This window comes from Cibotium barometz, chromosome 2, assembly GCF_041138505.1.
Source record: "Cibotium barometz isolate CiBa-2024 chromosome 2, ASM4113850v1, whole genome shotgun sequence".
In the NCBI taxonomy this organism is placed as follows: domain Eukaryota; kingdom Viridiplantae; phylum Streptophyta; class Polypodiopsida; order Cyatheales; family Cibotiaceae; genus Cibotium; species Cibotium barometz.
Window position 1 is genome coordinate 60,943,404 of NC_141047.1, and position 144,179 is coordinate 61,087,582.

General features: G+C 42.2%; 3 protein-coding genes and 1 long non-coding RNA gene across 4 annotated transcripts; 3 read left to right on the top strand and 1 right to left on the bottom strand.

The window, feature by feature from the left end:
• Window positions 1-1,578: 1,578 nt before the first annotated feature.
• Window positions 1,579-3,500, bottom strand: LOC147641301 (uncharacterized). The gene has a single exon (XM_086810166.1). The coding sequence runs from the start codon at window positions 3,022-3,024 to the stop codon at window positions 2,146-2,148; it is 879 nt and encodes a 292-aa protein (XP_086666292.1). The 5' UTR covers window positions 3,025-3,500; the 3' UTR covers window positions 1,579-2,145.
• Window positions 3,501-23,167: 19,667 nt separating this feature from the next.
• Window positions 23,168-114,785, top strand: LOC147641302 (uncharacterized). The gene is made up of 10 exons (XM_086820343.1): window positions 23,168-23,425; window positions 96,673-97,023; window positions 97,109-97,316; window positions 105,496-105,666; window positions 113,205-113,401; window positions 113,477-113,606; window positions 113,685-113,866; window positions 113,947-113,996; window positions 114,087-114,154; window positions 114,271-114,785. The coding sequence occupies exons 2-9, from the start codon at window positions 96,683-96,685 to the stop codon at window positions 114,143-114,145; spliced, it is 1,338 nt and encodes a 445-aa protein (XP_086676469.1). The 5' UTR covers window positions 23,168-23,425; window positions 96,673-96,682; the 3' UTR covers window positions 114,146-114,154; window positions 114,271-114,785.
• On the top strand, window positions 78,492-79,328 carry LOC147641303 (uncharacterized). The gene has a single exon (XM_086820355.1). It carries the CDS (start codon window positions 78,492-78,494, stop codon window positions 79,326-79,328), a length of 837 nt encoding a protein of 278 aa, XP_086676481.1.
• LOC147641304 (uncharacterized) lies at window positions 100,086-102,669 on the top strand. The gene is made up of 3 exons (XR_015267630.1): window positions 100,086-101,589; window positions 101,807-102,248; window positions 102,336-102,669. It is a non-coding gene; the product is annotated as an uncharacterized LOC147641304 (long non-coding RNA).
• Window positions 114,786-144,179: the final 29,394 nt, after the last annotated feature.

Genomic DNA, 144,179 nt, shown 5'->3' on the forward strand with positions numbered 1-144,179 from the left:
TGACATCACCCCACCCTAAGTAGTTGTTCACTAAGTTTCATACAACTTCAATAGATGAGGACATAATGGACACAACCATTTGGAAGTGCAGGTGGTTTAACATACCACCCTACTCGACACCATACAAACCTCTCAAGTACTCTCTATCAATAAATTCATTGAGCTTAACATCAAGGCAGATATACATGCATAAGATTCCTTCAAGCATAACTTACTATGGATACCCTTCATAACTCATATTGATCATCAAAACATCAAGTATATTCTCGTGCAAACTAAGCCTCCCTACAAGCAAATGATGTGGGCTAATTTTCTTGCTTAGATTCATTTTCATATAGCTCACATTCTTGGAAAGCAAAAGCGGTTGCAGATGTACTCTCTAGTTGGTCTAGGGTTAATGCGGTCTCTATTGCCAAACAGTGTTAATTTTTTTGGCTATATATCGCAAATTTGGCTAAAAACACAAATTAGACCTTAGGGTTTTGGCTACAATTAGGACTACAAGTGTACTCATGATCGCCAAAAATCTGAGCAATCGGGACTATAAATGTATATACAATCGCCAAATATATTAGCACTATGTAAGTGATATGTAGGTTTGTAAACAAACTTTTAGGTCTTTGAAAATGATACCAAATTTAAACATGTATAATAAGAAGATGAAAAGAAAAGAAGTTTAGGCATGGATAATTAGAGTTAAAGCATTTTATTAACTTTGGCTACAATTTCTCTTAGAGATTAAACTTTGATCGCCAAAGGCTTGAGTAAAAATCCAAGGGGGGTGTCCAAAAAAAATACACTGTTGCCAAAGATGGAGACTATGAATCTAGTATAGCTGACTTAGAGAGAGTGACAAACCACATGAATCTTTTCCACTAAATGAAGGAGTTTTACCACATGGTTCACAACTATGTATAACTAAGAACCTTCGTGAGAGAGAGTTATGCATGAATCTCATGCACCTCTTTATGAGGGGCACCATCAAATTCGAGCCACAACGTAAGTAATAGAAACTTATTTCTATTGGCCCATATACTACATGACATCCATGACTATGTAGTGCAAGGTATAGTATGAAAAACAGAAGATCCCTAGATTGTTGCAACCTTTGCCAATTCCAAAAGTTTCATGGGAGAGTATTTCAATGGATCCCCGCCCCTTCTCCCCGGCAAAAAGAAAAATCCTCCCAATAAAAATACGAAAGGTAAATTACCCAAATTTGAAGGTTTTAATACTAAAATCCCCCAAATTTTGAAGGTTTTCCCACCTAAAACATGTATTTTGAAGGTAAATTTCAAATTTTGAAGGTGGGATTACACTAAACCTAGGTTTTGTTCAAGTACTTACATACATTTATATATGTAACTGCTACTAGCCAAGGCCCATTTCAAAACTACACGCACGCATACATATGTGCATGCACACACCCCTATATCCATACACCCCTACCTTTCTCCCTCTCACTCTTTCTCTCAAATTAGGATTTGTCAAAGCCAAAGAGAAATAAGAGCTCAACGAGACACGATACAAGAGACTAATAACTGGAAACTGGTGACCGGCCGAACAATTTATGCACTCACAAATAAAGTATTACATTTATATGAGCTGAAAGCTTTTGAGTAATACAACTTAATTGCATAAAATGGTGTGGAGGGGGGTGTTGGCCACTAGAGGCGGAAGCCCAGGAAAGGACTTCTTGGGGAAGTTGACAATTCAAGGGGGTAATCAAAGGAGAGAGTGCATGGTCTCTGAGCTAGAAGGGTCACGGTTAAGGTAAGGGGTGAGAGAGGAAGAGAGATGTGTAGGTGTATGGTTAGAGGGGGTGTTAATATTTAGGGTAGTGAGACTAGGATTAGAGTGAAGGGAACTGCTCTTGTGGGTAGGATAGTGAGATTGGGGAGGGCATTGATATTGAGGGTAGTGAAGGTATGGTTAGGCTTGGGGTTAGCAGGAAGGGAAGGGGTAGTGTTAATACTATGATTCTGTGTAGGGGTGGTATTAGGGTTAGGGTTAGGGTTATGTGTAGAGATAGAATTAGGAGGTGTGTTCATACTAAGGTTTGTGATACTCTGGCTTGTATTAAGATTAGTGATCCCATGGTGATTAGAAGGCTCTTCTTCTTCTTGGCTCGTAGTTGGTAGGCGTTCATATGGGGCGCTTAGAAACGAGGCTGCAATTATCAGCACTGGACTCGCCGCTAACAGAACCCCAACCACGCTCCCTCCCACAACCTGCCCTTGTGAACCCGATAATGAAATGCTTAGCCCCCCCGGTGCCACCGGCGACGGCAGTTAACATCCCAAACCGGCCATGGAAGGTCACCGTCGCCCCTTCAGCCAGTGGCTGCCTTAGGGTCACGTTCGCCACCGCCCCGCTTCCGGTTAACAAGCATAATCCTCTTTGCCTCCGCCGTGCAAACTCGGCTAAACACTCTGCCACGTCACAGCCACCGGCTACTTCCAGTATGTGCGGCCTCATTGCTTCCTCACTTTCCTGTGTAATTATAAGCGGGGGTTTTGGCTTGTTTTTTGAGCCGGGTGGCCTCCCCCTTGGCCTCTTCCCCACTTGCAACACCTCCCCGTGCGAATCACCCCCTCCACTTGCCTTTTTGGCTTTTTTCTTGCTTCTTTGCCCGCTGCTGCTATGATCCTCCTCCTCTTCAGAGCTCTGTGATTCAGGCTGGCTATGGTATTGCTGCAGCTGCTGCTGCTCCTCCTCCCCATGATGCTCGTGTGGAGTTTGCTGAAAATGCTCCTGTTCTTGTAGGGTTTGGTGTAAATGGGTTGGATCTAGAGCTTGCTGGATATGGCGCTGGCGAAGCTGCAGGAATTGTTGATGCAGATGCTGATGATGATGGAGACCATCTGTCTGATCATTGTTTCTAAACTGGCTATGGTGATGCACCTGAGGATTACTTGCAAAGTGAGCATGGTGCTGCAGAGAGTTAGAGAAGGAATTAGAAGAGAAGGGGCTAATAATATGATGCGCTGAGGATGGTGGGCTACTTTGATCAAGCCCTGCCATGTGCGTGGGAACACCAGTTAACTAAACAGATCTGGTTCAACACTGCAGAAGGCTATATAAGCTTTAATAAATTTTAGAGGCCATGGTTACAATTGGCAAATAATTGTTTATTAAAATATATATTTATATATATATATATATGTGGCTGTAATAATAAGAAATTTGCGAAGGCTATGGTAATTGATGGAGCAACCGTGCAGTGATGAGAAATAAAGGAGATTACTAATTCTTAATAGGCTTTAACTTTGATGGAGGAAAAAATTGTACAGCCGTGGGTGTGATGGATGGATATCATCGAGCTTGGGTGTTGAGGCGATGGGGCAGGGCAGATCAAGGTGGATGAGCTGTGTGTCTGTGCGTGTGTGAGGATGAGAGAGAGGGAGAGAGAGAGAGAGAGAGCGCAGAGTCCAGAGGTAAGGATACAGAGAAAGACGTGTGCGTGAGAGACACACAGAGAGAGAAAGAGAGTGCAGAGATAAGGACACTGAAAGACGTATGCGAGAGAGAGAGAGAGGGGGGGAGGATTTCAGTGCGCCCATGCGAGAGAGAGAGAGAGAGTGTGTGTTGGTGTGAGAGTGTGTTTTCACAGGGACCCGTGTGCACTGTGCGTGTGTGTGGAAGAGAGAGAGAGAGGGAGAGAGAAATGAACCTTGTTCGTTGTCATAGAATCAGGCCGTGGTTTGTCACTGTCTCTGTCAATTGTCCATGACAGACAGAGAGAGAGAGAGAGAGAGAGAGCGCCAGCGGAAGACAGATGTTGTAAGGATCCGGCGGGAGTGGGGCTCTGACTGGTCCATGTGTAGAGGAAAGAAGAGAGTAAGAAGGCGCCGTGTGCACTGCGTTAGAGTCTTAAGAGAGCGGGAAGGAGAGAGAGAGTGGGTCTGTCACGTCTGTGCCCGAAGAGAGAGAAAGCGGGCGGGAAGAAGTGCGCGTGGTGAGAGCGAAAGACAGAGACCCGTGAAGGGAGATGGGCTAGGTGACGTGTATATATGAGAGAGAGAGGGAGAGAGAGAGAGAGCGCGTGTGAGACGGCATTTTGTGAGAGGGGTTGCGGGTTAGAAAGAGAGAGAGAGAGACAGACAGAGAGGGAGTGTGTTAAGACAGAAAGAGAGAGAGAGAGAGAGAGAGAGAGAGAGAGAGAGAGAAAAGGCTATGGGGGACAATGGAGGGGCCTTTGGCTTTGTATGTGGATGGGTGGTGGTGGCCCGGAATGCTTCTCCTCGTTCATGCACGAGCAGAGAGCTGCAGGTCGGCATCACACATTTAAGGATACGTTCACACCCGTAAAGGTCAAAACTACTTTTAACTACTTTCACATTTTTACCATTCTACCCGTTTTCACACCCTTTCCTTCATATATGGCTTCTACAAACTTACACAACTTTTTACAAGGCCCTTGTCAATTGAAATGATCACTCCTAGTACCTAACGTAGTACCTTAGCCACATTGTCACATTTTCATGAGCACTTTCTTCTTTTCCCCTTTCAAGTTCACTTCACTAAGACTATCACATTACCCAGTTGAGCTACCCTCAAACCCTTTGATTTGATGCATCACATCACATCAACTTGAGTGTTGCTTTGGGACACCCATATGACCAGTTCTTTGGGCCTTCATTGCAAATTACGGCATAAAATTAGCGAGGAGGATAGGAGAGACTATGCAAATACATTATTGAAGGGTGTAAAGTACACCGCCGCATTCATTCTCTAGCCACATAGACTTTACGTTCCTTAGAAGGTGCTTGCACGAGGGGGGGTAACCCGTAATTGGTTACCCCCCCCCACTTAGTGCACCTTGAACAGGTGCAATAGTAGTTACCCTCCCCACCTCGACATGGGAGCGTGGGGGGAGGGGGGGTAATTAATGTTGCTTACGGATTCCCCCCCTCCGTGGGAGGGGTACCTTACTCCCGTTTTTTAGGCCAAGTGGGTGTCCGAACTAGTGCAAAAATATGCACGAAGTTATATTTACAACACATACAAATCTCCTCTCTATGTAGTAAAGTGTGTCCCTTTGGATTTTGAACTGTCCAAGGATAACCTAAGACACACGTTTCTTGTATTGAAAAGTCAAGTAGTCAACCTCCTCACAACCTTATCACACTTACCCTCAACAACCCTTGACTCAATGCCCACAATCCTCTTGCTTAACCAGCGTGCACACTCGCTTTATCTCCTTGCTCACACACCCAACCCTCACGGCTCATAAACAATCCACGCCTTAGCTTCACCACACCTATTCACACAACCCGCTTGCTCCCACAAGCACCTCAGTCACCCACACAGATCAGCCCGCCATCATCTAACCTTCACTTCCCATGCAACTAGGTCACTCTCAACCACATGCTTCTTGACTTTGCTATCACAAAAAACCACCGCCTTCAATGGCTCCCTTGGCCTGCTCAACCAACACCAGCCTCACACAGTCGGCACAAGGGCTTGGAGCCCACACTCACAAATTACAAGGCCCACGGCCTATTTCCATGCATAGAGGGTAGCGCTGGCCCACGGGAGTAGTGCCCAGCATTCTGTAGCAAACCCTGCTTCACAATATTCTCATGGATTAGTCATTCTGCAACAACACCTGCCTTGCAATCTCCTCAGGAATTTGTTTGCCCTTGTGCTCTTATGCCTTCCCAAGCTCAACAGATTTCACATACATGACCATGAGAACAGGGCGGGAGCCTGGTGACAGAGAAGCGTGCAACAGAGAGAGAGAGAGAGAGAGAGAGAGAGAGAGAGAGAGAGAGAGAGAAAGAGAGGGAAATGCAAGGGCGGCCTCTCCGATAGAGGCAGAGAGGAAAAGAGTGAGTGAGAGAGAGAGAGAGAGAGAGAGAGAGAGAGAGAGAGAGAGAGAGAGAGAGAGAGAGAGAGAGGAAAAGAGTGAGAGAGAGAGAGAGAGAGAGAGAGAGAGAGAGATTAATTTTGATTACCCCCTTCATTTTTTTAAAAAAAATTCACCCCCTTTTTCTTTCGCTTTAACCCACTTCCCCTAACTAATTAATGGATTTATTTTTTTTGGAATTTTTTTCTTGCTGGGTCACTTTACAGGGTCTAAAATTCTCAATAAAAAAGTTGATAGTCCTCACTGAGAGAATAGGTAGTGTAGAATTCATAAGCAAAACTCCTTGAAATTCCTAATGACCTATTCACAATTCTGGTTTGTGAAAATTCATGAAGGCCTACATTTTTCTATGAGAGAGAGAGAGAGAGAGAGTCAAGTAATTTAGAGAGAGATACAAAGCGCAAGTTCAAACTTAATAAGGGAGAGGGAAAAAAATTTAGAGAGAAAGAGAGTGATTAGCTTTTAAGAGATATGTAAGTTGATGAAGAAAGTAAAGGGAGGTAACTTTAAGAGATATGTAAGTTGATGAAGAAAGTAAAGGGAGGTAACTTTAAGGGGGGAGAGAGAGAGAGAGAGAGAGAGAGAGAGAGAGAGAGAGAGTATGAAAAAAAATAAGAGTAATGTTTTTACTATATACAAAGGGAAGGTTCCTCCCCTTTCCAGGACAAGCCTTCCCTCCCCCCTCCTTTCACAATGCACACTGGTTGAAAGGGCCATGCAACCATGAGAAGCCATAGCCACGACCTTGAGAGGGGGAGATTTCTATTTACCACCCAGCCACACAAGAATAATCTAGCCCTAAGTGTTCGTTGGGTTTTATACTAAAACCCTAGCCCTTACCCACACACACTAGCCGGCCACCCACCGTCCCCGTAGTTGTGGCTCTTGGCTCAACACTCGGCTCCTCTTGTCCCTTAATCCCCGTAATGACTTAGCCTAGGCCGTGCCTACTAATTAGTCATAACGGTCAAGCTCTCCAGGACCATTGTCCTGACATTATTCCCCCCTTAAAGAAGAGTTTTCATCCACGAAAACAAAAGTAGGAAATCGCGTCTTCAGCGTACTAATATTTTCCCAAGTGGATCCTTCGTCAGGCTTATCCTTCCACTTGACCAAAGCTTGGCGACGAACATGATGACGAGTACGTAACTCATGAAAATCGAGAATCCTCTCTGGTCCATGTGGTATGACTGGAGGTTCAGTATACTCGACCAAGACACCAAGATCAACCACATTAAGTTCACTGTAAAGTCATTTCCTTAAACGACTCACATGAAAGACTGGATGAACCTTAGAAGTTGCTGGAAGCTCGAGCTTGTAGGCAACTTGCCCGACCCGCTTGAGGATCTTGAAAGGACCACAAAATCAAGGCGACATTTTTGGGACTGGTCCTATCTTTAAGCTTTGCGAATTTTTTGGCACCCTTAGAAAAACTTGTTCACCTTCCTCAAAGGTAATGGGTCTTGTATGTGTATCCACATATTTCTTGTAATAACGGTCTTGCGCTTGTCGAACATTTTGATGAGCAACCCATAACATATCCATATGACCTTATAGAATCCTTCACTTGATGAATTTTCTCATTGGCTAACCCCACCGTAACAGGTGTCATAGGTTGAAAGCCATACACAAGCATGAACAGACTAAAACCGATAGATACATGCTTTGCACTGTTATAAGCAAACTCTAATATGGGCAAATAATCTTCCCAGTTAGATTGACGCTTGCTTACATATGCTCGTAGCATATCTTCAAGAACTTGGTTGATTCGCTCGGTCTGCCCATCCGTTTGAGGGTGATCAGCGGTACTTAAACTGAGCACCAAACTTACGATCGCGATCACTTACTATGTTGGCTGGTAGCCCATACAGCCGATAAACATTTTCCACAAATAGCCGTGCTAATTCTGGAGTTTTGACCATTGTCTTAGTAGGAACAAATCGACACATTTTAGTTACTCGATCCACTATGACCCAAATGGCATCATGGCCACGATTAGTCATAGGTAAACCTACAATAAAGTCCATAGAGATACTTTCCCACTTTCCATTGGGAATCTCTAAGGGTTGTAAAATCCCACCTGCCTTCAGGCGCTCAGCTTTATTTACTTGACATTTTTGGCATTGCAAGACATATTCATGGACATCCTTATGCAATCTAGGCCAGTAAAAATGTCTACATACATGTGCATAAGTCTTTCGTATCCCTAGATGACTTGCACTAGGACTATCGTGACATTCATAAAGAATTTGGCCGACAATCTGTGTCCTGCGGTACACATACTCTACCCTTGTGGAGTAAGTACCCTTGATCAATGGTAAAATTCTTCCATCGATCCAACTTAGCACTCGAAAGAGGTGAGTCGTGTGTGGACATTGCATCATCTGCACTGGAGATAGGTGAGGAATCCTTTCTTGTTACCATTTTCCACACCTGCCCATAGGCTTGGTCATGCTCACATTTCCCTTGAATGGATGCTAGCAAGTCACTTCTCAACTCTGTGAATGAGAGACTTTCCACTTCATGCATTCTACTTAGAGCGTCAGCCAGCAGCGACCACATTGTATCGACCTTTGTGATACCTTAATGTACAGTCAAACTCTTGAAGGAACTCTACCCATCTAGCCTTTTGTCCCTTGAGATCTTTTTGAGTGGTAAACCATTTGATACTCTCATGATCAAATACTACTTCAAACTGGGCAACATATAAATAATGACGCCAGTGCTTCAATGCGTGAACAATTGCAAATAATTCGCGCTCATAAGCCGAGCAATTGCGTTGTGCACTATTTAGCTTTTTACTTTCAAAAGCCACAGGTCGTCCCTCTTGAAGCAAAACTGCAACTATAGTGGTAGCACTTGCATCAGTCTCGACCACAAAGGGCTTATGGGGATCTACTACCGCCAAGACTGGAGCAGTGGCGATAGCTACTTTAAGCTTATCGAAAGTACGCTGTTGGTCCTCACCCCAATGGAAGGTACGACCGTGATCCTTCAATTCGTTAGTCATAGGCACCGTAATCTTTGCATAATCTTTAACGTATTTTTGATAAAAAAACGATAAACCAAGAAAGATTTGCAATTTCTCAACATTCTTAGGATGAGGTCGTAGAATTGCCTCCACCTTGTCGAGATCCATCATAATGCCGTCGCAAGTTATGATATGCCCGAGATAGTGAATTTTTGTTTTAAAAAATTCACACTTGCTTTTCTTTGCGTAAAGTTGATGCTGGCGCAACAACTGAAAAATTAAGCGAAGATGTTCCCAGTGTTCTGCTTTAGAACGACTGTAAATAAGAATATCATCAAGGAAAACTATAACAAATTTTCCAAGATAGGGACGTAATACACTATCCATAAGTGTCATAAACGTCGTTGGGGCATTAGTTAGGCCAAAAGGCATAACTAAAAACTCAAAATGACCAAATCGAGTTCGAAAAGCCGTCTTAAGTACATCATCCGCACGTATACGAACTTGATGATACCCCAACCTTAAATCGATCTTGGTAAATAACGCGCTCCATGGAGTTGATCGAACAACTCGTCTATGCGTGGAAGCGGATACTTGTTCTTAATGGTGAGAGCATTTAGCCCACGGTAATCTACACACATGCGCATAGAGCCGTCTTTCTTTTTCACCAAGAGAATGGGCGAAGCCCATGGAGAAGCATTAGGCCGGATAAATCCTTGTTGGATATAATCCGCCAGTTGCTTTTCTACCTCGCTAGCTTCACTAACACTGAGGCAGTAAGGGGGTCGACTTACGGGTTTACTACCAGGCATGAGATCAATACCATGCGTTATGGTTCTCTCAGGTGGCAACCCGGGTGTAAGTCGTCGGGAAAAATATCCTTAAATTCTTTTATTAACAATTGCAACGTAGCATGAATATCATTATGAGTAGAGGATATGTTTTCATTATGCATGGATGGGGAATGTTCCTTTAAGATTAGAGAAGAGTTAGTATGAGAACTACTAGCACTTGAGCTAGCCCCAACAACATTAACTTGTCCAGTATTCAAACAATCCTATTTGAAATACAAGGAGACAACAAGTAACACAAAGAAAGACTTTCTATTGCATTATTCTTTGACAAAGTAGTAACTTCTGTAGTACAAATCAAAGGAGATGGAGGTACTTCTTGCTCTCCCATCAACAAAACATGCACACCATGACCTTCAAATGCAAGAGTGTTATGCTGGTAATTACGTTCCAATGAGCTACCTAACTCGTGCAACCATTCACATCCCAAAACCACATCGGCCCGAGACATGTTCATCACATGAAAATCAAGTTTCATGGAATGCCCTTGCACTTCCAATGAAACATCTTTGACCGCCGTGTCCCACACATCTTGGTCGGTCCCGTTCATGAGGGAAACAACATACTTGTGAGAGCTCAAAACTTGTGGAAGGTGTAGCTTCTTAACTAACATATAGTTAAGAAAATTATGAGTAGATCCATCGTCCACTAGTACACGAACTCATCGTTCGTTAATTGTACCATGGAAACAGAGTAACTCATAGGGACCAAATGTTGACTACCATGGAGAAACAGTAAGACAACACTCATGCGCAAGAGCTTGGTGGCATACTTGCATAGCCGAATACTTAGAACAATCGTCTAAAGGAAGGAGTTGCACCGTGTGCATAGCCTTCTCTTTGCCTTTGTTCTTATTAGGTGCGTTGCCCTTAAGTTGTGGACAATCCTTGCGCTCATGAGAGCCAAGGCATTGGAAGCACAACTTTTCACGGCGCGCTCTCGCAAGCTCGTCGCTTGAGAGTGGCCCTTTAGCCCCTTCTCGGGGAGTGCACCACATAAAAATTTAGTGTACCACGTGAGATCAACAGGAGGGGGTTTTTAATTAGGCTTTTTGAAAAAATTTAATAGGATTAAACTAGCAAGAGGGGGTTTTTAATTCAATTTTAGAAAAAAATCACTTAGTATATAAGTAAAGAGGGGTTGTTTTATTAGGGGAGATATTTTAATTAAGGGGTTTTTTAAATACCTCTTGATCGCACATGATATCTAAGGTTTTCTAATGGTGCACCCCTTGAGAGTCCCTTAGGCTTCTTAGAGACATCCTCCTTTGAGGGTAGCTTAGACTTTCTCTTCCCCTTCTTAAATGCATGACTATGAGATGCAGACTTATTCCATGCAGGCAAGCTTGATGGTTTATCTAAACTGTCATCAAATATTTGTGCACTCTTAATTGCTTCTTCTAAGGTTTTGGGGTATTGAGTCTTCACCTTGGCCTTGTACTCGTCATTCAAGCCACAAAGAAAACCCCAAACCTTTTGAAAATTGTTAAAACCCTATAACTTAAGAATGATCTCACGATATTTGGAAATATATTGAGTAAGTGTCAGGCAATCCATGCGACACTTATCCCAAGCCGCCCAGTTGCGATCTGGCTCATTCGCAGGAAGAAACTCTTTCTGAAAATCTCTTAGAACCATATCCAAGTGGTAGGGCAGTCTGCCACTTTAAGACTCATCCACCACTTGTAGGCCTTACCTTCAAGTGACTTGTCTCAAGTGCACAGAGATGTTTCGGGGTACGTTGTAAGGCATGAAAATCTCCCCCCTTATGGAGAAATGTATTCATGGCATCCTTACTTTGATCCCGCTCTTCCCTTTAAACCCTTGTGGCTTGATGTTCTTTAACATGTTATGCATGTCAAGGGAAGGAACAGATATTGCTTCGGAATTAAGAGCAGTGTCGGTCATTGGAGGTGGCATCATAGTTGCATCCATGGTCGTAGAAACCCTCGCATTCCCTAAAGCATTACTACGCACTAACTCCTTAATGAGATTTGATAAATTAGTCAAATTTTTGTTCATAGTACGGACTTGTGTTTCTAGTGTCACCGTGCGAGTAACTAGAAATTGAAATTCGTGCATGTCCACGAGACCATGATCATTAATAAGAAGCTCATCCATGTGGGCATCAAGAGGATTGTGTGGGTGCTCATGCACATGCTCATGCGGCTCTACATGCGTTTCTTGCTGTGAAGAAGTCATAGTACGCAGCTTTGAAAAAGAGAGAGTAGAAGAGTATCGTATAATCGCAAATAATCCAACAGACAATCAATTGGAGACACATGCATTCATTGCATGTCTACGCATGTGAATAATTTATGCTCGTAGCATACTAATTATCACATGTAACAGCTTTAAATCGGCATGCAACACTTCGTAAGTGGCTTTGAGTAGAGCTTCGGTCTTCAAATCGTGTAAACCTGCAATTTTATGCGTCGCAAGGCATAAAATATCTTTGCATGTCGTTGCATGTACGTGCATGTACTTGCATGCACCCAATTATGAAGATGTAGAAAAAATGGTTACTCAAAACAAGTCGTATTTGTTTCAAAACCAAAACGACTTCACATGCAACTTGAAAACTGACGATTTCTCTGTAATTTCTGCAGCGAAGCTTGAAGAAAGTGAATCCAAGGCAAAGCACGTAGCCGGAAGCCTCTCTTCTACTAGGGAGAGAGAGAGAGATGGAGAGCTTCTTCATGCCATAAAGAAGTCACACAGAGAGGACACTGTATTCCCCAAGATACAGTTTTCTGGAAAAATTAAATTTATCTCAAAATCGGTGCAGAATCTCACTCTGTTCGTGAGAGACAAAAAGTTGCAGAACGCCGTTTTCGTCAGAACACGCAAACAATTTTTCAAAAAATGATTGTTTACAAAAATTTTGCTAATCAGCAAATTTTGCCTCTGATTTCAGAGAGCCGTGAAGAGAGGAAAGACCTGCTCTGGTAGCACTGAAAGGGCTATGCAACCATGAGAAGCCATAGCCACGACCTTGAGAGGGGGAGATCTCTATTTACCACCCAGCCACACAAGAATAAGCCCTAAGTGCTCGTTGGGTTTTATACTAAAACCCTAGCCCTTGCCCACACACACTGGCCGACCGCCCACCGTCCCCATAGTTGTGGCTCTTGGTTTAACACTCGGCTCCTCTTGTCCCCTTAATCCCTGTAATGACTTAGCCTAGGCCGTGCCTGCTAATTAGTCATAACGGTCGCGCTCTCCAGGACCGTTGTCCTGACACTGGCCCCCAAATAATGTTATTGCAGTACTATGTGGCAATACTATAAGAAGTTTCAAGTATTGTTACGTGGCACTAGCATAAACTATTTTATAAAAAAAACTTAACACTGAGGTGCAGTCTGCAGGTGGTGGGGCTGCAAACCCCTGCACACTGCGCCCCTCCCTGACTCCCTCTGTCACACCAAGGCTCAACGCCTTCTTCTCCCTCTGAGTCTGAAGAGTCTGAACAAAGGCAAGAGAGAAATTGTCTCTCTCACCCCCGTTCCCTCTCTCTCACGCCAGAGGGAGAGAGGGCACTGTTGCCCTCTCTCATTCTTTATCTCAACAGAGGGCATGAGAGAGAGGGCGAGTCTCTCTCTCCCTCTCCGCCTCTATTTGTTAGAACAGAGGATAAGAGAGAGACAAACAGAGGGCAGCAACACCCTTTGTCCCTCTTGCCGCAGCTCTCTCTTCTCTCTCTCTCTCTCTCAACACCATCTCTCTCTCTCTCTCTCTCTCTCTCTCTCTCTCCCCCAATGAGCGAGAGGGAGAGAAGGCATTGATGCCCTCTCCCTCTCTATCTGAACATAGGGCAAGAGAGAGAATGCATCTCTCACCCTCTCTCTCATGCCCCAAAGAGAGGGGGAGAAAGGACGTTGCTGCCCTTTCTCCCTCTCTATCTAAACGGAGGGAGAAAGAGAGGTGTCTATCGTGCCCTCTCCACTTCTCTCTCTCAAAATAGAGGACAAGAGAGAGAGAGAAAGGTAGGGAGAGGGTGTTGCCCTCTTTGTCCCTCTATCTCTCTCTAAACTTTGTCTTTGCGGCTCTCTCTATCTCTCTCTAGACCAAGGTTGAGAGAGAGAGAGAGAGAAGGGGACTTAGAGAGAGAAAGGATAGAGCACCCTCTCTATGTTTGAACACATAGAGAGAGAGAGAGAGACGTTGAGAGAGATTGTTGGCACCCCTCTCTCTCACACTCGCTCTCTCCTCTACAAGCATGAGAGAGCCAAAGTGTAGTACACTCTCTCTCTAGAATATAGAGTGTACTAAAGTGTAGTGCACTCTCTCTCTAGATTATAGAGAGTGTACCAAAGTGTAGTGCACACTCTCTCTCTAGAATATAAGGAAAGTGCACTAGGGATTAGTGCTCTCTCTCTCTCTCAAGGAGATAGAGAGAAAGAGAGAGAGGGAGGAGCACAGAGAGAGAGTTCTATATTGTTTGGGAATCCAAACTTTCTCTGGTACAGGAGGTGAAGGGTCATGGATAATAGCCTTACTCTTGTCCAATCTCTCAGGTGGAGAATGGCTGGTTGATGGAGCACATATAGAATTGCTACCTTGATAATAGCCTTGAGCTTGGAGAAGTTTCTTTGGGATCCATCGAGTGGTAACTTTGAAGTGTTGATTGATAGGGGCTTGCCTTCTACGTTGAGGTTTTCTCTTAGGTGTTGAAGCTTGTATATGCACAGGTTTTGGAGAAACCTTGGGGACCCATTTAAGGGTGGGTTTAGGTTGTTGGTTCTTTGCAAAAGATATAGATGTGGAAGCTTTAGAACTAGGGGTGATTGATGTGGAAGATGAAATGGTTGATGGGGGTGTAGGTGTAACTGTGGATGTGTGTGTAGGTGTAATGATGGTGGTGGAAGATGGTGATGAAGGTGATGTTGTGGATGATGTAAGTGGTGGAGCAATGGAGGTAGGAAGAGTTGATGGCAAAGCAACCTCCTTGCAACTCTCAGTGAGAGTTTGCTGCGGCAGTGAAATGTGCGTGGAGTGTTGAGGTTCAAGGTTAGGAGATACTTTTACCGTTCTAACACTCCCTGTCGACCAATCAATGGTACATTTGGTTGTTTGCATCTAGGTACGTCCAAGGATAACATTTTATTTCATAGTACCTGCAAGCATAACCAAAAGGCTTCCAACCAAGTGCCCGTTATCATAGTATATGACAGTCTTTAAAATACCAAGCACATTGGTGTTTTTGTTGTTGATGCCTTCTATATCTATATATAAAAAGGACGTTTTAGGCTCAAAAGTCAAAGGATTCAAAGTCAATCCAACCAATCATGTAAAAGAAAAGAACCAGAGTTATATAGTGGAGGGCATCTGCTTGCTACTTATAGAGTTAACTTTAAAGAATCCATTCACAAAGAAACGCTTGCTTAAAAATTGAAGAAGCTGTTTTGAGAAACAACCAATTATCCAAGGTCCTTCTCTGACTTTTCATCTCCCCCTCCCTCCCTTCCTTCCCCCCTCAACCTCACCCTTTCAAGGTATGCGTCTCTTTCTTCCCCCCTCACCCCTCTCTCTCTCTCAGGGTGGTATGCGTTTCTTTCTCTCTCTTTATTCATGAGCATAGAGGATGCAACCCTAAAACATAGAGAGAGAGAGAGAGATTAATATTTCAAATTACTCATCTCTCTCTCTCTCTCTCTCTGTGTTTTCAAGCTGCATGCATTACTAATCTCTCTCTCTCTCTATACTTGTAGGTGCAAGCCATCGTGCCCTTTTGTGTATGTGCCATAGTGCACTTTAGGTTTTTCGAGGCCTTCAAGCCAGGTATGTGTGGGTGTCAATAGGGGCAAAGGGTGGGCAGGTTGTCGCTTGGGGTAAAGGGGTGTAAGTGTAGGTATTCAGGGTAAAGTTGACAAGCTGCTATTGCGTGCAGGGTGTGCTAGAGCCAAGAGGGGCGTAGGAGGCCGAGCTTTCTGGGGGACTGGTTGTGTGAGTCAAGCAAGAAGTGCAGCAGACATAGGGTACTTTGCATCTGTCGTGATGTGCAGAGTGGCTACTCTTTAGAATTAAAATCAATTTTGCAATGGTCCTCAAAATCCATATGATTGAGCAGATGAAAAGCTAGCCACAATTTCTGTCCTTGACCAGGTTGGAGCAGGTATCACGCAATGGGGAGGGGCTAGCAAGCTCGGTTGTGTTGAGATGAGAGAGCAAGGATATGGTCCTTCTTAGAAAGTTGGGCATGACATTGTAGTGAATGGCGATAGGGAGCCCATTCCTGTGAGGTGAATTGGGGGCCAGTCCTCCCATAAATGCCAGTTTTTGATGCTGGAAACTTTTTATAAAACATGAGCGCCTCAAGCTTCTTCTTCTTCTCTTTGGTAGAGCTCCACTATTCTTGATAACTTTGTCTAATTTCTCATCTTTTATAGTTTAAAACCTTTTACATGTAAATTGGAGCGTCTTAAATGGTCGGACGAGTGGTCTTGCAGATAGGACAAAGGGTAGCCAGGACAAAGGGTAGTCAGGTGTCACAAGCCCTGGAAACTTGAATTAAATAAACATATGTCAAAAGTATTTCAATAGTTCTTCTCTCTCTCTCTCTCTCTCATTTTAGTAGGTCTGCGTCGCTCATCTCTCTCTCTCTCTCTCTCTCTTTTGCTATGCACAGAGAGAAGAGGAGATGAATCTCCCTCTCATTCTCTGCGCAGCTGCATAGCAAGAGAATAAGACATAGCTCCTCTTTCTCTCTCTCTCTCTCTCTCTCTCTCTCTCTCTCTCCGCGCGCTTGCTCGCCCGCAGAGAGGGAGACACCTGTTTTTTTTTTCTTAGAGAGAGAGAGAGAGAGCTGCGCAGAGAATCAGACACAGCTAAGCTCTCCTCTCTCTCTCTCTCTCTCTCTCTGCTTGCTCGCCTGCAGAGAGGTGGACAGAGCTGTATTTTACACACAGAGAGCTCTCTCTCTCTGTGTGCGCAGAGAAGGGGAGAGAGAGTTTGCCCTTTACATTTTTTGAACCTCTCCCTGCTCTCCCTCTCTCTCTCTCGCGTGGAGTAGGGAGACAGACTCTCCCTTGCTTTGCGCGATCGCTCTCTCTCTAGTTGTGCAGAGCAGACTTGGTCTGAGTATGAAAGGCTTAACGGTCCTGTAGTAAGAGCTTCCATGTGTAGCCTGACAGCAAATTAAAGAGGTAGCCAAGGCAATGGCAAAGGTCCACACCCCGCTGCTAGACTGGCAATTACATGAACAGCTACCAGACACATCTGCAGGCTCTGATTTTGGCTTAACAAAAGATCCCACCACAGTTTCATAAAACCACAATGGATCCAAGATGACTAGCTGCTTCTCAAGGCACCAACCTTCTACAGCAATATCATTTCTGAAGTAGACAACCTTGCCGATTTTGTGAAGCTCCAATAAAGCTTCCTCAAAAGCCACATCAGAAGGGGGTGATCCTCTAAAAAACCTAAGTTTTCACTTATATACTCTCAGGTTTTTTAATATTCTAACTTAGTGGCTCTAGGCAGTTTTTACAATTTGGAAGCTCATGGCCCCACTCTCATTTCTGCAGATAATTACATTATCAATTGCGCAAGGATAATTATTACATTGGCGGGTTTTCAAAAAATGGTTGTTAAATTCGAAATTTAACTGCCGCCCTTGCCGTCTTTATTCTTCTGTCTACTTCTCTTGCCGCTGTTCCTATCTTGGAACACTCCCCCCTTCCTATTGCAGTGTCCGTCCTCGGACACTGGCCTTTTGTGGATGCTGAGCTCATTCTTTGGGGAGGTTCAGCCTTCTTCATCATGGGCTTCGCGTTGCGTGACGTAGGCTAAGCCTTCAAGATACCTTTGATGGTTTCTTTCGATGATGCTTTCCTCCACGATATCGCGCAGGGGATTTTGCATCTCCATTGCTTGAAAGGCCACCAGCCTGGCGCCGATATCGTGGAGTACAGGTCCAAAAATGTGGCTTTGATACTCGAAGAACCCTGTGTAGGCAGCATCTTCGAAAGTTTGTAGATGGTGAGCAGGCAGGAACTGTAATCTTGCAAATAAGCCCATTAAAATTGGCGGTGAAGGGGCTAATTGAAGATTCCAGCACAGTCCTCCTCTTCCTTCCAAGAATCTGGTCCAGGGAGCCCTTGTATGGATGGTGTCGTGGAAGTCCTCTATGCATATGATGATCATTTTGCAGATTTTGGCGATCATTATGCAAGCGAGGTCAGGCACTCCCGTGAACTGATTTACACACTACTTTAGGGTTTGGAGCATATACTTTTCTGTTGGCTGCCTAGCTCCTTCAGGTGGAGGTAGAAGTGGGTAGTTTAGCCAAGTGGGTCTGGCTTGCTTTAGGCGATTGTAATCCTCCCAACTTCTCCTCCTGTGTACTGGGCAGAATACAGGATCTATCCTGAGTTCCCTTGGCGCACTTGCATAAGCAGTTTTGCAGTTGGGGTAGTTCCTGAACCAGCGTAATCTCCATTGGGGTTGATTCTGCATATTTTCCTTGGAATTTCATTGCTCCAATGAGATTGGTTCGTATCCCCCGATTTCTTCCTCTGTGCATAGAGGTGTCAGCCATTCCCTTGTCTTTTGTACTTCATGTTTCATGAGTGCATAGGGTAGTGTTGGCTGGTTCCATGCTTTAGTTGCTTGCCCTTGCTCTTTAAAGCACAAGTGTGCACAATGGATCACCCTCTTTTCCCATTCCATGCAGTCTTTTTGCAGAGGCTCCAAGCATTCAGCAATATAATTTCTGAGTTCAATTTCTGCTTGCGAATAGTCTGTGCTTGAGCTTGCAACTGATGTGGGCGGTGTATCTTCCTCTTCTAAGGTGGTGTCCATTGGCAAATCCAGTTGAAAGGGCTCTGTTGTGGTAGCCGGAATGTCAAGTGGCGGAATGGCCGGCAAATCAGCTTTGGCTGCTACTTCTCTCTTGGCTTCTTCTAATTGTAATTGTAGTTCTTTGACTTTTGCCGCCAGTTCCTGTTCTTTGGTAAGAAACATTTGTGTCAATAGGTCCACTTGTAATTCTTTGGCTTTTACCTGTCCTGCAAGATTTTCATTTTCTTTGCGTAGTGCTTTATCTGCGGACAGAGCAGCTGGGGTGGCCAATACAGGGTCCTGTAGCAGTTGGTTGAGCATGTTTTCCGATTGTGCTCTTCTTTCATTAGCTGCTTTTAGAGCTATTCTCATTTGATTAGCTTCATTGTTTTTGACTTGTAGCTCATGCTCAGCCTTGGTGGCACGCTGTGTCATTAAGATGAGTCTTTGACTGAAATCCTGTGCTCTTTCTTGTTCCGCGTCCACCAAGCTGGCTTTGACAGCAACTTCTTCTTGTAGCATGCTCACTTCTTCGTTTTTCTTGTGTAAAATTTCTTCCAACAGGCTTATGTTAGCATTGGATACTTCAATTTGTGTGGCTTGCTGTTGGTTAGTCTGTTTATCCCTTTGTATTTTGTCGTACAACCAGGCGAGGTGATATGTTGCATTATCTTCAGATCCTTCTGGCTCCTCCTCGTCCTGGTGTAATCGACTCGGCCCAGCTCCTTCTGCAAGCATTTTAGCAATGATTTCTGTGGATGAGGTGTCCACCTCCCTGCTTGCCTTCTTTATTAATGTTATTCCTGGTTCAGTTGGCTCTGTGAGGGGGGGTGCCCTAGGTACTTTAATAATGCGCTTAAGACCTGGCATCTGCAAGCTATGTTCCCCGAGCCCTTGTTTTGTTTGAGTTTCTTTCTCTGTTTCTGTGAGTGTTTCCATTGGCTGTTGATTTAGTTCTTTCTGTTTTCCTTTTTCTGCAGCCATGGCCTGTTCTTGTTGCTCGTCTGTGTGTGTCACCACAGGAGAAGGCTTTTCTTGGACTGTTGTAGTTTGTGTGGAGACGGCCTCTCCTGTGGTGACCGCTTCCTCTCCTTGGGTTTGACCTTGCTTCGTAGCTTCTGCCTCCTTTTCCTTTTGGATTTCCATTGGTGTGGTCGGGGGTTCTGACGAGGGTGGTGGTTGTGTTGTGGGTGAATGTGGTGGTTGTGATGGAGATGATGGTGGGGTGCGAATCCATTCATCCGCTTCTCGGTTGAGTTCCGAGCTAGTCGGAGAGATGAATTCGGGTTGTGTGCTTGAGGGTGGGACGGATGATTCTTCGTCCATTGGGGTGGAGGTAGGTGGAAGGTGTGTGGCTGGTTGTGTTGGTGGAAGTGTGGTGGAGGGTTCGGATGGGTGCAAGGGTATGGTTGTTATTTCCCCGTCTTCCCTTTCCTTTTCTGTGTTGCGTCTCTTTTTTGGAGGTCTTTTGTCTAGCTCTTGGATTTGTTCTTCCTCTTCTTCCTCCGTATCTTCATGTGGGTAGGGCAATCTTTGAGCGGTTGATTTGGCCCTCTTTGTCCCCTTCCTGAGCATCTCTTCCACTACGGACTTGCCCAGAGCCGCTTTTGATCTTAGCTCTTTTAAGCGCTTCTCCCTTGCCATCTGCTTTGGATCCAGCTTGAACTTTGTTCTTATTTCTGGATTTTCGACTGGTTCCGTTCTTCTTGCTTTGGCTGGCTTTTCAGATCTCTCCTTGCGCTGCTGTTCTTTTTTCAGGGCCTTGTATAAGTTTTCCTCCATCCTCCTGGATTGCTCGGAGTGTGCTGGTATGCTGGGTTCTTCTGGTACTGATGTGCCCTCAGCGGTTTTTTTAGACCCTTTCTGTACTGGGGCTCCTCCCTTGTAGAGCTTCTTTTTCCTTTCTTCTCTTGGGGAAATGATTATACTTGGGGCTTTTGGTGACACCGGCCCTGCTTCTTCCCTTGCTTCTTCCATAGAGAGAGGAGGTGGGAGTTCATCGATCATTCCAATAGCTTGATAAGCTATTCTTGTAAGCATCAGACCTGCTCCTAGATGCGGATTGGTTTGTATACCCTTGCTCTTTTTGTGATTGATGATATCCGCTAGGATTGTTTTGGCATAGTCTCCTGATTGGGCAGTGTTGCTCTGAATAGCTTTTCTCATGAAGTTCGCTATTCTTTTTTGTGGGTGGGTATATCTTTGCGGTTTTCCCAATGAAAAATGTTGCGAATACAGGCGTAGTGGAAGATTCAGCTCCGGATGTCGTAGGTCTTTGAAAGTAAGAGCTTGGCCTGGTTGATTCATGAAAGTTGCATTCTTTTCCACTTCGCTAAGGTGGAATGGCATATGTATTGCTTCATCTGTATGGGGAAGTTGTAGAGCTGCGCTTATCATTTCCTCTGATATCTTTACGTTGAGCTCTTCTCCTTCTTTTGTTGTTATTCTGGCTATTCCATCATCATCAATTGTCGTCATGAGTTCATAAGCTCTTTGTACATCCACCCCCCATGGTGGTAGGTTGAAGTACCCGTCCAGGCCGCTTTGCCGTGCCCTTTGAACAGGCAAGCGTCGCATTCGTGTAGAGCATTCGGTTCTACGTAGCAGGTGTCCATGACGCGGACATCCTGCGGCTGGAAGGGCTCCTTCCCTGCCTCTGCTGCTCTTGCTTTCTTTGTGGTTGTAGATCTTTTTCCTTTTTGAGGAGACTGCGACTCTGACCTCATGCTTCCTGCGATCAACCATTTGCACCAATAGATGGTTCAGAAGATTAGTTTTTTTGTAATCTCCCTTTCCCATTTGTTCTTGAAGACCTGCTGTTAGTAATTTTGTTGACAGTTAGTAGGTGTTTGTCGCGGGGTGTGCATGGGTGACCTGTGTGTCATTTCCGCCTCTGATGCTGAAAGATGGTGCTGTAATGATGGTTCCTTGGTTTGAATCCAGTGTTTGAATAACATAGGGCAGGCAGATCATCACTAGGTGCTCAATTTTCCAATTTTCTCATACTATGGACAGAAACGCGTTTCTGTCTGCCTCTGGACAGAAACGCGTTTCTGTCCAATTTTTGCAGTCTTTGGAGATTTTTCTTCATGGCAAGGTTCCTGGTGATCATGGCATGCCTAAGATGTCAAGGTTACATTAGTTGAGGTGTAAATGAACCCCCCATTGGCTGGATTTCTGGCAGATGCTTTGAATTCTCCGTCTTTGGCCCTGTTGATGGTGTTTTGATGATGGTTTATGTGTGCAATGCTGATGATAGGGCCTTGAGTAGTCTCTATGAATCATTGGCTACACCCTGATGTTGTCAGATTTCATTTTTTGTGACCTGCAGACAGAAACGCGTTTCTGTCTGTTGGTGGACAGAAACGCGTTTCTGTCTGTCCTCAGACAGAAACGCGTTTCTGTCTGGAGTTTGTCAGATGTGACATGCAATGTGGGGGATGTGATGGGCATGACTTGGGCAGAGCATGATGGTGTTTGTGCATGAAAATGACAGGTTTTGAAGGGGTTTGGATCAATTTTTGGTACTGTGGGCCTACTGCCAGAATTTGATGTTAAGGGCATGATTTTCCTGGCTAAATAAGATGAGGTTTGGCTTAAAATGATGGTGGAGACATGGACAATGCATGCTGGGCAGGTGTTGATGACAAAGTGTGCATCTGGGACAGAAACGCGTTTCTGTCCAGCTCCAGACAGAAACGCGTTTCTGTCTGCCGGTGCTCATTTTTGAACTTTGAGTAGACCCATGTGTTGTGCATATCCAACCCTACCCCCTGTGTGATTTTGAGCTCATTTGGACCTTGTTTGAGCCTCCATGCAATAGACTCTGGACGGTGGTGTGCACGTGCGTGTTTTCACTGCGTGCTTCCCCCCGTGCCGTGCTTTCCGTGATTTGAGCTTATACACGTCTTTAGTTATTGGTAGAGTAAGCTTACCTCTCATCTCGTGCCAAACGGTCGGCTGTGTCGAGCGTGGGAAGCGAAATAATGCGTGTGCTGCAAACTTTGTGAGCTCTCTCTCCAACTCTCCCTCTTTACAAATGACTTCTACCTAGGCTTCTAAGTGTATATACTCACCTTGGGCCCGAAATTCTTATGTGCACTTCTCACACCACAGTCCCAGCTAGACTGTGTAGTCCTCATACGACTCGAACGGTTCGTCATTTGGAGCTCCGAGGCGTGTGTACGCCTTGTTTTACCGTTTGTAGCCCTGGCGGTTTTAGTGAAAATTTCGACATGTTCAAAACTTTACCAAACTTCCCTTGTTGCTTCATCTCTTGATGTAGATCAGGCGTTGGCGACCGTAACAATTTTCTGGCCTTCCTGCCTTATGTTATTATTTTTCAAGCGAAATTTAGCAAAAATTAGCCGGAAAATTATCAAAATTAGCAAAAAATAGCAAACACTTCCCGGAAAAATCCCATAATTTTCCCCAATCATAATAATCATGAAATCTAAGCAGAATGGTTGACGGTCTCAAGTTTTGGCACTCCTTGATCCCTTTTTTGAGCCAAATCCTTGAGTTAGGATTACGAAATAGCATTGTTTAGCCTATTCTTCACTTTTCTTGTTTACTCACACCTATGGCTCACTTATGGTGGTCCTTTTTCTTGTGTTGTGGTTAGTGCGTGCCATGTGTGGCTTACTCTTGGCCCGTATTAGTCAATTTATTGACTAAGTGCTATGTTTTGCCTGTTTTTTGAGGCTCTTTTCGTTGGTAATTGCCATGTATGCTTGCTTGGGCGTGGCATACCTCCCCCCTTCCTGTTCTAAGTTATCTTGACTTATTGTGGCTTACATGGTGCAGGTGCTTGGGTGGTGATAACTGGTGCCAAATGCATGGCCGTGTAATGTGGCCCTAGAGATGCGGTGACAGTCAATGCATGGAAAAGATATGCTGTGCGAGAGAAGGGTCTTAGTTCGAAGATGAACTAAGGGCATCTGCTGTCGAGGTTTTCTTCTCCAAGTGTTTCTTTAGATTTTCAAAAATAACGTACCTGTTGTATCCGACGATGTATGCAAAGTGGCGAGCTTGATCACGAAGTTGTTCGTCCATGACGTGCACCCTTTGTTGTGCTATTTGCTCTCTTTGTTTGGATAGCAGATTTGCTGTACAAGCTGCCGAGTCACAATTTTTTGGTGTACAAGCTGCCGAGTCACAATTTTTTGGTATCCACTTGCCTTTTTCTTGCCATGTAGCCTTTTTAATGCGGTTTGGGAGTGACATTGTCCTGCTATTTTCTGTATGTGGTATCCGGAATCCCTTGTAGGTTGCATTGGACGTGGGTATTTTGCTGATCCTGTTCTGTTTTGGAAGCCATATACAGGGGTTTCCTTGGTAATAGCCTTGTTCTGTTAAGAGATCCTTGCATATCCATACACTTCGAGATGTGCTTGTTTTTGGTTTGTTAGGGAGTCTTGGTGGGTTGTTGTTGGTAGGGATTGCTGTTTTGGGCATCCATACCCACCTCTTGTGTTTGTGTTGGTCAACGTTGTGATTGGCTACCTTTTGAGGACCGTTGTCGGCTCGAATTGTGTTATCTTTTGAGACATTCCGTCCTTGTGGCTTGAATGGTGTTATGGATTTTTCGCATAGGCTGTGAATTCTTTTTGGTATCCATATTTGCCCTTTACATGTAGCTGTGGCAAGGAGAGCTTTTGGTAGCCATATCTGTGTGTGACTTTGCTGTTGTTTGTTGGGTTCCCTTGCTCTGTCATGTTGGTGTAAAATTTGTGGGGTAGTGATATGCTGAAGACCTTTGCTTTATGGCTGTTCATCATCTTCTGATACCTGAGGTTTTTCAGATATGGAGTCCTCTGTATCAGATTCATCAGTGTAGTGATCTTTGGAGATGAAAGATGCGAACATTATCTTCTCGTTGTGTTCGTATTCGACTCTCTCTTTTCTCCAATCATGGCGAGCATTATAGGTTCTTTGCCATGGAGTGCCGAAGATAATTGGGGTTTCCGTTGTTCCTGGCTTCATGACATAGAATCTATGGCACACATTAGTTTGATTAATGAATATATCAATATTAACATACCCAATGGTGCTTTGGACTTCGCCTGTATATGTTGACATTTTTGTGGTTGTTTGTGTAAGGTGTGGTTTTTGTTCTAGGGATTGCCATGTTTCATAGCTGATTGTGTTCAAATCTGCTCCATAATCAATCAAAGCATACGACATGATTCGTTCTTGTCCTATGTATACTATGATTTGAGGTCGGACCTTAAAGTCTTCGCCGTCAATGGTCGTTAATTGGCAGATTTTCACCTTTTTGTGTGCTCTTATTTGTCCTATGTGTGGTCTCTGTCTTTGTCGAATTTTAAGAGCTCGAGCTTTGGCTTCTTCTTGAGCTGTTTTCTTCATGTCGTCTACCCTTTGTTTCCTTGTTTTGGCGGCATGTAGTCGAGCCAAAATCTCGGGTGTGAGTGGTTCATGAAATTTCTTTAGCCTACACCCACTTATCCAGTTATTCATGAGCTCTCCGTCTAGTGTAGCTAGATGTACTGCTCCACTGGCTGATAGGTCATGAATAACATATGGTCCCATGCCACGCTTTTTGAGTTTACTTGTGTGTTGTTTCAGAGTGTATGCGAGGACTAAATCTCCTTTTTGAAATTCCTTATTGATGATATGAGCATCGTGGAATTTCTTTAGTCTTCTTTTTTGTGCATACATGGCAGCGACAGAACATAATCGAAATTCGTCCAGCTGTTCTAGTTCGGTGATGCGGTTGGAAAGCTCATGGCCGGTCCAACCCAGCTCGTTTGCAACTCTTAGTGTGGGGATTAGAAATTCCATTGGCAATATTGCATCCAATCCAAACACCAAGTTATATGGAGTAGTTCCTATGGCTGTTTTAAAAGCCACACGATACGCCCATAGTGCTGCGTTGAGCTTAAGCTCCCAGTCTGTCCGTGAGTTTTCGACAATCTTTGTGAGCACTGTGCATAAGATTTTGTTTGTGCTCTCAGCTTGACCATTTGCTTGTGGGTGATATGGAGCTGATTTCTTATGAACTACCATAAATTCTGCTAATAAATAGTGAATTACTTCGTTCAAGAAATGAGTTCCCCTATCACTGACGATCTCTATAGGTAGGCCATATCTTGTGAAGATGTTTTCGTATAGAAAACAAGCTGTTGTTCGGGCATCGTTTTTCTGCGTAGCTTTTGCTTCAACCCATTCAGTCAAATAATCGGTGGCAACAATAATATATTGTGCCCTTGTTTTTAGAGCCGGTGGATTAATGGGTCCTACAAAATCTATTCCCCATTTAGCAAATGCTCGTGCCCCCATCATCGGACGTAATGGCATATTGTCGCGACGAATTGGTATCTTTGTGCGCTGACAAACCTCACATCTCTTGACAAAATCTTTGGCGTCTTGAAACAAAGTAGGCCACCATAATCCTGCAGTCATTATTGCCTTGGCTGTCGTGTCTGCAGAAAAATGACCTCCAGATGGTCCTGCGTGAGCTTGTTCAAGTACTCGTATGTACTTCGCTTCGGTGACACACAACCGTAGTTGTTTGTCCTTCCCTCTCTTATATAGTTGATTGGCAATTAGCTCGTAGTGATCTGCTTCAAGTTCAATGGCTTTTTGTCGTGCCTTGCTGATATTCTCTGGCAATAAGCGTTTAGTGAGATATTCAACAATGTATTGACTCCATTTAGGTGCGATTGAGACTTGAAACAGTGTTGCATACGGGTATGGAGGTCTCTTTTGGCATTCAAGGCAATTCTTTACATGGTTATAGACTTCAGTTCGGATTGTGGCCCACCATACTCCTGCCCACATCACTCTTTTTAGTGTTTGGTTGCCCGCCATGTGTATTCCCCCTACAGTTATGTGAGCTTGGTGTAGGTAATGGGGTTTCTCAAATGGTTCTATGCATAGGCGTAGAATCCCATCCAACCCTAGGTGATATAATCGTCCGGCAAGCATGGTTAAGGAAGCAGATCCTTGCACCATGGCGCATTTATCGGTTATTGGCATCGGTACCTCTAGTTTTCCAAGCTTCAAGAGTGGCACATACTGTTCGCTCCATCTGGGAATCATTTCGACCTTGAACAGGTATGCGTCTGGTAAATCATCATCTACCCCTTTTGGCGGTTCTCCTGACAATAGGCGAGACAAGTGGTCTGCTCTTTGGTGAGTTGTTCCTTTCTTTACCACAACCGTGAAGTCAAACTCTAGTAAGAGGATAAACCATCTTACTATGCGTCCAGTACTACATGGTTTGTTTACCAAGTACAAAAGTGCTTGGTGATCTGTAAAGAAAACAAATTTGTTTGCCAGTAAGTAGTGACGAAATTTCTTGGTTGCATATATCATTCCAAGACCTTCTCGTTCTGTGGTGGTATAGTTTTTCTCTGCGCTGTTTAGCTGTCGACTAGCATAGGAGATTGGAAAATCCATATTCTTTTCTCCTGGTTGAGCTAAGATGGCACCTATGGCAAAATTAGACGCATCTATATGTATATGGAAGATGACATTCCAGTCCGGAGACTTGAGAATGGGTGCTGAGGTTAAGCGTTCTTTCAAAATGTTGAAAGACTCTTCACACTCTTCTGTCCATATAAATATAGTGATTAATCCGTACAAAGGTCTGGCTATTACAGCATACATGTAGATAAACTTTCGGTAATATCCACAATGTCCCATAAATCCTTGTACTTGCTTGGCATTCTTCGGCCGTGGTAGCTCGATAATGATTTTGATCTTCTCAAAGTCTGTGCTAATCCCGTTTTTGGACACTATATGTCCCAATATTTTGCCTTGTCTGACCATAAAGACACACTTTTCCGGATTTAAACAGATTCGATATAATCTACACTTTTCAAAGACAAGCCTTAGGTGTGCTATATGTAACCCCCTTTCCTTGGAATGAATACACAAATCATCCACGTATACCTCCAAGAAATCTCGTAGGTATTCCTTGAATGTGTGGCTCATTAATCTTTGGAATGTGGCGGGTGCATTGGTCAAGCCAAAAGGCATGACTCTATAAGCAAAAATACCCCATCCTGTAGCGAAAGCTGTCTTGTGTTGATCTTTTGGATCGATCGAAACCTAATTATAGCCGGAGAAGCCGTCTAGGAAACTGTAGGCCTCCTTTCCTGCGACCCTCTCTATCACATGATCTGTAATTGGTAAGGGATAGCTATCGCGAATGGTTGCAGCGTTTACCTTTTTGAGATTCACACAAACTCGTAATTTTCCATTCTTCTTGGGGACTACCACAATGGGAGATACCCAATCTGTGTGTTCTATCTCATAGATAAACTCTGCTTCCAATAGCTTATCTATCTCTTCTTTGATTTTTCTGGCGAAGGTATCATTGTAAGTATACGGACGTTGTCGACTTGGTTTCGCGTCTTCCTTCATTGGAATGGTATGTTGGCAGATTTGTGGATCTACCCCCTTTAAATCCCTGTAAGACCAAGCGAATACATCCTTGTATTCTTTCAATGTCTCTATCAATAGCCTTTCTTCATCAGGATCTAGATCCGTGGCTATGTAAGCTGGTTTTGGTTCTTCGCCGTCCTCGGCTAAATTGATCTTTTTTGCGTCTTCTGGCCCATCATAAGATTCCCCAGGTTGCTGAGCCGTTCTTTTGGGCTTTTGGACTACAATTTTTCTATCCTCTATAGTGTACTTCTTGAAATGTGAAGGTACACTAATAGCGTCTTTATCACTTTGTCCACTTTCCATCTCAGTGGTCCAGACTTCCTTGAGTTGTTTTTTGTATTCATTGAATTTTGTTTTCCTTTCTAGTTTTGTCATGGACCCTTCTATTTTTGTGTTTTGTTTCTTTTTGGTCTTTTTGGATGGTTTGGAATTACTGGGTGATGTTCCTTGAACGTTTTGTGTTACGTAGCACCCTGTAATTTTGTCTTTGATGCAATCCATAGCGTCTATGGTCTTGAGATATTCTGTTTTGTTTTTAATGGATGGCATGGCTTGTTGCCCTTTTGTTTTACCGGTCCGCGATCTCCTTGTTTGCTTTTCTAGCTGTTGGCGAAACCCTGGCAGTTCTATTTCGTTTCCGTTTCTCAGTTTCAGGTTTACTGGTTCAAGGCAGTCCTTGAACTCGTCGAATTCATCAGAGGCGTCGTAGAAGTGGTTGTCCGAAGGACCTTCATCTTCTAGTTCGCTCCCTTCTTGATCTTCTTGTTTAGTTTCTTCAAGAGTTAGATCTCGAACTGAGACTTCATCTTGGATTTGTAGCTTTCGTAAGTCAATAATGACTTCTTCTTCTTTGTTTTTGCTACTGTTTTCTTCTTTTAATGTATCCTGATTTCTGACGGTTATCATGTGGAATGGTATTAAATCGTAGCCTTCTTCGTCACAAAAGACTATAGGGTTTTGTTCATTTACGCATACATCCACTGTTGCTAACACGTCTCTCCATGCATCTGGCTCGAATTTCTCATTTGGGAATGGTTCTGGGATGTAAGCATCGTCTTCGAATGGATATTCTGGCTCCGCATTCTCTCCGTCCGAAGCTCCACACCTCCAAATATTTGAATTGGAAAATTCCCAAGATGGTTTTGTTGTTTTGTTTGAAGCTGTTGCTGACTCAAAATCTTCTACCGGCGTTCTTGCTACATCCCTATAAGAATGATCTGATAGGTTTATGCGAGTGATAGCCTCTTGTTGCCTAAGATAGATGTAATTGAATCCCCAATCTTGAATCATTTTTAGTTGTCTCATAAATGGACGCCCAAGAATGATATCGTAGTTTGGATTCTTTCCAAAGTCTACAATTGCAAAAGTGTGCTCGTATTCAACCCCGCATGATGTGACTACTACTTTTTCAAGTAGTCCTATAGGCTTCTCTATGTAGCCATCTGCCAGCTGTAGCTTCATTCTTGTTTTTCTCATTGCAGGCTTTCCCCATGATTCCCATATGGTTTTCGTGGCTATTCCCACTCCTGCCCCACTGTCTAGGATTGCTAATGTGTTTTGCCCATTGAATTCCACAGGAATCGTGGTGTTCCCATCCTCTCCCTCACAATATTCTCCTACTTTGTTGAGAGGAACAGGCTCATATTTTGGTTTTTTTGTGAGACTTGGCATGTTTGACTGGTGTTTCTATCCCTAATTTCACTAGATATTTTCCTACCTCCTTCCATAATTCAGGCTTGATCTTTAGTACTTCACCCAAGGGTAGCGTACACTGGATCGGTGCCGACATTAGAGCGGTTAGGTTAGGAATATCTTCCAAAGGAGGGGATGTCTTTTTATGTGAAGGCAGTTTCCGTATGTCACTTGTTGCCTCGTATTCTCCCAGATATGATGGTAAGGTTTTAAGTGTTTCGGCCTTGCTTTTGCTTGATTTTTCAGACCCTGCATCCCCGTATTCTGAACGTATTTCCAACTCTATTGTTTTTTGATTGAAATCAATTTCGTCTAGGGGAGGGTTTTGACCTGTTTTCTTTACATCTCCCTGTGTGTTTCTTACCGCATCCCATAGCTTGTTTCTCCATTCTTCTTCAACTTCTGGGATATTGGTATTTGGTACAAAACTAGGGATTGGCTCTGCAGGTTGTGTTTCTTTCGGTCTGCTACCTACGTTGTTCTCTTCTTGAATAGATTGTTGGCCTATTCGTCCTTCGTTTGTTGTTTGTAAGTGAGATTGTTGTTTCATTTGTTCAACTAGAGCTTGGGTTGTCTCCACCAATCGTTTGAATAGCTCCAGTTGTCTGGCTTCTAGGATCGGATCAGGGTAATTCTTCCATCTCTCTTCCAAGGTTTCTGATGGTTTCAGTCTTGCCTCGTAGGCTTGTAGTAAAGCGTCCAAGGGTTCGAATCGTTTTTCGGCAAGCACTGATCCCGCAGTCTGTTCTTTTCTGCTTGTTTCGTTGTCGTTTATTTTTTCTCCCTGATCTTGAGTCGATTGTTTGTTGTTTTCTTCAGTTTCTGTGGCAGTTTCCTTGAGTTTTTTGTTAGATTTCTCTTTGCTTGCTGCCCTCCTAGCCCTTCTTGCCTTCCAAGTTTCTTTTGTCTTTTTGGTGTATTCACTTGCAGTGGTTTTGTTTTCATCTTCTTTTGTTTCTTTTTGGACTTTGGCTTGGGCTCTAGTAATCACCTGGATTGGTATCACAACTTCAGTCTCTGAAGAGCTTGGTGAGCTTGTTGATGGCAATACTTCTATGTAGTTTAGAGATGTTTTGCCCTTTGTTTCTTGTTTTTCCGGACAATCTTGTATCAAATGTTTGGTTCCACATTCATTGCAAGTTCTAGGTAGGGGAAGGACTTTCGGATTGGTTGTTCGTTCAGCCCTAGGGTTTGGGCAGTCTCTAATCCAATGATCTCCTCCACATCCATAGCACGGTCCTGGGGGACCTGCTTGTGGCGGTCCTTGTCTATAAGGTCTAGGCCCCGGACCCCCTCTTTGTTGTTGATAAGCACCCCCGTTTGCAATGAACCACAGTGTGTTATGATCCATTTGATAGCTACTTTCAGGGATGATAGGGGATTGGTCATTGATTCCCATTTGTGAGGATGATGCGATCAAGGTACTATCCATGTTCTCTTCCTCATAACAGGTGGTAGGTACCAAGGCATTTTCTTGCCCTGGATCCTCGGGCTACATATATCTCACTGCTGCTGTACGAGGTAATGGTGGTTGGTTACCAAGCACTGGTTGTGCTCTTTCCATTCCTTGTGCTGCATAGTTTTGATATCCTCCTTTCGGAGCGTAATTTCCCCCTTGAGGATTCCCCAAATTTTGTTGTGCCATACCGTGTTCTCTCATGAGACGGATCCTATGGTAACAGTCAGTTGCTTCGTGATTGGTCCATTTTTGCACCATTTGTCTGTTCTGGGAGGTTTGGGCATTTGGTAGTTTTGTTTTGGGAGACATTGTGATGTAGGATGGTCTCCTCCACAAGCCTCGCATTTGTAAGGCCTTCTTGTAGGTTTAAAGACCTCATTCATTCGTTTCATAATCATTTCTACCATGGCTTCTTGATTTCCGCTTATGTTTTTCTCAGTTTCGCTCATTCCTTTAGAGCTAGAATTATCGGTTCCTGTGATTGGCTTATCTTTCCCAAAGATGACGCAATTGTCATCTAGGTCTATGGCATCATGAATGCATTCATTCAATGTGGCATGTCGTTTGCCATAGAGATTAGCGTGCAAAGATTTGTTCAACAATCCTTCCAAAAAGAGCGAGACAAGTTTTTCTTGTGATGGTATTTCCCTTTCGGGGCATCTAGATATATATTGTCTCAATCTATTGGCGCAATCTCTCACAGTTTCTTTTCCTTCTTGCTTAAAGTCGTGAATAAGCGTGCTGACACTATGTTTGATTCTGGTCTTGGTGAAAGCTCCTATGAAGTCTTTTTCCAAGGCTTCGAAGTCTACATATGTGTGCACATCAAGAGTCTGAAACCAAGATAAGGCTTTCCCCTCTAGTGTTAATCCGAATCCTTCTCTTAGGACATGAATATCGATCACATTTTCGGCTCTTACAATCTGACGAAATGATGCCAGATGATCGTATGGATCCCCCGATCCACTGAATTTCTTGACCCATTTCTGAAAATGAGAGGGTCTCGTTTTGTTACGGCTTCCTCCTAGTGACCCATCAGGTTTGAATCCGGTGGTCACTATAGGGTTAAATTGGGTTGTATGCGAGGATGGTGGTCTTATTGGCACTCTATTTGCCGTATGACCGCTTGTTGCGTGCGTGGTTCTTGATCCAATCGGTTTCTCGTGACTTTGGTCCTCTGCAAATGAGACGTGATGTGTACTGGTCATTGGTCTCATTGTGTGGATAGGTGGTGCACTGGCCATAGGGTTGATAGGCCCAGGAGTTCTATAGACAAAACCAGATGAGCTAGCTGTCATTTGTGGTTGTACAATCGGAACTCCTTGGACTGTGAATCCGTTTATCTTGCTAGCCAATAACAGCCTCCATTCCAAGCCATATTTGTCAAGGAATCTTACAGGCACACTTTGGTCGTTAGATGTGCTTACGAAGACATATAATATCTTTTCCTGGGATAAGCTATGCTCAGGGGGATAATCATGGAGGTAGTAGAATTCTGAACCAGTATCTTCTCTTTTGTACAAGGCTCTATGGATGTCATCAATCGGAATTCGTTGAACCTCGATTGAGTTTATCAAAATGAAACCTTGTGGATCTATTAATGGCGGATGTTCTGGCTCTTCTGGAAATCCTTGTGGCACTATGTTGCCTAGTTTGTCAACTATCTCAGGATTTTCTACTAAGAGATACATGGCTGCATCTCTTCCCATGAACCTATCGACCTGAAAACTTACCCATGGCGAAAGATCAAAGTCTGTGATATGGTCTTCGAATTTAACCGCAAATCTGCCAAGGAAATCCCTGTAGATTTTTGCTCCGTATGCATTGTCTCCATGGTATCTTAGCCTACCATCATATTCTAGGTCTACTCCATGCGTCTGTGAACGGAAAGAAGAGTGTGTATCCATGCTTGACTCTGAGGTATTATCGCGGTGAATTTCTTTGACCGGCTGAGTTCCTAAGCTCTGAGTCCTAGCAGTGCTTTCTTGGGTGGACACTTTACTTCTACCGTCAAAGATTCCTTGGTTTCCTGACCTATAGAATGTTCCTGACCTTAGGTGCATAGAGCTTTATAAGTTTCTTTTCAATTGCAAATGTGAATGAACCTTAAAAAGTGATCACCTGACTAATGTTATTGAAGCCTGAAGACTCCAATGCTCTTAGCGATTGTTCTCACTTCCCAGTTCCTGTCAAATGAGCCCCAAAATTTTCAATTTTTGCTCAATTTAGACCAAATTCAGCATTTGACTTCTTTGATGAACTCAAAGCTACTATTCCCAACCTATAGAAAGTTACTGTGCCTGATTCTGAGACTCCGGGGACTGTTTTCAACAGAAACGCGTTTCTGTTGTGACTTGCCCTTTTTGTGCAAATTTTGAAGCAACTTGTTTACTTATGATATCTAGATACCATTAGTAAAATTCTTGCAAAATTTGAATGTGGATTGACTGTGTTTTCACCACAATTGCTCAGAATTTGCAACTGGTTTGAACTGTGGCTCTGCTCTAGAGATGTCCAAATGACCTGAGGATTGGTGTTTATAACTATACACACTACTTAGAATCCATCTGCCAACTTTTCCTTGCAATTTATCAAGTGTAATGGTGTTTTTTCAACAGAAACGCGTTTCTGTTGCTCTGGGAACAGAAACGCGTTTCTGTCACCAGTTGGCCTTTTTTGCAATTTTTTCTGATGGATTTTGATTCCTTGCAGTGGGTGTATGCTATTTACACTCTTCTCCTAACTGTTTGACACTTGATTAAGGTGAAATAGGTCCAAATCAGATGTTTCTGTCAGAGTGTTGAACTGCACCTATGTGAAGAAATGATCAGTTTGCAGTCACACCTGGTGGTAGAGCTAGTTGCACACTATGCCTGGGTTTTATGATGTCAAAACTCTATTTGATGTGGATTTTGGTCAACTTCCAACAGAAACGCGTTTCTGTTGGTCTGGGAACAGAAACGCGTTTCTGTTCACAGAGTGAGTTTTTGCAATAAAATCACCTAGGCTGTCTTGTGCTTGGTCTCAGATACCATATTATGCCAACTTTGCCTTGAAATTTCCCCTTTTACCAATGCAAATGATGATTTTTACTCTGTGCCCAAGTTTGTCAGTTTTATGCAGTTTAAGGCTTGAAGAGTGGCTGAAACTTGGCTTTGATGATTGCTATTATGCACAGGGTATGTCAACTATGTTGTGTGCAAGTTTGACCTCAATCTGGCAGTTTTGAACAGAAACGCGTTTCTGTTCTCCTGTTGACTGAGACGCGTTTCTGTTGCTCTGCAGACAGAAACACGTTTCTGTCTGCAGGGTACAAAAATCTTGCTGTCACAGTTTTGATGACTCCCCTATGTTCCTAAAGACTTCTAGGCTCTATTCATGCTACAACCATCACTTTCTCATCAATTTAAAGCACCCAAATGCATGCAAATGACATACGGTCCTGAAAACAGCTTTTTTGGCGATTTGCACACAATTGGTTTGCTCCGATTGGACAAGTGTTTTCTACTTACCCTACTCCTAGCAATGAATAATATACATCTAATCTAATGCTACAACATCTAGAATACTATCAAAAACTAAAAAACAAACAGAAAGTAAATAACAGAAAGATTGCTCCAAAGAGCTCACAAGTGTCCTAAATCCTATTATGCAATGCGATTAGTGTCAAACGGAATGGCTTTGAATGAATCCAACTCAACCCACTCACCGTCTACACTCCTAATCTAAAGGCCGGTCCTAGGTGGTTCCCAACCTCCTAGCTACCCCCGAGAGCTTTGGAAACCCCCGTTCCAACCCCTCCTACTTCTAATGGTAATGGAAGTGATTCCCAAGCCTATCACGCTAGTGGAATATCTACGTGAATACTCTAATCTAGGAACAACTTCCCCGGCAGCGGCGCCAATGTTAGCGGATCGCCGCGACGGACGTCCATAGCATAGCTTACACGCACTAACATAATGTCAATACGAGGGAAGAGACCCGATTAGTGCAAGGAGGCTATGTGAGGTTGTCACTCTCACGGTATTCACTAAGATAGAGATTGAATAGAGCTACCACACACACTCATGCACATGTACACACACACACACCATTCCTCTTCAAGCTACAAGTATAACCATTCTATTAATCAATTAGTGAGCATTCAAGGACAAAGAGGGAGGGCAATGATCAAGTTATTCACCTAATGTTGACACACATTCAACTTGAAGCTTTAATGGAAAGCTCCATAAGCACACACACTAGAAAGAGAAGCTCTCCTTCTCTTGCATACACCTATTCAAGCTACCATCGACAAGCTACTCTATTGAATCATTAACAAGCATTATACCAATGCTAATCTTGGATTAATCACTCACACACACTCTCTTTGACCTAAGCACACACACACATTGTCTATTCAAAATCAACTCAAAATCAATGATTAGACAATAGAAATTGATGCAATAGAAGGAGCATTGACATTGCCAAGAATTAGAATAGAGAAATGAGGATTTACACGCGCGTAGTGAGCGCCTCAAGCTTCTTCTTCTTCTCTTTGGTAGAGCTCCACTATTCTTGATAACTTTGGGGATCCTCTAAAAAACCTAAGTTTTCACTTATATACTCTCAGGTTTTTTAATATTCTAACTTAGTGGCTCTAGGCGGTTTTTACAATTTGGAAGCTCATGGCCCCACTCTCATTTCTGTAGATAATTACATTATCAATTGCGCAAGGATAATTATTACATTGGCGGGTTTTCAAAAAATGGTTGTTAAATTCGAAATTTAACTGCCGCCCTTGCCGTCTTTATTCTTCTGTCTGCTTCTCTTGCCGCTGTTCCTATCTTGGAACATATTTAGCTTCACTAGCCTCGTCATCAAAAACCCTTGGATCCAATTGATCCAAGATCCACCTCTTGCACCGCATGCTGTTAACAATGCATTGGATGTGTACGCATATAGGGCCACATTACATGGCCATGCATTACTCATATTTTGGACATCCATGCACCAGCACAAGTCAATTACGTTGAGAACAGGTGAGGGGAGGTACGTTAATGAAGGCAAAATGTAAATGAGTACTACATTGCATGGAAAGCCAAATCTTATCCAAATCATGCAAAAAGTGTACCAGGGGTAATTTACCACACACACTTCAAGATTAAACCACTTTTAGTGCAAAAAATATCACCCTTCTCCAAAAACGTGTTTCTGGTCAAATAGTTACTAGAACAATAGAGGCTTGAGGTATTACACAAAGTCGAGAAGTATTTAGCTTCACTAGCCTCGTCATCAAAAACACTTGGATCCAACTGATCCAAGATCACCTCTTGCACCACATGCTGTTAACAATGCATTGGCTGTGTACGCATATAAGGCAAAATGTAAATGAGTACTACATTGCATGGAAAGAAAGCCAAATCTTATCCAAATCATGCAAAAAGTGCACCAGGGGTAATTTAGCACAAGCACTTCAAGATTAAACCACTTTTAGTGCACAAAATATCACCCTTCTCCAGAAATGCGTTTCTATTCAAACAGCTCAGAAAAGATAAGATGAGGTATCCACCTGACCAGCTTTAGAAGTAGGTGACTTCCATGCCATCACATGCAAGAATTATTGAATTCATCTACATTCAAGCACAAAACAGGGTCAAACCTACTGTGGATATAAAGAAAATAGCAAAAAGCAGCTCACCTGAGAAGTTAAGGCATCATTGTACTAAAACAAGCCATGCAAACTGAAGTATCCACACTATAGTGCATCTCTTCAAGATGCCATCAAAGCTTTCAAACTCAAAAATAGATGAAAATTGACTTCTAGGTGATCAACAGCAGAATGTTTAGACAACAAAATCCTTACAAGCTATTCAGAGAACATTTTGTAAAGTCCAAGTCATCACCAGCTGGGGACATAAGAGTCAAGAGTCGGGCAGCTAAGCCGCTAAATGACCAAAGCGTCAATTCCAAAAGCTTTTTAGTCCTACTAGACTCTGTGTATGCATCATAGTTAATAAGGATAAGCTCAAGCTAGAGAGTTGAGCTAGCTAATTTTGTTGCTCATGCTAGATGAGATGAGCATAAGAGTCTAAGTCTATTACTTTAAGAGTTGGTGGAGTGGCAGAGAAGTCCTACACCCACAGACAAATGCACAATAAGATGAGCAGAGAAACCTTGACAACAAAAGCCCTTTTTGAAAAAATGGTAGCTATTGGAGCCCAATTATAATGCTCTAATGGCTACATCCACTTCTAAAAGAACCCATCATGAACTTTCCCTTGCATTGCATAAATTTTTAATTGCATTTTTTGTGTATGCATACTAGGATGTCCCACTCTTGGACACATGCATTAGGCACTCTTCAATTGCTAAAACCATGCACTACCAATGCATTACATCCTACACCATCCACTTATGAAATACTTAGCATAACAAATCTTTATCTACTATATGCTCATACAAAATCTCTTAATAAGATATGAAGTCAAAGGCATTTTTTCCCACTGAGTTTTTCCCTTTGACATATTTGGGTTTTAGAGCAAACATTTCATTCCATTTTTGTTTTTATTTTACTTTTCAATAACCATACATAATACTTGTGCTCTCATCTTGAAGTTAACCACAACAAGCCACATCAATTGCCAACCTACAATTGTTCAAGAATTATAGATTCAAGCTTGAAGATGAGATGGAGACATGGAGAACCTAACATAATAGGCAACTCATGGTAGAGACTTCCAAGCCATCAACAGACAAAGCCTCTCTGATTAAGCCATCGACAAATCATAGCATAGAAGCGGTTCCCATTGGCTTAAAAGGCATCAACTACCACAAGAAGCACAATGCAAAAAAGCTAGTACCCTCGATGCTTACATAACCAAATGGAAGTATCCAGGGATGGACACTTAAATAGGTGGGGGGAGTGTTTCAGCAAGCTAGTGCCACCTAAAAAGTGAAGAAAGCTACATGTGGAGTAGGAAAGAAGCAATAGTAAGGACAAGCAGGAAGAAGAAGCATCAAAGACAGAAACGAGAGCAAAAAGCGGCAAAGACTATTATTTTTTTGAGTCCTGTAAAAATGCTATGTATTTTAAAATATTTTCCCGTCAAAGCTGTGTAAATGATTACTGTTATGTAATACAGGGCCAAGAGGCTTCCAGCTTGTAAATGATGAGCCCTCATTATAAAATTCAATTTTCTAAAAAGCCTAGGAAGTATATAAGTCAATAAGCTAAATTTTAATAAGGATCCTAATTCTATCATGTAACTAAGAGGAGCTCACTCAAAGAGAAGAGAAGCATCTTGTGGCGCTTCCTATGTGTGATTTGTGTATGTTTCTTCCGTTCTAATGCAAAGAAAGGTTCTTGCCTCCATCATTGTCTACATTTCCATTGTCTAATTATTCATTTTGATTAAGGAATGAGTAGCCGATGTGTGTGCGTGCTTTAGGTTAAAGAGTGTGCGTGTGTGCAATTAATCTTTGATTAATGACGTTTGAATGTGTGTAAATGCTTCAATAGTGTAGCCTTGATTTGCCCTAGGCAATGGTAGCTTCAATTTTGCATATACATTAGAGAGAGAGTGTGTCTCCCACTTTGTGTGTGTGTATGTGTGTGTGTGTGTGTGTGTGTGTGTGTAAGCTTTCCATGAAAGCTTCCATTTGAGTGCATAAAGCCATTAGGTGAACCCACGACCGTCTGCACTTCCTCTTTAATCCTTAGTATGCATTGTGTGAGTCTATGAATAGGATTTGTCCTCTTTGCAAGAATGTGTGTGCGTATATGAATGTGCAAGTAGCTTGCCCTCTTCTATGTCTGTGTGAATACCTTGAGCCTTGACAAACTCTCGTAGCCTCCATGCGCTAGTCAAGCCACTTCCCTTGTATTGACATTTTTATGTTAGTGCATGTAAGCTATGCTATGGATGTCCATCGCAACGATCCGCTAACATAAGCTAACATTGAATCCATGCATGTTCTTTGAAAAGCTTTCTTATGCCAACACTCCCACGTGGCCTTGGTTGCAATGCTAACTCCTACACCATAGGCTATAGTCCTTTCACCATCAAATTCAACAACTAGGATAGTAATTTCTTCCTTTTTTTCCTAGTCTACATACTTGTTCATTTTATTTCACAACAAAATTTCTCTTTTTGAGCTAGTAGACTGCTTGTACAACAATGAAACTTCCAGTGTTTTTTGTTGTCCATCTCAAACCCATATGCTTTTAATTTTGAAGCAATTGCTTCCCATAGCTTACATTTGGCCTTAAATAAATTTTCTAATGGTAGCATGTAAGTGACATAAGCCAACATTAGTTCATGCAAATTGATTGTATCCTGCAAGCACTATCATTTAGGAATCATGGATAGGCTTCAACGCTTTGTACTCTCCCATAAAATATTGTAAAGTCCTTATAGCCATTTGCCCATTGTCACTGTCCAACTCATAGGGTGTTGCTTTCTATTGTTCCTCATTCTTGTGTACTTTTATATATGCCTCAAAACAAAAAAGTGTGGTGAAGTTTGATTGTGTTTGTGTTTATTTTTGTACTTCACTACACATCTTAGTAGCCATTTCCTCATTCAACTTTGGGATGGCTTTGTTTGGTGGTCTCTTACCTATTATTAGGCTTATCGCTTCAAAACACAAATGCTAGCGTATTTCTCAGTTTTTCCCTTCCATGTTTCCCGCATTTATGGTTTTCAAAATTGGCTTGTACGATCGAAGGGTTCCTATGTGCCTAGATGGTGGACCTTCTAATGTGGTTTGCGTGTCTTATATCAACTTTTGGTGTTATTTTAGTGCAACCTTTTCATTTACAAAATCTGGGTACTCCAATAGGTGTTTTTGTATGATTTTGTTAGTCATCAAACACCTTAAATAGGGTCTCTAGAGTCTCATTCACTTGATCTATCGTGACAAGCCCCCTATTGCTCACCTTTGTGACACTCACTTGATCTTCCTTTTGTGTAGATATTGACTCATCTAATCTTTATGTCTACAACTTTGGCTTCTCCAATTGCTTAGATTCACTTGAGCTTTCTATCTATGAGCTCATATCTTTTTGTTGTTTGTGATTTCATCTTCTTTCACATGCTTTACTTTTACTAAATTCAATATTAGTTGTGTCTCTCTCTCATTTGTCTCTAATTTTCCTAGCTTGGGCTCTAGTCACAACCCTCAATGAGAATCCATCATTGTCATTACCAAATCCCATAGGAGATGATAATACATTCAAATGATTGAGGCTAGTATTTCTAGCATTGATATCACTTAGCTTTTTAAGTCAATAATTATTGAGGTGGTTAACCACACATTTAGCACAACATCTTGGGACTTGTGGTCATGGTTGGTTAGAACTTGGAGAGGATAGCTGACAAGCCAGGTCTTTTATTTCTTTCACAAACTATCGTATACTTGCTTTCTTCTGCTTGATTGTTCGCAATTGGCTCAGCAATTCTTCATCAGACTTCTCCTCCTTAAAACGCTGAACCAAAGCCTTGGAAGTTTGTTTGTATGTAGTCAGCTTCTCAGGGGGGTAATTGAAGTACCATTTTTGCACAATAGAGCACAAAATCTGGGGAAAATAGACTTTCTAGTACCTTCTTGGGAGGTCTTTGAGCATTGCCCAACTCTCGAATGCTTGAACATGGACCTAAGGGTCCCTCCCTTTCCTTCCCTTATGTTCGGGCATTCTGAGCTTGAGGTCCTTGGCCACATCTCTTCTTTGGTCTTTGAGGTTGTCGATATGCTGATCCTCATTCTCCTCATTCTCACTTTCCTCCTCAAATTTGAGCTCCTGAAGTTCTCCTTCATTTTCTTCTTGAAGTTCCTGCATAGGTGGAATCTGCTTCACTAGATGTTCGGTGACATTTCCTCTTTGGGTGCTTCAGGTAGACTTTCTCCTTTGAGCTGTGGAGTTACTGGGTCTTGCCTGATTGTCAAGTCTCTCCATGGTTGGACTCTGAAGTAGAGCTTCCCTAGTAGAATCGCCAATGTTGGTTCTTTGTCTGAACAGACCCTGAATTGCTGGGGAGTTCCCTGAGTTAGCCAACCCCAGTGATAGCCGCTGACTATACTGGTAACCAGACTTAACAATAAGACAAATAAACACAGTTTAGATAGACAAGGAACAAATGACTCCAAATTGAAGCTTCATATTCAATTGTGCTTTCACAGTATAGGAAGACATGGATTCATGAATATCAGCTGATTACAAAGGAATGGCTCCGAGATAACACACCCACCCGCCCAGTACCCCCCCCCAAAACCCTTATCCTAGAGTCCCAATCCCTAACCCTTCAGCTGCCTTGCACCACTAGTCACATCACGTCCTATCTAATGCCTAACCCCTTCTTAGCCCGGGCCTTCTTTCTTTTATGCTGGCTCGTTAACCGCTTCTTGATCTTGATTTTGATCCCTAACCCCTCAGCTGCCTTGCACCACTAGTCACATCACCTCCTGTCTAATGCCCAACCCCTTCTTAGCCTGGACCTTCCTTCTTTTATGCTGGCTTGTCAACCGCTTCTTGATCTTGATTTTGATCCGTTATGGTCGGTAGTCAATGCTAAGCTGATTCTACACTTAATAGTGCTCTAAATCTAGAGGTTAGCAGTGAGATTAGTTTGGTTGGGCAGTTTCATGCATGGGGGATGCCCTATAGCATTTTGCAAGCATAGTCTTGCCTATGTCCAACATAAGTATGTGATTGTGAGCACATTTTAGTTGCTACCATATGAATTTAGGAAATATATTACTTTCCTACATAAGCAATTGTAATATTGCATGATAGGCTATTTTGCTTACAAAGTTCATGTGCGTGTAAACCCTATAAGTCCTATGAACCCTGGGGAATGAGTGGAGCATTACCAAGATTTAATGAGGTTTTACACAATAGTAGTGAGTAGTATCTCACTCCAGACAAGCATGGTTGTTGTTACTATCGGATACGACATAGTGTATAGACTAGGGCTGAGTTAGGATAGGAGACTCAAAGAGCTTATTGGTAAATCTTAAAGGGTCTTGTGAGTTTTTGACTTAACCAGAGTATTAAGAAGTAAACTCAAAGTCTAGGGCTGAATGGAAGTGTTCAAAGGCAAACATATCTATTGTTAAATCGGAGAATTTAACAATAGATGAGCTTGGGGTGGAACCATGGTACCCAGGAAAAAAGCTCTTCATACTAAAATAGTGCACAAGAATTTTAGGGTGATAAAATTTCATCACAAGAATGTTTTATAACTTTCCATAGAGGAACACCATGTACTTTACGGAGTTGAAGTACATAGGAGGTGACTTTGGTGCCACATTTTATGTAGGAAGTCACCATAAGTGTGGTTAGGTCAGCTGAGACTCCGCGAGACCGATACTATGCAAGTTTGTAATTTCACCTCTATTATATGGATGCCCAAGAATTTGTGTTGTCATATCACAAATTGTATTGCAATGTGCAATGAACGAGTCAATTTGTATAGTCACTTCTTAGCAGTAAGTGACTTAAGCATCTTGTTATAGATGGTTATATATGGTACTCCCACTCGGGGGAGGGAGGTATGCCATTGGGTAGAGAGTTACTCATGGACTAGTACAAAGCTACTAGGGTGATGTTAATGGGTACATAGTTACTCACGCACTAGTACCACTAGTACGGAGCTACTAATAGGATTTAGATTCTTGAGTACAAAGTTATTCTAGATCGACATTTCAAATTACTTAACCACAATTCTTGAGTATCAAGATACTCATAAAGATGATGTTGCTCAAATCAAGGGACTATTTGATAGTATGGAGTTTGCAAGGAGAGCATAGTAACTTAAAAGTTACACATCACTGGTACTAGTAAGTTGTCAAGGTCATCTGTAGTTTGAGGATCCCCTCTGTCTATTAGACAACATCCAAGTTGCAAGCCCTGGCATTTAATCCGTAGTGATTATGAGTTGTTGTGAGATATAGCTATGAAGTTCTTACAAGAGTTCTTGTTTATTTGCTTGTCATCGGTTATAGCTAGATAGAGATTGCCACCTATGATGGGTAGGTAGTTTTGTTGCTATAATGAGGAGGCAGCAAATAACGTTCTCAGAGTTATGCTTCATAGCAATACCAAACAGGGATAGGAGTAAATTCCTAAGTTGGATCATCACAAAGTATTATGATGGGGGCATTTATATTGAATGTACGATGTAATGAGGCATCAGATTTGTGTGATTACCATCAATTATTTAGCAATCTATGGCTTTGCAGCAAGCTAGCTCATTATCTGTGGATTGATACTGACGTGTAGTTATTAGTAGTTTGGGTTTTAACTTAATAGATGGTACAACCCACCCAAATGATTCATAAGTGTGTACCCGCTTTTGAAGGGTAATAATATGCAACAATGAAGCACTTTGTTACAAGTATGAAACCACTGATATGTTGCAAAGCAATTTATGAATAGTACCAATGTATATACGTAGACACTATAACACATCTTCGTTGCAAGATGTTTAAAAGTTTCTTGGAAGGACTCAAGAATATAACATATGATGTTAAACACGGTCTAGATTTGTTCTTGCACCCATGACACTAGCGCATAGTCCACTTGAGAGTACAATTTTTGAGGACAAAAAACTTTCTTGAGGGAAAGGGGGGATAACTCAAAAAATATAACATAAACTCGAATAGTTATATGAGTCCAAACAACACTCAAAGCGATGTGTCTGGTAAAGGCAACTAAGAGTTGTGAGCGATTGGAGCTATTTCCAGACACCTGTAGTGGTGCAAGAATCTTTATCAAACATCTCCACATACTATATGGTCTGCCCACAAATATAGTATGGCATAGAGATAGAAAGTTTGATAGTTATATTTGAAGGAAAATCTTCAAAATTTAAATTTACTATGAGTTAGAGTGAGCTTAACCATTCGTGGATTAATGGTAATTAGACTTAAAAACTCAACAAGGTTCTAGAGCATATGCTTGTGCATAGATGCTAATCTAGGGAGAAAGAGGTATCTTTCAGCCTTGGAACTATTCCTTGTGATTCCTGACTAGATTGGCTCTAATGTAGATCTCCTATTGTCGTAGAGCTTTCAAAGAAGAAGACTTAACAAAGTTGGTAATGCAGCTTAGTAGCGTAGTCTATAAGCAGCATAGAATAAGAACTTGACCTACTGAAGTGCTCTCAAGTACATTAACTTTAGTGCTAATGACATGCAAACCAAGGCGCGTAATTGGCCTTGAGATTTTGAATGAAATATCAAATCACAGATCTAGTGAGAACTATTAGACATTACCAATGCCTTCCCTGTTTGTTTTTGCGGACAAAAACTCTTTAGAAGGGGGGGTAATTGAGAGCAGGAAAGCAATGCAATCGGGTTGCCTCACTACTCGTGCACTACTACCTCACCGTACTCATAGAACTATTGAAGGGGCACCACCTAGCCAAGAGATAGGATGGCCTAGGACATCCATTGTGTCAAGAAAACCAGAAAGAAACCCACCATCCTCAAGACATGTGAGAGTTGAAGAGGATGCAACCATGATACATATGTAAATACATAAGCAAAGAGAAAGATATAAGATCCCAAACTAACATCTACACTAACCACAATCTCATCTGCTCTACAAGAAGGGGAAAAGAGGAAGATTGAGAGGAATGAGTGGAGGAAGCATTACATAGATTTTGAAAATAAGAGGCTTTTATTAAGAGAACATAACCATATGTACAAATGGATGATGAGAGGGAGTAGAGAATTAGAGAGCCTAAGAGAGGTGATAGATAATGCTCAAGAATGTCCTCATATGGATGGGATAAAGAGGCAATCAAGTGCTCAATGGAGAGAGGGGTGCATGCCATTCACACATGTATGAGTGGCGCATGGTATAGGTGATGGAGAGTGGTGGTGGTGAGGAAGATGGGGGTGTGGATGATTGAGAATTCTAGTGACTCTTGTGACTCTACCTAGCCTCCCCTTTGCATGAAAGAGATGGTTGTTTATATAGGGGAAGGGGTGATTACATTAGGCTTAGATTAGGCCATAACCTTGATTAGGCTTGGAATATTGGTGACACAGGCAGGCCCTAATAAGGGAGACATAGGAGACCCACCTTAGAGCTAGGTAGGTGAGAACTAGGGAAGGATGTAAGCTAGAGTTGTGGAGTTTTACTAGATAGGTTTGTAAAAAGGGAAAATAGGCTTATTTTTCATGAGAAAAGTGAGAGAAATGAGGGTTTTTTTGGTAGGATATGGGTATAGCCTCATATTTTCATGATAAAAATGGAAAAATAGCATAAAAGGGACCCTCTAAAGGTGAGGACAAACATGAATTCGAATTTAGAAGAGTCCAAGGGGTGCATCATAAAAAATGGGGAGAGGGTGTGGGTGATGGAGGTGGCCCTTGGCCATATGCATGTGTGATCCTTGGCCTCTTTACTCTTCCAAGATGCTCATTAGGTGGCCATTTGGTCTTTGGAGAAATTCAACTCTCCACATCACCTTAATGGGTCCTCCATGTCATATGGTGATGCCATGGATGACATGTAGATATGCTCTACACCATCCATGGTAAATAGGACCGTAGAGACACGGTAAAAATCCGCAGTATGGTAAAAAAATCCAAACTTCACCCACATGTACATTTTGGGCTCCTCTTTCCATTGGACTTGACGGTAGTAAAAATAGACACTCCTAAAGCCCAAAAATCTCATCTAAAGCTTTTACTCGTAGGGAAGCCCTAAGGAAGAGAGAGATCCCACGGATCACAAAGCCAAAAGTTTGACGATTCTCCCATAGCTTACTCTGTAATGCTCCAAATTCCATAAGATTTTGACACACACTAGTGGACATCTAGAAGACCCTAACCGTAGAGTTACCATCTTATTTAACCTTTTACTGGAAGGTAATTTAGTAAATATGTTTTTACCATAGGGTAAAAAATAAAACTCACACCTAAGAAGGGGTATTATTTAGATACATAAAGACACCCAATCGAAGGTGGGACTAGTTGATTCTTACCTCTTCCTATGTAGTACACTTGCACCGCTGCAAACTGTTTGAGAATTCTTTTGACATCACGAAGCTTAGCTGCAAGCTTGTCACTTTTACAAGCCCAAATTCCTTGAATTTGTTTAAAAATTAGAATTGAATCCCCATACACATTAAGACGAGTGATACCATTAGATACACACCACTTAAGACCCAAACATAGAGCTGCATACTCAGCCTCATTGTTAGAGTAGATGTCCTGCAAAGAAGTACCCCTTTCCATTACCTTTTCTCCTGCTAGATTGAAAATAGCCATCCCTGCAGATGCCTTTCCTTCCTTCCTCTTGTAGGCTTCATCAAAGTAAAGGGAAAAGGCCTCCTCTAGCACCTTCACTGCCGGTGGTGGAGTGGGCTTAACTTTCTAATTCATCTTCTTTTCGTGGTAGCGATGCATCAAGACATCGGATAAACTTGCTCTGGTTGAGTCTTCTACCATGACGGTGTAGTCAAATTCTTGCAGCCGAATCACCCACTTAGCTATCTTCGCTGAGATATCCATATGCTATAACACATAAGGAAAGGTTTCCTCTATAGTAAGCACTACAAAATGCCTAGGCAACAAGTAAGAGTGAAACCTTTGGGTAGCAAACATTAAAGCTAGGACCATTTGTTCCGCACTTGTGTAGCACTTCTCTGTGTCCTTCATCACTCTGCTAGCAAAATAAACCGGCCTCGTTAGTGAAGACTTTGGGTCCTTTTGCAAAAGCACTGCACGCACTAAATCTAGACCAACACTTGGGTTTACATAAAAGTCCTTATCCCAGCATGGTGGCATGATTGTGGGGAGAGTGCTCAATACCTCATTCACTTCTTGAAAACTTCCCTCGCTCTCTTCATCCCAAGCCAGGCTTTGAGCATTTGTTAGATGCTGCAAGGGTAATGCCAATTGTGAAAGAAGATGAATGAACCTAGCCAAGTATCTAACCTTTTGAATGAAAGAAATCAACTCCTTGATAGAAGTAGGAACGGGAAGTGCTAAAAGTGCTTGCACCTTCTCAGGATCTGCTTCAATACGTGCTTCTGAAACCACATGGCCTAGCAAAACCACTTTAGACTCACCAATGTGACACTTTGATTCATTGAGCTACCCACCCAATTGCTCTAATCGTCTCAAGTCTTCCTCCAGTCTAATAGAGTGTAATGCACGAGAGCTGTAAATGCAAAAGTCATCAATGTACACCCTAATGGATTTACCAAAATAAAGCTGAAAAACATGATTCATGAATCTTTTAACAGTGGCAAGAGCATTTGTTAAGCCAAAGGGCATAACCTTATATGCAAAACATCCCCAAGGCGTGATAAAAGTTGTCTTTCTTTGGTCCTCTTCTGCTATGCTTATTTGAAAGTAGCCGGAGTAGCCATCGCACATAGTATACCGTTCATGACCTGCTACTTCATTTAAAATCTCATCCTGGAAGGGAAGGGGAAAGTGATCTCTTTTGGTTGTTGCATTAAGGGGTTTGTAGTCCACACAGATTCTCCACTTACCATTCTTTTTAGGTGTAATCACCACTGGGGATACCCATTCAGAGTCCTCAATAGGATAGATAAACCCTGCTTGTAGAAGCTTCTTCACCTCTGCTAACAGTGCATTTTGTTGCACCGTACCCAATCGCCGCAACTTTTGAGCCACTGGTTTGCTACCTGTCTTCAAACTGATGTTGTGCTTTACCACGATAACTCCTGTAATCTGCCTGTAGTCAGAGATAAACAAAGGGGAATGTTTCCTCAGCATTACCTTGAATTCCTCCTTCTCACTTGCTATGAGATCTTTGGCTAGCATCTTCTCCATCCTCTCATCACTTAAGCACTCTTGAGTACTCAAACCATTAGGTGTAGGTTCTCCTAGGACAACACCCATCACTTCTAGTGAACTCTAACTCTCACTTTCACTACCACTACTGGTTACTTCGACCATAGATAAGGAGTCCTCTGTGCTCCACTCATCCTCGGAAGCTTCCATCTCCAAGTCTTTAAGTTTCCCTTCCTTCATGTTATATACTATGGCTTGTCCTGATCGCCCTCCTTTTCCTTGTGGTTTAAATACTAAAGTGCCCTCTCCCCAATCCTAATTAGCCCTCATTGCAATTAGCCAGGGTCTACCTAAAATGATTGGATAGCACTCCCCCTTTGTTGGTAGCACATACAAATCACCCGCTACTTGGGTACCACACACAGTGACCTTCACATTATTAACAATCCCCACACACTTAACCCTTTTGTTATTGGCCATCTGAGCTTTAATCTCAGATGGACCACTAACCTCAAGCCCCAAACGATACATCATCCTTTCACTCATTACACATACTTGTGTCCCCCCATCAACATACACATTGGAAACATTTTGTCCCTTGATTTTTGCCCTCACAATAGGCAAAATATCTAAATCTTGAGTGCTTACTGCAGCCACAACCTTAGGCTACCTAGTACTTACCATTCGTGACCATTGTTGCCGCATCTTTGGTAAGAGATGTAGTAACTGAGGCCAAGAGAGCTTAGGTCCTTGATTGCTAACATCCTCCAGTAAATCATAGGGCTCAGATCTAGCCCCCAATGGAAAATCCTTGATCCCGATTGACTAGAGCTTGTTCTCTTCTTTCGCTTTTTCTCCTTCTTTGATGCTTCTGCTTCGTCGTCCGTCTCCATGCTATCCCTCCGTGTCTGTGCTTCTTCGCTCACTTGAGCCTTCTTAATCGGCATCACCATAGGTTCTTTCATTATCCCTTTGCCTTTCTCATCCAAGCTAATCACATTTACTGCCCTCTCTCCTGCATTGTCTGCTGGTAGAGGTGGAATTACTGCAGCTAGTGGAGGTGCTACCACTGGTGGCCTTAAATTTTGTGGTTGTATAAAAGGAGGGGGTTGTTGCTGACTTGGAGGTTGCATCGGTTCTAGAGGCCTCATTCTTGGAAGTGTCTCTTGCTGTCGTCCACCCTTTGTCGCATTACCCGGGTATCTTCTTGGATGTGGACAAAAGTACATTCCATGGCCATCTTCACCACAGTTGTAGCGAAAATACTCCCTTCTTGGTGGCCTTCGTGGAGGTGGAATAGGGGGGTCCCTTTCCACAATAGGTGGGGGAGGTTGTTGCACACGCGCACCTTGCACAAGATTAATAGACAAGTTATCCACCAATTGATTGGTTACCTTTTGGAGTAACTCCAAATGTGGATCCTCTGAGACAAGGGAGTGCATGGGGGGCAATGGCTGATATTGTGGGATGAGGTTATTGTGGGATGAGGTTGCTCCATCCTTCCCGCTTGTGCTTGAAATTGTAGCTTGCGGTCCTTGAGCCTAGCCCATTGCAAGGCTTCTTCAAAACTGTTTGGAAACTTTCCTTTCACCTTCTCCTGCAAAGAAGCAGAGAGACCAGCAAGGAACTTCTCCTTTTGTAGGAAATTAGGAGCCCTTTCTCCCTCTGGCAAGGTAGATTCCCATTGAGTCCACAGGTTTAGGAATTGTGCCTCAAATGCATGATATGAACCCATCGTGGATTGTTGAAGTAAAGAGATCTTACGCCAAATCTCCTCAGGGTTGTCACTTCTGCCATATTTGGAGAGAAATGCCTCTCTGAGGTTATCCCAATTGGTCTTCTTTTCCTGCTCTAAGGATTGAAACCAAATCTTTGCCTCTTCTCGAAGGACAAAGGAAAAAGCCCTAAGCTTAACTCCTTCTTTATCTCTCCCAGACACTAAAAAGGCCATCTCTAGATCATCTAGAAAATTGCTAGCATCCTCATATCTCTTCCCATAGAAACTAGGGAAAGCCATTTCACTCTAATAACCCTTGAGCCTTATCCCTCTCTAAAGCAACACAAAAATATATACGTTGTCAGGCATTTTTTTGAGATGCATTCTTTAGCATTTGTACATAGGAAGGCATGGTGATGTTGAATAATGGATGCCCATCTAGCTGGGGCCCAGTACTTGGTGGGGCCCACATAACCAGGGCACCCTTTGGTGATTTTTAGGTGCGCATATGTACATACACATGCATGGTACATCAAATAAACGTTTGCCCATTCTCTGGAGCCAGGTAGCTAGGTGGGGCCCACATGTGTACAAGCGAGCCAGTGTGTGCATAGTGTGTCGACTTTCAGTATTATCACTATTCGTGTGATTTTATGCAATAAGGAGGAGTTGTATAGTGTAAAACTTCTCGAGGAAGCTACCAGTGGGCCCGCTCATGAGGTCAGCATGTGCGTAAGGATAGTGTAACGAGGTCAGAAGAGTCGAATCTTGCACACAATCACTTGCAGCAGCCACCGCCGCTAGTTTGGCTTTCTCAACACGTTATGTGGATAGGTCATCACGAGGTCAGAAGGTGGAGCCCATGTCACGCGGTTGCAGGTCTAATAATGTAAAAAGTGGAGAAATAATGCAAGCAATGATGATTGACAGGCGTGCGAAAGGACACAAAAAGTCTGCCGACATGACACGGGTCATTTTTTGGCTCATCGGGGGTCCGATTGGGGTCAAACGAAAGGCCAATGGTGCCCAAGGATGAAAAGGGGAGTTGGGACACTTAAAGGAGTGTGAAGGCTCCTGGAAAAGGGGAGAGAGTTGCTGGTCTTTGGTGAAGAAGAAGGCGCTACAGCAAAACAACCATTTTTGGAGTTTAATTTGCTTCTAATTCGCTCATCCGAGGTCGGATTTGAGCACTTAGATAGTCTATATGGGGGTTTGTCGCCGCTCCGGACGCAATGGTGCTATCCTTTTTGACCAGAAATGACTTATTCTCATGCTGTTAGCAGGTCCTTCAATTTTGTTTTTGGTGTGTGTGCTCTCCGCCTTTCCTCTATGGCTCTCCTAGTGTAAGGAAGCCTTTGTACATGATCTATTGAGCCCATTTGGGTAGTGTATTGCATCAATTGCAGAGCTATTGAAGGAATTATTGCCTCCATTTGTGTGTGTGTATGTGTGTGTGTGTCATTTGTGAGAGGCATTCTCCTTGCTGGGTTGCGTGAAAGTTATCTTGGCCACCCGAGTGTGTATCTTTGTTGTTCCGGCTTAGGCCGGTGGTGCCCCTTTTGTGTGTGTGATTCCAAGAGTGTGTGGGTAGAGTGTGTATAGAGGCGTATCTGGTGCTCTACTTTTCTGCTCCACATCTCTTTTGGTGCCCCCACTGAGGAGCTCGTCTGTGAGAGTACCTTCGGTCTACAGGTTACAGGAAACAGGTGCAGGTTACAGGTTCTTCATATTTGCAGGTACCTTGAGACATTCAAGGGTTGTAGCAATGGCAGATGTATGTCAGTGTTGGGTTCATGGGTTGTGAGCCACGTCCATGAACAAATTTCTTGTGGATGTATTCTTGATGTGGTAAAGGACATATTGGAAGAATCTGCTTACCCTTGTGAGTGTGTGAGGTTTTTAGCTGGGGGATTCTCATTGTGTGGAGATCCTTTCAGTGATGTAGGTGGAAGATCCCTCGACAAACCCATTTCAGCATCGAGCATAGGATGTGATATTGTGGTTAAATCAGGGGATGCTTTTGTTGCTCTCAGGCCGTTGAGGCATTGTTTCTTGATTCACTACATGTATGCATAAAGGAAGTCAGTGACAAGACAGTCATCAGTGGATATCCTTGAGCCACAAGTCTACGAGAAATTTGAGCGGTTTTGATCACGGCAAGGGCTGGTTTTTTTGGTTTTTTAGCCATTTATAGCCGTTATGCTGCCAAAATTCTGTCATGAATAACCAAGCAAGACCACCTTTCTTGCCATACCATGCAGTGCAAAGAGTTTGCATAAATGTACATGTGGATAGGAAGGTCTTTTATCAGCAGTGCATTGTGTTTATGTTTGGCCCAGAGAAGTTGAGGGAGATAGTCAGTCACCCTTGCCAGTAATCATTCCAATCATCAATTACGAAATCTCTTTTGACGTGAACATTTTCATTCTCTTCTAGGGTGCAAGTGGGTTACCCTAAGCAGTCTTTTCGAGAAGTTTTGTGGGCAAGCAGCTATGGCATTTTCTTACCCAGAATTTCATGGGAGAGGTGATGAGGATGTGGAGGAATTTTTGGAAAAGATGGAGGTTGCCTGCATAAGCAACCAAATTCATAATCCTGCACAGATGTTACGCCTGCTTCAAATTTGTTTGGAAGGGTGATGCACGAGCTTGGTCCAAGACATTTGAAGAAGAGTTGCGTGCAGCAAATCCACCTACAGGATTAAGTTGGGAAAATCTGCGTCAAGGGTTGGAGGAGAAGTTTGTGAAGACAGAGGACCCTGATAAAGTATGGCATGAAGTACAGGGTTTAGTACAGCAGGATGGTGAGCCAGTTGACGAGTACATCCGTAAGTTTACATTGGCATGGGAAAGGATGTGCAGGGCCTTAGCGCCACAGGTACCCCCACCTGACATGATGAAGAAGGATAGATTCTTGGCTGGTCTTTGGGAGAATTTGCGATGGAGAGTGGAGCTAAAGAAGCCCAAGACATATGAAGATGCACTAGATGTGGCCAAGAGCAAAGAGTGGAAGCTGAGAAGAATGAGCCAGCTAAGTGTAGAGTCTTTGCCCAGGAGGCCTGATTTTCAGCATGTGGATTCCATGCAAGGTCATGTACCAGAGGTTCACCATGTACCAATGGTTCCTACTATTGCCCCTCAGGTTGTGCCAGCAGTTGTTAATGCCACAGTGCCAGATGATGGACTAAGGCAGGAGATGAGATAGGTGGTGGACTTAATGAAGAATCTTAGCCTGAATTTGCTAAGCAATGCAGGAAATAACCGTGGCTATGGGAGGCAGTCAAATCAGCCCAACAATGATGGTGGGCAGAATAATAATAGAAGGTGGAAGAATATACTTACCTGCTACAGTTGTGGTGAGCTCGGTCACATAAGCCCGCAGTGTGATAAACCCAAAAGAATGGGAGGAGACATCTATCCCTTGTTTGCCAGCACAGTTGTCAAATAGGTCAAATGATTATAGCATTGAGATTAAAGGAGATGCAGGGCCTAGTGGATTGACACAGGAGGAGAAGGGAAAAACAAAGGTGTTAAGTGTGGTTGGCTTGGAGAAGATTGCTACGACTGAGGATCCAGTGGTAATGCCTGTTGGAAAGAGGAGCACAGAGGAGAAGGAAGGAAGAAATGGTGCAGGTCCCAGCAGGAAGAAGGGAAAGAACCATGAGGGGGAAGATGTGAAAGCAAAGAGGAAGAGAAGAGCTCGCCGGAAATTTCATGTCTCAGATTTTCCACTAGGGGAGGGGCAAGATAGCTACAACTTGAAAGAGGACCTCACTAGTAGGAAGGCAGACGTGACATTTGGACAGGTAGTGGAGATGGTGCCAAAGTTGAAGCGCCAATGGAAGAAATTGGTCAACCCATTGGAAAAGGAGCCTGACAGAGGGTCAGTGAGAGTGTTGGCCATTGATGAGTTTTCTGACATTTGCCCCATAGTGGATGTTTGGCACAAAAGGAAGAACCTTGGACAGGGTTATGTGGATGGTGGTGCCCAGATTTGTGTGATCACCCAGACATATGTAGAGAAGATGGGCCTAGCTGTTTGCAGGTGTATCTGGGTTTCGCATACGCATGACAAACCATCAAAAGGTCAAGTGTCTGGGTATAGTGAGAAGCTTGGAAGTTGAAGCCTATGCGGTCAAAACAGTGGTGGATTTTCATGTGATGCCAGCAGGGTTGGGGGCTTATCCCATCATCCTTGGAAGACCATGGTTACGTGCAGTGAATGCCGTTCAAGATTGGAAACATGGTACGATCAGCCTATGTGGAAGGACAGGAGGAAAAAGATTGTTTGACATGAGTAGCAGAAAGCCACTAGATGAAGATTATGAAGATGGGGAAGATTCTGGTGATAAAGAGTCATCCACAGTATCAGAGGTGGACAGTGACAGCACCACTAGCAGTGATGAGGATGTAGATGTGGCATTCCTCTTGATGGACAAGGTCTTTGAGCAAACTAACATGGTCGCATTTATGAAGGGGACTGAAGATGAGTCTGAGGGCCCATATGAGGTGATTGAAGAGCTAATGAAACCCAAAGTAGAGTCGCATGAGAAGCAGGAATTGATGGCCAGGATGATTAGCACAGATCTCCAGCCATGGAGAAGGAGAAGTATTTACAGATGTTGTCAAATTATCCAGATCTGTTCATCACATCTTATGAAGAAGTTCGAGGCTTCAAAGGGGAAGAATTGCACATAGAGCTCAGGGATGGAGTAAAGCCAGTACGTCAAAGATTAAGAAGAATGGGTCTAGAACAAATGAAGGCTTTGCGAGAAGAGGTGGACAAACTATTGAAGGCTGGTTTTATATGCCCTGTGGAGACAGCAGAATGGGTAAGCCCAGTGGTGGTCGCCCCTAAGAAGGATGGAAGGTGGAGAATTTGTGTGGATTTCAAACCTTTGAATGCAGCCACAAAGAAGGATCCATACCCACTACCTTTCATTGATCAAATCTTGGATTCAGTGGCTGGCAGGTTATGAAAGGTACAGTGTGTGTGATGGCTTTTCTGGCTATTTCCAGTTAAAGATTGCTCCCGAGGATCAAAAGAAGACTTGTTTTATTACGCCATGGGGCTATTTTTGCTATACAGTGCTACCATTTGGGTTGACAAATGGTCCAGCTCACTATCAAAAGAGAGCAAATTGGGCACTTTCGCCATTCATTGGAAGATGTGTGCATGACTTTATCGATGATTTTTGTGTCTATAGCACACGAGTTGAACATTGTGAAAAATTGGAGATGGTATTGAAGCGTTATGATGAGTGTGGTGGCCAGCTCAATCCTAAGAAGTGTTTCTTTGCACAGCCACGAGTGAAGTTATTGGGTCATATGGTGTCAGAGAATGGCATTGAGGCTGATCCAGACAAGGTTAAAGCAATCATGCTTCTTCCTTCCCCAGAGTCTACAAAGCAGCTGGCAACATTTATTCAGAAGGTGAAATACATGGCAAGGTTTATTTCATTGTCCTCGCAGCTTTTATATCCATTACAACAAATGGCAAAGCATGACCCATTGCAATGGGATGGCAAGTGTGAAGAGGTGTTCCAGAGTGTCAAAGAAGTTTTGGGAGCACTGCCAGCAATGCAAGCTCCAGATTGGGAGCAAGTTTTTTATGTGAATCCTTCAGTAGGGGAGGATGCCATTGGTGCCATGTTATTGCAAAAAGGGAAGGGGAGCCAGTATATGCGCCCAGTCTATTGTGCTAGTAGGGTGAAGTCAGTGGCAGAGAGGGGTTTATCAGAAACACAATTGGTGATGGTGAGTGTGGTTTGCTTGCCGAAGGTTTCGCCATTATCTTTTGCCACGACCATTTGTGTTCCTCACTAGCTACACATTTTTGCCTCAGCTCATTAATGGTGTGAACATGTCAAAGGCAGTGAAGAAGTGGGTGATAGAGCTTCAAGAGTTTGAGTTTTCTTTCTTGGTGGAAGATAGCACCAAAGCAACCTTGGCAGATTTGTTGACTTATAAGGAGAATCCTCTACTTGTCAAAGAGGAGAGTGTTCGAAAGGTGGAAAGTGTGGCTGAGATTAGCAATGCCCATGTGTTGTTCTTTGATGGTTCATATAGGAAGAGCCATGATGCAGCTTCTGGTGACATAGCTCTTTATGACCCCGAGGGGAAGCTAGTTTGTAGGAAGGGATTCAAAGTTGATGCCCACAGTAATAATGAGGCTGAGTACAGTACCTTGGAGGCAGGTTTGCAAATATGTTTGAAGTATGGTGTGAGGAGACTATGCATAAGAGGAGATGCCCTTTTGGTAGTGAAGCAGGTTTTGGGAGTTTGGAAAAGCAAGAATACTTCTTTGAAGGAGATGTGCTTTAGAATCAAAGGGTTATTGAAGAAGTTTGAGGCATGGAGCATTAGACATATTGAGCGTGCTCTCAATGAGGAAGCGCATGAAGCAGCCCAAGACATGATTGGCGAGTTGTTTGTGATGAAGGCCAACCAGTTTTTGTATCGTGATAGAGAAACCTTGGCACAAGAGGAGCAGTTTTTGCTGACAGGGCTTATTCCACAGGAAGTTGAGAAGTCAAAGAAGTACAGTTTTGTACGCAGAGCCAGTAGGTACAAGCTGATTGGTGATGTTTTATACATGCGAGGGGCTGATCTGGTCTTACGAAGAGTACCTTGGAAGGAAGAACTGTATAAGGTCTTGGAGGAGAATCATGAAGGAGCATGTGGTGGCCACTTTGCGTTCAAGATCACTTTGCAGAAGATTTTGCAAGAAGGGTACATTTGGCCCAGTGTGCAGAAAGATGTGCAGCATTGGTGCACTTCTTGTAAGAGATGCCAATCATTTGGGAAGCGAGTGCTAACACCCAAATTGCAGAAGACCATTTTGGCTTTTGATATCTTTGAGAAGTGGGGCATTGATGCAGTCGGTCCACTTCTTGTCACTAGTCGAGGGAAAAGTTACATCTTAACAGCAGTGGACTACCTTTCAAGATGGGCAGAGGCTAGAGAAACAAAGCAGGTCACTGCCAAGGATGTCGCAAAGTTTGTTTATGAGGATATCTGCTGTAAATTTGGGGTTCCTCTTGAGCTACTTTCTGATCAAGGGCCTGGTTTTAGAGCTGACCTGTTGGATTACTTGTGTGATAAGATGAAGATAAAGCACAGGTATACTACACCTTATTACCCACAATGCAATGGATTGAATGAAAGATTCAATGGGGAGTTGGTGCAGATTCTTTCTAAGGTGACAGAGCATCAAGGAAAGAATTGGGACTTAGAGCTACCTTGTGCTTTGTGGGCTTATCGTACATCAGTGAAGACTAGCATAGGGTTCACTCCATTTCGGCTGGTGTATGGTAAGGAAGCACTGTTGCCTGTGGAGGTTGAGTTACCAGCAGTCAAGATGCTAGAAAGGATAATGGGGCACCCGAATGATGCTTTCAAAGAGAGACTGTTACGTTTGCAGGAGGTCCAGCTTGACAGGATGAATGCCTTGGATTACTATGAGAGAATGCAAGAAGAGGCCTTGGCAAAGATTAACAAGAAGATCAAGGATAAGGGCATTGTGAAAGGTGATTTGCTGTTACGTTACAACAGCAGGCTTGATAAAACCTTTCAAAAGAAGTTTCAGGTGAAATGGGAGGGTCCCTTTAGAGTGGCAGATTGTTTTCCAAATGGTACTTATCAGTTGGCTGACTTAGATGGAATGTTACATGCTTTGAGAGTGAATGGCCTACGCTTGAAGCTATATCATGCAAGGCTGATGATGGTGCAGAAGAGTGAGGAGTCTGGAAATGACACAGAGTGTTTGAAGAATGTTGCAGCATTGGATGCAGGGAGTCTTGCATCTCTGTTTCTTGCTGCTGATCATGAATGATCTAGCAGGCTAGGGGATGGGCAAACTATGTCAGGCATTTTTTTGAGATGCATTCTTTCGCATTTGTACATAGGAAGGCATGGTGATGTTGAATAATGAATGCCCGTCTAGCTGGGGCCCAGTACTTGGTGGGACCCACTATGACCAGGGCACCCTTTGGTGATTTTTAGGTGCGCATATGTACATACACATGCATGGTACATCAAATAAACGTTTTCCCATTCTCTGGAGCCTGGTAGCTATGTGGGGCCCACATGTGTACAGGCGAGCCAGTGTGTGCATAGTGTGTCGACTTTCAGTATTATCAGTATTCGTGTGATTTTATGCAATAAGGAGGAGTTGTATAGTGTAAAATTTCTCGAGGAAGCTACCAGCGGGCCAGCTCATGAGGTCAGCATGTGCGCAAGGATGGTGTCACGGGGTCAGAAGAGTCGAATCTTGCACACAATCACTTGCAGCCACCGCCGCTAGTTTGGCTTTCTCAACACGTTATGTGGATAGGTCATCACGAGGTCAGAAGGTGGAGCCCATGTCACGCGGTTGCAGGTCTAATAATGTAAAAAGTGGAGAAATAATGCAAGCAATGATGATTGACAGGCGTTCGAAAGGACACAAAAAGTCTGTCGACATGACACGGGTCATTTTTTGGCTCATCGGGGGTCCGATTGGGGTCAAACGAAAGGCCAATGGTGCCCAAGGATGAAAAGGGGAGTTGGGACACTTAAAGGAGTGTGAAGGCTCCTGGAAAAGGGGAGAGAGTTGCTGGTCTTTGGTGAAGAAGAAGGCGCTACAGCAAAACAGCCATTTTTGGAGCTTAATTTGCTTCTAATTCGCTCATCCGAGGTCGGATTTGAGCACTTAGATAGTCTATATGGGGGCTTTTCGCCGCTCCGGATGCAATGGTGCTATCCTTTTTGCCCAGAAATGACTTCTTCTCATGCTATCAGCAGGTCCTTCAATTTCGTTTTCGGTGTGTGTGCTCTCCGCCTTTCCTCTATGGCTCTCCTAGTGTAAGGAAGCCTTTGTACATGATCTATTGAGCCCATTTGGGTAGTGTATTGCATCAATTGCAGAGCTATTGAAGGAATTATTGCCTCCATTTGTGTGTGTGTGTGTGTGTATGTGTGTGTGTGTCATTTGTGAGAGGCATTCTCCTTGCTGGGTTGCGTGAAAGTTATCTTGGCCACCCGAGTGTGTATCTTTGTTGTTCCGGCTTAGGCCGGTGGTGCCCCTTTTGTGTGTGTGATTCCAAGAGTGTGTGGGTAGAGCGTGTATAGAGGCGTATCTGGTGCTCTACTTTTCCGCTCCACAACATCAAGAGAAATGGAGTAGATGATAAGTGGAAGAATGAAAGGGTTTACAGAAGCATTTATGGCTGCTAACCTCTTCGGCCCAAAAATATTCCTTAGGGTAACTTGGAATCTAATTTTAGTGCACACAAAAATGTGGATTCTTTGTCATGCAGATGGAATGATAGGCCCTGAGATGTCCCTAGCACTCATAGCAAGATTCTAAAGCAAGATGAAGACATGAACATCAAAGGAATTTTCATAGAGGATTAATGGTAAAATTACTAGGTCGGGTGAAACTAGAATCTCTCTTAGTCTTTTCGGACCAAACAAAAACACTATGCGTTGCATAAAATGAATCTTCTGACTTATGCACACACGGACATTGATATGTTTCACAAAGTGAAAAGGATGGAAGTTGGGGCCTCCTTGAGGTCCCTGATTATTCATGATATATAGCTTAATTTCATGGTAGCACAAGAAGATGAAAACTCAAAACTTACTCAAACCTCCAAATCCCAGCCTAGTGATAGCTCTTGCTACTTTCACAATTGTCTTTTGATGAAATTTAAGAAACTTGCATGAAATTCATGAGCTTTCCTCAGTGGGGGCACCAAAATGAGAGCGGGAAAGCAATGCAATCGGGTTGCCTCACTACTCATGCACTACTGCCTCACCGTACTCGTAGAACTATTGAAGGGGCACCACCTAGCCAAGAGATAGGATGGCCTAGGACATCCATTGTGTCAAGAAAACCAAAAAGAAACCCACCATCCTCAAGACATGAGAGAGTTGAAGAGGATGCAACCATGATACATATGTAATTACATAAGCAAAGAGAAAGATATAGGATCCCAAACTAACATCTATACTAACCACAATTTCATCTACAAGAAGGGGAAAAGAGGAAGATTGAGAGGAATGAGTGGAGGAAGCATTACATAGATTTTGGGAATTAGAGGCTTTTATTAAGGGAGCATATCCATATGTACAAATGGATTGATGAGAGGGAGTAGAGAATTAGAGAGCCTAAGAGAGGTGATAGATAATGCTCAAGAATGTCCTCATATGAATGGGATAAAGAGGCAATCAAGTGCTCAATGGAGAGAGGGGTGCATGCCATTCACACATGTATGAGTGGCACATGGTATAGGTGATGGAGAGTGGTGGTGGTGAGGAAGATAGGGGTGTGGATGATTGAGAATTCTAGTGACTCTTGTGACTCTACGTAGCCCCCCCTTTGCATGAAAGAGATGGCTGTTTATATAGGGGAAGGGGTGATTACATTAGGCTTAGATTAGGCCATAACCTTGATTAGGCTTGGAATATTGGTGACACAGGCAGGCCCTAATAAGGGAGACCTAGGAGACTCACCTTAGAGCTAGGTAGGTGAGAACTAGGGAAGTATGTAAGCTAGAGTTGTGGAGTTTTTACTAGATAGGTTTGAAAAAAGGGAAAATAGGCTTATTGTTCATGAGAAAAGTGATAGAAATGAGGGTTTTTTTGGTAGGATATGGGTATAGCCTCATATTTTCATGATAAAAATAGACAAGTAGCATAAAGGGACCCTCTAAAGGTGAGGACAAACATGAATTCGAATTTAGAAGAATCCAAGGGGTGCATCATAAAAAAATGGGGAGAGGGTGTGGGTGATGGAGGTGGCCCTTGGCCATATGCATGTGTGATCCTTGGCCTCTTTACTATTCCAAGATGCTCATGAGGTGGCCATTTGGCCTTTGGAGAAATTCAACTCTCCACATCACCTTAATGGGTCCTCCATGTCATATGGTGATGCCATGGATGACTTATGTAGATATGCTCTAACGATCTTTACTTTCACCATCCATGGTAAACATGATCGTAGAGACACGGTAAAAATCTGAAGTATGGTAAAAAAATCCAAACTTCACCCACCTGTACATTTTGGCCTCCTCTTTCCATTGGACTTGACTGTAGTAAAAATTGACACTCCTAAAGCCCAAAATTCTCATCTAAAGCTTTTACTCGTAGGGAAGCCCTAAGGAAGAGAGAGATCCCATGGATCACAAAGCTAAAAGTTTAACGATTCTCCCATAGCTTACCCTCTAATGCTCCAAATCCCATAAGATTTTGACACACACTAGTGGACATCTAGAAGACCCTAACCGTACAGTTACCATCTTATTTAACCTTCTACTGGAAGGTAACTTAGTAAATATGTTTTTACCATAGGGTAAAAAAAACCTCACACCTAAGAAGGGGTATTATTTGGATACATAAAGACACCCAATCGAAGGTGGGACTACTCACACAAACATACTTAGGCTTAAGTAAAACATTGAGAGTATGTACATAGAGAGAGATGACACCAAAACCTTGTAGTTGCTTTCAATTGGGGACTCTTCTTTGAGTGTGAAAACCCTGCCTCATTATCCCTCCCCCTTACGCTAGAGGTATTCATGCCTCTAGCTCCACTTATTCTTCATTGGCAAAGATCTGGGAATGATAAGGCTTGAGCCTCCATCCATTCACTCTTGTTTGATGAAGTCTCCCAGAGAGATCCATAAGCTGATAGCTCCCATTGTCACACTTTTGCATTACTTTATATGGACCCTCCTAATGAGGCACAAATTTATCATCCTTCTTATTATCAAAACCTGTTGTCGTAGCATAGCACTAGTGAGACTTTCTTAATTTCCTTGGTAGCCAACTTCTTGTTGAACTTTTGTCTCCTCTTCTCAGCCTGCTTAGCATAATGCTCAATTGCATCTTCCCTCTTTAGTTGTAGCCTCTCCAATTCAAGAATGCGCTACTTTAGCTTCTCCTTAGGACTACTTTCATCTCTCTGTAGAACACGTAGGCTATCTAACTCCACTTCTATAGTAGGTAGAAGTGCCTCCTATCCATAGGTTAGATGAAAAGGAGTGTATCCCAATGACACCTTAAAATATGTGCGATAAGCCCAAAGTGTTGCATTCAAATGTTTATCCCAAGTCTATAGTTTATCCCCTACGTGCTTAGTGATGATTTTACAAATCATACCATTCACCTTCTCTACCAAACCATTACATTGCGGATAGTAGGGTGTGGAATGTTTGCGCTTGATTCCCAACTTTGTCACCATCAATTCCCCTACTAGATCACTTCTAAATCCCGGCCCTCTATCTGAGATGATCTCCAAGGGTGTGCCAAACCTGCAATATATGTTGTCAAAGATAAACTTTGCCACATCCTTAGCAGTGATTCTACTTGTAGGAGTAACCTCCATCCATCTGGTCATGTAATCCACACCCACAATGATGTACTCCTTCCCTGCACTTGTTCGTGGAAGTGGACCAATAGCATCGATTCTTCCCCATTTCTCAAATGGACCATAAGAAATTATGGGATGTTGAGGTCCATATATAAGCTTTCGTGGACCCATTCGCTGGCATACATCACATGTTTTACACCAAAAATCAGCATCACGATGAAGGGAAGCCACACAAACCCAGCTTGTAAGATCTTTGTACAGGTGATGTCCTGAGCAAAGTGTCCACCACAAATCCCATCATGACATGCGTGCAAGATGCGATGGATTTCTTCTTTAGGAGGAATCTTACGAAGTATTTGATCCTTTCCTAAGCAGTAGAGATCCTCATTAATGAGACGATACCTTACAGCCTTCCTTGCAAGCCATCTTCTTTCTCCTTTTGTGAGATGTGAGGGTGCTTCACCTGTTTAAAGGAAACAAACTACATCTTGTAGGGACTCCTTACCTTGAAGCTTGGGTTCTTGGAGCTTGATAGCCCCTAACATGGCTTCTTTGAGACCTTCACTAGCCAACGCATTAGCTAGTTGATTCTTACCTCTTCCTATGTAGTGCACTTGCACCGCTGTCTGCAAACTGTTTGAGAATTCTTTTGACATCACGAAACTTAGCTGCAAGCTTGTCACTTTTACAAGCCCAAATTCCTTGAATTTGTTTAAAAATTAGCATTGAATCCCGATACACATTAAGACGAGTGATACCATTAGATACACACCACTCAAGACCCAAACATAGAGCTGCATACTCAGCCTCATTGTTAGAGTAGATGTCTTGCAAAGAAGTACCCCTTTCCATTACCTTTTCTCCTGCTAGATTGAAAATAGCCATGCCTGCAAATGCCTTTCCTTCCTTCCTCTTGTAGGCTTCATCAAAGTAAAGGGAAAAGGCCTCCTCTAGCACCTTCACTGCCGGTGGTGGAGTGGGCTTAACTTTCTTCTTCATCTTCTTTTCGTGGTAGCGATGCGTCAAGACATCGGATAAACTTGCTCTGGTTGAGTCTTCTACCATGACGGTGTAGTCAAATTCTTGCAGCCGAATCACCCACTTGGCTATCTTCGCTAAGATATCCATATGCTGTAACACATAAGGAAAGGTTTCCTCTATAGTAAGCTCTACAAAATGCCTAGGCAACAAGTAAGAGCGAAACCTTTGGGTAGCAAACATTAAAGCTAGGACCATTTGTTCCGCACTTGTGTAGCACTTCTCTGTGTCCTTCATCACTCTACTAGCAAAATAAACCGGCCTCATTAGTGAAGGCTTTGGGTCCTTTTGCAAAAGCACTGCACCCACTGAAACTAGACCAACACTTGGGTTTACATAAAAGTCCTTATCCCAGCATGGTGGCATGATTGTGGGGAGAGTGCTCAATACGTCATTCACTTCTTGAAAACTTCCCTCGCTCTCTTCATCCCAAGCTAGGCTTTGAGCATTTGTTAGATGCTGCAAGGGTAATGCCAATTGTGAAAGAAGATGAATGAACCTAGCCAAGTATCTAACCTTTTTTGAATGAAAGAAATCAACTCCTTGATAGAAGTAGGAACGGGAAGTGCTAAAAGTGCTTGCACCTTCTCAGGATCCCTTTTGGTTGTTGCATTAAGGGGTTTGTAGTCCACACAGATTCTCCACTTACCATTCTTTTTAGGTGTAATCACCACTGGGGATACCCATTCAGAGTCCTCAATAGGATAGATAAACCCTGCTTGTAGAAGCTTCTTCACCTCTGCTAACAGTGCATTTTGTTGCACTGTACCCAATCGCCACAACTTTTGAGCCACTGGTTTGCTACCTGTCTTCAAATTGATATTGTGCTTTACCCTAAACCCTAAACCCCCATCAACATACACATTGAAAACATTTTGTCCCTTGATTTGTGCCCTCACAATAGGCAAAATATCTAAATCTTGAGTGCTTACTACAGCCACAACCTTAGGCTACCTGGTACTTACCATTCGTGACCATTGTTGCCGCATCTTTGGTGAGAGATGTAGTAACTGAGGCCAAGAGAGCTTAGGTCCTTGATTGCTAACATCCTCCAGTAAATCATAGGGCTCAGATCTAGCCCCCAATGGAAAATCCTTGATCCTGATCGACTAGAGCTTGTTTTCTTCTTTCGCTTTTTCTCCTTCTTTGATGCTTCTGCTTTCCGTCATCTGTCTCCATGCTATCCCTCCGTGTCTGTGCTTCTTCGCTCACCCGAGCCTTCTTAATCGGCATCACCATAGGTTCTTTCATTATCCCTTTGCCTTTCTCATCCAAGCTAATCACATTTACTACCCTCTCTCCTATATTGTCTGCTGGTAGAGGTGGAATTACTGCAACTGGTGGAGGTGCTACCACTGGTGGCCTTAAAATTTGTGGTTGTATAAAAGGAGGGGGTTGTTGCTGAATTGAAGGTTGCATCAGTGCTGGAGGCCTCATTCTTGGAGGTGTCACTTGTTGTCGTCTACCCCTTGTCGCATTACTCGGGTATCTTCTTGGATGTGGACAAAAGTACATTCCATGGCCATCTTCACCACAATTGTAGCAAAATTACTCCCTTCTTGGTGGCCTTCGTGGAGGTGAAACAAGGGGGTCCCTTTCAATAGTAGGTGGGGGAGGTTGTTGCACACGCGCACCTTGCGCAAGATTAATAGACAAGTTATCCAATTGATTGGTTACCTTTTGGAGTAACTCCAAATGTGGATCCTCTGAGACAAGGGGCTGCGTGGGGGGCAATGGCTGATTGAAAGTCATTGTTATTGTGGGATGAGGTTGCTCCATCCTTGGCGCTTGTGCTTGAAATTGCAACTTGCGGTCCTTGAGCCTAGCCCATTGCAAGGCTTCTTCAAAACTGTTTGGAAACTTTCCTTTCACCTTCTCCTGCAAAGAAGCAGAGAGACCAGCAAGGAACTTCTCCTTTTGTAAGAAATTAGGAGCCCTTTCTCCCTCTGGCAAGGTAGATTCCCATTGAGTCCACAGGTTTAGAAATTGTGCCTCATATGCTTGATATGAACCCATCGTGGATTGTTGAAGTAAAGAGATCTTACGCCAAATCTCCTCAGGGCTATCACTTCGGCCATATTTGGAGAGAAATGCCTCTTTGAGGTTATCCCCATTGGTCTTCTTTTCCTGCTCTAAGGATTGAAACCAAATCTTTGCCTCTTCTCGAAGGACAAAGGAAAAAGCCCTTAGCTTAACTCCTTCTTCATCTCTCCCAGACACTAAAAAGGCCATCTCTAGATCATCTAGAAAATTGCTAGCATCCTCATATCTCTTCCCATAGAAACTAGGGAAAGCCATTTCACTCTAATAACCCTTGAGTCTTATCCCTCTCTAAAGCAACACAAAAATATATACGTCAAGAGAAAGGGAGTAGATGATAAGTGGAAGAATGAAAGGGTTTACAGAAGCATTTATGGCTGCTAACCTCTCCGGCCCAAAAATATTCCTTAGGGTAACTTGGAATCTAATTTTAGTGCACACAAAAATGTGGATTCTTTGTCATGCAGATGGAATGATATGTAGATATATAGTAGTGTTAGTGTGGATACGCACTTCACTAGGGGCACTTTTCTCCCACTGGGTTTTTCCCCCTGGACATCTGGTGTGAAAGGAAACCTTATCACTTAGGGTTTCTTTTATCTTTTTTAGCCCTATCATTATGTGAGTAGTCAATACAGAGAACATCATACAGGTTCTCGTGCTCAAGCTTCTGTGTCTTCCTCTTCCTTCTCTATACTCTGTGTGTGTATCTTGCTTCTACTTTCTATTTAATTTTCTTCAACAATTGGTATCAGAGCAGTGTTGCTTTCCAGAGCTTGTGAGTGCGTTTCGTGTCGCCGCGCGCCGCGCGCAGTTTTCAGGCAGTTTTTGGCAGAACAAAGTGAAAGAGCATCTTCAGCGTTCCGGGAGTATCCTGATCAGGTTACCTAGGGTTTTACCCCCCTTTCGAAGCCGTTTGTGCCATCAGAATCTCGTTCTGAGCAGCATAGAAGAGGGTACTCTGTGGAGGCTTTTATATGTGAAAGGTGTGTTTTCTTTACTTCTGCTATACAGGGAAATAGTCTATTCTGAGAAGCAAGATATCTTAGCTTTGTGCTAAGAAGTTGTTCAGAGTTTTTGCTTGGGTTGGAAAGGAGATTTGTGAATCTCTTGGAGATTTTCTTGCTCTTCTGTGTGCATTTGCAGTATGGCCCAATCTGTAGACAAGGAAATCTTTGGTGGTTTTACAGCCGAAGATAAACTTGATGGTACAAACTATTCTCTATGGTCTTTTATGGTGAAAAATATTTTGGTTAGCAAAGGTTTGTGGGATTATGTATCTGGAGATGAGGTGCATCCAGGCAATGTTGCACCTGCTACACCTACACGTGGTGATGGGCGTGGTGCAGCTGTTGGTGGTGCAGGACCCGTAGCACCTACTCCAGAGCAAAAGAGATGGGATACTAAAGATGCACAGGCTATGGTAGTTATTGCTTTGACCATAAAGCGGTCAATCACACCTCACATCAGATCTTGTAAGATATCTCAACGTGCTTGGGAGATCTTGCAAGCTATGTTTGGATCAAAGAATGATGCCAGGGTAGAGTATTTGAAGAAACAACTTGATAAGCTTGAGATGGATGAAGGTGACAATATGATTGAGCATCTTACAAAGATCAAGGATCTTCGAGAACAATTGCTTAACATAGATGAAGTGATTCCAGACAAAGACATAATTTCAAAAACACTCAATTCCCTACCACCATCTTATTTGACTTTTCAAACATCTTTAACTCTGTCTATGCGTGCTAACCCTGAAGCTCTTCGTTCTGAAGAATTAGTGGGTTTGCTATTACAGGAGGAGCAATCACGAAAGAATAAGTCTTTGCATGTTGATGGTACAGATCAGGCTCTTGTTGTACAGAACAAAAGCAAGGGCAAGGTAAGTGGTTATCAATGTAAGTCTGGGTCAGGACAGTCTTTGAAAAGTCTAAGAAGAAAGGTAAATGTCACTATTGTAAGAAACCTGGTCACTTTATTGCTGAGTGTCCAAAGCGGATAGCAAAAGAGAAGAAGAAAGAGTCTAGTTTAGTTGTTTCAGATTCTGGTACTTCTTCCACAGCTAAGGAAGAGTCTGCAAATTTTGTGCAGGATTCTTATGCTTTCTTAGTATGTTCTGATTTTTCTGCTTATGGTGTTGATGAGACACAAACGCATTGGTACTTTGATAGTGGAGCATCCAAGCACATTACTTCTAGGAAGGATTTGTTTTATGAACTGAATGCAGCTCCAGCAGGAAAGATGGTCACATGTGCAAATAATGCTTCTTATCCAATTAAAGGTGTTGATAAGATTTTCCTTACCATAGCAAATGGTTCAAAATTATTCTTGCCAGATATCTTGTATGTTCTAGGAATTAAGAAGAATTTATATTCTGTATCCTCTCTTGCAAAAAATGGTTTTCGAGTCAATTTTTAGGATGATAGATGTGTTGTGCAGGACCGAGAGAATGGTTACTCTCTCATTACTACAGGTACGCTAGAGAATGGATTATTTGTGCTGGATCAATATGAAAAGCAAGTACATGCATGCATTGCAGAATCAAAAACTCAGGCCATGCAGAATGCTGAGTTGTGGCATGCTAGATTTGGGCATGTTGGTTATGGCAGCTTGATGACTTTACAACGTCATAATATGGTACAAGATATGTCTATTTTGGAGATGCCACCTAGTCATGTTTGTGAGGGTTGTGTTTTGGGAAAGATGCATAGATTTGCATTTCCACAGGATGGTTCTGTTAAAGCTACACGAAAATTATAACTTTTGCATAGTGATGTATGTGGTCCTATGAGGACACCATTTGTGGGTAACAGCCTTTACTTTGTGACTTTTATTAATGACTTTTCCATGTTTTCTTGGGTTTATCCACTCAAGAAAAAGTCAGATGTGTTTGTCGTTTTTCAACATTTTGTCTCTATGGTTGAAAACGAAATAGGTTGCAAAGTTCAGACACTCCATACAGATCGAGGGGGAGAGTACATGTCTAGTGCATTCAAGGAATTTTTGGCAAATAAAGGAATCAAGCATCAATGTACAATGCCATATACACCACAACAGAATGGTGTTGCAGAGAGGAAGAACAGGTCACTTATGGAGATGGCTAGATGTATGCTCAAGGCTAAGGGTTTGCCTCATAAGCTATGGATGGAGGCAGTTGCTACAGATGTCCTACTCGTACCTTGAAAACCATTACTCCATATGAGGCTTGGTATGACAAAAAGCCTTCAATCAGTTATCTTCGTGTCTTTGGTTGTCTTGCTTATGCTAATGTTTCTCAGCAGTTATGTGGGAAGCTTGATGATAAGGCAATCAAATGTATTTTTGTGGGGTATAGCAGTGGCAGTAAAGGTTACAGGCTTTATAATCCTGTTACACATAAGATTTTTGAAAGTCGTGATGTAATCTTTGTGGAGGATGCTACTCAACCTATGGTCAGTTTTGATGTACCTCATGTGCGGACACAAGATGTATTTGAAGGTTTGCTTCCTTCATTTGTGGAAAATGATGAATTGCAACAAACTAGTAATCTTGATCAGTCTTTTGGATCAGCATGTGACACCTCATGATGTAGAGGAGATTGTGCGTGAAGAGCAATAGGCTCTCAGAGAAGAAAGAGCCTTGCCTAAATGGGTTCAAAAGACCTTGCAGGACAGCAAGTTAGATGCACCGTTTCCATGCAAGACACGTGCTGGTACAAGCTTTGGCAGAGAGCATGCAGATGTAGCTTGCATGAGCACACTTTGTGATGTTGATGAGCCTGATTCATTTGATGAGGCTCTAGATTCTGAGCAGTGGAAAGATGCCATGCAACAAGAGATTGATTATATTCATAAGAATCATACATGGGATCTAGTGGATTTGCCAGAAGGCAAGAAGCCTATTGGGACTAAGTGGGTCTTTAAGGTAAAGAGAAAGCCTGATGGTACTGTTGATAGGTACAAGGCAAGACTTATGGCCAAAGGCTATGCCCAGCAGAAAGGCATAGATTATGACGAGACCTTTGCTCCTACTTCACGTGCATCCACAGTTAGATCATTGGTTGCAATAGCTGCTCAGCACGGTTGGAAAGTACATCAGTTGGATATCAAAACTGCATTTTTGAATGGTGATTTGCAGGAAGAAGTTTATGTAAGTCAACCAAGTGGTTTTGCTGTGCATGTTCACGAAAAGAAAGTATGCAAATTGCGTAAGGCTTTTTTTGGTCTCAAACAAGCTCCAAGCGCTTGGTATGAGAAAATTCATACTTATTTGATTGGCTAGAGATTTAAAAATAGTCCAACAGAAAGTACTTTATACGTTAAAAAGCAGAATGGCAATATCATCTTGTTATCACTTTATGTTGATGATCTGCTTACTACAGGCAATGACGAGGATAAAATTGCAGCATTTAAAGATGCCTTAAGAAAAACCTTTGAGATGTCTGATCTTGGTTTGCTGCATTATTACTTGGGTATTGAGTTTATACAAGCTGAAGAAGGCATATACATGTTTTAGACAAAGTATCTGCATAAGATTTTAGAAAAGTTTGGTATGCAGAATTGTAAGCCGATTTCTACACCTGTAGAAATAGGATTGAAGTTAAGCATGCATGATGCTGGAGAATCTTTTGATGTACATACTTATGCAGCAGCGGTTGGTTGCTTGATATTTTTGGCGACTAACACTCGTGCAGACATTCATGTTGGAGTTTCACTAGCCAGCAGGTTTATGCACAGTCCAGGTATGCAGCATTGGAAGGCTGTGAAGCGCATTCTTCGTTATCTTGCAGGTACCCCAAATTTTGCCATGTTCTTTCCAAGGGGGGATAGCGATGGAAAGCACAGTTCTATGTAGCTTCTTGGTTACAGCAATTCAGACTGGGCTGGTGATTTTGACTCCGTCATTCCACAAGTGGGAATTGTTTTTTCTTGGGAAATGCATGCATTTCTTGGCTTAGCAAGAAGCAACCCACTGTGGCTACATCGACTTGTGAAGCTGAGTACAGGGCAGCTTTTACAGCGACAGTTGATTGTGTATGGCTATGCAGGTTATTGGCAGATCTTCATGAGTGTCAGGAGACACCTACTACTATTTTCACTGACAGTCAGAGTGCGATGGCAGTTGCAAGAAATCCAGTATTTCATGCAAGGACAAAGCACATAGAGGTTCACTACCACTATGTCAAAGAAAGGCTACATGCAGGGGAGATCGCTTTAGCTTATTGCCCTACACAGGATAACATTGCAGATCTGTTCACTAAAACATTACCACGAGAGAAGTTTGAAGCTTTTCACAAAGCTTTGGGCTTGCTCCCTTACATAGCTTGATCTGCTACCTTATACAGATTCACACTATCACTACAGGGGGGATTTGTAGACATATAGTAGTGTTAGTGTGGATGCGCACTTCACCAGGGGCACTTTTCTCCCACTGGGTTTTTTCCCCTGGACATCTGGTGTGAAAGGACACCTTATCACTTAGGGTTTCTTTTATCTTTTGTAGCCCTATCATTATGTGAGTAGTCAATACAGAGAACATCATACAGGTTCTCGTGCTCAAGCTTCTGTGTCTTCCTCTTCCTTCTCTATACTCTGTGTGTGTATCTTGCTTCTACTTTCTATTTGTTTTATGAACAGATGTCCTACTCGTACCTTGAAAACCATTACTCCATATAAGGCTTGCTATGACAAAAAGCCTTCAATCAGTTATCTTCGTGTCTTTGGTTGTCTAAAGCTTTTACCCGTAGGGAAGCCCTAAAGAAGAGAGAGATCCCACGGATCACAAAGCCAAAAGTTTGACGATTCTCCCATAGCTTACCCTCTAATGCTCCAAATCCCATAAGATTTTGACACACACAAGTGGACATCTAGAAGACCCTAACCGTAGAGTTACCATCTTATTTAACCTTTTACTGGAAGGTAATTTAGTAAATATGATTTCACCATAGGGTAAAAAATAAAACTCACACCTAAGAAGGGGTATTATTTAGATACATAAAGACACCCAATCGAAGGTGGGACTACTCACACAAACATACTTAGGCTTAAGTAAAAGAAGAGAGCTTGAGCTCTTACAAGCGCGCGCATGCACGCACACGCACACACACATACACGCACGCACATAAACCCTAGATAGACAACACAAGGTGAGAGGCTACAACTTCTTCTTCTTCTTCTTCTTCACTTCACTAAAAGGGGTCTACAAAAGAGATAGCATATAACTCATACATAGTGGACTATATACAAGTGGTCATAGTGTGGACATGCTAAAGTAGATAGTGGGGGTAGGTAAGGACTAGTCATCGGTGTAGTCCACCTGTAGAATCTCTTCCAAAAATATGTCGATGCCGAATACCTCCAAGCCAATGAGTGAATGTACCAACAGTCACATACACGTATCATGAGTGTTAGCTCATGTTGAGCTTGACATCTTAACACTCCCCCTCAAGCTTAACTCCATCTCATGGACTCCCAACATGGTTCGAAATCTCCGAAGCTTCTCTGCTCCCAATGCCTTTGTGAATATGTCAACTACCTGATCCTGTGTGCTGACGTAGACCAAATTAATATCACCTACTAACACCCGCTCTCGAATGTAGTGGTAGTGGACCTCAATGTGCTTGGTCCGATCATGATACACTGGGTTCCTGCCAACTGTATGCTGCTAAGATTGTCACAATAAATAACAGCCTCTCTATCCACATGTAACCCCAAATCAGCAAGTAGCTTGCGCAGCCAAGCTACCTCATATGCCGCCACTGCAGCTCCTCGATACTCTGCCTCTATACTCGACAAGGCAACCGTGGGTTGCTTCTTGCTGCTCCAAGTCACAGCAGCACTCCCAAATAAAAACATAAAGCCACTAGTAGATCGTCTATCAGAAAGATTACCAGCCCAATCCGCATCTGTGTAACCATATAACTCCAATGGTACACCTGCTGCATAGAACAATGCATATTCAACAGTGGTACCCAAATACCGTAGTGTGCGTCTAACACAATCAAGATGTGGCTTGTGTGGAACCTGCATAAACTGGCTCTCCGGGCCTGCTAATCATCACATAAATCAGACTTTCCACAATCTTTCTGTACATGGTAGCATCCTCCAACACAAAACTTGCATCCACGCTAACCTTGCCATTTTGATCCAATGGCACAGAAATAGGCTTACAATCAGCCATACCATACTTGGATAGCATGACCAACACATACTGCCTCTGCGAGACAACCATATGCCATCAGGTGTGCGAATGATCTGAATGCCCAGAAAATAGGGCAAATCTCCCAAATCCTTCATCTCAAACTCTTGCTTCAAGAGACTTTTCACATGCTCTATCTCATCTTCATTGTCACCCCCAACAATAAGGTCATCTACATATATAGTAATGACCACAATCCCTTTGTCATTCACTCGCACATACAAGGAGTGATCTGCATCAGCCATACGAAAACCAATGGTGATAAGATATTCAGCTATCTTATCATGCCATGCACGTGGGGCTTGCTTCAGCCCATACAAGGCCATACATACTTAGGGTGACATGTATCCTCATAGCTAGGTGGCTGCTCCATATACACCTTCTTGTAAATCACCATGCAAGAAAGCATTCTTCACATCCATTTGATGCAAAAACCACTGCAATCAGCTCTCACATTTGCCATTTTAGCAGCGGGGGCAAATATTTCCTCATAGTCAATGCCATAAGTCTGCGCATAACCTTTGGCTACCAACCTAGCCTTGTACCTGTTTATGCTACCATCATTGTTATGCTTTACCTTATACACCCACTTGCATCCAATAGCCTTCTTGCCCTTAGGCAATGGCACCAAATCCCATGTCTCATTTTCATACAACGCAACCATTTCTTCATCCATGGCTTTTTCCCAATTCACATTTCCAACAGCCTCATCAAAGCAAGTGGGCTCCACATCCTGGACAACCTTTGCCATATATGCATAATGGTGTGCCATATAACCATCATATTTTAGCCTTTGCACTGGGTTCTTCACTCTAGTAGACCTGCGCAACTTTGCATTCATGGCTTCCGTAGCCTTCTTTACACTAGGTGTTCTCACAGCTAGAATCCCAAGTTCTTCATCTAGACTCATCTCAGAGCCACTCGAATCACCACCATCAACAGCTAAGTGCCCTGCAGAAACATCTGGTAACACAAGGGGCTCTTTAACTTTCTCTTTTTCTTTTCAATGCACATCCATAATAACCTGCACCTGTGACTTGCCACTCCAAGGCCTGTTTACAGATTTACTACATGAGGACTCACCAGGTCCACTCAAAGTCTGAGACTCTTGATGTACATTCTCAGCACTTACATTCTTATCCAAATCAGTCCCAACCACTTTTTTTGCATTATACCAATTGCTCATTTCATCAAATACAACATCCCTGCTTACCCTTAATTGCCTTGTTGTTGCAGGGTTATAACACCTGTATCCCTTTTGGATCCAGCTTCGTGCGCAACTCATCTGGCACATGTACATAAGCAATGCACCCAAACATTTTAAAGTGAGATACATCAGGTTTCTTTCCTGTATAATTCTCTTCGGGTGTCACATCATGTATGGCTACAGTAGGAGTCCTGTCATAATATAAACTGTTGTAGGCACAGCCTCAGCCCAATAACTATGTGGCATACATTTTTCAGACATCAATGCACGTACAATTTCTGTAATGTGCCTATTCTTTCTCTCAACAACACCATTTTGCTGCGGAGTATACCTGCATATAAATTCTCTTCTAATTCCATTCTTTCGTAGATAATCTGAAAATTCATTGGAGAAGTACTCTCCCCCTCCATCTGATCTTATACATTTCACCTACAAACCTATTTGCTTCTCTGCCATAGCTTTGAAATTCTGACAATGAGTGAACACTTCACTCTTTTCCTTCATAAAATACACCTACACTTTCCTTGTGTGGTCATCAATGAAAGTAACATAGTACTTGCAGCCACCCATAGACATAGTCTTCGCAGGACCCCATACATCTAAATGCACAATCTCAAGCATATTTTCACTCACATTTCTGTCATGTGGAAATGCATGCTTTGCCTGCTTCCCAAGTTGGCATGCTTCACAAATTTTCTGCATACCATCGACTTTGAACTTAGGCAGCCCTGTCACAATGTCCTTGCTTTGCATTAACCTCAATCTTTGCATATTTACATGCCCAATTCTTTTATGCCAAATGTTCGTATCTGCAACAACTCCCAAACCATGCACAAATATTACAGCTTTCACTTCATGCATATTTACATCCAAGGTAAATAGTCTACCCAATCTTTTGCCTTTGGCAATCAACCTGCACTTATTGTTGAACTCTTCAACAAAGCAGCCATCCGGATTGAATCGCGAACCTGCAACCCTCGTTCAACCATTTGTCCAATAGACACCAGATTTTTTGTAATCTGCGGTACATGTAAGACATCAGCAAGGTACTTCACCTTGCCATCCTGCATAGACAGTGGCACATTTCCAACATGAGCTATGGGATGAGCCATGTCATCACTAGTCTCAACAAAACCTGGTTTCTCCACATCATGCATGCCACGAAACCATTCTCCATGACTGGTCATGTGATTTGAAGCACCCGAATCCACATACCACACATCATTGCCACTTCTTGATACATCATCAGAAATTGTGTTAAGCACATGTTGCATAACAAACAACCTTTCATTGTCTTCACTTGCCTTACTCAAAGATGCACAATTACTTTGCTGCAATTTCCCATTTTTGATATCATTCTTCTTCTTATAGCAATCTGCCTGCACATGACCAGGCTTACCACAGTAATAACAACTGCGCTCATCATTTTGCTGCCTTTGACCATTTCCACGACCTCTGTAACTCCCCCTGCTTCTAAACTGCTGACCTCTGCCACCTGTGTTTTATTGTTGATTGTCATAAAAAAACTGCTGCTGTGCTGCTACTGGTTCTCTGTTCGACCACCATTTTGGCCGCGACCTCGACCTCTTCCTCGACCTCTTCCTGTATTCGTATAAAAGGCCTGATGATCAGAACTGGTCTTCATTTATGAAGTTGAATCTTCACCCAAGATCTTTTCCTCGATTATCAACATGGACACCAAATCTGCATAATTGGGAATATTTTCCTGAGTCTGAATGGACGTCTTAAACGCCTTATACTGCGGTCCAAGACCACGTAGACATACTTCCACCTTGTCATCATCATCAATTGCAACATTGATAGATGCAAACGATTCACATATACTTTTAATCTTCAGTGCATAATCACTGACAGACATGCTTTTCTTCTCAACTGTATGTAGCTCATTCTTGAGCTGAATCTTCCTAGCCTTCGTGTTTGTTGCAAACAGTTTTACTAGGATATCCCATGCCTCCTTGGGAGACTTTGCATCCTGTATGTGACTAATCATGGTATCCTGTATACCGACAGAAAGCCAATGCATAACTTTCCTTGCTCCTTGGTTCCAGTCTTTGTATGCTTTCACCTGTGTAGCAAAAGGGTTCTCTTCAAGCAACTCTAGTGCCTCTTCCTGCTCACCAACAATGTACTCCCAATAACCTTTACCCATAAGGAAATTGGTGATTCTAAACCTCCAAGCATGGAAGTTATTCTTGTCAAGATTCTCAGCCACAATCTGGTTAATATTGTCATTCGACATGATTTCTGCAGTACCTGCACAACTTGTTGTATATTCTGAAACGGTAGCAGATTCACACTATCTTTCAAATATAGCAACCACAACTTGCATACATACACCCAAAAGCACCTATAATGCTTATGTGCAGTACCCACAATGTCTACACAACCAAATCTGTACTCTGCAACTCGAAAACCAGAGAATTACAGAAAACCAAAACTTACTCGTACTACATGCGAACGCCTGCTAACTCCAAAACGGAGGTCGAGATGACCCCGAAACGCAGTTTCGGCCCCAAAAATGTAGTCTAAGGGACTGCACAGAATCCTTACAGCTTCGATACGATGAAGACTGCTCCTCGATCCGATGTCGTTGCCGGTGCCTCCCGAAGAGCTCCTGACACGGGTGTAGACGACAACACAAAGGGGGAAGAGATGGTAAGCTCTTGCCCTCGTACCGCTTCCTTGCTTGCCGCTCAACTCCTTAGCCTAGACCAGACTGGTATCATGAAAAGATGCAGGGGAGAAGAGAGCTTGAGCTCTTGCAAGCGCGCACACACACACACACACACACACACACACACACACACACAAACCCTAGATAGACAACACAAGGTGAGAGGCTTCAACTTCTTCTTCTTCTTCACTTCATTAAAAGAGGTCTACAAAAGAGATAGCATATAACTCATACATAGTGGAGGCTGCAACTTCTTCTTCTTCTTCACTTCACTAAAAGAGGTCTACAAAGAGATACCATATAACTCATACATAGTGGAGTATATACAAGCGGTCATAGTGTGGACACGCTAAAAGTAGATAGTGGGGGTAGGTAAGGACTAGTCGATGAATCTCTACCAAAGATATGTCGGTGCCGAATACCTCCAAACCAATGAGTGAATGCACCAATGGTCACGTACACGTACCATGAGTGTCAGCTCGTGTTGAGCTTGACATCTCAACAGAGAATGGGGAAGTACTCCCCATTCCCGGGCTATATAGTGTGTGGCTTACCGTCCAAACTAGCCCGGCTGCCCGTGCACTCCGGCAAGGGCGTCTTCTCCCATTGAACCTAGGATGGCCCTCGTGCTCGGAGCTCTGGCCGAGGGCCCTGGCCATCCGATCTGCCGCCGCCGGTCCCGGGTGTTACAGCTTACGTGACAAAACTGTACGGATTCCAATACTAAATAGAGATAGAGAATGGCTCCCTCTTGATAATAGATGTGGTGGCATCTGCATGCATATAGTACCTAGGTGTCCCCCAATCATTCCTATTCTTCACCCTCACAACATGATCCTCAATACGAATAAAGCTATTTACAATCACTCTATCTTCAAAAGCCCCAATAAAAAGATCATGTATAGACAAATTTATGATATACGGTCGAACAACCCCCAACACTGGCAGGGAGGGAATGCATCTGAGATACACTCACAATAGGCCCTTGCACACTCACCATGTATGAAAAGCATAGCATGGAGGACAACTCTGACATCAAAATTGTTGGGGTAAAGGCGTATGTGCCTTGCCCGGCTGCCCGAGTCACGAGCACCCGCCCACTGTACCCTATACATATAGTGATATACTGTATAGGGGGAGCTACCACTTTGGAGTCTCCCCACCTACGTGCTGTGTGCCTCTCCTTCTCTCTCCCTCTCTCCTTGCTTGTGCGTGCTCCTCCCCGATCCTTTCAACTGCCATTCCCACCGCTAGCAAGCCGACCCCGTCGTTGCGCACTTTGTTCGTGGAGAGCCGGGAGATTCCACAGTAGCCATGATCCTATCATTGTTGCGAATAGGATCATGAAGCACCTTGAAGCTTGCAGGCATGGCATTTTTTCCCAGTGTGAAGTTGTCTATTCGCTTCTCCCAAATTAGACTAAGCTGGAGTGCTTTCAACAAGGAGTTGTTTGTCTATAGGCACGCATTGAGCTGATCTGCAGGACGCTCTGCTGGACGTGTATGCATTGATGGCATGAATGCCAAGTATGGTGAATGCATTGATGCGCTGTGTATGCTCTCGAGTGTGAGAGTATTAGACTCTAGCATTTGCCAGGTTTATGTACGACACTGTGGGAGCTTGTATGCTCATTCCTTTCCCGGATGGTTGATTCCCGGCGATGTATGGCAGTGTTGACATTTTGGATGCGTTGCTTGCGCCCAGTGGATGCCATGACAGGTGTTTGATGCTGGTTATGCCTCTTGCATATGTAGACAAAGTGTGTGAGCTTTGTTGATTGCGAGCTGTGTTTGCTCGACCAGGTGGAGTACAGGATATTGTGGTCGAGTGTGACTCCCACAGTGACTGTGATTGAGCATAGCTCTCACATTGACAGGTTTTGTCAGGATTTAGTGGTCGAGTGTGACTCCCACAGTGATTGTGATTGAGCATAGCTCTCACATTGATAGTCATTTTCAGGACACTTTGCAGAGTTTATGTATGCATAGAGTGTGGTGATATTTGATGCGCTTGTGTCGCTCTTGGTTATGAGCTAGCAGTTTACTGGTTTCGATAACCGTTTTGCTGCTGGGACTCTGCCGGATTTTGGCAGATTTTATGCGCGTCATTTGGCGATCTAGTTTGATTGCAGGTGGCACTCTTGAATTGCATAATACGGATATCTCTGCAGGTGGGAGATTTGTGTGTGTATGCCTCGATATCGCACACGTGAGCTTGGCGATTAGCTCACAGGTTCGCAGTGTTTTGAGACAGGGTGTAGCTCATGTATAGTCACTGCGGGAGTATGTTTGCTCATTGATTCCGGACGAGACATTCCCGGATTGATATGACATCCATTATGTGTGACGGTTCCGAGTCAGGAGTGACGACTCATGAGAGACGGTGGTCTCGTAGTTGCCGATACATGCGTTGTTAGCATTGTGGTCACACAGGGCACATTAGGCGTTGCTGTTTTAGACGTATGAGACAGCAACAGAGATGTATGCATGATGCAAAGACGGCTTTGACACAGACTAGAGAGGTGGCTGAGTATGCCAGTGACGGTGATGTCACGTTTACCTCTAGTGTTCCTCTTGCTTACATGTCTGGTATAGGTGACACTTCTTCTCGTTGGTTACTAGATGATGATGCAGTCTTCCACATCACATCACGTCGTGAGTGGTTTAGCAGCTTCTCTAGTGGGAGAATCGGATGTGTACACTTGGCTGACGGATCAGCCTATGACATTGCAGGTGCAGGAGATGTATGCTTGTTGTTGCCCAGTGGTGCATCCTTTATGCTACGTCATGTACGTTACGTGCCTGGACTGAGACAGAGCTTGATCTCAGTGAGACAGCTACAGGACAGTGGTTGTCGTGTAGTGCTTAGAGAGCACTCTTTTCAGATGCATTGCGGATCGCTAGTGATTGCGAGAGGAGCCCGGAGTGGCCTGGTCTATCCATTGCATGTATCTGATGTACGAGATGGGGTAGTCTCGATTGCGACATTGCAGCCATGTATAGAGCGAGAGACGAGACGTGTTTCTTTTGCAGTTGTGTTGCAGGATGCTCAGACATTAGTTGAGCAGGTAGATCTAGCTGTGCAGGATATGTCTTCGTATGGGCATGTAGAGCGGGTGTGCTCTAGTGAGACACAACAGATTATCCCTCCTATGATGGAGATGCCTCCTATGATGGAGATGAGTGACATGGAGTTCTTTGACATGCTTATGTCAGACGAGTCACATGACGCTCAGACATTGGTCGAGCAGGTTGAGCCAGTTGTGCAGGTGCAGTCTATAGACAGTCAGGTAGAGTAGGTTAGCTCTAGTGAGCCACAGATGGAGACTGTGCAGACGTCTTCACATAGACAGGTAGAGCGGGAGTGCTCTAGTGAGTCACAGCGGGGCGAGTCATCACTTGTGATGGCGGAGATGACTGGTGTAGATGCTGAGGATACAGTCGTGATACAGTCATTTCTTGATATGCTTATGCCAGAGCTTGATGCGGACATACAGGATTCAGGGCGACAGAGAGATACTCTTGGTATGCATGTGACATGCAGGAGGCACGAGGAGACACTCCAGGTTTCGGAGTTAGAGTGCCATGATCTCCAGTTCAGGGGGGAGGTGGCCAGTTCCCCGGAGATCACTGATTGCCTTGAGTGGAGTTCTGAGTCACACTTGACAGGGATTGTCAGGTTGGCAGAGATTGCCAGGGTCGCATCAGCGTTCGGTGCCCTCATGTACGAGATGTTGATCTCGAGGCCCGACATAGCAGCTGCTGCAGTGGGAGCATTTGCAGTGGGAGTTGTTAGTCGTACGGTGACTGACACTGGCATTGAGCATGGGGGAGTAGTGCAGGTCCTTACGAGATACCTGCAGGATGTGCGTGCATGCTCTAGCAGGGATACACACGTATGGTTATCACTAGAGCGGATACAGATGCATGCATATAGCTCGAGAGAGAGCGTGGGCGTTGGTTGAGAGTCAGTCATATCTCTCATCCATTGTACATACACTAGTTGTAGGCTAGTAGGCTTTCACTTATCGGCACATTGGCCTTTAGGTGGGAGGTTGTTGGGGTAAAGGCGTATGTGCCTTGCCCGGCCGCCCGAGTCACGGGCGCCCGCCCACTGTACCCTATACATATAGTGATATACTGTATAGGGGGAGCTACCACTTTGGAGTCTCCCCACCTACGTGTTGTGTGCCTCTCCTTCTCTCTCCCTCTCTCCTTGCTTGTGCGTGCTCCTCCCCGATCCTTTCAAAAATCATAGATGAGATGCCCTCAATCATGACATGCTCAATAGAGTATGCCCATGAGATAAAGAGCTCTACATGGAGACCAATACCATCCTAGCCTAACACAATGGTGGCTAACACAATGGTATGAATAAATGATAACCAAAAGCTGTAAGCCAACAAAGGCAACCACAAGAAACATAGAAGTTGTAGTAATGAAACACTGTCATACCTACCATGGAAGGAGTATCCATAGGAATACCTGGCACAATGAGACCAAGCCACAAAAACAGCCAAAGTATTCACAATCGAGTGAACTGAGAGGATGATCCCTAGTAGCATAGACCTTAGATAGCACTGGGAGTTAGGCTGGGTTCACAGTGAGCGGTGGAAGAGCAGCAAATTCTCATTTGACGAACCAGACAGAGCCATGTGGAAGTTTTCATTCACAAGAGGCGGTGGAAGAAGGAAAATAAAGTGCCACGTCGCGGAAGGCCTTTCAGGTTTTTTCTTCCGACCCCCCCTCACCCAAAGGTTCTTCCACCCTCCATGTCACTCTGATCACTGTTCTCCCCCATGCCTGACAAACTTGCCAACTCAGATTTGCATCTTTTTTTTTGCACTTCCACCCTACGTCGTGTGAACTCACAGGCGGCGGAAGGGTTACATTGCACTCTCCTCTGCTTGGAAATGTTGTTTTTGCAGGTGATTTCCACCGCCCTCTTGTGAACCCAGCCTTGGACCGCAAGAAGACGCCCGTTACGGCCCATACGACAAGGAAAAGAGAAGACCCGCAGAAGCCGGTAGTGCAATAACTTAGGCTCTTTACACATCGGCTGCCCAAACTTGGGCAGCAGGTGCATGTGGTGATGTGGACGCCACATGGCGAAAAAATATTGGCAACGCAAAAAGTGAGTGCCCAAAGGGAGGGACAGGCAAAACACCCTGTCCAAACATGGGCGAGGGTTGAACTCTGGACCCCACGCAAGAAACTCCAAACACATATCCAATAGGCTAACTCCTTTTTGTGATACTCAATGTGCTTCATTAAATATACATCTTTAAAATGTCCAGCTTGTGTGTAAAGCATGCCTGCCCATCCCAAGAAAGGGATGGGCGGGCGTTTTTGGTGTGTATCCAGCCTTATATTTGGCCAGCAAGCGCGAGAAAAATAGAAAGCAACATTACGTGCTCTTCACACAGACATCAACACGGAGCAAGACGAGGAGTACACACAAACGCAGGTACGTTCTCCTCTCTCTCTCTGTCCATGCGTTCTTGCCGCTCCATCATAGCCATAAACAGTTGTGTCATAGCGTCCATAGGAGGAGGAGTAAGCGGGTTGGCGCGAAGGGTCACATCCGGAGAGGAGTCTATGATGTCTGGGGCAACAGGGTTGCCGTCATGCGATGGAGATGAGGTATCCATGCCGCTTCTTGTCACGACCATACACCAACGGTCGAGACGTGTCGAGGTGTCTTCGGCCTTCGGCTTCCAAGGGGGCTATCTACCCTCACCGTTGGCGCACCACGGCTGAACCCTTGCGGTTACAGTGTCTGCTTTCTCCCACGCTCAAGGCGCACGGCACTACCGCAGTGGTAGACCTGCTTTTTCCTTGAGTTGAGAGGAGTCTCCCCTTGGGGAAGGTCCTGAAAACAACACTCAACAAAAACACCAGAATTTTTTTTTTCTGGTTTCCTTTAGTGTGAGATGATAAAAAGAAGCCAAAGCTCTGATACCAATGTAACACGCAGCAGAATTGAAAGCGTAAATGCACAATGGATCTATCAATCACCACACTTCACACACTTTTCTGATTCTTTAACAAAGATAGAAGAAGTACACGCAGCGGAATTGAAAGCGTAAATGCACAATGGATCTATCAATCACCACACTTCACACACTTTTCTGATTCTTTAACAAAGATAGAAGAAGTACACGAGACACCGATGGGGTCCCAACCACCCTCTGCAGGGCCCCCCAATCCGTTCCCGGATTGGTATTTGCTTTATTGCTTGGAACAATGTGTACAAGGCGATACCTGAGTATGAATGCACTGACAAGTACCTCGTGAGTCTTCCTCTTGAAAGGTTCACCTGTGTAGACGGTCGTCTTGCCCTTGAATCTTTGGTCCTTCTGATTTCTGTCCAGCCCTTCGTCCTTGCCGAAATCTGCCCCTTCTTGTCACCCCGATCACTCCTACTGTGCTCCTTCTGGTCCTCCTGATCTTCCAAGTGTTTATGGCCGATGTATGGCTGTAAACGCGAGGTCTATGGCTGCTGAAAACAGTCCAAACAGAGGGTTTTCTTGGCGCACAAATAGGCTCCTTCGGGCGAAAACTACGGGAACTAGGCCTTGGTTGCGAATGGGTCGGGTTCTATGCGATGGATCTGCTAGAAAATGGCTGCTCTAGATTGGCTATGGCTGAAGCAAAGCTTTAGGGTTTCCGCCGGGGATCTAGAGAGATGATAGACTGCAGCAGAAGAGAGAAAACGCTGCTGTGCAGAATTCTAGAGAGAGGAGAGAGAAAAACGCAGGTTCTAGAGAGAGGAGAGTAAAAATACAGATTGCTGTTTTTCTGGTTCTAGAGAGAGAAAACTGCAGGTTTTACCTAGAGAGAGGAAGCGCTGCCGTTTGCTGCTGCTGAATGCGCCCTCGCTGAAGAGAGAAAACGCTGCTGTAGAGAGAGAAAACAGCGCTGCTGTTTCTAGAGAGAGAAAGTTCCATGATTTTTCTAGTGAGAGAATGGGCGTGGAGATTCTGGCGTTTCTTCCTCTTGGTCTTGATCCACACGAATGACTAAATGATTGCCTAATGCCTTTCTTTTATACTCTTTTGGTTCCCCCATTCTCGGGCAATGTAACCTTTACCAACTTGACCGACTTGTCCGACCAAGTGAACCATCCAATTTTCTGACTCATTTAGGCCCTGCAAAACAAACAATAAAATGCTCGTGCACCTAGCTATACTTGTCCGATCGACGCGGGATTCGAACCCTAGGATGTACATGCTCTAACCTACATGATGACTTCGTCAGATGCCCACAAATGTGTAACAACACCCGACTTAGTCTGTACAACATCGCCTGCAGAGAGGGTCGTGCAATCTATCTAATGGACGCACCGGGCATGCAGGTCCTTCGAAAAGGCTCACAAAATTGCCGGATATAATCCCCTAGGCTTTTCCTAACCTTACCTGGGCTCTAGAAGTAGTACAGCATGTCCACATTGCACACAGAGTCAGATGTGCATGTGATATGACCGAGGGTTGACCATCATGAGACTCGGTGGACTAGGGTTTACAAGTGTAAACCAATGTTCTGAAAAAGTATGGGCTGATTTTGGCTTGGTTTCTGAAAGCGAAAAGCGCGGAAGGGCTGCTTTTTGGGCTTTCTTGGGTGCAAAAAGGTGCTTTTTTGAAGGGCTGAAATTGTTGAGTTTTTTACGACATGCGGAGCGGCAAGAGCAAGGTCTTTTGGAGAGGCCAATTGAAGCTTGAAACGCAGAATTGGAATTGAAGCACTCGAGGGACAACAAAGGTTGTTGAACAGATGTTCGGGGTTTGTGGAAGATACAGATAAGGCCAATAGGATTTTGATGCAAGCGAAAAAGTCGTGCATGTGTTGCTTTTATGGAAGGCAACTCCACAGATGCTTCAAAGGCTTGGCACGAATCATCTTCAAGAAAAAATAAGAGACAAACTTACGCATTGTTCTCCTGTGGGATGTAAAGTGTATGGAGGGAGGTGACTTCGCAGATTCATCTCACGAGAAAGAACTTTAACTCAAAGCTTTTGGTTAGGAGTCTACCATGTTAAATGCTCAGGCCATAGGTTCAGCAGGAGAGTATGGGTCCGGAGCTTCGCCTGTAGCTCAAGGGGAGGGTACCTCCACTCCTCGGCAACGGACATACTCAAGATCGGATCATGGAGTCGCTTTATAGGCTTTATTGCAAAGTCTACTTGGGGTACCGATGGGCTCATAGTACATGAAAATACTCGTACATATGTGGAAACATCATTGCATGTGTATATGTCTGTGATGAACTGTTAACTGTTGGTCAAGGGTCTTGTCAGAGGACTATGACTTGGGACAGTTGGAGCATCACTGGCACACGTGTATAGTGCATGGAGAAAATGTACTTTTTGGATCATCATTGCATATGTATATGTCTGTGATCTGTTAGTCAAGGCTCTTGTAAGATGACCATGACTTGAGACAGTTAGGACATCACTAGAAGACATGTATAGTGCATGTAGGGATTGTTTTATCTTTGGAGCACATGTCCGTGTTGAATGGCTGGGTATGTGTCCTGCAAGAAGGCCATAAAGTTGGACCAGTCAAGTCAAGCCAACATATGGAGGACAGAGTTCTGTTAGACGTCCTATTGTGCTATGGTAGTACAATGGAGGATGATTGATTACTTAAAAGGGGGGGGGGTATGTTATGGTTTTGTGTATGTAACTGACCTTCTTGTTGAAACCCTAAGTGTGTGGATGCACATCTGTATGTGTAAGTGTTTTTGTATGAGGGTTTGCACATAGGGTTTATGTTAGCACGTGCATGTTTAGGCATGGGGCACAAGGGCATAATCATATACATGTTTAGGCATGGTCACATGGGGATAATCATGTATGTCATGGGCTAGGGTTAGTTTTGTGAATGGACATGGTTTCATACATGTAGGGCATATACATGGTAAGGCATTTGTACTTTCATGACATGGGCATATTCGGACATGCTATGCTTTCATAACGGTGATGTGCATGGAAACCCTAAAAGCTTATCTTGCATGGCATATAGTATTCACATGAGCAACATATTTGGAATGACATGCTTTGCTTGTTTAGCTTTGGGTTTTTGCAAATTCTAGAGAGAGAATTGCTGTAGATTTCTAGAGAGAAACTATTGCAGATTTCTACAGAGAGTAGATTTCTATAGAGAGAAAATTGCGTAATTTTGGGTATACGTTACCTTGGTTGGAGGTTATGGATTGACACAGACTGGTGATTTGGTGACAAAGTATATGTGGAGTTTGCAGTTGGAGGAGACTTGTCTCCTCGGTTTGAAGTCTTAGCACTTCCACTACCACCTGCTTGTACAGCCTTTTTGTATACTTTGTTCTGATGTATTCATTGTGTCCCTGGAGCTTTTCCCCTCAAATCCCGTTGTATTTGCTTTTAGGGGTTTTTTACTCCAGTTTTCTTGTATATTGGCTTTTAGCCGTGTTGATGTATTTTTACAGTATTAATGAAATGGGAACCAGCCCACCTCTTCCTTGGGAAAAAAAAAAGAGAAAATTGCGTAATTTTCTAGAGAGAGAACATAAGATTTTAGTTTTTTTTTTCACTTTTAAAAAAAGCAAATTATTTTTGTAAGGAAAAGCGTACATATTGCTAAAAGAAGCGTGGACAAGGCTTTTCTTTCAATTTGTAGAAATAAGAGCCTGAGGGGCACTTGTAAACATCATAGCTTGGGTGAAGGCAAGCTTGGTGTAAGGGTCCAACACTGGACTTGGTTTGTATCTTAAGTTTGCTTTAGAATAAACAAATAAATACCTACGGGGGTGCCACTACGGTTTGGGGCCAGTGCCATCTTTGTGTGTGTTGGTGTGGTGGTTGTCTATCTCCTCTGACATGCTTGTACAAGTGAAAGCTAGTACACTGCCCTTTGGGTTCTATTGAAGCCGGTTTCAGCATCACACAAATCTACCAAACCACTTGAGCGTGTTCATTCAGACTTGTGCGGTCCTATGTCTTCGAAATTTTTGAACAAAACTCTTTACATGATTATTGTTTATGATTACTCCATGTATAGTTGGGCTTACGTTTTACGATCAAAGGATCAACTTTTGTGACTTGAGAGTCAAGGTGGAAAAAGCAATTTGATCACCGTTACGTCGGCGTAATATCGCTATGGACTCCGCCATAGTTGCGGAAGGAGGTAGGGAGCTCGTGGTCACCACCCAAGAGAATAATGAGGATAACACCTCATTGCCAAGCATAGTAAAGTAAGTGGCCTACCTGTCCACACATGCCCGGTCGCCCGTGGTACTCCGATGTACGCTCCCTCACCCTTGATCCTCGGATACACTCTCTGCTCGTGCTTCGGCATGCGGTCTCAATATTTGATCGAGCTCTGCCACCGCTATGGGTGGCTCACGTGGGCCATTATAGGCTACATGACATTACCCCCCCTTTAATAAGAGTTTTCGTCCGGCAGAAACAAACTGGGAAAAGGTTCATTGAGCCACTTGAGTGCCCTCCGGCAACTCCAGTGTCTTGGAACTTTCCTATCTTAAGAGATGGCATCACCTTGTTCAAAGGTTACTTTCCTACATCTCTCCTGTAAGGATCACTTGTTCCATCATACTTCTTGACCCATTTCTGAAAATTTGATGGTCTCATTTTGTTTCGTGTTGGGTCCCATGAGGATTCAATCGACCTAAACCCTGGTGGTACTAGCATGATCCACATCAAACCATCAATGCCACTATCTAGGTGAGATAGTACCGGCAGAGGTGGTTGCATCCCTCATGGTAGGTGAGGCTCTATTCCAAATGATATCTTTCTTACAAAGAGTTAGAGCTATGGGCCCCGATCGCCTCCCTCAATGACCACTTGCGTCATCTTAGAGACTTGCCTTGCGGAGCTGCGATTGCTCATGTCAAAACAGTATTACTGGATTCTGCTTGAGATGGACACTCTTCTTCCTTTTCAGTATTATAAGGACTCTCCATATTACTGACTCTCTCATGTGCGAGTGGATTTTTTGCAGCTTCATATCCGTTGGACATGGATCACACCGACGAGGCCCATGCATGCCAAGATGAAATTATATTAAGAAAACAGTGGTATGATTGCCAATTAAAGGACAAAAACATTCATGTGGGAGATATGGTACTGTTGTTCGGTGTTAGAGACAAGAAAAGAAAGCTTAAATACATTGGCATGGGACTCCATAGGGGACCATTCGAGTAGAAACATTAGATGGGATTGAAATAGTAGGATTTCTAGCAAACGCTACTATGATCCCCTAACAATTGAAACCACCCAAGTGGCTCAAGGAAAGACACTACACGAGAAAAAGAGAGTAAACGCATCCGAGATACAATAAAGGATGGAAAAGAGCAGAAAGCAAAAAGAAAATCCAATTGACAAGCCAATGTGTGGGCGTATGATGTGTTCATGGTCAGTACGCTTCAGAGGTTATGCCCGTCATTGCCATCATCTTCACTCGCTTGCATAAGCTCCCAAGTCAATAAGATTTTTTGGTACGAGATCTTCATCGAACGACCAACTGACGGCGGAATAGGTCAAAACTTGGCACGCACCTTCACCTCACTTAGTACACCGCATTTGTAAAGTCGGGCAGACCATTACGCAATATTAGCCTGCATTCACACGCTACATTGATAATTAAGTTGTTAGGCTTCAACGGCTAGCTAGCAGTAGGTCCTATTTTTGAGAGGCTAGAAGAGCTATACTTTACTGTATGGCATCGTCCTCAAGTGTATCTCTCATGATGCTGAACTTGGCTACCCCCATTTGCAGCAGCATGACGAGATGTAGGCGACCTGCTAGTCTTTGTGTTGTATGCTTCAGATGTTTCAGACTTCATACAAATGGTATGTGTAAAGTAGTTGCGCTTAACTTGGCTACCCCCATTTGCAGCAGCAACCTGACCAGACGTAAGCGACCTACTAGTCTTTGTGTTGTATGCTTCAGATGTTTCAGAGTTGAATGTTCACCCCATTTATTGAATGCTGTTGAGATGAATAGCGTGAACTTCTTTGGAATTTGATGAAGCTTACAATGGCATAGGATTTAATTCTGATCGAACCAAGCATGCTCTATGGCATTAACCACTTAGCCTATGATGTGTCAATCAATATGTAAGCTATAGATAACTTAAAGAACAACAAAAAAAACTTACATGTTTTATGCATTATGGATATTTATGCAATGTGGCAAGGTTGCAAGTGCACCAGAGTTTTGATGAGTGTTTTTATTTTCATTGTGTAGGGGACCAAGTTTAAGTCTTGTTTGTTCTAATGGCGACTCCTAAATTTTTTGAAACTTGTAGTTTTGAAGTCATCAAATGTATGGTACCAATGGTGACTCCTAAATTTTGCAGTTTTGAAGTCATTTATTGTTTGAAGCGATAGTAAGCTGGTCCTGGTACTTTTTGAATTTGATCAACTAAGTGTTGAGTTTGTGCAAACTTGTTGTAGATATGTAGACAACATTTTGGATCAACCACTTCTCAGGTTCAGAGGTTGAATTTGTGGTTGGAATGGGCCTGGTCAATTCAACTCACCACATTAATAGTGTTTCTTGCTGCTTTCTTTATCTTGTTGGTTAGCTCTTTTCAAAATCTTCTTTGTTGCGAGATATGCAAGGTTCTGTATAAACTCAGTCACCTGTGACTTGCATTTCAAAGCCTTTGGTAAATGGTAGATGGTAGATGGGATGTGCATGGATTGTTATGTGCGCCTCACAAAAGTACAGCAAGGGATGAAAATGTTCTTTGCTGCAAGATATGCAAGGTTCTGTATAAAATGAGTCATCTGTGACTTGCATTTCAAAGCCTTTGGTAAATAGATGGGATGTGCATGGATTGTTATGTGTGCCTCACAAAAGTACAGCAAGTGATTGTATCTCGGCCTGTACTAGTACTAGTTGGAGAACATGATCAAGGTGAGGTAGTAGTAGTTGTCTTTGGTTTCATGCAAAGCAAAAGCCTTCCCTGCAGAAGCAACTCACATTTGCATGTTGAGAGCCTATCAGATGATTAGACGGTTGAACAGGAGGGAAAATCTTTGATGAGCTTGTCAGTCAAAGGTTGCTAGGAAATGTATTTTGCTTGGTACCACTTTTGTGAATATGTTTACTAGATGCAGTCAGCTACAGCAGCCCCCCGCATTTTTCAGAGCATTTTTCTGATAAGTGTAGCTAATTTTTTGGGGTTTTTTCCATTTAATTTTCTAGAGGACAAAGTAAGGGCAAATCCCATAAAGCGGTAGAAAAATGGGCCAGGTGCCCTTGATTGTAAGAGGTACCTCACAGTACAAGCACTTCTTTGTGAGTGCTTCGCAGTTGTAAAGGACCTCTCGGTCAGCATGTTAATAATATTGTAAGCAGTGGGTGACCAGATTAGGCCACCCTTCCTCCATTTTCTCGCTTCTCTCTCTTGGTGCTTGCCCTAAGGTTAACCGCAGTTCCTTAAGAAGAAGAAGAAGCCGGATGTGTGTTACATTGGTATCAAAGCTAGGTGAATTTTCTTTCATTGAGCATCAAGCAGCCAATGACAGTTTGGAAGACTTCAAAGAGCCCTTTCTAAAAAGCATTGCCGATCTCACCGCTCAGATGGTTAGCATGGGTTCCCGCATAGAGGATCTATCTACTACAGTCTTGCTGGTACAAAGTCAAGTTGAGGCCTTGAGCACGCAGACACCAGGTCAGGGTTCAGGAGCAGACACTTCTGTCCGACCACCAAGCAGGCTATCTCCTATATAGAAGAGGGACACATGGAGGAACATGGATGGCCTGCAGCTGCTATTGCAACAGTTCGATAAATCGTAGCGTACAAGAATTTCAAACATTGATGGGCATGCTTCGCCCATCCGGAGGTGCACACCAGTTGAGCCTTTGGTTCGTAATGCACCAAATTTCACCAAATATGACGGCAAATGCGACCATGGCACAGTTACTATTTCCCGTTGGACAAGATTACTGACCGGCAAGATAAGGTTCACCTAGCGGCCCCTCATGTCATTGGCGAGGAGGAATCAAGGTGGCAGCATTGCTCAGAGCTTCACACAGATCCCTCAGCTTAGACTTGAAGTATAGGTTTCTTCTTCCCCCAGAAAGGTATGCCTGTAGTGACCCACTCCAACAAGCTTCTCACATTAGCACAGCAGATCGGCCCTCTTGATAAGGAGAAGCGCGGCTTGGATAGTTCTGTCAAGTATACCATCCGCAACCTCAACTCAAAATCTTGTGAGGAAGCGTTGGCATTGGCGCAGAATAAGGAGCTTGGGCTTACGAGCTCGCTGCTTTGTCACATAAAGGTATGCCTATAGTGACCCACTCCAACAAGCTCCTCACATTAGCACAGCAGATCGGCCCTCTTGAAAAGGAGAAGCGCGGCCTGGATAGTTCCGTTGAGTATACCATCCGCAACCTCAACTCAAAATCTTGTGAGGAAGCGTTGGCATCGGGCAGAATAAGGAGCTTGAGCTTACGGAGGCAAGCCAAAGCAAGCGGCAGACGACACTTCCAACTCTCAAGGAGGAGGCAAGGGCCAAGCAGAAAAAGGTAAGAATAGGATAGCCAGTGGCAAATCCAAGTAGACGCCTGACGAGAAGGCGAAAGTAGGTGTTCTTGGAGGATTTCTCTCGAAGGAGGAGCAGAAAGCATACATGACCGAACAACATTGTTTCTATTGTCCCACCAAAGGACATACAAAGACCGTTGCAATGCCTTTGACTTTTGCACTGACATCCACAGCAGTCCCCGCTTTAGCAGCACCAGTAGCTCCGACTACAAGAGCAATTTTCGTTCCCAAGTGCAACTTGAGGATAAGCAGGAGGGCGTTGCAACACAATCCAGTGCAAAGGCCACAATTCAAGGCCACAAGTTCATCATCTTGTGTAACACAAGTAGTTCAGAGGATCTCATTTCTCCACGATTGGCGACACGGTTGCAGCACACCATGGCGTCAGTGAAGGTTACTGTCGATGGATTCACTCCCAGCAATCCGTACCGAGATCACCCAATAGGCAAAGGGATAAAGTTTAGCATTTAGCAAGCAGATTTTGAGCAGATTCTTGTTCATAGATGAAAACATGGACCGGGAAAGCAGGAGAGGCAGTTCCTCACCAAATTCCGAGACCAAGGCACACATGAGGTGGTTTGGCTTGACTAGGACAAAGAAGCATGGAAGAGAGAGTTGAGAGGCAACAATGAGCAAAACATTCATAGATTAATGGTATAGAAAGCCTTGAGTTGATCCTCCTATTCACTTGCCTCAACTCACAAGGAGGAGCTCCAAAATGATAGAGAGAATGAGCAAAAAAAGCTCTTACATTGGCTTTTATACTCATGTCGGAGGTTTTGTACTTGGGCGCCCAAAAAGACATATAACTAGGAATAAATCAAAGTCAGCCCACATATACGAGTAGCATGACTTGACAAAATGTTTACAACAAAAGTATATATGTGGATTCTACAAATGAAACTTGCCTTACGGGCCAAGGATCCGAATAAGTAACATCCCTCCATTTCAAACTAGGCAGCGCTTGCAAAAGGATGCCAAGCGGACAGGAGAATTCAATGCATGCAAAAAAATAAGTAATGCCAGCTGCAATGTGAGGTTGGATTCATTCGAGGTAAGTTGGATCCTTGAAGCTAACTAAGCGAGAGAGATTGGTGACAATTTCAAATTTATCAAAGCGGACGGGAGAATTCAATGCATGTGCAAAAAAAGAAGTAATGCTAGTTGTAGTGTGAGGTTGGATTTATTCAAGGTAAGTTGGATCCTGGAAGCTAACTAGGCGAGGGAGGTTGGTGACAGTTTCAAATTTTATCCAAGCGATACACAAGCATTTTGTAAAAGGACCGTTCCCGGTGTAGCATAGCCATTTGTATATAGAGGTCGCGGGTTTCATCCGCAGTAGGTGGAGCTATCTATGCGTGCACGATTGAATTCCACATGAGGTTGCCGGCGATATGGTAATTATACCATACGTCCCTGTGAGAGTGCGCAGAGAAAGCACAAGAGAGAGAGAAAGAGAGATGAAGAGAAAACGCAACAAGTACTGCAAGTTGATGATGAAGAACTCTACAATCATGATGACCCAAGCGAGAGGGTAGACCTCGTAAGTGTAGGATCAACAGCAGTCTCAACTCACACGAGCCCACAAATGGAAGACTACCTGATGATATGAGTGGGGGGGGGGTAAGGTGTCCTTAAGGGGACACCTGGCCAAATCTCCCGACTCACCAAATCTACACGACCTCAAAAAATAGGGATATAATACCTAAAACCCTAAAACGGGGGGCCAGCCCACAAACATAGGGCCGGGAAAAATAGGCTAAAATAGGGGCTAGATGCAGGGAAGGTAGGGGAGCAATCTGGAGGTGCAAATCATGCTAACACCCCCTCTTAGCACCAGATGCTGACCGAACTCCAAGAAGTCGAAGTAGACGAAGCTCCATAAGCAATCTTCTCAACCAAAGAGCATAACAGTCGGTGTAGCAGGCTGATCGGTTCTCCGCCTCAGTAGATGAAAGCACCATGGTAGGCTGCTTTTTACTACTCCAAGAAATAGCTCCAGTGTCTAGAGAGAAGACACATCTCGTAGTCGATCGTCGAAAATCAGGGTCTCCGCCCCAATCAGAATCACACCAAATCTCAGTCCAAAATAGCCGAGGACGCGAAGAGTGATCACACATAGATCTATCCTTCTCCAAGATGAACTTGTTCTTCCGCTCCGTAACTCCATACTCCAATGAAGTGTAGGCTGTAGGCAACTGATGATTGATGTCGATGTCGAAGTCGAGAGTCCAGCAACCATGCCGAAACTCAAGAGAGGAAAACACCCCCCCTCTGTCGGGCCGAAGCGCACTAACTGTCATAGTAGCTGCCATTTCAACCACCATCCTCCAATCCATGTAGTAGCAGAAGGCTTCATCCTGGGAACTTTGAAAGTATACCCAAGAAGAACTGGTGCAATCATCCACAATGACCACCATAGAAGAAACCTTGCGCACAGATGTCGAGGAAATTGGCTTGTAGAGATCCGCATGGACCAAAGCCAAACTGTCCGAAGCTTTGTGTGACGCCTCCGTCGGGAAGGCGGCTCGGTGTTGTTTGTCCCACAAACAAGAGGACCAAACACACGAAGGAGCTGTCATCGTCGGTAGATCATTCACCAACCAATCCTTCAAATCTCGTAGAAGAGAAGAGTAGCTCTCCTGGCCAAACCGAGCATGTCATAGAGCAACAGAAGAAAGTGCCACCAAAGCTGGTGGCTGGGCATTGGCTGCATCAACCAACCAATCCCAACGTCCACTCCAACCAGAGCAGACAACACCTTTACTTTCCGAAGAGTGAAATTGGACGCATCCAACTTCGAAGACCCTGAAAACATCGGAAGAGTCGTCGGCGTAAGAGCCATCTTCAAACAAGAAAGGAACTTGGGGAAGAGTAATCACCAACAAAAAATCACCTCTCCGGCAAAGAAATGCTGCTCTCGTCGCGGAAGAGAACACCCAACTGGAAGAAATGGCCTTCAAACTTGCTCCTCAAGTGAAGTTGCAGGTCACGAACCCCCTCCTAGCGCCGGAGTGGAGCAGAGGAGAAAAAACGCAGGTCCTGCAGGCTGTTGTCCAGAAAAAACAGCAGATGAAATCACTGCCAAAAGAGGCTAGAAGTAGTAGAAAACCGCCAGAAGAAGGTGTAGCCGAGGAATAAAGGGCAGGGGAGACCTTCACGCAAGTTTCCGTTGCGAGAAGAAAGCGCCGCTGAAACAGCAAAAAACGCTGTTACCTACTAATTCCGCTGAAGGAGAAGAGGGTCACCGCCACACATTAGTAACTCCGGGCTCTGATACCATTTGAGAGTGCGCAGAGAAAGCATAAGAGAGAGAGAAAGAGAGATGAAGAGAAAACGCAGCAAGTACTGCAAGTTGATGATGAAGAACTCTACAATGATGATGACCCAAGCGAGAGGGTAGACCTCGTAATTGTAGGATCAACAGCAATCTCAACTCACACGAGCCCACAAATGGAAGACTACCTGATGATATGAGTGGGGGGGGGGGCAGCTGTCCTTAAGGGGACACCTGGCCAAATCTCCCGACTCACCAAATCTACACGACCTTAAAAAATAGGGATAAAATACCTAAAACCCTAAAACGGGGGGCCAGCCCACAAACAAAGGGCCGGGAAAAATAGGCTAAAATAGGGGCTAGATGCAAGGAAGGTAGGGGAGCAATCTGGAGGTGCAAATCATGCTAACAGTCCCACCTCAAATTATATAGCACATCCATGTGCTCAACAAAGTATGGGCATGGAAATAATTGGGCTTCCCATACAAGGCCAACAATTTCTTAGAATAATACACTAATATGAAATTTGCTATCCCATCGAGCTTGGGGGTTGACAAAAGGGTTTGGTCTACTGTTGCTTGTAGGCGTTTTCGTTTTGATTGTAGGGCAATGGACGTGGAGAAGCTTGGGGTGGTGAAGCAACCGTTGATTGCTAAGTTGGCAGAAGAAGAGTTGCCTACTTTGAAATTTTGAAAGAGGTTGGCTCATGTGGTGGAATAAGCGACTTTTCCTTTCGGCTTCCTTTTATAGGCGCCCAAATTTTGCGTGCACATTTCCAATTTTCGCGTGATTTCCTGCGTCATTTCTTGAATTCTGGCTCGCTGCTTCCAGATTTACGCGCAAAAAGTGAATTTCCCTATCTTCTATACTCATGAGTTTTAGTGCCACGATTTGCATTGTCTAGGGTTGCCTTTTCCTGTGCATAGATTCCCCACGTAATTTTCAAAATTGCGGGGGTATCCCTCGTTCAAGATTTGAATTCGTGCATTATTTTTGAATTTGCGAGTTCTCTCGGATTTGCGCGCCAATTTGGGATTTTGCGGTACAGGTTGCTGACCGTGAATTTGTGTGTCATTTGCGTGATTCCCAAATTGTGTATATATGTCAGACCTCTCTTGGGAGTCATTTCTTCTATCACCGTTCCTATGTCTTGTTAGCTCTGAGATGACCACCAAGCTTTCAGGTGGATCATTCTTTCCTTCATCACGACACCGAGGTCCTTTGTGCCTCGGTCTGTCTTTGAAGGGTAGGCCTATTCCTTGTGAGTGACGACTTTTGGGATGCTTTACTCTTATCTTGTGTTTTTGTTTGCGCAATTACCACCCCCCTTCCTATTGTATTTTTAGGGTCTGGATTTGACTTTTCGTTGCCACCTTGGCAATTTTTTAGGATTTCTTCTCACAGTTCTGGGACTCACTTGTTCACTTTTCCTTTCTGTTTAGCAATTGTTGCCTGTATGATTTGCATCTTTGGCCTTAATTGTTTCGACTCCGATCCATTTTTGCATTGCCTGCTTTGGAAAACGTTGTGGGCTCTTTACTGCCACCTTGGGTTGATTGTGACCTATGGTTCTTGGAGGCACTAACTCCCCCCTTCCTATTTCATTGTCAGGTTCGACTATGGAAAGGGGTGTGATCACAGTAGTAGGTACTAGGGAGACTGAAAAAATTAATCATGAATTTGGTTGTCCGAAGCCAAGGTCTGCTTAATCTCATCTTTTCATCTAGCCTACTTGGAGGTAGGACTGGAAAGTATGCTTCCTATCCCTGATCTTGATGAGTGACTGCTAGGTGCAGTATCCCTTGTGGCTGAAATTTAGTGGATCCTAGTCCTCTAACGATTATTGTACTCAGCTGGAGTCTAGGTCGTTGAAGGGTGTACCAGATATTATGTTAGAGAAGTTTCACCGAAGCACCTGTATGTATCATTGCTTGTAATATCATGGGACCATGCGGTCCTTCCAGCCTAACTGAGGTGCATAGTGGTTTATCCCCATCTCATGTGACTCAATCGAATAAACATCCATGTGGTCGACACCTACAACATTCATCCTGTGCCTAGCCTTGGCTTCACATTTTTTGGTCTCTTCTTGCGCTATCTGCTTCATCTACTCATGCGCTGCCCCAACCGTTGCTTTTGTTCGTTCTACTTCTAGGCCTTCATGAGTGAAGGGGACCATAGTATTTCCGGATCCTGCTTCCGTTCATAAAAGTGGTGCACTCTACTCCTAGTGTCTCCAGGTGTACTATTCCATGTGGCGTGATTTTGGTGATACAATAAGGACCCAAGGTACTGAATTTGAGCTTGCGCTTTCGATTCTTGAAATCATACAATAGTACTAGATCCAACACTTTTAGTTGATCTTGCTTATTGGCTACAAACCATTGCTTCCTTCTGCATTTATCCACAATCATGGCTTCCAATGCTAAGAATCCAACTTTTCCAATTCTATTAGTTGTTTTGTCCATTGGGACTCCCGCTAGCGAGCAACACTCTATAGTGAAATTGGATGCATCTATATGCACATGAAACATCACATCCCAATTTGGAGTCCTTAATATGGGTGCAGAGACTAACAATTGTTTAAGTGTAGCATAAGCATGTTGGCAATCATCATCCCACTTAAACTCTATAAGTAGCTTATATAGGGGACGGACAATATCAACAAAAAATATGATAAACCTCCTATAATACCCCACATGACCCATAAAGCTTTCTACTCCTTGTAGTTAGTAAGGGGCAGTAATTCTAAAATTAATAGACTCATTTGTAGCATTGGTACCCAAAAGTTGCTTGTTTGAACATAGGCCCACAACAATGAAGAAAGTCAAGGCCAAAACAAAGCAGTTTTTTATGAAGCATGATTCTAAAGACAAGCACAAGTTTACTGAGGACTTTGTTGAAGAGATGGAGGGCGAAGCTTCAAAGGATGATGACCAAATAGAGAAGAAGCCAAAGTCAGTAGACCCATTCAAGATTCCTCCCAACAAGCTGACAAAGATGACCTTTGTCTTACAAAATCCTTTTATCGATGTGATCGATGGTTCAACACATATTTGTGAACTTGAGGATAAAGTTTGTGATGGGAAGATGATGAGCGACGGTGCCCTTAAAGAAGCCATGTGTGAGATGGTGAGCACCACTAAATTGGGTACAAGGTAAGAAACTCAACCATCACCTTTAGATTCTCATTCTTCATAAATAATAAATATTCATAAATGTTAATGGTCTTTTGAATTCTAGTGCCTTCAAGACCCCATCATCCGCCGAAATGGGTGGACGACCATATCATAATTTATTGGCTTCAGCGTTTTGGCTCGTCACTCGACCTTACCAAGAGCCCGAGTATGCAACGTACAATGAGTATAAAGAGGCTTGCAAGCGCAAAGGTGTTGCTGCCACATGGGCTTCTGTTGAGAGTCAACATGATTTGAAAATAACCCAAAATAAGGTTTGCTCCATACATAGATATAGGACAACATATTTGAAATGCTCTCTCTCTCTCTCTCTCTCTCTCTCTCTCTAACTCGCACGCGCGCACACTTCCACAGACTAGGTGAGGTGCACACAGCCAGAGAGGAACTATTTACACCAGGTTAGCAATCAGAGCCTGACCTGCAAAAACCAAGGTTTCAAATGTTGATCAGTGACATATCTATTTGAAAAGAGATGCTTTTTGTATGTGGAAATGGAGGCTTAGAGAACCTAGCCACTCAGTGGCACTTGCTGATGTGCCATCTCTGTTCGTGGAGAAAAGATTTTTGGACGAGGATCGTATAGAGCTGGTGGACAGGTCTTCATGTAGGCGTACGCTTCAGAGGTTTGAGTGCAAAAGAGAACTGTAGCTACGCTGAATATTGCAGAGATCTTCATAAAAAGGATGAGTAAAGGTTTTACTTTATCAACATTCACTAAGTCGTGTTCCCATGGGGAATGGCCTCTTCTCCCTACTTGCAAGTGATGGAGAAAACCAGATAGGCATGGTCTGCAACTACATTGATTAAGTCTCAATGCGCCCCCCCCCCCCCCGCCCCCCAACACACACACACCAGTGTTCGAAAAAAACCCGGGTGAAGTGTAGTTTGCACCTTCAGTTTTCAAATTTTAATTTCTTATTCTACGAATGAAGGTATTCAAAACCTTCAAAAAAAATTTACAAAAGGTTTGATAAGTTTTAACAAAAAAAGGAATAATCAAAATACTTTTCAAATTATAAGACTCAACGGTACTTCACCTTTATTGGTTGAAATAAAAATTTTTTATATATCATATTTTTACATTATATATATATTATAAAAATTAATATAAATAAAAAATAAACGTTATGTAAACGTTTTAAAACGTTTATTTTAATCGTTAGATTCTTAACGTTTATAAAATTAACGTTTATATTTTTATCTATAAATTATGGAGTATTTATCTTCTTATCGCTCAAGCCTCACTCTCGTCCACTCACGCATCCTGATTCCTCACCCTCGCGAGCTAGACGGTTAGACTGCTTCCTGACTCCTGAGGCGCTGTGGAAACGAAATGATGGCTTTGTGCGACGCAGCGACAGAGGTGAGCAGTGCCACCAAGTTACCAACCCGCTTCTGTCTGTGTGTTTTTTTGTTGTTGATAGGCTCAGTGCCACCAAGGTACCAACCCGCTTCCCCTCTGCTTACTTGGAGGGTTTGCGGCTATGCAAGAGTTGCTGTGGGACCCCCCAGTACCCTCCCGAGTCCCAACTGGCTTCGGAAGCGCTTATCGGGAACCCCTCTCGAGTCTCATGTAAATAGTGTTAGAGCCGCGTCCCACTGAGTGCATAGGGGACTTGCAGCGCACTGGGGACTTGCAGCGCACTGGGCGCAAGAGCTCTTACTCTGGAGATTGCTGCAGCGCTCTGAGTAAGTATTGCCGGGAAACACACAGTAATGCTCGGCCATGGCGGCGGCAACGGTACATTGGCCGCGCGGGAGAATGCAGCGGCGACACTGTTTAGCCTGAGCGTGGCGAAGGAGTCCAGGGAGGAGGTAGGGTCCAGGACGGCGGCTGTAGAGGGGCTGCTGCAGGTGCTGCGGGAAGGAAGCGTACGTGGCAAGAAGGACGCGGCGTCGACGCTGTTCAACGTGGCTTTGCATGCCGAGCACGCCGAGTTGCTGGTAATGAAAGGGGCCGTGCTGACGGCGATTGACGTGCTAGCGAGCGAGGGGAGCGACAGCGTGGCGCCTGAGATGGTGGCCTTGCTGGCTGTTTTGGCCAGGAGGCCGGAGGGGTTGGCGGCTGTCAGCGCCGGGCTTGGCCGAGTGGTAGCAGAGCTTGTACAATTACTCTCTGAAGGTGGTAACCGAGCCAGGGAGCATGCGGTGGCTCTATTGCTAGCAGCCTCCAATCTTTCCGAAGCCAGCGGAAGGGCCGCGGCCCTGCGCTATGAGCTTCGCCGTTCGTCCGCCCTATTTCCTTCTCTCCGGCGCCTTCTTGCGGGTGGAACGCCCCGCGCTCAGCGTAAAGCCGCCTCCCTCCTCAGATTGCTGCAGCGCTCTGAGTAAGTATTGCCGGGAAACACACAGTAATGCTCGGCCAGTGCGCTGTTAGCCCTGTAAAATATAGGAAATTTGTTTAATCTTGCAGCGCATAGGAGACTTCACCTACTGGCCACGGTGCATTCCACCCTTTTGACTGGCTTTACTGGCTGGCAGCTAGCGATGATTACACTCAGAATGTAAATCTTTCATTAGTTTTCATAAACGTTTGCAATTGGCATTGGTGTTGATCACAATACAAACGATAGAACACCCACTTGATGGGGACTCTAGAGAGAGAGAGAGAGAGAGAGAGAGAGAGAGAGAGAGAGAGAATTGATAACAGACGATTGAGAGGGAGAAGGATTCACATCAGTCAAATAACATGCTATTATCTATAGGTTGTGCAGGGTTGATATAGGTTGTGGCTTGGGTACGAAGTTCGAACACTTCACAAAACATTGATTGGCATCAAACTTTGCAGGATTAAGGTCAGGGTAAATTTTGTTTTAGCTTGCCTCTCTCCATCTCTTTTCTGGCTTGCATCTCTTCTCTATGTCTCTCATTCACAACTACTCAACATCTTTTTTCTTTTCATTTTTAGATATGTTGAGGCATACAACTTGACATGACTTGCTATTTCTTGGTAAAACATTAATTTACAAGGAACATATTATCATAATAACACATTTCAAATATTTCAGATGGCTTTTGTGCAATCCACACTACTTGGATTTGGAGGATTTAGTAAAGAAGTTATTGTGGATAAGAAGAAAAAAGGTAAAAGGTCAAGTAAAGAAATTGACGAAGAAATTATTGCTAATGATTTTACTATAAGCAGCGAAGAGATTGATGAAAAAGAGGCTACGCGTAGAAAAAGAGCTAGGTTATCGTGGTGTGAAAATTGGAGAAGTGAATTTCATTGGCTAGAATTTGATAGAGAGAAAGCACGCATGTATTGTAAGGTTTGCATGGAGGATCCTAATTGCAAAAGTGAGTTTGCAACAATAGGTGCACAAAACATGCAGCATAGTGCCCTAAGTACACATGCACGCTCTCGCACACATAGGTTATCATTGATTCGTTCTATGTCAAGAGGAAGTCTTGAAGTAGGATTGAGCAAACAAAATGAAACACATGATGAAGAGATTACTAATCTATTTCGTACTGCCTATTTTCTTGCTAAAAATGATATCCCATTAAACAAGTTTGTGCCAACGTTAGAGTTTCTGCGAGAATGCAAAACTCCCAATGTACCCGAACATATGTACAACAATGATAAGAGTTGTGCAACTTTTGTTCAATATATTGGAAAAGCATTGTCACATAATATAGTAGAACGATTAAAAAATTCTCCTTGTTTTGGGATCATGATAGATGAATCAACAGATATATCTATCGATGAGCACATGATAGTATATGCATCTTATCTAGAGAATCATTGTCCACGTACATCTTTTTTTGGACTTGTAGATGTTATTGGGGATCGTACTGCCGAGGGCTTGTATAATTCTTTAATAACATTGATCTTAGAAAATGGATTGGACTTAAGAAAGTTGGTTGGATTTGGATCTGATGGTGCATCCGTAATGATAGGAAAGAGATCCGGGGTGTCTACTAGATTAAAGGAGTCTTGTCCTTTCATGACATCTATGCATTGTGTGGCTCATCGCACAAATCTTTGTGCATCTAAAAGCATAGAAAAGTTTCCATTTGCAAAAGCTATTGATTCCACAGTTAATGAAGTCGCAACTCTTTTTAGAAAGAGTGTCATCCGCAAAGAGAAATTAAAAGAATTACAAGAAGAATTTGAATGCTCAATAATTCAATTGGATAAAATTCATTCAATTAGATGGTTGAGTAGATCAATGGTTTTAGCAAAGTTTTGTGACTCACTAGAGCCTCTTCTTGAGTTCTTTGAGAGTGAGAATCTCGTAGTCTTTAGCAAATTGTCTTCTCTAGAACTCATTTATGCAATACATTTTTTAGCAGATCTATATCAACATTTGACAAAGTTAAGTAAAATATTTCAAAAGTCATATGTTGATATTACTAGTATTCCTGGCATTGTGAGTGCTGAGATTTGTGCATTGGAAATAGAGTTTGTGTCAGAACCGGATATTGACATGAATGCAAGAAAGGAAGATACAAGGGGTTTTCCTATTATTCCTGATTATGGACCAGAGAAGGGTTTTCTCCATGGTTTACGATCTTCAATAAAAGGTGACCATTTTCGTAGCAAAAAGATATCTCGCTCTTCTGATGGCTCTGATATTGAATTGGTTATTAGCTTTCAAAAAGCATTCACATTAAGTGTTATTAAAGATTTGAAAGAGAGATTTGTGGATAACTCTACCTTGGCTTGTTTTAAAATACTCTCTCCATCTTGCTATCCTCCTGGAAAGCTACTTAAGAATTTTGGAGCTGATGAATTAGACAGGTTGATATCATTTTATGGAGAAAGCAAACTTGCAAATGGTGAGTTAATGGAGAAATTTGTAGATCCAATATCTCTTCGAAGAGAATACCTTACATTCAAGATTCAAGCCACTAATGATTGGAAAGGGTGGAATTTACGGGACACTTGGTCTTACATAAGTAACAATATCACTCTACAAGAAAAGTATGAAGGGTTGCTAAAGCTAGCGCAAGTTGCATTAGTCCAATGCTCCAGTACTGCAATTTGTGAGCGTGGCTTTAGTATACAGAATATTATCAAATCAAAGTTGAGGAATAGATTGACGACAAAGAGTACAACTTCCTTAATGCGAGTATCCATCGAAGGTCCTCCAATGTCCGAGTTCGACTTTAGCTCAGCAATAGAGCTTTGGAGGCTTGATGCCATTACGACAAGACATGCTTTTACAAATGAAGACTAAAAGGTATTTCTAAAAACTCTAGAGATTAAATACATTATTAATGCCTTCATAGCAAAGTACTAACGTATAATACAATCTTCTTTTCATTAGGAGATGGAGGAGCATGAAGGATTTGGGAGCTTGTGAGAAAAAAAAATTCAACTAGTCTTAGCTGCTTTTAGGACGCAATGCAATATTTGTAGTGCATTTATGCACAAGCATGGATGATATTCTTGTGAAAGCAAAATTCTATTTTCTTTAATGATAAATATCATTTTACTCATGAATTTGGCAATCAACAATTTAGTAAATTCTATTGATGTGACCAATCATTTTGTTGCGAGAGTGTTTTAAAGTCGTTTTTAAGTACATTCTCTTGATACTCGAGTTATTTTGTCGCAAGAGTTTTTTAAAGTGTAAAATTCTGAATAAAACTTATAAAACCTTCAAGAATTTCAGAGAAAAATTTTTACACTTGGCAATATAAGAACTTACTTTTGATTTTTCAGATTAAAGGTATAAAAAGATATAGGATTTTGGTTTTTTTCGAACACTGACACACACACACACAAAACAAAAAACAAAAAACAAAAAACAAAAAACAAAAAATGAAAGTGAGAAGATACGTGTGTAAGGGGTGCTTTCCGGGCTTATGTCAGAGACTCTCAGGTGGCTATTGAGACGGTTAAAATTCATGAAAAAGCAAAAAGCCCCTTTTAGTATTTCAAAAACATAGTAAATATTTGATATTACGCTCTGGTCTGAAAGAATTCTGTATATTAACTGTGGAGAATAGGATTCCGAACCATTGTTAAAGACTATTGTAATTTGTGAAACATGCTGAAGAGTTTCTTTTCTTTTGAGGTCAGTGACATCGTGGTTTGGTAAGCCTCAACAATTGCAAGTACTAACAGCTGAAAAGACTTTCTATTTCTTTTGAGTGACCAGAAAATTTTAGGTTTGAAAGGTATCACAGAGTAGGAATGACTGAAGATTGTTCAATGCTAGCTTGACATCTAACCTGCAGGAGATATCGGAGTTTTCTTCACTCGTAAACACAACATTCAACATTTTTGGGAAGCTGGAAGGAATTGGTTGTCTTATCCATCTTGTATGTCTCGAAGTTGGAGGCTGTGTGCTGGTGAACTGGTGAATTACGCTAATTGAGGTTTGCATTTGGGGCATGGCTATCGTGGCTTGTACACTCCCATTATGTAACCTTGTTGATGACGGTATGCATGTGTAATACTTTCGAGACACCCCGGGTCACATTCCAGTGCATTAGGCCACCAAAGAATTGGGACCTTTGGAGCTAGGGACAAAGTAGGTGGAGCGGTTGTCTCCAAAGCAGGTTGCTGTTTGTTTATGCATTGGCTGCGCTTGATTCCCTGTTATGCGGTGCTGGCACGCTGGCTGCCAATGCAGTAGCTCCTACTGCATTGGCAGTAGGAGCTACTGCATTGGCAACTTCTACTCCAAGGGAAAAACTAAAGGCTAATAGTTGCTCACAAGAGGGTGAGACGACAAAAGATGGTGCAAATGGAACTGGGGACAGAGACACCAAAAGGCTGTAAAACTAAAGACTTGGAAAGGAAGAAATGCGACTAACTTAGAAAAGAGGGGTGTGTGGATGGACAGAAGGGCTGAAAGGAGAAAAAGAGAAACAAAAGTAAGTGCAATGGGGCAGGGCAGACAAGGGGAGAGGCAGTGTGCAGGCGGAGGCCTGATAGGAGATCAGCAGGAGCAATGTTGAGGCCCAATGAGGAGAGTAAATGTAAACTTAAAAATGTCGCACGTGGTAGAGAAGTGCTATTTACATAAGGCTATCTAGTTTTTGGAAAGTGCACAAGTTTTCAACATCGTTGAGTTGCAGCGGACATTTTTTCTAAGTTTGTTATGCTCTAAAACCAGAATTTCTAACTTTTTTCATGTGTTGGAACTTGGAATAGGCTGTCTTGATTGGAAATGAATCAAATGAGTCACTAGATGTCAGGCATGAAGGAGATGATGGAGAATTAATGGAGTCCCTTCTCTAAGCCAAAAAAGAAAGCTACCCTAGAGAGAGAACATATTTTGGTTGAAAAAAACTAGTCAAGGGTGGTGATAGCTCTATTGCTGGAGAAAAAGTGGTATCCCTTGATCAGGTGGTGTTTTCATCTAGTTATTTTTTAAATTAAGGCAAGACGCTCTGTGATGTAATCTTCCTAGAAAAGCAGGTTTTCAAGTATTTGCACCAAAGGCGAAAAAATCCAATACATCTAGTGACTCATTTGATTCATTTCCAATCAGATGCAACTTCTACTCCAAGGGAAAAACTAAAGGCTAATAGTTGCTCACAAGAGGGTGAGACGACAAAAGATGGTGCAAATGGAACTGGGGACAGAGACACCAAAAGGCTGTAAAACTAAAGACTTGGAAAGGAAGAAATGTGACTAACTTAGAAAAGAGGGGTGTGTGGATGGACAGAAGGGCTGAAAGGAGAAAAAGAGAAACAAAAGTAAGTGCAATGGGGCAGGGCAGACAAGGGGAGAGGCAGTGTGCAGGCGGAGGCCTGATAGGCAGGCTTTAAATTTGGCACCTACATAGAAAATCTAGTGGCACTTTTGCCATCAACCATGGGTGCCAAAATGTCACCTTTGGCTAAAATTTTGAGTGCCCCTTTTAATAACAAACCACTTTACTTTGAGTAATGAAAACATATTAGTTTTGTAAGTGCATTAAGCTTTTACAATTCAATAGACGTCTTCTCATCACACAAAATACATTATAGCAAGAGAATTTTTAAAGGCATCATAAATTATTGAAGACTTTCAAATTATTGAAGACTTTCCATATTTACTATGTATTGTGTACTATATTATATAAATTTACTATATTATATAGGATATATACCCCTGGTCACTTAGACCCCTAAGGCTAGGTGCCATTGGGCACTTCCCTTGTTTTTTCAAAGTGCCACGTTGGCACTTTTACCAGAAAAGGGAGGTGCCATTTGGCACTTGAAATTGTGAAAGGCTCCCGTACGGGTGCCAAATTTAAAGCCTGCTGATAGGAGATCAGCAGGAGCAATGTTGAGGCCCAATGAGGAGAGTAAATGTAAACTTAAAAATGTCGCACGTGGTAGAGAAGTGCTATTTACATAAGGCTATCTAGTTTTTGGAAAGTGCACAAGTTTTCAACATCGTTGAGTTGCAGCGGACATTTTTTCTAAGTTTGTTATGCTCTAAAACCAGAATTTCTAACTTTTTTCATGTGTTGGAACTTGGAATAGGCTGTCTTGATTGGAAATGAATCAAATGAGTCACTAGATGTCAGGCATGAAGGAGATGATGGAGAATTAATGGAGGCCAGAATTAGATACAATTTAAATTTTGTTGTTCACGATCACAACATACAGGGACCCGATAATCAGGTCACCACATTGATTGTGGATGGGACATGGGTATGTGTTTTGTTTTTGAATTTTGACTAAAAGAAATTAATTGGTAATTTTTTTTGTCCTGTATTGTTGAGCGAGTTTGTTAAATATTGGTATGCTTCCCTTCTCTAAGCCAAAAAAGAAAGCTACCCTAGAGAGAGAACATATTTTGGTTGAAAAAAACTAGTCAAGGGTGGTGATAGCTCTATTGCTGGAGAAAAAGTGGTATCCCTTGATCAGGTGGTGTTTTCATCTAGTTATTTTTTAAATTAAGGCAAGACGCTCTGTGATGTAATCTTCCTAGAAAAGCAGGTTTTCAAGTATTTGCACCAAAGGCGAAAAAATCCAATACAAAAAAATCTTAGGGTGAGAGAGAGGTAGGAGAAAGGAGCCATCACGAAGGAGTACTCCCACCTAGGGATACCATCTCTCACATGAAAAAGGAGCTACCTCTCATATGAAAGAAGAGCTGATGAGCACTCCATCTGCGTCACCCAGCTGCAATGCCAAAAATATCTGTACATCTCTCTGGCGGGTCCTCTAATAAGGCATAAAAGTGAATGCTACCAGCATCCTCTAGAGCACAAGAACCTCCCTGATTGTAAACAATGTATTGAGATTATCCGCCTCATATAAGTCACGTCTCCTAGGTCTTGACACATCTGACAGAAAGTGTCCCAATTGATATATCCCACAGCTCGACAACATCCAACCGGAGAGCAAAAACTCCCTCTCCCACCAATCCCAAGGGTAACCATAAGAGGAACACCAATCATCCCTGTCAAAAAGGCTGTTCATCGTGCGGCTCTCCCCATTGAACCAATAATCATGAATAGAATCTAAAAACTCTGCCATGACCTCATCTGTCTGATCATTCATCTCCAAAAGCTGATGGATCTAACAGGCCCTCTCTCCCTCTACACGAGTACGCTCTTGCCCATTAGAATCCCAAATTAAAGGATTTCAAATAAGAGGTTGTCTAGCCATCTCCTCTTGCAAGGATGGGCTCCTCTACGTGATAGAGTGAGAGAAGGTCGCGAGGAAAACCACACTTTGACAAGACATCCAAGAAACTCAGATCTGGGGGGTCTCACACAGGCCAAAGCAAAGATCTGGTCTCCACTCCCCTTCTAATCTTGCGTACAATGATTGATCTCTTCCTATAGCAAGCATTTCCCTCCTGTTGAGATCTAATGATGGAATCCCAAGAGACTCTTGCCCTCATGTCTGGAGTGCACCTAAAGAAAATTATGAATGATCTGAACTTCTTTGTGCAAGCTCGTGAGAAACACCAACAGGAAGCCACATATAAGGCCATCTAGCAACATAACGGCCAAAGGTTGTCTCTCCTGCTATGTCCACTCCATAGCCTCAACGAAGGTGAAAATGTTGTCTAGAATACAGTGATCCTTAACAAAGCCCGAATGCGTATTCAGAATGATCTCTGGCCCACGGTCCCAATCTGGTACTTATCATCTTTGCCAACCCCTTAGAGGCGATTGACAAAAGAGTGATAGGCCTCCACTGTCTCAACTCTAGCTTATCTCTTCCTTTTGGGATGAAACAAACTACCCTTGCAGATGAGTTCTCCGACATCCTGCCACCACTAATGATCCATTCTTTTCCGAGCTAACGATAGGCATTCAAGGCCTATGCAAGGATCGAAGTGCATCCAGCCAGCAGATAGACCAATGGAGGGAACACGCAACATTCGGGAAATTATTCCCATCTTCTTCAATTTTATTCATGACGCCTAGTGTCTGTGATGAAGCCGTGCACAATGATGGGGACACTACTACAAAGATAGAGTGGAGCGCCTGCGCTGCTTGTCCGGTTCATTGCGGCATACGGTGGGTGCGGTGATGCGGTTGTGCGAAGATGGTGCTATGTTGTGGTTTTGAATGCTACATTGGCTGGAGCTTCACCAAAAAATACATCTCAATCGTACATCAATTAGAGCATATACATTGAGAATACCCAGACGAGTACCTACCACAAGCAAAGCAATCTGCATGTCTCTCCCATGATGAACTACATGGTTGAGCCATCTAGCCCCAATCGAGATATATACACCACTACTTCTGGGATGATCACCAATTGAAGCCTCCCAATAAGTATGACTATATCCTAGCACGATCTTTCCGAAATGGGAGATAGCATCAACCATAGTTTTTTTCATACTCGTATGAAAATGGACCTTGGTCCATGGAGCAGGGATTATAATTCCAGAACTATTTGACTAGTGTCATTGGAAATTGGGGTTCGTATAGTCCGTATAGTAAGGAGAGATTTGTCCCTTGTTGCCACAATTGAGTTACCAGCTTTCTTCCCTTCTTGTGGTGATATTTGGAGTGTTGAATTAGAAGACAGACATGTCGGAGAGAATTTCTCTTTTTGGACTGCCCTTCCTCGTTGGGCCCTACTAGTGAGCACGTACTCAATCAGTTGTACCCCTCATGTATGGTGACTGTGCTGTGGAGGTGGGCTCATCAAAGATTCTTTTTACCATTTTATCAATCATTTTGAGAGTGGATGAGTATTGGACGCTCCCTGCCCACACTCAAGCTTGGTGAGATGCACAGGCAGCGAAGGCTTCTGGGGTGTGAGAGATGAGAGAGTGGTTCAGGAGAGCTTATGAGAGGTCAAGCCGCTTCTGCTATCCGATGCACCTTCAATTGCTAGCGGCGACTGCCAATTCCATTGATTGCGCATGAGTTTGCACATTGTCTCTTGGAATCTCACGAGTAGAACTGCTAGTGTTGGACGCCAATGCAAGCTCTTGAGAAAACGGCTTGACTTTTCACTTATGGTTTTCACAAATAGACCATTTTTCATCCTTTATGGCTTTCACACATTTACCATTGATCTTTATGTCTAAAAAAGATGCATAACATTTTCTTTTTTACGTAAGTATGATTTTTTTCCATAATGAAAGTATGGAATATTCCAACTACCTTAATCTTTTGGTGGTTACTACACCTCGAATTTGTTTTGATTGGAGAGGGAAGGCACCTCCTCAACCAAAGCCTCATTCCTCACGGAACCCACATGAGACGCTACATGGTCCAACATAGGCTGCACACTAGGAACCATACTCCCAGCCTCTGCATTAGATGCCACATCCACATTAGTTGGTACATCAATAGACACCACATCCATACAAGATGCTACATGGTTCATAGGTCATGGTGTAGTAACTGACTTAGTCGTATCCACATGTGTAGGTATATCCTCAGATACCACATGTGACATTAATTGTAAGTTATGTCACGGACAGGAAACATCACAGGGAAAAGACTGCCCGACTGGACAGGGTTCAGGGGAGCCCCAAGTTAGCACACATTAATAATGTGTGAATATGGCTAGAAGTCAAGCTAAGTTGGGCATTAAGTGATAAGGTGTGAATGGGGCCTAACTTTAATGAGTAAGTGACTCAATTAATTAATGAAGGGACTTCTCCAGAAATCGACGTGTTGTTATGGGGCGTGGCTGGGAGGTGAACGAATAGACATTTCCTTGTGTGTTTCCAAGTTGAGCACCTGCACAAGCTTTCTCTACATTCTCTAGGGCTTTTACATTGGTATCAGAGCAGGTCAGGGTTTAGGTGAAGTAGCAGGTTAGGGTTTAGGCTTTTACACTGGCCGTAGCGATTAACCACCAATGCTTTGCCAGCAAGAGATAATCGCACAGAGCCCTAAAAAGCTAGTTTCTTGTTGATGGAAGCTATAGCCACTGGTACAAATTGCTGCTATGGTGAAACATCTAAACTAACTTCGAAACCCAAATATTTGGTTGTACATCCCCTCTCAATCAAAGTGAATCCCCACTGTTGCCCCCAAGTCGAGGTGGAGTCTGGATCTGTGAGAAATCCAACTCACTTGTTCCAATTGAACTTTTGTCTTGCTGTGTGCAAGACAAAAGGTGTCCAAGGCAACTCAAAAACCCTCAAAATTCTCCTCACTATCCTCTACATATAAGGATGTATCATTAGCATGATCTGCATCAAGCAAATCCTCACTTCCCAATGGCAATCTCGATCCGCGAACGCTCGTAGCTGTAACCCTTACGAAGTAAGACATAGCCTTAATGAATAGAATGTAGAGATGCTTGTCTCATAGATCTCTCCTAGCGAAAAGCAATCCTCAAGCGGATCGAGGTTGCAACAGAGCCACCCAATGAGAAAGTGAACACTCCACAATAAGTTTCCATTAATTGTGCGAGAGAGGAGGTGTCTCCAATCACCATCCTGCTAGTGGCGGATTTGTACAAGATTGAGATGCTTGCTATCCACTCCTGGGAAAAAGCCAAGCCGCAACAAAGTACCTTCAAAGCAAGACCAATCCACTCTACCATAGGTCATTTAAAAGTCTAGCAACATAATGGCCAAAGGTTGTCTCTTCTGCTATGTCCACTCCATAGCCTCAATGAAGGTGAAAATGTTGTCTAGAATATAGTGATCCTTAACAAAGCCCCAATGCATATTCAGAATGATCTTTGGCAAACCACGGTCTCAATCTGGTACTTATCACCTTTGCCAACCCCTTAGGGGCGATTGACAAAAGAGTGATAAACCTCCACTGTCTCAACTCTAGCTTATCTCTTCCTTTTGGGATGAAACAATCTACCCTTGCAGAAGAGCTCTCCGACATCCTGCCACCACTAATGACCCATTAGACTGCCAAAAAATACATCTCAATCGTACATCAATTAGAGCATATACATTGAGAATACCCAGACGAGTACCTACCACAAGCAAAGCAATCTGCATGTCTCTCCCATGATGAACTACATGGTTGAGCCATCTAGCCCCAATCGAGATATATACACCACTACTTCTGGGATGATCACCAATTGAAGCCTCCCAATAAGTATGACTATATCCTAGCAAGATCTTTCCGAATTGGGAGATAGCATCAACCATAGTTTTTTTCGTACTCGTATGAAAAATATTCCATACTTTCATTATGGAAAAAAATCATACTTACGTAAAAAAGAAAATGTTATGCATCTTTTTTAGACATAAAGATCAATGGTAAATGTGTGAAAGCCATAAAGGATGAAAAATGGTCTATTTGTGAAAACCATAAGTGAAAAGTCAAGCCGAAAGTCAAGCCGTTTTCTCAAGAGCTTGCATTGGCGTCCAACACTAGCAGTTCTACTCGTGAGATTCCAAGAGACAATGTGCAAACTCATGCACAATCAATGGAATTGGAAGTCGCAGCTAGCAATTGAAGGTGCATCGGATAGAGGAAGCGGCTTGACCTCTCATAAGCTCTCTCGAACCACTCTCTTATCTCTCACACCCCAGTAGCCTTCGCTGCCTGTGCATCTCACCAAGCTTGAGTGTGGGCAGGGAGCGTCCAATACTCATCCACTCTCAAAATGATTGATAAAATGGTAAAAAGAATCTTTTAAGGCACCATACATGAGGGGTACAACTGATTGAGTACGTGCTCACTAGTAGGGCCCAACGAGGAAGGGCAGTCCAAAGAGAGAACTTCTCTCTAACATGTCCGTCTACTAATTCAAGACTCCAAATATCACCACAAGAAGGGAAGAAAGCTGGTAACTCAACTGAGGCAACAAGAGACAAATCTCTCCTTACTATATGGACTCAACGACACTAGTCAAATAGCTCTGGAATTATAAATCCTTGCTCCATGGACCAAGGTCCATGAATCCAACTAACTTAATCTTTTGGTGGTTACTAAACCTCGAATGTATTTTCTTTGGAGAGGGAAGACACCTCCTCAACCAAAGCCTCATTTCCCACGGAACCCACACGAGACGCTACATGGTCCAACATAGGCTGCACACTAGAAACCATACTCCCAGCCTCTGCATTAGAGGCCACATCCACATGAGTAGGTACATCAACAGACACCACATCCATACAAGATGCTACATGGTTCATAGGTCATGCCGTAGTAACCGACTTAGTCGTATCCACATGTGTAGGTATATCCTGAAGACACCACAACTCTAGAAGCATCCCCACAAGGACGTACATCTTTTGGCTGCCTCCAATTACCTCCACCACAAGGCCTACGTCCGTGACAACAGTCTCAACAGTAGTCTATATGCCTTGCAGTACTGGCATGTACTGCTAGAGGGACCATTTGTCGCCTTCTGGTGTCTCCTTTGGCACTTAGCATGTTTCTGCTAGAATGCAACGGACTCAAGATGTCAATACGTCGTTGAACCTGCAGAGAAGAGGCTTCCTGTCCCTATTGAATAGCATGGCCTTGTTGGGTCTCAGCAAGATTGCAGACATAGGAAGAAGAGAAAGGGCTGAATTTGATGTGTGTGTGTGCACAAAGAATTTGTCTTGTGAATTGGGATTTACAGCATGAATTGCAAAGGCAGAGCCCAGTAGTTGAAACTCTGGTGTTCTGTGAATCTTTCAAGAGTTTGTAGGAATCAGGTAACCAGTCGAATCGGGTTTGTGAGGGGTTCTTGCCCGTCCCGTTGGACCCTCGTAGTTGTAACAGGTTCAAATTCAATTTAAAGAAATACCGAAAGGGGCGCTCGCGTTGAGGGCCAATCTGGTGTGCTGTGTGATTGAGTAGGAGCGCTCTAGCTCCCTTAGAGTCCTTCAGTTATCTGTTTTTGTTGCAATTGGGATAGTCTAAGTGTTGTGTTTGAAAATTAAGAAGAATCCTTACCGCCCTATTGTGTATTGGCCGGTTTCAGGAAGAGGTGCAACCTCGATAGGTGCAAGTACCTGCCCTTGGTGAGGCACTTGGTTTGTCTCAACATGTGGCCTAGACTGTTCTTGTGGTGGATGACGAGGCCCGTGAGCAAAAGTGTTGGGTGTGCCAGTCTAGCTTGGATGAAAGGAAGTAGGTGGAATGTGAAAGGTCACCAGATTATCCCACATGCAAAGATGATGTGGATAGTTGGGCACGTGTTGGATGCCGTCAGTTGAGCCATTGAAGTGTCTGTGCACAGCATGGTCATTCCAATAAAAAGGTCTAACCTGTCTATGATCCAAGTTCCAACTTTGGCCAAGTGATTAAAGGTATGACATCGAAGACACTAACCGATCTGCCCTAATAACCTGCTGGCCGCTGAAACAATATCAAATGTTTTCAGCAAGGAGGCTGGATCTGTCACCGCAACCCTGATCTGAGGAACTCCCATGTTTGGTGCCTGTCCATCTGTTACAGTGGCGAACAGCAAAACTAGCAGCAATCATTGGAAGTGCTGACCTGGGAAATGGAGGGTCATGGGATGCCCTTGAACCACGTGTCACACGTCAAAGTCAACGCGACCTGCTGTGCAGCTGTTGTGCGGATGCAACCTGTTGTACGTATGTGCAGCTTTGCACATACCTTGTAGTTTGTTGATAGTTGAACGTACATAATCTTCAATTAACTTATTGTATAGGGTGAGGGTTACACAGCAGTATCTTTTACGTGAATTAATGAATACAATTCTTCAAAGTAAAATTCAACCTCTATGACTAAAGCTTGAGATGAGCTGTTAATTATTATGCTAGCAAATTTTCAAAATTATTTAACTCAAATGAATTTTTTATGGAAGTTGGTTTTTGTGATCAGGCTAAATTGACATTGGGCAAAATGTTTCAAGTATCATCATATGCATGCAAGTACGCCATGAAGAACATGGTGAAGGGGAGATTCTCTCCCATATATGTGGAATTGTGGGGTGAAAGTAAGTGGCGCTACGGCATACTTTACCCATCCGGTGTGGTAGTGGTAGAAAATGGGAAAGTGGCAGCCACAAGTTTTAAATGGTGAGAATTAAGATTGAGCCTTTGTCTTTTCTAATAGGAGTGTTTGTAACCCATCTTTATTTGTCTTTTGGTCAGCTCTTCTGTTGGAGAGTTGGAAAATACCCTCGATGAAAAAGAAGTTACTTTGCATGCTAACTTCCCGAACTTCAAGGGTTGTTTTCCTGATGGAAGCTATCTTGAGGGTATTTTATACTTGTCAAGGGAGGTGAGCATTTGCTGGCCCTTGATATGATCTTTTTCAAGTTTCTAGTTGATTGTTGGCTTAAGGTCTTTTACTTCGCAGAAATTTACGCTTCCGAATTGCTTTGATCAACATCTTGGGCACATCCATGATGCTCAATTGTTTTATCAAAGCAAGATGCGAATCATAGCTGGAGATACCGTCCTACAATGGAACGAGGATGAGGTGAAGAAGCGGGTAGCTTTCCGCAAAAGATCATCGGAGGCGCAAATTGATGAGGCTTGGTTAGTGTTCTTGGTTGTTTTACTCGTTTGCTTTTAAAAATGTGAATGCAATTCTTAGTTGGTGTGTTTATTATGTTTAGGATACCCATAAGCAAAAACAAGTCCTTTAAAAGAAGGCGCAAATGTGGAGGTAAGCAACTACTGCAACTTGTGGAATTTTGCTTTAGGCTGGACAGTATGTACATGCATGCACGTCTAAAACGGTGATACTACTTTGAAGTTTGCTGTGGAGTCGTCGGCTTTGGAAAAAAGAGAGGACCAAACTCCTCTGAGAAGTAAAAAGACCTGGTAATGTGCACTTATGAAGCTGCTCATTTGATAACTACCAAATACTCAGTTGTCCATTTTACCTTGGTCATTACTGTTTTACTGATTTGATTGTCATTGGCATGTCTTTGATTCAGACTTCCTTTCTTTAGTATGGCGCGCCTTGGATGCAATGCCAACCACAGTCTATAAATATGTGCAGTCTTTCTTTGAATTAAAGGCCTTCTTTTGGGATCTCAAAGACTGATGGGCTAGTTGGATTCTGTTGGCTGTGACATGTAAGCCAGTTTTGTATATCATGTCTTGGTGGAGTGTCTCCGTTTACACATTGCTACTCTCTGAACTGTCTTGTTGAGGCTGGAAGATGTGCTAGTGGCCTTTTCTTTCAGCTGAAATAGCGAGGAAATTACATTTCCGCTGCAGTTTGATGCAGTTCTAGAGTTTTAATCCTTTGAAGAATTTGCTGATACTGTATATTATGATTTTGGGTGTAGTCTGCAAAACAAATTACACTGATTGTGTTGGGTGTTTCTGTGTATTGTGATCCTTCACTGGTTCATGTCACAGATTCGAGAGCTGTTTAGCACGTTTCCAGTTTCATTTTGTGCTGGCCTTGAGGTTGGTTGTATCAATAAAGGATTACCTTTTGAAAGAGTGCATGGCGATGAGTGGCTCCTGGAGCTGTTTAGCACCTTTCCAATCTCATTGTGCTTTTTCTTGTTGCCTTAGTTGGCTCTTTGTAAGAGCCATGGCTATCAGTGTGTCTAATAAGAGTTTCTGAGGTCCTCATGTAAAAGCTGGTGATGTTGTGCACATATCGACTAAGCATTTTTGCGGAAGAGATGCACCGTGAGTACTCCTAGATGGGAGTATACTCCTCCTTGGTGCTTCCTTCTCCTAAGGCCTTTTGTACTTTTCACGTTTTTTACACATTTTTTTATAATGTAATTAGACGACCTTTCTTGAAAAAACAAGGCTTGCACCTGTTTTTATTTGTTTTAAGAGCTACTTTAAGAGAATGGGGTTAAAAGTTGTGCTTTTTGTTGAGCCTTTGTAGTTATAGCCATGCTCTTCTTAGCTAGGTATGGGCAATTCAGTGACCTGAGCTCTGATGTTTCGGATAACTTTTTCAGATTGCGACAAATTATGAGTCGAACGGATAGTAGTGAACAAGTTAGGAGAAAAGATCTGAATGTGTTACTAAATGTGATGATATGGGGACCTCCGGAGGCGGTAGAAACCTCCCACTGGCATGGCGAAGCAGCCGCTTCAGTTTGCGTGTGAGATTTACCATGATTAATTTATAGGTTGTATTACGATAAATATCTATCTTCATTTTTACCGAGGGTTCGATGGAATATTTTTTATGCACTTACAAATGTACTGGATGAAACTCCACTCCCAAACGAATTGCTAGCTATTGGATAGCCTAATTAATGATGAAGACCAACCATATGAAGAACCACAAGAACCACTATCCTATGAAGAACCACAAGAAGGAATATTGATTGAGCTACAAGAACTCCAATTTGGGATAGAAACTCAGGAGCACGAAGAGCGTTGATGTGTGTCTGAGTGAGTGAGAGAGAGAGAGTAGTACGAGTAACACATTGGAAAGAGGAGGGACATAGATATGCATTAGAGAGAGAGAGAGAGAGAGAGAGAGAGAGAGAGAGAGGGAGTCGGGAGCGATGTGGCTATCTCTTGCCCTTCTCCTCCTTGCGGTCTCCCCGTCTTGCCTCTCCGCCTTCATGTTCTCGCATACAACTTTATCTCGGCCTCTTGATTCTGTGTGAGCTCCTCCCCGGCCTATTGCCCCTCCATTTTTGCTATGCCCTCTATCATGTGATCTCGTCGTAACCGTGCGTGTGTGTGTGTGTGTGTGTGTGTGTGTGTGTGTGTGTGTGAGAGAGAGAGAGAGAGAGAGAGAGAGAGAGAGAGGGGAGGGGTGTGCGTGTTTGTATTTGTTATGTGCCTCAGCTTGTGCCTCTTGTATTTCCATTTATGCTTAGGCACATTTTGCACGCATAGATGGTTTTTAGTATGATTTATACAATCCCGTTTTTTCAAAAAAGGAGGAAAAAAAGACAGACCATTACTTTTTGTAGTTTTCTATTATGTTAACCAATTTAAATGTTGAGCATTGTTTTTTGAGAATAAGTAAAGACCACTTGGTGGATTGTGCACGAACATAAATTTGAGTGGAATTGTAGTTTGCCTCTTCACAACTTGCATCTCTCTTTCATCGTCCTCTTGTCTCTTCCTTCATTTGTCTCTTTACTTTTTACCTTCAAGCATGGGTCCCAACTCAACTTCTCGTGTAGTGCCGAAAGAAATTCTCTTGTTTTCTATCAGCGCTCAAACTATTTATTGCAAATTTTGTGAAAATAGAATCAATTAATTGAATGAAGTTGCTCTTTTTGCTGTAGCAACAAGTGGGCCATAGTAATTGAAAGGTTTTATACCAAATGTGAGAATTTGAGCATTTTGTTCACTTTCCTCTTCTTTTATGCTTCTAATTCATTGTTTATGCTTAGACTCAAAACTCAATCTTTTAAGCTAAACAATGCATGTCCACACAAGCTCTTGTTTGCCTTATAACATGGGATCTCATTGCACAATGCTTTCAACATACAGATTGGTTCTCACTCTCATTCTATTGCGTGTGTGCTTGAAGAGAAGCCCGTTAATTCACATGCTTATCCATTGCTTCATATCTTATGTGAATAGTTTACTATTGCATTGATTAAAACACATGAAGCTTTATTAATAAGCATTATTATCCTCTAATTAAAACCCACTTTAATTAGAAGAAAGTATGCAAACATGATTAAGATTCGCAATAAAGAAAGAAAAGGAGATCAAAGAAAAGGCAGTAAAGATTATATACAACCATATGGTTATGAAAGCATGAGGCACAATGGAGAGCTTACTAAATAATAGAGTAAAGAGGAAGATAGAATAGCTCTTTGCTTGAACAAAGGCGGCCAAAAAGTCCTCAATCCTAAGTAAGACTTCACTTTTATAAAGTTGAATACTAGCTTATTCACATTTGGGCAGATAATCACTTAAAGTTGGGTGCTAAATACAGTTTGGAACTCTAATTAGCCCAGGATAGTTGACATAAACACGATTTTTGTTTCTTGACACACCAAAGGGTCGACAAGGGGAGGTGTTTATCCCCTACAAAGATTAGCCTTGAAACATCGCCGGGTACCATCAGGCAAGAGCCACGTGAAGGCATCCCCCATGGCCACCTATTGATGAACCGTGCACTGGGACAGAGAGATCACAGAAGCAACGAGTTGGGATCCTGGGTGACCCACCCCAGGAGGAGGATACACACGAGTGTTCAAGGGCAAGAGCCCTAGCAACACGAACACTGGAGGTGTTCCTTCTTGAAAGAATCCAATCATGATAAGTTTTATCTCAGTTAAAAAACAAATTTGTGTTTGGAAAATTCCTCAAAGTCATATTGAGAAGATACCTAATTCATTATTTTTGAAGTAATATAGTGATGTACTTACTATAAGGTAAAAAATACAATGCTTTATACTACTACTATAGGTATACCATATAGTCATTACATAATATCACTCATATATGACTCTTTATTTAGGACCATTGGAAACTTATATTCAATAAAAGATAGCTTATGATAAAAAATAGACTTTTCTATTTTGAATTTTTTATTAAGCTAGATTCTTAAAATCATATAATTTATGCTTACACAAATGGTTTTTAACTAATACCACAAAGAGATAGTTTAGTCCTATTTTTTTGACACATAATACACTTTATCCTCTGATCTTGAAGTTTGTGCTACTTTTTAGACAAAAACAAATGGAAAATACGCAAAATTTTCAATTTGGACATTGTATAAGTTGCTCTTAAAACTTACGCTATTGTATTATAGTATGTAGAAGATATGTACAAGATATGGTGGGGTTAATGGATTGATACATGTGCCAAATAAATCATTAAAGTTAAAATTTCTTCTTGCAGTCCAACATTGTGAAATTTTACTTTTGGAATAAAAATTTAATAAAAACATATATATCAAGCTATACAAGTATTGCACTTTTGTTTGAATGGCCATTCTTCAACATTGAGGCTTTACAGCTACTCAAATAGCAATTTTAATAAAGACTTATGGACATTTTATGTAAATAACAAGAAAAATTTCTAAACTTTCATGAAAAATTTAACTTAAAAACTTTTGATAAAACTAAATTCATATTTTGTAACCCCAAAAAATATGAAGTTTATTTTGGCTTATAAGCTAACCATATCAGTATCAAGATCCCTAATCTATGTTACTGATGCCTCAAAACAAATAAAGAAAGTTGATGACTGTAGGGGGCAAAAAATTATCTAGGGACAATTTATTGTCCTTTTATAGAACTAGTGTTAATCACTTAGGGATCTATGGACGTTTTTTTTTGCCTTGGATGGAAAGGAGTTCATTCTATTAAAAAACACCTCGAGGGCAAGACCCAAGGTAAGATACAAAAAACGAGGGGTTACATTGTAGAGGAAAACAACCAAAAGGTTTCAACAAACAAAGAAAGGCAATCTCAAATTTATAGCTCTTAAGGGATTCACGACTTAGTTTTACATTTAATCCTAGCAGATATTCTCACCTCCTTAATAGGAGGCACATTATAGGCTTCTAACAAAGAAGGAAAAAGTTTTTCATATAAGGTTCTCTCTCCATCTGTACTAGTGCTAATCTGCTAGTTTAGCTCCAAACTAGAAGACAGTGAATGTGAAGAAGAGGGTGTCTCCAAGGGAATAACCAATGAGAACACATTTCTTAGGTTTTGGATCCAACGTGAAAAGGCATGTTTTGTCTATTTTCCAAGTTGACAGACCTCACAAACTTTTTGCATACCATTGACTTTGAACTTAGGCAGCCTTGTTACAATCTCATTACTCGGCATTAACTTCAATATCTGCATATTGACATGCCCAATTCTTTTATGCTGAATATTTGTATTTGCAACAACTCCTAAACCATGTGAAAACATTGCAGCTTTTACTTTTGGCACGTTTACATCCAAAGTAAACATCCTACTATATCTTTTATCTTTTGCAACCAACTTGCACTTAGTATTGAACTCTTCAACAAAACAATCATCTGAATTGAACCGCACCTGCAATCCTTGTTCAAACATCTGACCAACAAACACCAGATTCTTTGTAATCTGCTGTATATGTAGCATATCAACAAGATACTTCACCTTGCTATCTTGCATAGAAAGTGGCACATTTCCAACATGGGCTATGGGATGAGCCGTTTCATCACCTCTTCAACAAAACTTGGTTTTTCAAGATTATGCATATCCTGAAATCATTCACCATGATTGGTCATGTGATTTAAAGCACTCAAATCCACATACCACACACACATTATTGCCACATTTAGCTACATAATCGAAAACCAAGTTCAACACCTGTTGCATAACAAACAACCTTTCATTATCGTCATTTTTCTTACTTGAAGATGCATAACTACTTTGCTGCAATTTCCCATTCATCACAATGCTTAGGAGTGTGTGAAACAATGTTATGAATGTGAGCACTCAAAATTACCCAACATGTATGATAACATACCTTTGCATCACCCATGATGAGTATAAAAGCATTTTCAAACGGGGTATTGATTTTGTAGGACCAATCAAACCACCTATGAAGGGCACTCATGATCAATACATATTAGTTACAACACTGGCTATATGACAAAGTGGATAGAAGCAATAGCCACCCAAAAAAATGATGCATGCACAGCTACAAAGTTTCTCTATGAGTACGTTTTGACTAGATATGGGCTTCCTATTGAGTTGGTGAGCCATCAATCCTCTCATTTTGTACACTTCTTATTGGAAGATTTTATAACAATTCATAAAAACTTTTCTCTGTATCATCCATAAGCCAATGGCTAAGCCAAAAGTTAAAACAAAATCCTATGCATTGCTCTGGTGAAGTGGTAGAAAACTCACAAAGTGATTTGGAAAACAAATTGCAAAGTGCATTGTGGGCATACCGCACAGCTTATAGAATGTTAATTGGTCTAACACCTTTTAACTTAGTTTATGGACTAAGTGCTATTTTGCCAATTCAGTTTTGTATCCCAACGCTATGGGTAGCTTGACAATTGGAGTGGGCTGGTCATGTGTTAGCGGCTTGCTGCGAGACGGGCGATGTGGTATAGTTTATCGCGTACTAACATACTCTTGTCAATACACAGGGAAGCTACCCACTAGTGCATGGAAGCTACGTAGATTTGTCAGATCTACAGAATCTATATAACTCAAGACAAGCATGCAATCACAACTCTAATCACACATTTCCAACGCAATCAGCACTAACGACTCTCTTTGCCTAAAGCTAAAAGTGCGCACACAAAGGTCAAGACCTATGCGGAACGACACCAAACTTCATGCACACACTCAGGAGACACTAGGGAACACAATCGTGAAGTCAATTTCGGATTAGCACATAATTAGCGACTAATCACTTGATTAATCAACTAATTAAAAATTAATCGAAAACTGATTTTTGTTGACTGTAGACCGACTAGGAACTCGAGAGGAACAATCTAAAACAATCAGACGCGAAATCAGACATCATTTAAGCGATCAACAAGCAAATTAAGCTAACTAATCTAGAGACTTGAAACGCTTAAAAGGACAGATAAAATGCATCAAACTGTAGACAATTTGACATGCAATCACTCACAATGTATTAGATTTGCAATGGCGATGGAAATCATTGTGAGAATTGGAGTTGAAATGAGTGGGAAAGTAGTCGTGCGCTTACAGCTTATCTTCACTTCTCTTCAATTAAAAGTCCCCCTCAAAACTAAGGATTTTGACCTTTATACTTACTTATGAGTGTCCGGCCAAACCCCATTACAACTTGGACGCCCGAACGGCTCTATCTACTCTCACCACACATATCCTAGGCTCATTCTAATTAATAATTACATCATTTAGGCAGTTTTTACAAACAGGAATTTGAGTCCCGAGAATGCCGTCTTTTAACTGTTTCCCGTGTTTCTTGCATTCTTTGGCATTGTTGACTTCACGGCATTAGACGCCGGCTCTTCTTAGCTTGAATCGACATTCGCCATGCACCGTCGCACTCCAGGTCTACATCTTTATGTTCCCAAAGCGTTCCCGCTCTTATCCGCACTTCACTGCTTATCGACTTTACTCGTCTTTATGCTTCTTCTGGGTTATCACATCTTTGTATTCGTCACTTTTGCTCATCAATCTGCATTTGGTTGACTAGTTGTTGACTAGGCGTTGACCAAGAGTTGATCCGACGCAACACTCCCCCACGCCTACTTCAGTGTCCGTCCCCGGACACTGTCTTTCAAGTATCAGGGTGACTAGTCGGCGTTGATTGTTGATGAAGCTGCATAAGAGATTAGCTATGTGATAGCCCCATGTAGTCTTGAATAATCTATGCACAAGCTGGTTACTTCAAAGGTTAGTAAGGAAAAGTATGTAATGCAATGTTTTATGAAAGTTAGTTACGTATAGCGTTAGCTTATCATTTAGTATAATTATTTGGTACCTGCAAGCTAACATGTTCTCATTTTTGTGTATTAATGGGACCATATTCTGGTGTATAGTGTCCATATATTGTTTGTAGCCATAGTGTAGATGGAATGAAGTTAATAAGACAATGCAAAGTTAGTAGTAACCAGCTTATGAAAGACATTCAGATAACTACTAAAGCATTGTAATCATAATCATGTCGATGGTGAGGTTATGATATCTTGAAAGTGAGGTTATGATATCTTGAAAGTGAAGCTCCCCCACGCCTAGAGTGGTGAATACAATGAAAGTACTTTTGTCCAAAGTTGTCTTCATTGCCTTTTGTAGGTGATGCTGCTCTTATTAGAGAGAAAGGTAAAATAAAGTAAAGTAAACATTGAAAGAAGATGGATCATAAGGGAAAAAACCCAAAGGGAAAAAAGTGTCTCCATGTTTATTAATGTGCTGAAGCTTAGAAAATTGAGATCGGTAAGTGCAATGCATGGGTCATCTACAAAGAGTGTCTAATGCATATGTCCAAGAAGGGGACACTCTTATTCTGCCACACAGTCAATGCATTGGAAAAATTATTTATGCTGTGCAAATAGGTCTACAGGTACCTAAGCGATATGTGGTAGCAACTTTAACTTGAAAGTCCAAATGGCTCTCCACAATCACTTAAGTGGCATTCGTTGTCGAGGTTTCACCACTCATCCTTACTGTGCATAAGTGCGGGAGTGATGGACTCATCTTCTTCTCACCGGATTGATTAAATAGACAGTAGACTTCGACTCTTATGCTCATCTCTTCCAGCATGAGTGACATGACTTACAGAGGCTCAACTCTCCAGCTTGATTTTATTACAAACAAAAAGATGAAAATAAAAGAAAATGAAAAAATATATACATGCAAACTATATACACAGAGTAGATATACATGAAGATCTAGGACTGATACCCAGCTCATTTATTGGCTTGATTGCCTGACTCTTTACTCTTATGCCAGCCAAAATGTTTCATTTGACTTTGCAATTTTGTATCTTGAAGTACACAAATATGAACTTATTGTACCTGTTCTAGGAAGCCTTGTTGCTAATAGTCGTCATTGTATAGTGGAGGCTTCCAATTGTAGCTTGCTCGCAGTTACTATTGTTTGAGAGATTAAGGAAACTGCTACAGCTTGTAAGTATTCTTGCTGCTACTGCATATGACAGTTAGTAGATACCCCATTGGCAAAGTATTCCATCCACGAATTGATCCATTTCTTGATTTGGGCTGGGATCAAAGATAGGGTTGATGAACATGAAGAACTGTGAAGACAATCTTTGAGGTGGTTCATCTTCTTTGATCTCTTGAATCTGTGTTTCTTGAATGACTTCAATAGAACATCTCTTAGGGACCCATGTTTTACCTGTGGTTGACGTTGGCCTTGAAGATGTTTGGGGTTCTTTGTCAGCAGCAGAGAGTTTCTTTGGCACCCACTTCTGTTTGTCTTGCCGAACTGTTGATGGAGTAGCCTCGTACCTTGGAGTTTTGTAAGAAGTAGCTTTCACTGGCTTCCAATGTGTTGTAGACTTTGAGGCCTAAGGTGGGTGTTCCTTGGATACACTGCTACTTGCTTGAGTTTGGGCTAAGGCTTTTGGTAACCATAGCTGTTCCTGTCCTTCATAGTAGCCTTGTGCTTTGAGAAGATCTTCTGGAACAACCCAGTCTCTGTGAGCTGTAGACATAGTGCTACAAGCTGACACTCGTACAAAGTTGCTCTTGCCAGGAGCACACATCTTAGCCAGTTGTTCTTTGGGTATCCATGTTTTCACTGAAATGCTACTTGATCTTAGAAGACAAGAAGCTGAAGGGATTGTCTTCCTTTGTCGTCTTTGCCTTAGTCGACTCTTCTTTTGCGTGGATGTCCTTCGTCTTTGAGGTTTGCTTTTTGTAGCTGCTCCATTGGAGGACACCTTATAAGCTTGAAGTTTTGGTTTTGGTAACCACAACTCTCGATTGCCTTGGTTGAATCCTTGCGCTTCCAATGACCTGTGACTTGATAATAACCAGCCACCGGACTCCATGCTTTTAGACGTGTTGTGCTCCACCCAAAGATGTGTATCTCCAACACTCAGTTGACGTGCGTTCACCACTTGCTTTGGGACCAACACTTGACTTTGCTGTTTCTTTTGCGCTCTTGGTGATGAATATTTCGGTTGATATATCTTTCTGCGCTAATTGCCCTTGTCTTTTGTCCCAGTTGTTGATGAAGATGGGCTTTGCTCCACTGTGAGCTTTCCTGGTGGTTGTGCTGAGGTTGTTGCATTTGCCTGGATCTACAGTCATACAAGATGTTGCCTCTTCTTCAATCAACGCATTTGCTAGCCTTGAATCTTTCTCTATGGAGTTGATAACCAAGTTATCCTGTGAGTGTGTCGTGGTCTCTATTACCAGATCACTTGGACTTTTTGGGTTCTCTACTTGTCTCAATTCTGTGGTTGTCCCTTGAGACAAGATTTGTCTTTGAGGCAATGATTCAGGAGGTGGTGTTTCAGGCCATATTGTAACAATATGATAATCTTTGGGTTGACCTCCTCTGTTTGACTTCTTGAGCTTCACCTTTGATGGACAATCTTTAAAGGTTATCAATTGCACATCTAGTACAAGTTATCAAGAAGGGGTTTGCCCTTTCTTTTATAACGCTCATATCCACTAGATGTGGTGTTCTACTCTCAGGTGAGTCTAGACATGGGGTCTCCTTGGTTTTAAAGCTCGGTGGCCGATTCAAAACAGGCTTTAACACTAGTCTTGTAATTGAGCCACATAAGTGGCTTGAGCCGCAAAAGTGGCTCAGCACAGTTTTACATGATTCTTTTATAACTTTCTTATATGGTTGTATACTTGGACGAAACTTCTTGTGTAGTCTCTATAGATATAAACAAAAAATTGAGTGTTATCTTTTTCTTGAAATAACTCAAAATTTGAAAGTGATATTTCAAAAAAATGGTAAATTCCCCAAAAACAGCACAACGCAATGTAACTTCGGGGGCTTGAAATTCCAGGCAGTTTTTATGGGAACATGAAATTTATTTTGTAAGTGTGTTGGATACATATGGCTGGATTTTTCATAGCACTTTTGGCCAACTTAAAAATTATTTGAGGTGGTTTCTAGTTCATTTATCAAATTTACGACTATTTCAGCAAAATGGCTGTAATAGATGGTGATATAACATTAACTACTCTTACCCTTTGATAGGCCAATAAATTTTTTTCAACTCGTATCTACTCTTGAGAATATTTCCCTGAAAGGATTTTAGATATAGAGTTATATTTTAGAAGTGATATTTCTTTTACAAAAGTCTCAAAAAGCCACAAAAGTGGCCTTTTCATTACAAGACTAGTGTTAAAGTTAGTTTCTTCTCTTTTACTGAGCTACTTTGTTGGTTTTCGACATTAAGGTTTCTCTGTGATAAGCAAGCGTACCAACTTTGTGCTTCTTCATCAAACATGTCTGGTGGAGGGACAGGCCTATAAAAGTTCATGTTCATGTCTCGGTAGACTATCATGCTCCTGTCTGGCGTTTCCAACATTCTGATCAATGGCGTTTTAACCATAAAATTTTGAGGACTAGGATGAAAAAGTTCGAAGACAATTTCCAAGTTGGTTTTAAACCTCTGAAATCCACTACTTGAAGATGGTATGGGATGGGCAGTGGTACCATCAAGATATCTGAATGTATATGTGGGGCTGACTTGGAAGGTCATGTTCATGGAATGTACATTCCGTTGCGGAGAGCTGGACTCTGATTCATCTGACAAAGCTGTTTCACACTCTGAAACTACCTTGATCATCTGGAAGGGTATGATGTCATATCCTTCATCATCACAAAAGCTCGTAGGTGTTGCTTGATTGACACTTACGTCAAGGGTAGCTAGAATGTCACCCCATCCATGAGGCTCTAATTTCATTTCTAGAAACGGCTCTGGAGTGTAAGCTTCATCCTTTGTCGCGTTTTCATGAGAGTTATGTTCAGAATCTCCTTCTGAAGCTCCACACATCCATATCTCTTTGCTAGAGCTCAACCATGATGGTACAGATGTTTTGTCATGGGTTGTAGCTGTATCAAAATCTTCAACAGGGGTTTTTGCTACATCTCTGTAGGAGTGGTCTGCTATATTGATCCGCGTGATTGCTGAATCTTGGCGTAAGTAGATATAGTTAAAACCCTAATCCTGTATCATCTTAAGTTGTCTCATAAATGGACGTCCCAAAATGACATCATAATTTGGGTTCTTCCCAAAATCTACTACTGCAAATGTATGTTCATACTCAACTCCACAAGAAGTAACAACTACGCGCTCTAGAAGACCTATGGGTCGCTCAATGTGTCCATCAGCTAACTGCAGTTTCATGCGAGGCTTCCTTAGAGCTGGCATTCCCCAAGTCTTCCAAATTGACTTTATAGCAATGGCAACACCTGCTCCACTATCCAAGATAGCGACAATGGTGTGGCCTGCTAGCTCAACCGGTATGGTCGTGTTACCATCATTTCCCTCACAGTACTCACCAACTTTGTTGATTGGTACTGGTTGGTAGATCTTTGGACTTTTCTGTTCTTTGAAAGGTATGGTTTCTGAGATAGGTATTGAAATACCCATCTTCTGTAAACAAGTACCAACATCCTTCCAAAGCTCTGGCTTCACTTTGAGCACTTCTGCCAATGTCAATGTACACTTGATTGGTGCACTGAGTAAAGCATACAAATTCATTGAGTCTAAGATAGGCAGGTTATCCATTCTAAGAGAGGTTAGTTTCATCAAGTCTGAGTGAGCTTCATACTCCCCTAAGTAAGACGGTAAAGTCTTTAGAGTTTCTGCTTTGCTTGCAAAAGACTTTTCTGATCCAACATCTCCTACCTCTGATCTTAACTCAAGAGTTTTCTGGTCAAAGTCAATCTCAACAATAGGAAGTTTCGAATTTGACTCCTTTACATCCCTGTTCTTGTTTATGGCTTCCCATAACTTGTTTTCCCAATCTTCATCCACTTCTGGTATATGTGAAGTATGTTCTTGGATGAATTTCTTAGTGTCTCCCTCATTTTCTTCGTGTTTTGTTTCGCTTTGTTCCTCAGGAATTTTATTTGGTTGTATCTCTTGAGACTCTTTTGTGGATTTTGTCTCTGTTTGTGTGTGAGGTTTCACCTGATCAGCTAGAGCTTGAGTTGCTTTAGTCAATCTTTTATAGATCTCTAATTGTCTAGCTTCTTGTACTGGATCAAGGTATCGTCTCCATCTTTCCTCCATGTTCTCAAGAGGTTTAAGCCTTGCTTCATAAGCTTTCAATAAACCTTCAAGAGGTTCAAAGTGCTTATCTGCAAGAACTGATCCTCCTGATTCTTTTTCATCCCCTTTTTCATCTTGTGGTTTTGTTTGTTTTGTCTCCTTTTGAGCTTATTGTTCTTTTTCGTTTTGTTTCTTTTTAGCAGCTGCCCTTCTAGCTCTTCGTGCTTTCCAGCTTCTCGAAGAAGTTTTTCCACTTTCACTCGGGACAACTTCTTGTTCATCTTGCTTCTCTAGTGTCTTATCTTTAGCTTGAGCTCTTGTTACAACTTGTATGGGCACTACTGGTTTAGTCTCTGACAACCCTTCTCTGACAACCCTGGAGAGCTCTTTGATGGCACGACTTCTACCATATTCAATGTGGCTGGTGCCTTTCCTTTGTTATAAGGATTCAAGAAGCAGTCTTGCACTAGATGCTTCTTACCACAATCACCACAGAATATGTTCAATGGTGGTAATGTCGGCCTTACAATCTCACTTGGCTAAGCTTCTTCCAGCTGCATAGTTCTCACCTTGGTAACTCCCGAAAAGGGTGTTTGATTCCCTATTCCTTGATATCGTGGTGTTTGGAACCCCGCATTATGGTGAATTATATCTCATTCCCTCATGTATCTAATGCGATGGTAGCAATCTTTTGTCTCATGATTGGTCCATTCTTGTTCAAATTCACACCGCTTGTTTGCACTTGGTTGCTCTACTCCATGTCGTGCTATTGGTCTAAACATTTGTCTCATTTTTTCTATAACCAACTCCACAATGGCTTCTACATCTAGTTGATGACTCTTGTCAGTCTCATGTCCTCTTCCTGAACTAGATGCTTCGAACCCTGATGCAATTCTCTCCTTACCGTAGATATCACAGTTGTCATCTAGATCAATTGCATCGTTTATGCAAGATTCTAGTGTTTTATGTCTTTTAATGTACAAGCTTGCATGTAAAGACTTGTTTAGCAGTCCTTCCAAGAAGATTAAAACTAGCTTCACATGTCCAGGAAGCTCACCTTTCGAGCAGCGAGAGATGTATTGACGTAACCGATTAGCACAATCTCTCACTGTTTCCTTTTCTTCTTGTTTAAAACTATCAATCAAGATGCGTATGCTATGCTTGATTCCAGTTTTTGTGAACGCTTTCACAAAGTCTTCTTCAAGACCTTCGAAGTCCTTAAATATCCGTGGATCTAAGGTTTGGAACCATGATAGGGCTTTCCCTTCTAGCGCCAATCCAAAGCCTTCCACTAAGATGTGAAGATCAAAGACCTTCTCAGCTCTTGCCACTTGTCTGAATGAAGCTAAGTGATCGTGAGGATCACCTGTTCCATCATACTTCTTGACCCATTTCTGAAAATTTGATGGTCTTTCGTGTTGGGTCCCCTGGGGATTTAATCGGCCCAAACCCTGGTGGTACTGACAATGTGTGGCCCGACTGTGTTGGTAGTGATCTTGTTGGCACTCTATTTGCCGGATGACCACTCGTGACATGCGTGTGTATTGAACCCACTGTGTTTGGTGTAAAAGAAAATAAAGGTGGCATAGGTTCCTGTGGAATTGTTTGCCCCAACATATCCACTAGCTCTGGATCTTCTATAGGCATGTACCTTATTTCGCTCCGGTCAGTGAAGCTATCTACTTGGTAGTGAACTAATGGCGCTTGATCGAAGGTTGAGAAGTAATCCTCAATCTTGACCACAAATCTATTGAATGGATCTAAGTAGATCTTTACACCATAAGTATTGACCTTTACAAATTGTAGTTCAATGTTAAAACCTAAGGCAATACTCTCTGCTCGCTTGGAATTCATAATTAATTAATTGCAAAAATTGAATTCTCGTATGTAGCATAATAAGGAGCTCATAGGTGAAGCCACAGATTAAATGGGGCTCTAGACTAGCCCGAATAAGGCCCAAAAAGTTTTTGTTAGGCCCCAACTTTCCTGAAAAGATCATTTCTCTGAATTTGGGCACTAAAATGTTGTGAAAATGCAGATTTGGCATGTATGAGGTACCTACAATGCAGCTGTGAAGTCAAATTTACAATTTGGTTGAGAAAGTGTCGAATTTCAATTTGAAATTGAAGGACTTTTTCACACATTTGACTTCATGGATGCATATATCATGCTGTGAGGATGCATGGCTGAAATCTCGTGCAATTTGAGTATGCTTTGATGCATGAACTAGCTTATTATGGCAAAGGTAGACTTGAAATTCAATCTCATTTGACCCATGTGATGCATGTTGATGATCTAGAGTGGTTTTATGCATGTGAGGATGTGCACATACATGATTGAACAACCCCTTCTCTAGCTCTAAAATTTTAAATCGCAATTTGAAATTTCCTAACTACTAGTTGAAGTTTTGATGTTATGGGTGGATAGTACACATGATGGGGATCCCAAATATATAAAGATTATGCAATCTCTAGTTTTTCGCCTTATCTTTTTCACCTTTGTGTAAATGGTTTGTTGAGGTGTAAATGATGCTTTTCCTTCATCTTTCTCGTGTTGGCCTTGATGAAGTCATTGTAAGCAACATTATTGAATTTAAAGTAGCTAAAAAGTATGTACTGAATCACAAAAATACTAACAAAAATTAGAATTTTAGCGAAGCTCGTTAAGTAAACAACTTTACTTAAGACTATGTACACAAGGTGCTTAAAGTAAAAGTACTTAAATATTTTTGCAGAGATGGAATTGTGTTACTTGCGTAGCCTAATAGCTTTGATACTAAATGGAATCAACATAATACATAGTTTTAACTTGTATGAAATCATGGCAAGCAGTGTGGCAAGAACCATCTAATTTTTTGTAAGTGTACTTAATAGGGTTGTGATACTAATAACTTAATGAAGATATATTAGTGGTAATAAGCTCATAATATGTAGAAAATAAGCAAAAAAAAAAAGCAGAATTTTTTTGGTGAGGAATTAATGAAATCTTGCGCTTGTTTTGGTCCATTGCTCTCCCATGCCTGCTTGTTGCACCGCATGCGATGGCATAAATGAAGGTGGTGATTTGCATCATGCTTAGGTTGATAAAATTGTGTCTAATGCAAGGTTGTGATTGATCCTATCATGTGTGAGAAGATAATGCATGGTTAAGTGATGCATACAAGAATTTAAGGTCTTGGAGAAATTTGATCCAAGGGCATTTGCTGGCAAAGCTTGTGCACTCGTCCTCACTATTAACCTATTTTTGTGGCATATATTTATATTGAGTGGTCCAACGAGCATTTTTTGAAGCAATGGCAAGCATTCCTTGATACTCAATGGTGGCATTGGTGTTGGATCCAAGACTAGCGTTATTTCTTTCTTCTCCCAAATGTGCTTAGATCCTGCTTGTGGTTGTTGGTGCGATGGGTTATGAATATGTGTGTTTATGACAAAGTAGAGTTGAGGCGTTGTCTTTTTCATGGGTTGCCATATCCAATTGCATATGTGTTGTGTCAACTTGAAGCCATGGCTTATTGATCTTATTGGTGAGATATACTTTCTAGAGTTTCCATTAAATAATAGCTCATGTGCTATTAGTTCCTGGGTGGAAGCAAAAAAAATGTGCCTAATGCATGCATCCAAAGGTGGGACACCCTAGTATGCATACACAAAACTTGCAATTAAAACAATATGTTGTACAAGAGAAGGGTTGTGATGGGATCTCTTAGAAATAGATGTAGCATATAGAGCACTTGTAAGTGCTCCAATAGCTTCCATCATTCCTAAAAGGGTTTTTGACGTTGAGGTTTCTCTACTACTCCTCACCAGTGCACTTATGCGTGAGTAAAGGACTCTCTAACATTCCAACAATACTTAAGTAACTTAGAATTTGACTCTTATGCTCACCTCATAATCATGAGAGACATGAATTAATTAGCTCAAGTCTCCAATGTGAGCAATAGCCTAGTAGCTATGACTCATATTCACAGAGTTTATGTAGACATGAAGCACTGGGACTAATACCTGAGATTTCTTTTGGCTCGTGGATGTGCAACTCTTGATTCTTATGGTTACCAATGCATTTTGATTGGTGGAAACTTGGACATCTTTATTTGTTTTGGGAGTACAGATATATTTGAAATTTCATACCTTGTGTTGGGAGCCTACTTAATAGAGATTTGTCACATTCAATTCCTCAACTGTTTTTCATGTGAAGCTTCTAATTTATGTTTCTTAGATCAATGACCATTGTATAATAAATTAAGAAAAGTTTGCCTCATAAGTTCCTTAATTGTTTCATGAACGTCGATAAATACCCCATTGGCAAAAAAAAGTTTTGAAGATTCAATTTGTGGTAGTGCATTTGCGTCTGACTCAAGGTTTTTTGCCTCTAACTTGGCATCATTGGGACCTAGTTTTGTTAGCCCTACTCCCACCCCTCTCCCCTTACATAGGTAGAGACTAGAGTGGATGCAGGAGACGTGTTAACCTTCTCTCTTTCTTGCTTCACCCCCTTATACAGGTAGGCTACACAAGCAAGAGAGTGTCATGGGGACTTGGGCAATGGTTGTGGGTGAGCACAACCACACACACACACACACACACACACACAACAAGAGGGTCACTCTTGAAAGAAGAAGCAAGAGACAAGGCGTATCACTTACCTCTTCACCTACGCTCGTAGTCGGACAAGAAGGGACCTCCGCGCGTGTAGTAGACCACGATAGGAAGCAAAAACCACGAGATCAACCATCCTCTACAACCCTCCCTCACTCCTCTTCCTCTCCCTCACACACACAGAGACACAGAGAAGCGGGTAACAGAGAAATTCAATCCCGATTTTTGCCTAAATTATGTCCTTTCAAATTACAACTTGGTCTTTTAAATAGCCTTGGTCAGGCGCCCATACTATGGACCTGGCCACTCTCTGACACCAAATGAGGCTTTTACCACATTGTTTTGACCCGTTTTGATGAGAATATGCCAAACTAAACAAACGGCAATGTTCTCCTGTGATATTTTCCTAATACATTTTGGCAAAAATAATGACCAATTTTTAATGAAATCCTACAAAATTTATGGGAAACAATCAAACAATTTATAAAATGATTTGAATTGATGTTTTGGGTGAGACTAAGTAATTATAGCACCAAAGGTGGCATGCCAAGGTTGGGTCCATCATTGTAGTTAAGATCGCCCCCTTTCTATTTGTGATGCCATTCTTGGTATTAGCTGCATGTGGTGGCTGTTCTCGTTGAAGCATGGAAGTGGCCTCTAAGGGTTTTGTCCTCAAAATTTGCTTCATAGCAGCCCTTGGTTCTGGTGTGTGACGAGTGAAGAACAATTCTTCCTTTGTATGCCAAAATCTAGTGTTGAACATGTCTTCAAAGGTCACCAACAGGCAGGTTTTTGACCTTGCTATAATAACGATATATCTATGGGAGCTCAAGACCTTTTAACAAGCTATATACTTGTTTCATAGACTTGCATTCCAAGGTATTGCAGTTCTTTAACTTTGTGAGGAGAATGATTAACTTTAAGAATCTACATGTGGCCACAATTGCAGGATCAAGAATCAATTTCCAAGCTTCAAGAAGATTGATCATGGCAGTGATTTGATTTTGGCATCTCTTGTGATCCATTAGTGAGCGGATCTAGGTGTTCACTATGCCAACGGCGGGCAAAGTATTTTAGCTCCTCAGTGACAATGCGTATCTCCATGAAATCTATTAGGTTTTGTGCAGCAAAGCCTTGTGTTTTGAAGCACACTTATGCCCAATTGAATCCTTCTTGACGAGCTTTGCTAGCCCATGTGCGTTGATATCCTTGCTAAAAAGCTGTGTAGGGATATATTTGAAACTTTGATTTGTGTGGCCAATCTGTATAAGGAATGGGAGCTATCTTCTTTAAGGAAATATGGATAATTAATGAATCTGTGAGAACTCTCCACTTTTCACGATGCACCTCTTTAAGCTTTAATGAGATTCTTTGCTCCTTTTATTCTATGTGATCCCCAAACTATTCTTTTAAGTGTTGAATTCACACTTCCACTTGATGTTCCTTCAGAAGTAAAGAGGGAATTCTTTACGGAAGTATGGTGTAGTGCGATAGGCATCTAGACCTTCCGAGTGTAAGGGGCCGTGTGGTGGACTTTCTATTCTTGCCCATTCTGGAACGTGTACTAGCTCATGAGCTGCTACTGGTGCTACTTCTTCAATAGAAACTTGGTGTATGCAACTATGGGATGTGATGGAAGGTGACCCCTTTGGATAAAGCTTTGTGGGCCGCTTACGGGTTTGTCCACTTTCTCACCTCCAAGTCCTGTTTTATCTTTGCCTATCCTTGTGTTGGTCAATGATGTGTTGGCGCTCAGGATCTTCCAATGACTCTTGAAATTGTTTGAATAAGCTAGATCCATGTTCATCAATCTTGAAGTGAGGACATCCAATCTGAGGTTTGGAAAATTGTACATCCTCCTACTCCTTCAAGATTTTTATCACAATTTGTAGATCTTTAAAAAGTCGTTCATAATCTCTGAGCTCCCTTGGGGTGTCTAGTTGTTTTTATTGTGCCTCTTCATGTAATTTTGTGAACCACAATATGCATCGTCTCAAGACTTTGTAGATGAACTCCTGGTCTTCTTTTGATGACAACGAAAAGGGTTGCTTTATAGATCTCATTGGGCTCTTATAGGATGGATTTTTTGTGAGCTCCTTGTTGCTTTCTTGGAGAAATCCTGTTGTATTCTTGTCAGTCATGGCTTGTATTTGGAGATCATCCCTTTTTTTGAATGCATTGGAGCGCTTGTGCGGGTAGTTTTCCTTGTTGAGCTTTGCCTCTCCTGCTGTTGGGTGGATTAGTTGCATTTTCTCTTCTTGCAAGTCTTTATACTTTTAAGCCAGTCTTCATTCTTTTGTTTCTCCTTTTGTAGTTGTTATTGAAGTTCTTGAACTTATCATGGCATTTTTCAAGATTCTTTCCTTGTTGGCTGTCCTTGTTCTGTTGGAAAAGCTTTTGAAAGCTAGTCCTCTAAAGGTCTCTATCTTGCCCCATCTCTGTCAGTGCTTTTGCAGTTGCACACCTTGGTATTCTTTTTGGTTTAGACAAGGCAAGTTCTTGTTGTTGTTGTTGTGTTCTGAAGAGTTTGTCAGTGACCTTGATTAAATCATCATCAGCATTTTTTGATCTCCTCTTCATTCTCTCATTCTCTTCTTCCAAATCCTTATTTTGGAGCCGCAGACCTTTTGTCAAATCTAGTGAAGAATTGAGGGCGTTTTGCAGTAAAGCACAATGATTAAGCAGCTTATGTGGTTGTAGCAGTGACAATTCTAAGCGTGGAAAGATTTCAATGAAGCGGTCTATTTTTTTGCCTGCTCTTATCCTTGTGCCCATAGGAACCATTTGGTATTCCAATCATTGGGTTGGTTGATTGTACTATGCCCTTCATGGCTGCCTGCATCAATTTAGAAGAATCCTCATGTGTTTTGCCCTTATCTTGTCGAAGCCATTTTTCCTTATCTTGGCTACCATTTGAAGTTGGAGTAGATTTTGTGGGATTGGTTGAGTCCTTGGCTCCCATCTCCTTTTCTTCTCATAGCTTGGTGTTATAGTCTTCATCATCATCAACATTTTTCTCAAAATCATCCAGATCAAGTTGAATTGGCTCCCCTAGGATTTGGAAATTCTTGAATGTGCGGAAGATCTCATCATCTTCTACAACTGCATGCTCTAAGGGATATTGGATGTCCTTCTTCTCCATTTGTTGTGGATTGTTGTCTTGTGCCTTGAGCATCTTTGCATGTATGCATTATGAAGAGGTGGTAGAGACTATTGTGGTGGTAGAATTTTTTGCTTCGTGGTAACATCTTGTCTCTTACCATGATGATGTTCTTCCTCAACTTAGCCATGATTTTCCAATTGTTCTTGTATTGGTCCTGATGATGAGTGGAATAGTTGGGAAGCTCTTTAAACATTGGCCTCATCTTCTTCTTCTTCAAAATCTGAGAAATGCTTAAGCAAAGTGCACCATGCTCTCGCAAGCATTCTACCATAAGAAAGATTAGTTATTTCAGTTTGTGATGGTGATCTTTCGTGAGAGAGCCATGAATATAGTAAAGTCTTTGGTGGTCTAGTTGCCATTCTTTAAGAGTGTTTGGAAGCTATGATCATCCTATTTTGTGATGTTGACTCCATGTTGCATCATTGCTACTGTAATATTTTTGCCCGCCAAGTTGAGTGTTGCCGACACTCTTCTTTTCTTATAAATCTCTTCTCCCATTGCACCCAAAGTGGTAAGAACTATGGTGATCCTTTGATTGGCTTTCTCCACCTCTACCTTTGATCTTTCAAATGGATCCATTGCCTTGAGTGCTGACAACTCCTCTTTGTTATTCAATTCTAGGTCTTGTAACTGTATTGCTTGGGCTTGACTTTCAAGTTGTGAATGCAAAGTCTTTTGGTATTTTTTAATCCTTGCCCATTGCAATTTCTCTGCTAATTGTTCTTCTTCCAATTCTCTCTATTTTCCCATTAGTTGGGCATTAGCTTGCACAAGGTTTTGAATTTCTTGAGTGTACTTATCATCTTTTTCCAAAGCTTGTTGTAACTGTGCATTAGATTGTGACAGCTGTGTATCTTTGTGGTTCATTTCTTTCTTGAGGGCTGTATTTTTTGCTGTCAATTGCTCTATTTGTTTTTCATAGCTCATCAAGGCTACTCTTGTGGTCTTCTCTACTTCGTGATTGCTTGTACTTCTTTTAGTTGCTGCAACATGAGATGATTTGCAAATAGTAGTACGTCTGTAGCATCGTCCATGCTAACACCTTCTTCATCTCGTCTTTCTTCAATGCTTGGCTAGGATTTTGTAGAAATAAGTTGCAGCTTCTGTGCTAGCTCCTCAAAGTAAGTGTCTGCTTCATGTTATCTTTTGCGATTTGTTGGACTCTTGCGAAGGAGTTCTTGAACTTTACTTGAATGAACTCCAAGATTGAGGATGAAGCTTCTTTCAAGGTAGAGGGTTCTGCAACAACTTGTACACTCCTAAGCACCTCTTCTTGATCATGTTGGTCTATTATAGGTTCCTCTTGTGGGGGTGGTGGTTTCACTGGTAGGATTGTTCTTGAAGGCCTTCATTTTCACATTTCTCTTCTAGGACTTCACTCTCGAATGAATGACTTTATTAGGTTTTCCTTGGAAGCCATTGTTGGGTGTGGCAGTGACAATCCAACACCATGATGCAACACTCTTGTGAGCAATTGAGGATTGACCAAGATGGGAGATGTCTTTCTTAAGCTTTCCATCGATTGGTTAACAATATAAAAGAATGCTAGTTTTTTCTCAAGAGGATAAGCGTATCGGATTGCATTTGGGCACCCATTTCCATTTGAGTTGCGATGGGCATTGAAGAGGTGGTGGGGTGCATTGCAGATGGTTAATGGTGGGGTGTGTGTGACGTTAAGATCATTAGTTGTTATGGGATGTTCAACACTTGGAATAAGGGGAGAGGGGGTCGTTGATGGCATCGTGGGGTCTTGGGGCTTACAGTGGAAGCAGCTACCTAGGGCACATAGGAATTACCATTGTGACCAACTTAGTCACCCAGTCAATTTGACAATTATGTACGCCCTAGCAGAACATTCTCAGATAGCTCCCCTGCAAGCATTACTAGAAAGGAGGCTTCCATATGGCCATTAAAAAAATTACAAATGAGCATCTAAGACACCACTAATATAGGAGGTTAGCCCATTCACGCCCTTCACTTTGATGGGAGATTGGTATAGGTGTGGCTGTCCCAATCGATCAAAGGATATGAGGTTATGGCTGCTTTTGGTATCAAATAAGGCATTATATAAAACTTTATTCCTGGTGCCTTGTAACTCAATTTGCATCCCTATAGGGTTGGGGCCATCTCTTGTGCTTTACACATGAGAACTTCATATGTCCACCTAAGCAGTTGAGTCTACAAGAAGGCTTCACTTCAACACAAGCAAACAAAAAACAATCGTAATAAATAGCCAACCAAATCTCATCAACAATCAAGGCTCATATTAAGACAAAGTGCTTACAGAGATACACCACTACAAGAAATGTGGGTACCTAAGAAGATTCTCAAGGTGCAGATAGGTTCATAAAAAATATGGATACCCAAAGCTATGTTGCAAGGTCAAGTGGGTAGCAAATTCTTCCAAGAAGATAGGCTCCAATCTTCAATCCATGCCAAGCATTAGTGGAGACCGCTAAAGGGTGCTATAAAGAAACTACCAAGCTCTAAGGCTAACACGTTGCAAATCATGCACAGTAGGCAAATATGGACGCCAAAGAGCACAAAGGATACTCACTCACATCAATCTATAATAGCTAAAGAAGAGCAAAAGTGGGTGCCAAGGAAACTTGCTACTACTGGAGATCCCCAAACCTCTTCAAAGGAAGCTTCCAATAGCAAATAGGGTGTTAATTACAATGATGGACCCCACCTTGGCATGCCACCTTTGGTGCTAGAATTACTGAGTCTCACCCGTAACTTCAATTCAAATCATTTTGTAAACTGTTTGATTGCTTCTTGTAAATTTTGTAGGATTTCATTAAAAAACGGTGATTATTTTTGCCAAAATTGTATTAGGAAACTCTCGCATGAGAACATTGCCGTTTGTTTAATTTGGCATGTTCTCATCAAAAAAGGGTCAAAACAATGTGTTAAAAGCCCCATTTAGTAAATGACATAATTTCGGTGCAAAGGCAAAAAACGGGATTGAATTTCTTGTTGCCCGCTTCTCTATGTCTGTGTGTGTGTGTGAGGGGGAGAGAGAGAGAGAGAGAGGAGTGAGGGAGGGTTATAGAGGAGGCTTCATATCATGGTTTTGGCTTCCTATCACGGTCTACTATGCGCGTGGAGCTCCCTTCTTGTCCGTCTACGAGCGTAGGTGAAGAGGTGAGTGACACACCTCGTCTCTTGCTTCTTCTTTCAATTCTTCTTTCAAGAGTGACCCTCTTGCTGTGTGTGTGTGTGTGTGGTGTTATGCTCACCCACAACCATTGCCCAAGTCCCCATGACACTCTCTTGCTTGTGTAGCCTACCTGCATAACGGGGTGAAGCAAGAAAGAATGTAGGTTAACATTTGGCGCCGTTATCGGGGAGGCGGTGCTATGCTAAATAAGAAGAAGGGTGCTATGCTAAATAAGAAGAAGGTATCGCTTACTCGTAGTGGCCATAACTTTCTTGCAATGTGTGTGTAATTCTACCTATGAGGAACCCTCTTCATGGGCGGATATACACAAGCATATGTGAAGTGAAACAATATGTGTATGGTTGTAGATGGATGAGGTTTAGAGTAGCGGATGTTGTTTTTATATTATGTAATTGTTCATGTATATTAAGAGCGTTGCGTTTAAGGTTTTGATGCGTGCATAATTTTGTTTGCTTGCATTTAGGAAACAACGCAGGTTTTTACCTCTTCTTAACCTTATTTTTGGTGCCTCTTAGCACCTAATTGGTAGTGAGACCGGTTAAGGTGAGTAGATACAATTAAAGAGTACTGGTTGTATATAAAATCATGATACCCACATGTGTCAATCGGATGCGCGAATGTAGAGTTATGGGTGATCGAAAAGAGGTGTTAAAACCTGAATTTTTATGAAAAAGCGGGTCCTACGACCACGAAACAAGCTATAACTCACAATCTGGGAGTCCAAACTTTTATTTGATTGTTGGTAGAGCTTGGTGGCTTCAAGTAGACCACTTTTGACTACCCATATGCTCTGATCCGTCACTGTCTGAGGGTATGATCCTCCGTCACGCTCGTAGGAAGCAGTGTGAACTGGTTTTTTTTCTTAAAGAGAGAAAAAAAGTATTTTTTCTCGCAAACTAGGGTCATCGTTGGGCTAGCAATGATTTGGGTATGTAGCCCTAGTCCCAAGCTATGCCTACCAACAGTTGGGGTTGGATTTAAAATCTCTTGATTGATTAATGCATGCTTTTCTTTAGTTATTATATGCTTTGTGGGCTTGTGTGGGTTTGTGCTTAGCCTTGTATGTGAGCTTAGGCATCAAATATTCTTGCTTGAGTTCTTGCTCCACGCTTGTAGGGCTGCTCCTTAGCATAAGGCATTGTGGGTAGCATAGACTAAGGGGAATGGGAATTAGTATAGTAGCTTAACACTAGTTTGGTAATAACTAGACGCTTAAATGTCTTAAGACACTTTTATGTCCTGTTTACAAGCAATGTTTGTAGATTTTTAAGATTGAAAGTATGATGAATTTTAGTGTTCTCTCTTTGTAGTCATCTCTATACATACTTCAAATTTCATAGAAAAAAAGTATTTGGTCATGTTAAACCTTGAAATGAAGAAAATGGGCACAAGTTTTATCACCTATTTTACAGTCAGCAAAAAAAGACAACTAAACAGGCTAAAAACAGCTTTTGACAAAAACATGGTTTGTGGTGCCTTTTATGTTAAACCTTGAAATGAAGAAAATGGGCACAAGTTTTATCACCTATAAATACTTCAAATTTCATAGAAAAAAAGTATTTGGTCATGTTAAACCTTGAAATGAAGAAAATGGGCACAAGTTTTATCACCTATTTTACAGTCAGCAAAAAAAGACAACTAAACAGGCTAAAAACAGCTTTTGACAAAAACATGGTTTGTGGTGCCTTTTATGTAAAAACTTGAAAGTTTAAATAAATAAGAATGGTTAAGGTGCCTTTACATGCATAATAGGCCAAACAATGGGACTTTAAATGGAATTTCTTACCTGTAAGTCAAAGGTTTCCATTCTTCTTTAACCAAAAAATGAAAATATTGGCCTTGACTTTAGGAATTTTATCTTCAAAAAAGTATGTTAATTATGTAGGTTTAAACATGTGATGTGATCTTTATACTATTTAAAATACTTTTTTACCTTTACATTAATGCTATCTAGTCAAATTGGCAAGGTATTTAATCTCTACTTCAAGCCTTGTAAACCTATACAATGGAACAACAACCATCTTAGGATGTAAATATCATAAAATGATTATAACATAAAACCTTCCTTTGAAAATAGATTTTAAACATATAATAAGGCTAATTATACTAGTTACGGTGTTCTTACATTGATTTTAGATTTTAATGTAGGTAATAAACTACTAATTAATATATTATATTTAATTTTAAACTAGATATCTAACTTAAAGTGGTGAAATAGCTTTTTGATCAATTAATAAGGTTCTTTTATATGATATATTATATATTGTAATATGTGGATACCAAATCACTAAGAAAAGATAGTTTTGATTACAAAAATGAACTTAGATGAGATAAATATGTCCAAAATATTCTTTGCAGGTGTTGATACCCATAGATGTTGCGAATTTTAAAATTATATAAACTATTTTTTCTCTAAGTTTTGACTTATAAAAATGATTTCTTATATTATCATGATTGTATTAAAAGTTTTTTTCTACAACTTAGATTTTTTTAAATGGATCAAACAAGTAGTAAATTGAAAAATAGTTCAGTAAAAATGAGCGAGCAACAATTAATACACCTTTTGATGACAAGAATGATGTCTTATGGAGACATATGCATGTAGTTATATTTTTTACATGCCATTTTGGTCCTAGTCTTTGCCTCACATGAAGCATGTGACCAAATTATTTACGTGCGAGTCATAAAAAATCTTATTATTTACCATGAAAAAAGGACACTTTTATGTCTAGTTGACCTACAAGACTAGTGTTAATGGGTTTGCTCTCATGCATGGAGGGATTGCTTGTGTGTAATGTACCGGCCCATTACATGATTAAATTTGTAAATTACGGGCTCGTTATGGGATTATTAAATTAAGTTGCGGACCTTAATTTTCTCAAATTTATCGCAAGAATTTACTTTACAAAAATTCATTAAGTTTTCATGCTAAAAAATTGACAGAGGGACAAAATGGCCAAAAAGAACAGAGTTTTAGCCGCCCAAAAACCATAATTTCTTGCAAAATATATTAAATAAAAGGAAAATAGGTAAAATAAGGACGAACATGGCCAAAAATAACCCAAAAAGTACCGGAATGTGCTAGAAGGGGTTAACTTGGGCCCCAAGCTTTAAAAAATAAAGCAAAATTAACTTTTTCAGCAAGAGCAGGAACCAACTAAGCCAAAAAAAGCGCCAAGAGGGCAAATTTGCGCAACTTTGACTTCTCTCTACTCGCTTTTTTCTCTCTCCTACCAGCCAAAAGGCTTAAAAGAAGAGGCACCCCCCTCACTTTTTCACACACCAACTTCTTGAGAAATTAAAGCAGGCTTAAGCTTTTGCAAACTACTTCTCTGAATTAGCTGGGAACATTTTTACATGTAGGAAGGAGCAATAGGAGGCAATATCTAATTTTTGCGCAAATAATTGATTATGCAACATGAACTATGTATATTTTGATGTAAATTGGGGTTTCCATGGCTCCCAAACCTCAAGCTAATTTTTGAATTTTAATAATTAATTAAATAAATACCTTTTTTCTTAAACTATTTGCACATAAATAATTATGTGAAAATATTTATGGTTGAATACTTGATATTTAGTGTTTTGGATGTAATCTCATGTGAAACTTATAATCATTCACTTATCTTTTTTTAAGGCCCAAAAATAGCATATTTTAAAATATTTTAGCATATTTTAGCCTATTTTAATTATGATAAACACTTCCTATTTCCAAAAAATTATGATTATTATTATATAGATTCTTCTCTTTGTGGAAAGTTTTAAACACAATTTTAATACTTTTTGTGAATTTTTATGAATTTATTTATGCAAAATATGTGCTTGTTTGACTATTTTAATTAGGAAAATATAATAAATCACTCCCAAAAATTACACCCTTTTTATTTTTAGATTATTTTATTGTAATATAAGTCTAATAAAGTTTTCATCAATTCTTGATTACCTTTGCATATCTAATTAAATAAAATAAGGCAAAAAAGCACTTTTTCACCGCTTTTTCGACTCTATTTTTGGCAAAAAGGCATTCTTGACCTAATTTTTTTAAGGAAAAGGTAATTAAAACTTTTTACATCTGATTTTTCTATCTTTATGCATGAATGATTAAGAAAAGCATTCTCCTTTCAATGGCACCTACTCGCCGGAGAACAAAGCGGAGCATGACAAGGAGCAACCAACACTAGGAGTGCAGCAGTGGTAGCGGCACCTCCTCCTCCTATGGTAGAGGATCTCCCAATGATGCCCATAACATCAAAAGTGCCAATAGTACCGGTAATTTCACAAGTAGATGCACAAGCGTAAGCGGCGAACAATGCACAATAGGTTGGCGTTATTCAAGTTGTAATAGATTAAAGTAATGACAACATGTGCATATGAAGCTTAGCTTAAGCCTAGGTTAGCATGAAAATTAACTAAACCAAAAACCAAATTTGGCAATGCCAGATCGATACATATGTTATTGTTTTATAGCATGTAGGAAAGTAGAAATTGTTTTCAAAAACTATTTTTCTCAAGTTTGTTTTACAAATTGAATTGTGAAGATACATGATGAAATTAATGTTGTCTAGATGGAGAAGCATAAAGATTGGTCTCAACCGACGAGAATTGGACATCATGTCTATAGTGCAAACACCATGTCTATGGTGTGGACGTCATATCTATGATGCAAACCTCAGAGTTGAATCCCTACTCTACCGGTGCATCAATTCTCACTTGAAAAAGGTGGATGAGCTGTTGGTTTTTCCTAGGCTAATGGAGATGAGTGGTGACCCTTTTTGTGCTTGCCAAGAATGAGATTACAACCTTTCTAAGAACAAGGGGACTTTAGAAGGGCTATGAGCATTAAATCCCCTGCTTGCCAATGATGGAGGTATTGGAGGTCCCTTGGTTACCCTTGTTAAGGCAAGTAGCTTTAGCAAGAGGTCATATACTAGATCCTCTAACTCATATTGTATGTTACGAATGATTCTATCAAGTATCGATAAGAGAAACTATTAATACACTAGATGGACATGCCCAGTTAAATGGTTGATCAAGTTGACAACTCATGTGTTGAAGTTTAAGTGAATGCTTTATTAAGTAGAACTGATTTGGTAAAGCAGTTTGCTACTATCTTCAATGTTTGAAGCACAGATTTAAGGAACAATGTAATGGGAATAATAAGGAACCTATTTTTAAATGTCAAATAGTGTGATAGTAATTAGATAACCAAAGTATTGTGTGTAAGCAGGGTGGAAAGTGGGGAATAGCTACCCTGACGGTACTATTCATGTGACAAGTGGACCCAATGAGTTGGGTAACTTTCTAACATTATTGCTATATAGTCTCAGACTAAACATCAAAAGCAGTATAACAGCTGTGCCTGTGAAACCTATGGGGGAAAAAGCATTGCACTATGGAAGACTAGTTTATTTATTCAATGGCTATGTCTCTAAAAGCTATGGGAAAAAAAGCGTTGAATATAATAATTATGTCGTGCCGAGCGATCCCGTTTTGGTCAAGTGTCCAATTCGATTGAACAAAGGGAAATGGGACCATTAGGCTTTTGTCTTGCAAGGTAGAATTAGTCTTGGCATCAATGGCTTGTATTCTCATGCTTCCAGATAGCGGAGTGGGATGTCTTGCATTGGATTACCAAAATAGACTAGTCGACTACCAGGGGTTTAATCTGACCGTTCAAGGTCAGGTACCTCACAACTGGTATCAGAGCCTTACATGAACGGTTATTTACCCATTGGGGTACACTTTTGGAACATTTGATTGATCCAATGAACATTAATAAAGAATTTTTCCTCTTTCTCTACTATGTCTTGTACTTGTGAGCGATTAGCTACTAAAAGAGTAAGATAATTGAGTTAAAGAGCAAATTCAAGTCTTGTTGGAGTCTTAGCAGGACCAGAATGGAAACCATTACACAAAAATTTAGGAGAAGAAGCTACTTCTCAAGCAGATGCAACCTCCTTCATTCAAAGGAGAGGGCATTGATATCAAAAGAAATGCGCAAGTATGGGTTGAACAAATGGATGATTACTTTACTGCAGCAAGAATTGCACCTACAAGTCAAGCTATGCTTGGCATGTTTAAACTGATCGGAGATGCAAAACTGTGTTGGAAACAACACTATAAAGACCAAGGAGTTACTGAAAACTCACAGTCACGGGCCCAGATCAAGCCAGCTGTGAAGGAAAGATATCTACCACCCCAACGCTTTGTCAACTGTTAGAGCAAGGATTTATTCGACCAAGTAATTCACCATGAAGGGCACAAGTATTGTTCCAAAAGAAAAACGAT

Coding starts and splice junctions, on each gene's coding strand:
- LOC147641301 (XM_086810166.1), bottom strand. CDS start 3,024: ATGGCAGGGCTTGATCAAAGTAGCCCACCATCCTCAGCGCATCATATT.
- LOC147641303 (XM_086820355.1), top strand. CDS start 78,492: ATGAGACAGCAACAGAGATGTATGCATGATGCAAAGACGGCTTTGACA.
- LOC147641302 (XM_086820343.1), top strand. CDS start 96,683: ATGAAGAAAGTCAAGGCCAAAACAAAGCAGTTTTTTATGAAGCATGAT. Junction 97,024..97,108: donor ACCACTAAATTGGGTACAAG/GTAAGAAACTCA, acceptor TTTGAATTCTAG/TGCCTTCAAGACCCCATCAT. Junction 113,997..114,086: donor AAGAAGGCGCAAATGTGGAG/GTAAGCAACTAC, acceptor ACTACTTTGAAG/TTTGCTGTGGAGTCGTCGGC.